This window comes from Gymnoscopelus microlampas (assembly GCF_963454915.1).
Source record: "Gymnoscopelus microlampas genome assembly, chromosome: 14".
In the NCBI taxonomy this organism is placed as follows: Eukaryota; Metazoa; Chordata; class Actinopteri; order Myctophiformes; family Myctophidae; genus Gymnoscopelus; species Gymnoscopelus microlampas.
This window is the reverse complement of record NC_139951.1, coordinates 16,359,128-16,503,306: the sequence shown is the minus strand read 5'-3', so window position 1 is coordinate 16,503,306 and position 144,179 is coordinate 16,359,128. Positions and strand designations below refer to the sequence as shown.

Below are 144,179 nucleotides of genomic sequence, written 5' to 3'. Positions count from 1 at the left end.
TTTGTTTCAATACGCTACTGATTGGTTTCAGATAAGTTTCTCAGAGCCTAATTTAGGCCCTGCCCAAGAGGTGGTACTAACCCTGTGATCCGGGAACCCAGAACCCAGAACCTAGAACTTATACTTTAAAAATGTTCTAAAATGATTAAAATAGCTGATCACGTTAAAAAAAACAAAATATCACAGAACTTCACGGATTCTGGAAGATTCTGGGTTACCCTCTGTATTTGAAAAGAGGCATACTAAGAAGTCTGGCAGAGAACTGACTCCAGAAACCAAAACGTCCTCCTCTCCTCCTTCTCCTCCTCCTTCTCCTCCAGGGCAGGTGGTTTGAGGTGCATGCCATAGGCTCTCTGTGTCTCCCCAAGCTGGTCTACTTCACCTCCACAGCCTTCCACTCCAAACACATCCTGAGACAACTGACTGACAGCCACCGCTTCCACATGAACACCAGACACACCGTCAGACACATACAGCTCATGGAAGACAGAAACGGTGAGTTAATTACATAGGGTCTTGGGCCCTACAGTATATATACTTTATCGTAAGACAAATATTGAAAATAGTCAATCTACAAGCTCTCAACACGTAGTGATGTGATTCGTTGTGAGCTCGCAGATCTGCTATTTTACTCATTCAAGTCCATTCATACAGGGGTGTTTGGGTACCAAATTATATTTGGTAACTGAATTTAAATTTCTTTTACATTTTAAATCTTTGTGTGTGTTTGCATGTGGCTGAGGATAACCTGTCATTTTCTCCCTTAGATAAGTTCAGTATCCTTTATTGGCAGTGAATAGTACATTTTATACTTTGTTAATGATGCCTCTCTCTCTCTCTCTCTCTCTCTCTCTCTCTCTCTCTCTCTCTCTCTCTCTCTCTCCAGCTGCTCAGTCCTACAGAGCATCACAGAGGAGAGTCTTGCATCCTCCATGTCTAAGTCTGATCATAGTGATGTGATGGCCTTACCCACAGCGATGAGAAGGGACTGTCGCAGAGAAGAGGAGGAGCATTTGATAGGTCAGTCGAACAAAAGGTATAGAGGTGAAGTGAAATCCAGGGGCGTGTGGCTTATTTACTGTAGGTTCAAAGTGCTCCATCAGTTGTGGTGCTTTCATGCCGAGTGGGAACTGGTACGTTTCTCACGAACAAATTGACCTTATCCCACTGTATTTAATGCAGAAACAGAAACTAGAGAGTTTAAAAGCATAAAAGCATGCCGTTATTGATTGATCAAAGGTTTTGCTGTAATCGTTGTGTGTTCTCCTTGTGGTTACATGACATCTCAGCATGATTGGACAACCGTTCATGTAGATTTTTCTTACTTGGAAGTCAGAAACTTCCCAGTTACCACTGGAGTGAACGTGGAATGTGGTGGTCAACAGATTGTTGCCAAATCAAATGCTGGTCTGTGGCTCAAATGCCCTATCAATAATGGACCTTGATATGAAAAGGGTTGAAAACCAGTGCACTAGATCCATCTTGTTCCATCTGCATCAAAAACAATAGCAGTAGTGGTTAAACAAAGTTGTACCTGCATCAACAGTTCAGTCCATGCATACATCAAATACCTGTAGCTGTAGTGGTGCTGACACTAGTATAACCTCTAACTGGGAATTGGAGCTCTCCGTGGTGCCAAATAGTCAGAGAGCGGCCAGTGGAATTATGCCCCCCTCAGTCCTGGATTAAATGGTCAAAGGACTCCCTCTGATGGAGAATACGTTCTTTCATCATGTCAGCCTCAACTGAAGTGGACCCAAACCATACAAGACTGTATCCGTCTCAAACCCAGTGGTGGAAAAAGTACTCAAATTCTTTACTTAAGTAAAAGTACCAATAAGCAATATAGAAATACTCTGTTACAAGTAAAAGTCCAGAATTCAAAATGTACTTCAGTAAAAGTACAGAAGTATTGGCATCAAAATGTACTTAAAGTACCAAAAGTTAAAGTACTAAAATATTTGAAAAATAGCAGATCTACAACGCTCACAACGCATCGCGATGCGACGCGTTGTGAGCTTGTAGATCACAGTACTATTTTCAAATAGCCTAGTTGTAAAATAGGGCTAAAGTGGTTAATGTATGTTTCATAATGTAATTTATATCTGAAAAGTAACTAACTAAAGTTTTCAAATAATTGTAGTGGAGTAAAAGTACAATATTTGCCTCTGAGATGTAGTGGAGTAGAAGTGAAAGTATTGCAAATTGGAAATACTCAAGTAATGTAGTTGTCGACAGTCTGTTCTTGCTGACACAGTCTGATCACGTCCTGCTTTGATATTCTCTGTCGCCTGAGGAAGAGTTGCTCTTCTGTTTTTCCTTACATTTCACACTACATCACAGTCTTTGAATTAGCATTTTTGACTACAATTGCTGATGTTTTTCCCATCTGGAAATGCAGATGTCACTATAGTCGCTGTTCCTATTAAAAACACCAGCTGGCTGAGCATATATACAATGTATAATAAAATGTACTTCACCCACCCCTGTGTTTGAAATAAACTCCACATCCCACTGAAGAGCCAACTCCATCACAAAACAAAGCACAGAGTACTGTGAGTTATCTCCGTTATAAACAAATGCAGTCTGTGCTCTAAGAAGAGCATTTAATAATCATATTATAAGATTTTTAAATTGCATTGTTGTGAGTCACGATATAAAGACTTCCTATGGAAGGGATTAGCATTTTTATTTTCTTTACCCTTTTTAACAAGTGTGATGTAGGCCTATGCAACAATAATGAATTTTGATGCATTACATTTGAAATGACCATGAATGCATTTAGCAAAAAATGTCAAAGTTTAGGCTACATTTTACATCTTTGAGATATCAAAACATGGAGTTTATATTGGAGTTGTAAATTCCAATATAAAGGTTAGGTAACTGAATATGACTATATACAATCCTTAACCTCTTAAAAACTCCACCCCAGAAAATAATAGATTGAGATGCTCACGTGTTGTGACCTTATCGATCGGCTATTTTCAGCAAAATCCTTACCCATAATTGCAAGAACTTCTGGGAACTCAGATTATCCCCACAAAACCATATGGGGTTTAAGTGGTTAATTACAGCTCTGATAAGAGCTGTAAAATGTATATAGCACAAATATAGCACATGTGTGCCCTCTGCTGCTCATTAGAGGATATTACATATCTTAGAGAGTCATTGTCTACTGCTCTATTATCGAATCACTTAAATCCTATGTACTTTGTTGACAGAGGTCCCCCATGGGTCTGTACTTGGTTCCCTCATTTCTTATCTCTACAACCAAATCTCTTCGCAGAAAACAGCTGATCTACAAGCTCACAGCATTTCACAGTAGTTCGCCTATTATGACATGGCCAGAATAGGGACGCCAGGATTCATGATGTTTAGCGAAAATAATTTCCCCATTCAGCTATGGTTCCCATTATACATTATACCATTTAATTTCGATCGTTCCAAATGGGGGCACATTGGTCACCGTGTCAATTTTCTTCGACCATAGTTAATAATTGCACTACTTCTAACATAACAGCACAGGGAAAATGTGCTATTTACCTTACATTGTGAATAAATTCACTACGACTCCAACATTTGAAAGAATTTAAGACATTTAATGAAAGAACAATATATAACGTTTTTTAAACTATATACACACACACACACACACACACACAGAAAGAATTGATTACAAATTGACTGATTCAAGACTGTACATTTCAAACAAATAATTGATTACTAATTGATTACAAATTGGCTGATTCAAGACTGTACATTTGAGACAAATAATTGATTTCAAATTGATTGATTCAAGGCTACATTTCAAACAAATAATTGATTGCAAACTGATTGAAGACTGTACATTTGAGACAAATTGATTGATTCAAGACTGTACAATTGAACATTAGATGATTCAAAAATGTATGATTCACATTTGGAGAGAGAAAAAAAAGTGAAACGATTCTTGAAAAGAAAATGATAATGATCCTCCCAAGATCAAGCACTGTGCTCCCCAATCATGGCTGTAGGTTACATGTTTATTGTTTCAACACAATTTGGTATGCGCGCGTGTATGCGCACGCACGTGCATCTCGGTATATGTGTGTATGTGTGATCAAAAGCTGGGGAAATTGTGTCAAATAAATAATGTACCGTAGAGGTTTCAGGGCTCTGTGTGGAGTGTTCCCTGCTCTTGCGGTTGAAAGAAGCCCCTAATCCAGGCTGTTACCTCGACTGCTGCCGTAGAGGTTTCAGGGCTCTGTGTGGAGTGTTCCCTGCCCTTGCAGTTGAAAGAAGCCCCTAATCCAGGCTGTTACCTCGACTGCTGCCGTAGAGGTTTCAGGGCTCTGTGTGGAGTGTTCCCTGCTCTTGCGGTTGAAAGAAGCCCCTAATCCAGGCTGTTACCTCGACTGTTGCCGTAGAGGTTTCAGGGCTCTGTGTGGAGTGTTCCCTGCTCTTGCGGTTGAAAGAAGCCCCTAATCCAGGCTGTTACCTCGACTGTTGCCGTAGAGGTTTCAGGGCGCTGGGTGGAGTGTTCCCTGCTCTTGCGGTTTGTAGAAGCCCCTAATCCTACTCGGATCTTGGTTAAAAGCGAGCCACACCGACTAGTAAAAGTTTGTTCCACAAACATACACCCGTGTCGAAGGATGTTACACGAGGCCAAACATTTCTCTCGCTATACATATAGGCTAGATAAAAATAAATAAAATGACAGGCACAGCCTATATTCCCTAAGGCTATACATAGGCTAGATAAAATAAATAAAATGACAGGCACAGCCTATATTCCCTAAGGCTATACATAGGCTAGATAAAATAAATAAAATGACAGGCACAGACTATATTCCCTAAGGCTATACATAGGCTAGATAAAATAAATAAAATGACAGGCACAGACTATATTCCCTAAGGCTATACATAGGCTAGATAAAATAAATAAAATTACAGGCACAGCCTATATTCCCTAAGGCTATACATAGGTAATGCCCAGATCTCTCCTGTGACACCAGCATTGATGAAAAGCATTCAACTGGAACCACACAGTCTCTCCAGACCGACGTGTCAGTCTGGAGGTTCCTACAATTGTCAAGTGTCCTTAAACAGGGCAATCACCTGCCTTTTTGCCCGTATTGGCACTTTAAAGTCTCGTCTAGGCCGGAACCAACCAAGACTGTGGTGGTGTACTGCTGCTGTTAGGTGGCTCTCTTGTCCTGCCCAAGGAGCTGCATGAGATCAACATGGAGGCACTGATATTGTCTCGTGATGATCGGAGCCTGCAGATGTCATCGTACTTTTTCGCACACTCCTTGTCGCCGATCTTTTGTCTTGATACCGCAACTGTGCGCCTGACGTCGAGGCACCAGGCTGAGGGAGGTCAGCTGCTCCAGCAACATGTCCAGCTCCTGCAGGCTTCGCTCACTCTTCCTCCAGCCCAGGTCTGCTGACTGCTCTGCTCTCCAGCTTGCCACCTCTTTGTTCTAGAGCGAAGAGAAAACATTTTAGGTCAGTTAAAAACAAAGGATCCCACAATAGGACTTTGATGTAGGGTTGCAACAGTTAATTAGACTACTGTAATTGATGAAAAAAAGAGAAGTGATCTTTAAGAAAATAATTGATAGTTGCAGCCCTTTGTTGACACTGGAGTGAATGTGGAAATGATCTTGATTCACACGGTCAAGATCATTTCATGTGAGGATCCTTGACATTAAAAGTTTGAGAACCACTGCTATAATTCCATCAAAGCCGTTCTTTATGGATACTCACTCTTGGACTCTTTTCCCTTACGCAGAAAAGCCGGGCTGAAGTTTTAGTCTTCGGTGGTGCGGAAACTGCTGGTGCTCTCCTGAGTAGATTGAGAGATAACATTTTTGTTAGTCGTGTTCTTAAAAAGGGCCTCAACAGATGTTAAACAAGTGCAATATCATGTTAATTCTGTTTCAGTTCTTGAGAGGATGATCAAGTTCACTCAGAAGAAACAGGATTATTGGGCTTGTTGCTCATAAACAATGTTACACAACACAGCAGTATGATGCAAAAGAAAATGTTGGTACCTGGTGGCGCCGACAGCAGCTCCATGTCTTGCGAATCGCAAGGATCCGACTTTGGATCCACCTTGCAACTCTCTTCTTCCATACAGGTCTCTCCTCTCCCTGTCCTGGTGTCTCCTCTCTCTGCTCTAGGGCTGACACACCTATCACACAAACCAGTACAAAAAGTCCTTGATTAGTTGATCGACAGGGGGGAGTAAATAGGGTGTAAGTGGTTGTTGTCCAAATTAATGGCATAGATTAGAAATGAACTGTGACGTCTAGAGGCGTACCAAAGTCCTGAGCGTTGTCAATGAAGCAGTGGATGACTGCTCTCTGCAACTTCAGCCGTTTCTCTGTGCCGGCCATCTTGGCAGTTCCCTCTCCAGATTGAAAGAAGTTAGGCGTGAAGACGACGGACAGGTTGCTGCTATCCATCTTATTCTCTGCTCTCCTAGGGTAGGCACAAACAACAATCACAGAGTACAATTAGAATTGGAATCCATTCATTGGGAATTTGATTCATTGGGTGCATTGATCTCACATAGAAGAAAATAAAAGCAAAATCTGAAAGAATAGTAAGATATAAAAAGGTAAATATATGCATAATGGCAACAGTGACAATTGGGTCAGACCAGGTGTGAGGGCAATGTTAACAGTACGGGATGTATATGGTCTATACAAGTCATGTAAGAATGAGTCCAGTTCCATATAAATTCATGTTTATTTGATCAAGTCTTGGCTGTCTGCCCTCCTTCAAGATCAGAAAACAGTCTGTTCTTGAAGATCAGACGGATGAAACATTAGCAAATAAAGATTAAAATGCATATTATGGAGCTGGGATGTGTGGACATATTTTTCACAAGTTTAACAGTCTTTTAATATAAGATTAAGCCATGTCAAATAATTCATTAATTAAAAAAGCTGGTGAACACTCTTTCATCAGTCTAATATTACCTCTGGGACACCTTCTGGAGGAAGTCGAAAAAGTAGCGCAGTACGCAGCGGTTTCTGTGAGGCAGAGCGCAGGACAGCAGCAATGTGGCGGCGCTGCGTTCCTCCTCGTCGTTCAGCTGCTGGGCTTTCAGAAACGCTTCATGCAGCTCTGTGGGCAGAATGGGTTCTGGCAGCTGCCTAAAGAATTGCTTCACCAGGCCGGTCACGTCACAGGGAAGAGCCGTGGACACACACTGCTCACCTGCATCCAGCTTGGCCTGAAGAAACAATGAAACATTGTGTTAGACTTCATTTATACACATATGTGCATTGGATATAGGGCTGGGCAATTCATCGAAATCGATATTTAGAACGGTAACAGACTTAACCTGGACAGTTTTTATGATTAGTTTTTGAATCAACATGAAATAGTCTAACAGACTAAATCGATTTATCTGATTAACCACTCAAACCCTGTATTATACAGTATGTCGTTGTACAATGGTAGGAGATGCAAAAATAGTGAAAATAGCAGAGCTGGTAGATCTGCAAATGTCACCGTTTAAGAAAATTATAGTTTGAAATAGTCATGATATTGATTTAAAGTCATATCGCCCAGCTCTGATTGGATAGCATGTCATTTAGACATCTCCCAGGGTCAAGGTCGCAAGACAAACGGCTACTAATACTAAAATCAACTAGACTCACCGTGAGTGCTTTCAGACGAACAATGGATCCTGCCTTCCTGAACAGACCCTCTGTGTGTACGTGAAGCAGCAGCATCTTACAGGCATCGACTAGAAACCTGAGGAAGCACACACATGAAATGAAATTAGCAAAAAAAAAAAATTGAACAGAAACATTAACTGACATTATTTGTGGCTTTTTAAACAAGCTGTCTCCATTTACCTTGGTACACTACCGTGGTCAGTTTCACACTGTGGTAGGCTCGCCAGCTGCACTCCAAAAACCTTCACCTGAGGAAAAATACATTAAACAGCATTTTAGATTTCATAAGACAAATGGACAAAATATGTTAAATCAAGTTGATTGAATGTGCCCTTTAAGACTCTCAAGCACAAACATGTGATCTTTAATCTGGGATGGGATGAGTGAGTGTGCTTGGAGCTCTCAAGATTCAAGAGGTTGTATTTGTCACATGCTCATACAAGACTCAGTGAAAAAATTACACATTCAAGTAAATGACAATGCATGTTAGTAAGGTTTGTTTATCCATAGACTCACAGTTTTGGTAGATGGTGACTTTGCCGTTGGTTTGGTTCCGTTGAACCGCTTCTTGATGTTGATGCCGTACTTGGCTCTCAGCTGCTGCACCGCCATCAACCGCTGCAGGCTGTTGATATTGATGTTTTATTAACAACAATAATGCATATAGATGACCATATATTATTTGTACATATCTGTCAAAAGCAGTGGTTGTCAAACTTTTTTTTAATTTCAAGGAGCCTCAGTTTGGTGAGCATGATTCAGCCACGATAACGCTGAGTATGTACAAATGGAACCAAATGGACCCGTAAGGGTCCATTTGGTTCCATTTGTTACAGATCTATCAAGGTCCCACTGGAACTCCCTCAATGACCCCTGGGGGTCCCCAGACCCCACTTTGAGAACCACTGGTCAAAAGGATAAAAACCCAAAGAGCTGGAGAGTTTATTTACCTGTCATTCTCATCCATCAAGTCCTTCTTCAGATCCATGGAGTCCTCAGGACACTGGTCAACAGAAGACAGCATGGTCCTAGATAGATATGAGAGAGAGGGGAACAATAAACATGTAGTTCACACAAGATTACAAACAAATAGTGGTGGAAAAGGTACTCAAATGTTTTACTTAAGTAAAAGTATCACTACTGCAATGTAGAAGTACTATGTTACAACTAAAAGTCCAGAATTCATGATGATAGGTTGTTAGCTTGTAGATCTGTTCTTTTTCACATGATTTGAAGGACAACAGCATTCCGTTGTTACATTCAATTGAGCAAAAACAAGCTAATGAGACGTGTTAAACCTAGTTTAAACCTAGAGTACAATTATAGCATGTTGTAGTCAATAGATAACAGATTAGGGGGAAATGTCAGTTTAATAGGCTACCTATTGACTACAGCTACCCTTGGATCAAGACTAAATATGTATTTGATAGATTTTAAAATCGATCAAATGTCATTTTTATAGGCTAAGAACGTTTTGTAACGTTTTTTTTGTATCAACAACACTACAAACAAGCTTATGATGACGACAACGGTCGACCGTTGTCATATTAAAATTACATTTCCCCCTAATCTGTAAAGAACGTGTTGTAACGTTTTTTTGTGTGTTTTCTTTTTGAAAAATACCACCACCAAACGTCTATATTAACAAGCTTAATTCTGACAAGCATGATGACAACCGTAGCTTCTAAAGATGTCAACTCAAGCTATATGAGATGACACGTTTTAAATGGAGACTAGCCTCTGATCTAGCCCTGAAACATGACTGTCATACCATGACAGACGAGCGTCGTGTGAACCATGGCTAGCCTCGGATCAAGAGGGACATCGGTCATAAATCAATAAGGCTAAAACCTAGACTATATGACAAGCAACGGTGTAACACAACAAGCTACAACAGATCTACAAACAGGCTGTTCTTAGTTTAGACAAGAAACGTTAAGAAAACGTTTTTTTTTTTTAAATCAACGACACAACGGCTAGCTTCATTTGACAAGCTGAATTATGATGACAAAGCAGCTTCTAGACGTTAACTCACTCTACAATCAGACATGTCAACAAATAGGCGTTTTAAACAGCATAAATAGCATTAAAAAGACCTTTTCCCCTAAACCCCGAGCATATTAAACAAATATCAAACTCACGTTGGTTGTTGAAAGCCGGTTGAAAGAACTCAAATCTGACGGAGATGGAGTTGTGTACAAGTGTACAATCCTAAAAGGATCCTAAAAACTAAATATAACCTAAACCTAGAAAAACAAGTGCAGAATCCTCTGGTTCCTCTGGTTTGCGTTGTAGTTATGTTGTCCGTTAGTAGTGTTGATGATCAACAAGGAGATGCTTCTGGTCCAGTAACTGTCTCATAACATCTGAAGGGTTTGGCGCGGTGCTGAGGCTTTTAAACGTGGAGACCTGCGCGAGCGAGCGATTCCAGGACGTTCATTGGACAGCTGTTGTGAACGAAACGTCACAACTTGTGACGTTTTGTATACAACTCTCTGCGCATGCGCAGTTTGTTCAACGGTCGAAAGTTAATGCCAGGTGCGTAGTTAGTGACAGTGGTGGTGGTGGAAAGTACGGGTACTCAAGTACTCAAGAACTTTTACTCAAGTACTCAAGTATTTTTACTCAAGTACTTTTACTCAAGTACTCAAGTACTTTTTTACTCAAGTACTTTTACTCAAGCACTTAAGTATTTTTTTCTCAAGTACTTAAGTAATTTTACTCAAGTTATTAAGTACAATTTTTAGGTACTTTTACTTTACCAGAGTATTTCCAATTTTCTATACTTTTACTTCTACTCATCTCAGAGGCAAATATTATACTTTTTACTCCACTACAATTATTTGAAAACTTTAGTTACTTTTTAGATTTTGATTATTGTTACAAAACATACATTAACCACTTCAGCCTTATTTAATCTTACAAGCTAACAAGCATTTAAAATGTATTTTAAAAATATTTTTATAAATAGTTGTTTTTTTAAATTGCTTTTGGTACTTTAAGTATTTTGATGCCAATACTTTTGTACTTTTACGCAAGTAAATTTTGATTACTGGACTTTTACTTGCACTGAATATTTCTTCATTGCAGTAGTGATACTTTTACTTGAGTAAAAAAGTACTTTTCCCACTACCGTTAGTGATGATGATGACATTACATCACCGTAACAATTTGGATTTTAGAAGTGTATTACTTGTTTATTTTGTTTTAATTTAAAAAAGAATAGACGATCTTTCGTCATTAGATCGCATTACGAAACAGGAAGTGACGAAGACAGACGAGATTCAGTAGGGACACAATTTGGGTGTGACCGTTGTTATGGTTGTTCAGACCTTCAGTAAAGGTCAGTAAAACAATTTAAACTTCACAGAAAACATGTTTCCCCACCTCAGGAATTTTTATTCCAGCCCGTCGCTGGAATAAAATGTATAATAAAATCTATGCACTTCACCCAGCTGTGTTTGAAAAAACAATTTAGGGGGAAAGTGCCCAAATAACGAACCCACCCTTTTTAAATTGTTTATGAATGTGTGTATATCGCTTATAATTAATTTAAAACGATAATATTTAGCAATAAAGCATACAGTAGTTATACACAAAGATGAAAAAAAGACTGCTGTACAGCATTGGTTCTCAAAGTGGGGTCCATGGGACACCCAGGGGTCCTTGAGGGAGTTCCGGGGTCCCCAGCAAAATGTTTCACAATACTTTTAACCACTTTAACCTTTTATTCTTTAGCTATTAAGAAATAGCAGATATACAAGCTCATAGTGCGGCACCGAGCTTGTAGATCTGCTATTTTTGAAAAATTCTGAAAGTTTGTGCAAATCTTTGTATATATATTCGTTTAATTTGAACATTTGCAACTCAAATCTTGGCTTCTGGGGGTCCCTGTAACAAAAATGTTGGAGATGGGGGTCCGCGGCCAAATACATATGATTGTGGGGGTCCTTGACATGAAAGCGTTTGAGAACCACTGCTGTACAGTATGTAAAGACCTTTGCATCCACTATATAATGTATTAGCTGCAGATTGTAGTGTATGTTTAGTATTTTGCTTTCATTGTCTCAATCTGTCATTCACATACAGGAGAAAAAAGAGAGGAAAAGCTCAATCCTTCTGGGACTGGCGCCCAGAGGAATACATCACATGTGTACCAGGTGGGTGCTGTAAGAGTTCGATTTTGATGTATTTATTTGCACAATAAAAAACATTATTATAAAAAACAACACAGAAATAAGTGCAGGTGAGAAAAGAAACCCATAAAGGGCTTATAAAGGGTTCTCACCTAAAAATAATAAACAAGTAGTTAATAATAATCAAGTTAAACATAATAATCAAACATAAGACATGACAAACAACAAATACCTTGTGTGCAGTTGCATGTGTGTGTGTGTGTGTGTGTGTGTGTGTGTGTGTGTGTGTGTGTGTGTGTGTGTGTGTGTGTGTGTGTGTGTGTGTGTGTGTGTGTGTGTGTGTGTGTGTGTGTGTGTGTGTGTGTGTGTCTGTGCATGCACGTGTCTGCACATGTGTGTGTGTGTGTGTGTGTGTGTGTGTGTGTGTGTGTGTGTGTGTGTGTGTGTATGTGTGTGTTCAGAAAGCTACGTTATGTGTAAGAAGCAAGTGGAGAGGGTTGATTCATCAGGCTGGCCCTCAGTCTATGTTTATAGTTACTGAGTGAAGATGAGGAGTTGGTGTATGTGTGTGTATTCCAGAGTAAAGAACCTCTGTCTTTAATGGAGAACTGGCTATGGGTGGTACGGCTGAAGGGAGTTCTTTTGCATTGTTAATAAAGTGTGGGACTGATACATGAGCCATTGCCATGTTTAATGTAAACATGTCACCTTTTTTTCCCCTATCTTTCCTGACCTGTGTGAAGGAGGTGGAGGGAAAGCAATCTCGGTTATATGATTTCTGTTGGACTGATATAGACCAAATTACCTTCCAGGTATGCCGCCTAACACATGCACATGCACATGCACATGCACATGCACATGCACATGCACATGCACAGACACACACATCAAAGTAAAGAAAGGACTAAACCAGGCTCATTCTTATCATTTTCAATATTTTGCCTCTTTTCAACTATAAGAACTACTGTAAGTGAACCGTGCTGTGCCATGAAATGTATTTCACAGGTTATGGATTTGTTTCAATACGCTACTGATTGGTTTCAGATAAGTTTCTCAGAGCCTAATTTAGGCCCTGCCCAAGAGGTGGTACTAACCCTGTGATCCGGGAACCCAGAACCCAGAACCTAGAACTTGTACTTTAAAAATGTTCTAAAATGATTAAAATTCACGGATTCTGGAAGATTCTGGGTTACCCTCTGTATTTGAAAAGAGGCATATTAAGAAGTCTGGCAGAGAACTGACTCCAGAAACCAAAACGTCCTCCTCTTCTCCTTCTCCTCCTCCTTCTCCTCTAGGGCAGGAGGTTTGAGGTGCATGCCATAGGCTCTCTGTGTCTCCCCAAGCTGGTCTATTTCACCTCCACAGCCTTCCACTCCAAACACATCCTGAGACATCTGACTGACAGCCCCCGCTTCCACATAAACACCAGACACACCGTCAGACACATACAGCTCCTGGAAGACAGAAACGGTGAGTTAATTACATTAGCCAATCTACAAGCTCTCAACACGTAGTGATGCGATTCGTTGTGAGCTCGCAGATCTGCTATTTTACTCATTCAAGTCCATTCATACAGGGGTGTTTGGGTACCAAATTATATTTGGTAACTGAATTTAAATTTCTTTTACATTTTGCATTAAAGAACTAGTAACTAGTAACTAAAGTTTTCAAATAATTGTAGTGGAGTAAAAGTACAATATTTGCCTCTGAGATGTAGTGGAGTAGAAGTGAAAGTATTGCAAATTGGAAATACTCAAGTAATGTAGTTGTCGACAGTCTGTTCTTGCTGACACAGTCTGATCACGTCCTGCATTGATATTCTCTGTCGCCTGAGGAAGAGTTGCTCTTCCGTTTTTCCTTACATTTCACACTACATCACAGTCTTTGAATTAGCATTTTTGACTACAATTGCTGATGTTTTTCCCATCTGGAAATGCAGATGTCACTATAGTCGCTGTTCCTATTAAAAACACCAGCTGGCTGAGCATAAAATGGAATACAATGTATAATAAAATCTATGTACTTCACCCACCCCTGTGTTTGACATAAACTCCACATCCCACTGAAGAGCCAACTCCATCACAGAGTACTGTGAGTTATCTCCATTATAAACAAATGCAGTCTGTGCTCTAAGAAGAGCATTTAATAATCATATTTGAAGATTTTTAGATTGCATTGTTGTGAGTCACGATATAAAGACTTCATATGGAAGGGATTATCATTTTTCTTTTCTTTTAACAAGTGTGATGTAGGCCTATGCAACAATAATGAATTTTGATGCATTACATTTGAAATGACCATGAATACATTTTGCAAAAAATGTCAAAGTTTAGGCTACATTTTACATCTTTGAGATATCAAAACATGGAGTTTGTATTGGAGTTGTAAATTCCAATATGAAGGTTAGGTAACAAATGCAAACTGGATATGACTGATCTGCAATACAATCCTTAACTTGTTCACCCCAGAAAATAGCAGATGACAAGCTCACAACGTGTTGTGAGCTTGTCGACAATACCTGAAAAGACACTAGTATAGAGCCCTGAGGGGCTCCGGTCAACCATATATGGGGTTTAAGTGGTTAATTACTGGTAAAAGGTATATAGCACAAATATAGCACATGTGTGCCCTCTGCTGCTCATTAGAGGATATTACATATCTTAGAGAGTAATTGTCTGCTGCTCTGTTATTTAATCACTTTTAAAAATCCTATATTCTTTGTTGACAGAGGTCCCCCAGGGGTCTGTACTTGGTCCACTCATTTCTGATCTCTACAACCAAATCTCTTCACAGTAAATAGACAATCTATAAGCTCACAACGTGTTGCAGTAGATCGGCTATTTGCGCAGAATGTTCACCCTATTATGACATGGCCAGAATAGGGACGCAGGGTTCATGACGTTTAGCAAAAATGATGTCCCCATTCTGCTATGGTTCCCATTATACATTATATTTACTACATTATACCATTTAATTTGGATCATTCCAAATGGAGGCACATTGGTCACCGTTTCAATTTTCTTCATACACCACATACCCTGTGAGACAGAACCAAGACTGTGGTGGACATCAATACAGTGTGAATATATGTGTATATATTATTTATATATATATATATATATATATATATATATATATATATATATATATATATATATATGTAATATATATGTGTACTGTAAACTGTATATATATATGTATGTATGTATTTATGTGTATACATATGTATATATATATGTGTGTATATGTGTATATATGTATACATATATATATACTTATAACAAGACAGTCCTTTTTTGCTCCACTGGCTAAAATTGAAAACAAGAGAGGAAGGTGGAAATAAGCTTTTTTTAATGATAGGACCAACAGATAGCTGAATGTTTTGTTTGTCTCTAGGAGTACACGTCAGGCAGGCAGACACATGTCAGTGTCTACAGTGTCTACAGCATACATGGGCAACTGGTGGCCCGGGGGCCACATGCGGCCCCCACCTTCACTTAATGCAGCACACAGATTAATATCAGAATACTGATATATAATTGATTTCAGCTGTTACAATTCCAAACATGCAAACATGACCCGCTTTAATTACTTCAGTCTATATCAGCAGCTTAATGACTGGTAGTATAAATGTTTTTATTTTTCATTTTGTATAAGACAAGACATCAACAAGACGCAACAAGACAAACAAACACCAGACTATAGTAATTAACCTATCTTAATGAGGTAATCTATATAGGCAGACAGAGTACAACAGACCACAATATACAGTTGGACACATTATTAATAATTGAGCTTATGAAAAAAACAGCAGTCACACAGAGTCGAGATGAGTCGTGATAGGACCCCATATATATTCAAATATTGCCAGACTGTCCTGTTTGTTGCAATGCAGCCTCTCCAGGTGTATCAGTGATACAAACTCATTAAGCCATCTGGTAAAGCAAGGAGCGGTGGCGGTCTTCCACTCTGTTAAAATAATTCTTTAAAATAACTCTTTGCTACCAGTGTGCCAAGCATAAGAGTCTGCTGGACAGAGTACGGCAGAGCAAGAGAAGCTTCGGAGCAACCAAACAAGGCAGTTAGTGCATCAGGTTCGATATGAAAACCATATACTCTGCTGTACCAAGCAAAAATGTTTTGCCAGAATAAAACAATCCTTGGGCAAGACCAGAAAGTGTGACCCAACGTGCCCTTGGAGATGTTGCATCTGTCACGGAGTATCGGAAACAGTTGGATACATTTTATTCATTTTAACCTTAGAGTAATGTAATCTGTGCATGACCTTGAACTATACAAGCTGCAATCTGACATTGACTGTGCCCAAGTGAATCCTAAGTTCATAAAGTTAACGTGCATTTAGTTAAGTATAACTAAATGCATTTGAAATTAAATAAAAAGTAACTTTTCAGGATTCCAATTCAAAAATAGCTAAAATAAATCAGGATTCCAATTCTAAAATTGTACAAAAATAGCAGATCTACAAGCTCAAAACGCGCCGCACCGTGGCGCGTTTTGAGCTTGTAGATCGGCTATTTTTGCTACTTTTGTGTGACATGGAATGGCGAAGTACGGCATTCATTTACGAAAAAAGTAATTTAAGTAAAGAGAGACAGCATATGCAATGTGGCCCTCTGAAGTGAGTGTGGAATTATAGTGGCCCTCTCCATCATCAAAGCTGCCCAGTCCTGGTCTACAGCGTCCCCCCCGGGGATGTGTACATGGTACAGGTGTGCTGTAAACTAGACCACGGCTACTGGAGTGAGTGGAGCTTCACCAGCAACACAGCAGTCCCTGAATGTAAGCCTCAATTATTCCTGTTGATCTTTGATAGAACCTTGGGTTATATACCTGGCCATATATTGTACATCGTCATATCTGCTGCTTCTGTGCTCTGAGATCGAGGTACCGTAAGCAGTGATTCTATTCACTCTCACTGCATGGTGAAACAGGTTTCATCAAATATTTGGACTAGCAGAATCGTCTATATAAAGTTCAATTTGTGAACTTTGAAGTGAAGCACGTGTGTGCACAGATTTCCTCTCTCACGAGAGAGAGGGAAAGATAGAGAAAGAGAGAAGCACGAAGGAACAGTGACGATGCACTGTTCCTCCAGAGAGCACCTGCTCAGCTCAACATCACATGTAAAGAGAATTGCCACCTTGCAGACGGCTTCAATCTGATGCAGCGCAGAAGGCCTCATGTGACTGTCAGTTCAAAAGAATGAGTATGCCTTTGACTAGGTAATGGCTATGTATGTAAAATATATCATAGTTGAGTAATTGCCATGATATGATTTAATTACATTGGAATATAATGTCAACTATCAGAATGCTTAATTGCAGTGCAGTCAGTAGTACTGAATTGAAGTCCTAACTAAAGTAATCAAAATCAGTTTCAAGCTATAGTTTATTGAGATTTCAATGTTTCAACAGCTGGTAAATTGCCAGATGGGGCTACAAAACCGGCCCAACCATCTGTGAATGTGGAGAAGAGGACCATACGATGCAGCACTGCCTTGTCTGCCCTCTACTGACAAGTAGAGGGCAGACAAGTAGTTTATAAAGCTCTAAAATGGTCTGGCACCTTCCTACCTCTATGACTGCCTATAGAGATATGTTCCAAACCGGCCCCTCAGGTCTTCAAGTGCTGACCTGCTCGAGGTGCCTACAATGACATATAAAAAATACGGTGAAGCAGCATTCTGCTTTTACGGACCAACAGTGTGCAATAAACTCCCATTACACCTAAGACAGGCAGCCTCTGTCGATAGCTTTAAAGCACAGCTCAAGACCTATTTCTTCACTCTTGCTTTTAACTGATTCTTTGGTTGATTTTTAAGTCCTCACTGTATTGCCTATTTTAATGTTGTTTTATGCTTTTGTTTTTATTTTATTTTATTTTTGTTTGCTTTATTGTTAAATTGGTTGTAACTGTAACTGTATTCTAGCTCTGTAAAGCACTTTGCGCTGCATTTCATGTCATGAAAGGTGCTATACAAATAAAGTTTATTATTATTATTATTACTACCCAACCAGTGCAGCTTAAAAGATCTCGCAGAGTTCAATAATAATGCAAAGGACTGTGTAAAGAAATGGGAAACTGTCATATAACCACATGCTTCAAAGACACGAAAAGAAGAAGAAGCTGGTAAATTGTTGATGCCACACTGTAGTAACTGCATTTGAACAGCAGATGTCAGTATGTTCACTGACTTGGCATTCAGTACAGTGAACGTTTACTAATAATTCATCCTGCAAAAAGACACTTTTAGCCACGGTGGATTAATGAAATAAAGTGAATTAAAATGTATAGACTGTTTCATACATCAGTGTATTCCAGGAAAAGCAATCAACATTTATATAAATTAAGGATTACGTGAGAAATCACAAACCAAGCAAACAATCTATAGAATCTAATGTATTCATCTCTTTGTCACCCCAAATGATTATTTCAACAGTTCCCTTTAACCCAGGGCCCACCTAGCTCCACCTCTCTCTCTACTCCTTCCTTGCTTTTACAAAGAACACTCCGGTCACATCATCCACCCCCACTCTCATGTCCTGTGGCAGCGTGTACACCTCCATCCTTATCAGTGTGTAGCCGCTCTCCTTCAAACTGCTGCACACCTGGGACTCCTCCAGGGGGACCACGGGGATCTTCACCCCGGGTCCCCCGAGGTAGTAGCTCTCCCCCAGGGCCCCGATGAGGAGCAGGTGTCCGCCGGGTCGCAGGAGGCCCCGGAGGTGTCCCAGGGCTCTGGTGAAGGCGGCCAGGTCGGGGCTGACGCTCTCCAGGCAGAAGCAGGACACCAGGCAGTCGGCCCCGACCGAGGGGAGGGCGTCGGGGGCCAGGGGCCGAGGGCAGTGCACGTCGATGGGGAGGACGTCGGAGACCACCAGACGCAGCCTGGCCGCTTTCTCTGCCCACGCCGAGGATCTAAACGACAGTGACATCGTCAACAATCGGCGGTAGCAATGCAAACGTCACGAGGCCAAGGTCAAATGTACAGTGACATCCCATGCTGAAGTGCCACAGGAATGTAGTGTTCCCTTCCTGATTAAGAAGCAAACATGTAGCATTTAAAATTAGGCGTCTATAATTGTTCAATGGTAATGGTTTAATTACAGTGGGGCCAATTGGAAAGGGGAGGAAAATTAGTTTCTTTTTTTTTAATGGCGCTTACTGCTCACAATGCATCACGTGCATTGTGAGCTTGTGGATCGGCTCTCTTTAAAAGCCCCCCCCCCAGGCTATTTGGGGGTCCATGTCATGGAAAAGCTGGGAATCCCCTGAGTTGATCAACCACAGTTGCTGATTGGGAAGTCCAGGGCCATGATTATACTGAGTAACTGGTCCTGTGTGAGCTTAGCTCTCAATTCACAACATAATGAATCTGATATATGAGTGTTTAGTATTTTAATAGTCAACTCATGCAGGTCAAATCATTCATAAGAAATTAAAGGTATCTATTGTTTTCTTGCTTTAAAAAATGGAGGGATTGTGGTAATATATCTATGAAGACTGAAAACGGTGGAGTTGTTTTTTTTTTGCTTGAATGTATTTGTTTTTGTAGATTTATTCACGCATTCATTCACTAAAATGTTGGCAATTTTTCAGGCGTCAATTTCTCAAAATCCTGCATAACCTAGTCTGGTCCTTACCTGCGTCCCTCCAGCTTGCAGACGTGTTGCAGGTAGGGCGTCCAGTCCAGGCCGCATCCCTCCTGGTCCTGGAGCCAGCGTTTCAGCTCCTGCCGGTTGACCTCCAGGTAGTCGGTGAGGAGCACCTTGCCGAACACCTCACAGCCGCTCAGCACCTGGTACAGCGTGGGACCCGAGCCCACGTCCACCAGCACATCACCGCTGATGTCACCTAGTGACCAAGGTACGGAGAACAACTTTATTATATTTATTTGAACTGTGTTCTGCTCTACCTTCCTTTGCTGTTCTTCTGCCTAAACCTTTGCCGAATGACATGAACACACTTCCCATCTGGGATTATTAAAGTTGTAGCCTGTTCAAGTATCTCTATCTAAAATGGTCCTTGAGAAAATATTGGATTTGAGCTTTAGTTTATCACCATTGGGAGGCACAGAAACCAGATGGTAACACATTATATTAAGAGGGGCATAAAATAGAAATCTATATCAATCATAAAAGATGGCTGCAGACAACTGACAATGTCTAGAGAGAGGGCTGGGGGCGGTCACACTTGTGATGGAAATGTTTTCAGGATCAGCAATGAAAAGATTCACAGACAAAGAAAAGAGACAAGTAACAGAGTAGTCTTGAGTCATTCACAGGGAAAGAACGGGATTTGCCATGCACTGTAATGCAATGTGATTAATCAAATGGCAAAAAAATGTGTTTTTTTTTTAACACTGAGCTATAAAAATCCCAAAACAACTACTTTTCAAGCATTTAGAAATGAAAATGTATGGACACACTCAAATAAGTCACCCTCACCCACCTTCAGTGAAAGCTCTGTGGAGACATCCCAGTTTCCAGGGCACGATGCTGTCCTGTCGCTCAAAGTCAGCTCGTGGTGGGGTGTAGTTGTACTGCAGATACGCCACAGGGTCGAATCCCTGGTAGCAGGCTGCCATTCTCTCCATGCCATTCATTTTTCCATCATCCTCCATCGCTTTCTTAATCTCTCTCTCTCTCTCTCTCTCTCTCCTCACTCCCCTCCTCTGACAGCTGCACTTCAGGTATACAAGTCACATCCCCTTTGCCTTTGGTTTATATACTGTGTGTGTGTGTGTGTGTGTGTGTGTGTGTGTGTGTGTGTGTGTGTGTGTGTGTGTGTGTGTGTGTGTGTGTGTGTGTGTGTGTGTGTGTGTGTGTGTGTGTGTGTGTGTGTGTGTGTGCGTGTGCGTGTGCGTGCACGCTCGTGCCTTTGCTTTGGGCTAGTCTGATAGCACTGGCCTTATTGGCAGAGATAGCAATCCTCTTTTTGAGGCCTGCGTTGGCCCCGATAGCATTTGTCCTGTCTCCTGTCCCTGCCCCGGAGCGTTGATGCTTTTCTCCAGCAGTACAGGCACTAATGGACGACCACATTCAGCTTGGAGGCTCCACCTCTCTTAGGGGCCTCGCTATCTCCCCCATCACTAGAAGAGGCCCTTTGCACTCAAAACAACAGACAAGACAGACAAGTCCATTATCTGGTGGCCATTTTGTCTTTGGGGGGGTTGGTCAAAGGGAGATTGACAGAGATACCTATGAGGTAGCAATTCCCAACCAGTGTGCCACAGTCCACTGGTGGGCTGCAATAGTATTTCAAGTGGGTCCCCAAAATCAGAACAGTAAGATTTAACTTGCACAATGTCAGTTGCACAATGTCACAAGTTTATAAATCTGTGACAGTTTGATGCAACATGCCTTGACAATTGAATTTCAAGCGATTAACCCCTGGCTTAAACCTATACTTCAATGATGAACAGTGAAAACAGCCAGTCTACAAGCTCACAGCGTGTCACATTGCGATACGCTGTGAGCTTGCAGATCAGTTACTTTCATTATATTTGACAATTTATAATATAATAGCCTAACATAAAAATAAAATAGGAGTGGCAGGTTGAGGTTTATGCACTTAGAAAAGTAAAATTATTTTTTGTCTGCCTTTCAGACAAAAATACTTTTTTTTTTACAAGGCATTTTTCTACTCAGATAACAACTCAGCTGCTATAGGAAACTCAATTGGCTGTTTATTAAACTTCTGACTCTGCTAGTCATTGTCCATACTCTGGTTGTCAATGTCAATTAAAACAACATTTGTTATCATTTTCTGATCACATGAATGAAATTAAAAGCAGCTGTCCATCGATGCAGAGGTCCTCTGTGTTGGAATCCAAAGTGTTTTTCCTGAGATGGCTCTCTTAACATCTCTCTCATTCCTGGCGTCTGACCCAGTATCCCATCACAAACACATAGTGACCTCCTTTTCACATACTTTTACTTAAGTAAAAGTAGCAATATCACAATGTAGAAATACTCTGTTAAAAGTAAAAGTCCTAAACAGTTTTTCACTTGAATAAAAGTTCAAAGGTATTGGCCATCAAAGTACTCATTTTCCCCCCCTAAAATAGCAGATCTACAAGCTCACAATAAATATTTGCATATCATTAAGTATTAAATGGACGTACTCAAGTAAAGTAAAAGTACCTCAAAATTCTACTTAAGTGCAGTAGAGTTACAGTATGTACTTTCCACCACTGCCAAAACATCACCATCCCCAATGGAGACAAGGTATTTTAGAGGCCTGACATGGAATAGTGGTACAAGATAATGTTGACAGTAGGATATTTGGGGATCACGTTGATGAGTGTTGGACTGGGCAAGCTGGATGAAGGACAGATGTATTTTTCCAATGTCACAAAAGGATTTGGAATTTGTACTGTTCTGTGGCTGTCATTAGCACCAGCTGGAGTAATCAGCCACATGTCACTGAGAAGCAAAAGGTTTACTTGACAGTTCTTTATTAGTTATTTATAGCCTAAACCTCCAGGTTTAAAGTACATTTGCATTCAAAGGACCACAATCATGGTAATACACTCTCAAGCTTTACTGTTTTATCCTTTCAGATATGTACAAATATATGTTTATGCATATGCATTCGTGCCAGTAAAGACGTCAATCAATAAAACAGTCATACAGGGATAATAATAGTTATTAAAACTTTACGTTTTATTTGGGGGGATTGGAGAGTCCATTTATCAGTGCTGACATTGTGTACATAGCTTATTTTTCACATACAGTATCCAAGTACATGAATGATATCAAAGTGACACACAGTGTTTAGCTTATACAGTTTAGTGGTCTGGCTCAAGCCATTACAATAAATTACTACACGCATATGAATGAACAGAAATATGTGTCTAACCTTCAACCCTCAATAACATGGTTTTCTAATAACCTAATTTAAGTATCTACACGTCTCGCTTTGTCTTCTACATTCCAAGGTCAAATCACCTACAATGATGTGTTGCACTGTTGCTATAGAGAAACAAACGATTTAATTCTCAAATGTGTGGAAGTGCAAATCCTCAGGAACATAGTGGCTATTATACCAACAACGTAAATAAATGTAGTGATTCAACTTTCTAAGATAAACCTTAATTGAACCCTGTGAGGAAATTCAGGTCTAATAGCAGCAACAGCAGTAACAGTGAAACACTGGATAGGTAGGTATACAGGTAAGAGTAGAGTCAACAGCTAGACAAGATAGCTAGACTTAGAATAAAGATTCTCAAACTAGATAGATGGACTGTAGCAAATTTAAACCATCACTTGATCTATCTATCCTTCTTGACTACTTGCAACCTCTTGCATCTCTCTCAGCCTCTACGTATTTCCTTGGTCATCACCCTACCCAGGGTCCTTGGTATTTTGGTCGTAACCTCCACATTATTTTTCGCCTCTCTGCCAGGCCCCGCTGCCCCCACCACTGCTCTCCTGGGGACCATCCCACACCGCACTCCTTCCTGTATGTGTGTGGAGGCCTGCTGCCGGCCCCTAGGTCCGCTTTGGGCTGCCGAGGTGGAGGCAGGCTGGGCCGGACCGCCGGGTCTGTGTGTTTTGCTTTTCAAGGGCCCCTCCTGGCTGATGGCCCCCGAGAGATACCGCTGGAGGAGTCTCCTGGCCTCCCATTGTCTGAAGAGACCCTGCTTCCCAGCAGAACACTGTACCTCCACGACTGTGGGCCTGGGGGAGGGGGGAGTGGGGGGTTTGGGGGTGGACACAGAGTGCAAAAGTGCAAGAGTTAGCCTCTGTTTTAACATATGAACCCTAGCATCCCTAACCTGACAGGCATTCAGCAAAAACATCTATGGCTATTTTCGGCGAAGAGATTTGATGTAGAGCGGAAAAAGGAGGAGGGCATGGTATAGACCTTGGGGGACTCTTTTCAGTGTGTGTGTGTGTGTGTGTGTGTGTGTGTGTGTGTGTGTGTGTGTGTGTGTGTGTGTGTGTGTGTGTGTGTGTGTGTGTGTGTGTGTGTGTGTGTGTGTGTGTGTGTGTGTGTGTGTGTGTGTGTGTGTGTGTGTGTGTGTGTGTGTGTGTGTGTGTGTGCGTGCGTGCGTGCGTGCGTGCGTGCGTGCGTGCGTGCGTGCGGCAGGTATGGCACCCCTATATCTTCAAAGCCTGATCCAACCCTACAACCACTCCCGCTCACTCAGATCAGCTAACACAAGGAGGCTGTCAGAACCTTCCCTAAATCATCCGGGACAACGCTCCACACGTCCTAGAGTCTTTTCCCTTCTGGCTCCCAAACTGTAGAACAAACTCCCCATTGCACTTAGAACTGCAAACTCACTCCCAGTCTTCCGCCGTAATCTGAAGACTCACCTCTTCAGACTCCACCTTAGACTCTAGCACTTGCCGTAGCACTTGCCCTAGCCTCGACGACCTTGCAGGCTTATGCAAAGGTTAAAATGTAATTTAGATAGCATGTTATGTAGACAGATGCCAGGTTCCTTTGTTGACCTGGCATCCTATAGTTTGTATAGTTTAAATGTACAGATATTTAAAATATATATATATATTATTTAGACTGATGATAGGTTCTTGGTTTACCTGTGATCCTAGATTACTATTTATATGCATTAGATGTATTACCTTGTTGTCCTTGCTTACTGTAATCGCTCTGGATTAAGAGCGTCTGCTAAATGCTTAAATTGTGAATTGTAAAATTGTGTGTGTGTGTGAGTGAGCTGGCTGCTCCTAACCTGTGGTGTTTCTGTGGCATGAGGCTAGCACTGTGCCAGTGGGCGCTGTAGCTCTCTCCTGTCTGCCAGTCCTCCTCCAGAACGCTACAGTCCAGCTCCGCTGTCCCCAGGACACTCATTCCTCCCGCTGGGTCGCGTCCTCCGGCCTGACCCTTGTCTACTCTAGATTTGACCTCCCTGGATCAGAAAAAAAAACAATTACCACTATCACCCTGGCCGGTGAAAACTTTCAAAATTGCAGATTTACAAGTTTACGTGTTGCACGCCGACGTATTATTAGCTATTTTTGGAAATGCTTGAATAGGGCTTAAAGTCGTTACTCGGGTCAGAGAAGAAGAAAACAGAATAGCAACAATTAAATACAAAACACGCAATAAAGACAAGATAATATCATTGAAAAGGTAAACAATACTCACTTTTCTGACCTCTATGTTCCACCAAACTATCTGTACTTATCCCGACTACCTGCTTCTATTCTTTTATATTCTGTTCATTTCCGTTCTGTTCTATTCTGTTCTGTTGAATTGTCCTGTGGTCTCTCGTTGGTCCTCGTACCAAGCGGATTCTACTCGACGGGCGGAGCAGTTCAGAGCCTTTTTGGCCAGACAGTCAGCTTGGGTGGATGATGGGGACATTTATATAGTGGACAGTCTCAGTTATTTTGGAGTGGCTCAGCTGCCACCTGCACACTGTTGACACTGGACACCAATCAACAGGCTAACTATCAGACTGCACAGATAATGACGCTTAAGCCTCCACACACGCGCATACAATCATTTACACATGCACTATGCATGCTTACACTATGCATACACACTCACACACACACACGCACACGCACGTGCACGCGCACGCACACGCACACGCACGCACGCGCGCACGCACACACACACACACGCACACACACACACACACACACACACACACACACACACACACACACACACACACACACACACACACACACACACACACACTTGGAAGACTAGCTGGGCTGCTTTACGGGCTAGTGGGGAATGGATCCTAACAAATAAACAAATAAACACTCACACTCAATGACAAAATAAGCAGGCAGACACACCCACATGCACATATGCAGTACACATACACAAATGTTACGTGCACATGAATTCACACGTGCAAAACAAAGCAGGTGCGTGCACCCTGTCCCTCATATAGACAGACAGACAGACAGACACTTGAAAGAGATGAAAGATAATGAAAGTGATATTGACGGGCAGAGACCAAATCCCCCCTAAGCTCTCTGCACTCTTCCACCCCCACCCCACTAATCAGCACTGCTGGGAAACTTAAGCCATTAAAGAGCATAAACATAGGCTGCTTTCAAGACTGTGTGTGTGATAAGATGAATAAACAATACCCCAAATACTGCCCCAAATCCTGTCTCATCTAGCCCTGATATATATGTATATACAGTGTGTGTGTGTGTGTGTGTGTGTGTGTGTGTGTGTGTGTGTGTGTGTGCGCGTGTGTGTGTGTGCGCGTGCGTGCGTGCGTGCGTGCGTGCGTGCGTGCGTGCGTGCGTGCGTGCGTGCGTGCGTGCGTGCGTGCGTGCGTATATATATATATATAAATGGTGACAAATGTTTGTGTGATAGAAACTTGTTTTCCCTTTTTTTTTCACATAAGCCACTTGAACTCTAGTATTCCTATTCTGGGTGGAAGTGGAACATTAGCCGAAAATAGCACACAGTCTCAAAGAGGTTGTAGATCTACAAGCTCACAGCTTGTAGGTCTGCAATTTTTGGCGAAGAGGTTTGGTGTGGAGGGGGAAAAGTACAGTACAGAGCCAAAGGTCAAGTACAGTATATAAGTATTGAGGGTTTAATTGGTTACGTGTCTGAGAATAGACCTTAAAAGGTAGGGTAAGAGATTTTTTTTTTTTAATAAGTGTTAAATTGATTTATATTCTGATAGTAATCATTGGTAGAGAGTGTTTGTTCAGTAACAGGGGTCTCCCCGTCCCTCCAGCTCTTGATTGAACTGAAAATGCATTTTCAGGTTGGGATACCAATTTTATCCAATCAGGAGAGAGAACTGACATAGGACACAGGATAAACAAGTGAATTTGGAATTGATGACACAAAGAAATGAGCAGACAAAATTTAAACTGGAACACTATAAAAATTTAAGCTGATAAATGGGTACTTTCTCCTGATTGGCTGAAGATTGGCCACCCACCTGAAAATGTATTTTCTGTTTATTAAAGAGCCGTAGAAATGCAGAGACCCCTGCTACTGAACAAACACATATTCTGTAGCAGTGATTACTATATAATGCTTTAACCTTTTAACAGAGAACGTTTTGTTTTTCACTTACCATACCTTTAACATGAATCCAATATACAAACAAACAAACAAAAACATTAATTTACACAACACGGATACTAGTGCTGTCAAACAATCTATGAAGCTCTGTGAAATCTATGAAAAGGTTTAATCTGCAACACAATTTTATACAATATGTAGTGGGGGTCCCTGCTTCATCTCCCTCTCAGTTAAGGGGTTCTTGGCCTGAAAAACTTGGAAGACACCTGCTCCAGCCTCGTGCACAGAGACAAGGACCAACTTTTATGTCAAAATATAAAGCAAATGGGGTTTGAATCCACCGTGGTGCATCCGGCTTTGTCGAGCGTCTACACGAACACAATTGGCCCGCGTTCGAGGGGAGGGAAGCTAGGCGGGGAGGGTGATATTGGTCATTGCACATACTCCTACGGGCTGGGGCGGCACCTGTCAGCAGGGAGTGTTGCGTGGGAGGAGTAGGATGAATAGTCTACATCCTCCTGGTGGGGGCTCCTCACTGGCAGGTGAGTCAGTAGGATACGACAGCAGTGACAACACAGAAATGTGTGTGGGGAGGAATAAATTGGGGATTATTGACTACTCTAAATAAAAAAAAAGCAAATAATGATGTTTATACCATAACTTTCAGTAACAAAACACTTATTTTCCTTCATGAAAATGTCACATCATGTTCTACTCTGTTACTTGGGTAGCATTTGATAAGTTAGAAAGAACTAGGAAACCCTGCAGGACAAAAGTCAATTAACCACAAACAAAAGTCAATTAAGGATGAGTACAGAGATAGCAAAGACAGACACACACACACACACACACACACACACACACACACACACACACACACACACACACACACACACACACACACACACACACACATACACACACACACACACACACACACACACACACACACACACACACACACACACACACACACACAGGTAGGAGTCAGTTCCTCTCCCTTGGGTCAGAAAGATGGACAGATAGAGGGAGAGGACAGAGGGTAGATAGATAAAGAGTAAACAGCCATGGAGATTAGTGGCTTTTAAAGGAACAGTATAATGGTAGTATAATGAAATAATGGACATTTGGCTAAAGCCACATCAGACCATTTACCGAGCTGGAGGAACAGAGTGAGTGAGGGAGTTCTACATTTTATATGAGGTTCTTACTCAAAGAATAAACGTTGGTTCTTTACATTTGTAGAATCAACCAACAGCAAGAAGGGAAATCGTGACATTAGTGCTCAGACAATATTGTTCCTGCAGTACACACACTAAAATCCTGAATGTTAATTTAACTCATGGAACCAAATGTGTACACTCTCAGAATTACACTCTTGTACACTGTCAGGGTTAAATGAACACTCATGATTTAATCTGTATACCTATTTTTCTTATAAGTGACTTGTCTGGCTAAAACCTGTAAAGGTTAAGTAATACTATAAAAGATTACATAAGGATGGACCATATTAAAGCTACAATCCTGAACGTCTTCCATTGGGAAATGTATAGACCATGTATCGTAGGACACCTACTGGATGGCAATCAGTACCGCCTGAAGAGCATAAGTGCATTATATCCCCTGTCCAAGGAACAGGTCTTGAATTGGAAGTGCAGGAGGAACTGCTCTTCTGGGGAAGCATCTATTTCAATGTATGCAGGTCCAAAATAGTAGCAAAACTGAACAGTGTTTCTGAGACAAAAACATTTGCATAGGAAAACCAACTCTTCCTGATGACTTAAGACCAACAATGGATGATGTTAAACTGCGTTAAATAACTCCCAAACCCCTGCATTACCAGGTATCTCCGTGACGTGCACCGTTAAGCATCAGGCTTCCAACCCAGCGCCCCGGGATCCCAACGTTGTTATTTATCTTATCTAGTGTGTAGCAAATTATTTTATTGGGATTACGGTTAGGTATTATTTTATTGGGATTATGGTTAGTTTTAGGCATAGTTTTTAACCTGGGGCGAAGCAGTTCCGCGCACGTCACAGAAGAGGGCTTGTTACTACGACCCGGTGGGAAAGCAGGGCTCGACTCAGGGACACCCATCGACACATTGCTGGCCTGGCCTGGAATCGTACCTGGGACTCACTGACTCAGCTATAGTTGCCCCATTTGAATAACACAAATCTTGTATTTGGTTGTCACTCCTGTAACTTTTAATCTAATGGGTGTCTGTGTCATATTTTTTATGTTTCTTATTTTTAGCGGCGCTTTGTCCGTGTGCGTACGTCAACGTTCTGATTGGTCAGGTGCGTCAACAAAGTGATTGGTCAAGCTTCACGTGACACATGGCTATAAACACATTTTTTAAATTTCTAAACTGTTTATATGATTGAGCACAAAAGGACCCCAATTGAAACAAGCCATTGGCTTTCTTGTTTTTTTTTTCAATCCTATGTAGTTGACCTTGTATTTAAACTGTACTTATGTCACATGCTTTTTTTCTGCAAACCTCTAAATAAAGTATTCAATCAATCAATCCAGCCAGCTAAATACATACATCGGGGGTCCTTGACATGAACTTGCAAAAAAAAAGGTACTACCCCTTTAACATGACACTGCCTCCGTCGCCCCGCCCCCAAGATGGCGTCCCACCGCGGCTTGTTGTTGTGTTGAGTTGAGCAGACATGCAGCAGTGAGTGTTTTCTGTTGAATGTCAACACTTCACTCACTGTCTGTCACTGTGGATGAGCTTCACCATTCATTCCATAAACACACAGTCCTCCTGCCACGGCAGGCTGATCATTCTGTCACAACTCGGGTGAGTTTTTACCTTCGTTGTTTGCCTGCTTTAATGTGTCTTCGTCGTAAGCGGTGTTGCCATGTCCGCTTATTATAAGCGACTTTGAGCTTGTTTTTCAGTAAAGTTGCTTGTTTTTATGTACTTGTTGTTTCTAAAGTGTAGTTGTTTATTTTGGGCTTGCATGCTTAATGTTGTTTAAACCAGTGGGTTGTGTCAGGACCCCCCTCATGAATATGTATTTGTCTGCGGTCCCACCCCATCTGAAAATGTTTTATGCCAGCGACCCCCCCATACAACATTTGTGTTGTTAAAATGTTCACGCACAACCTGGCAACTCTGGTACTCTCGTACGTTGAACATAGCCGATCTGCAAGCTCACAACGCGCCGTACAACGACGCATAAAAAACAAAACAACGACGCTTTTTTAAGATGTTGAAAGCCTACTTTCCTTAGTGGGAACACTCTGACCCCCCCACCTCACGTTTAAAATGCACTTTCTGGTCAGAAAAGAAAATATTCCACCGGGTGGGAAAATGTTTTAGTTGCTCCACTGCGCCCCCTACAGATCTGGTCAATGGATTTCCTTTTCTATTGACAAGGTCTGTAGGGGGCGCAGTGGAGCAACTAAAACACCCTCTCCACCCGGACCAGAGCTAGAATAATCAGTGGCTCTCAAACTTTTTCATGTCAAGGACCCCCAAAATGATATGTATTTGGCTGCAGACCCCCAACTCAAAAATATTTTGTGCCAGGAACTTTTCAAAAATAGCAGATCTACAAGCTCATAGTGTGGCACGAAATGACGCTCTATCTATGAGCATGTACAGTATATCTGCTATTTTTGAATAGCAAGTATAAAATATGGTTAAAGTGTTTAAAATGATTGTGATGAACATTCATTAATTTTGCTGGGGACCCCCTGTTACCCCCCCAAGGACCCCTGGGGTTCCCCGGACCCCACTTTGAGAACCAATGATATAGGCATCGACCAGCAACTATGTGGTTCACTGACCACAGCGACTTGTTGTTACACGTGTATTAGAAGGTCATAATATTAATAAACAGCCTTCACCTTTCATGTATTAGACTAGTTCAAAGTGCAAACGCTGTTGATAAATGTAAAAAAAATGATAAAATATGTATGACCTAGTGCTTACAGCTTACATAGCTACTGTAAACAATATCAGTTGAAGTGTGTGTGTGTGTGTGTGTGTGTGTGTGTGTGTGTGTGTGTGTGTGTGTGTGTGTGTGTACGTGTGTGTACGTGTGTATGTGTGTGTGTGTGTGTGTGTGTGTGTGTGTGTGTGTTTAGTGTGTTTAGTGTGTTTAGTTTAGTTTATTAAGGATCCCCATTAGTCTACTACACCTTAGTCGAGACTATTCTTCCTGGGGTCCAGGCAAAATCATCACAATACATCATAAAATGCAGTACAACATAATCAATGTTAGTGAACAAAAACACAAACTTAGAGAACAGCATTTATATTAACAATAAAAATGTAAATTAAAAACAAAACAAAACAGGTTTGTCTGTCCGAAAATACCCCAAATAATAACCTAATCTAATCTAATTGCCTTTTTGATTATTGCTTCCTTAAGTTTCTTTTTGAAACCAAATGTATTTCTTGTTAGAGTCAAATATGGGGGGAGCACATTCCAGTATGCCATGGCTCTGTACATTACTGTTTTCTTAAGTGCATTGATTCTGGGCAGAGATAAAGGAAAGTGACCACTTGATGCCTGTTTAGTATTATAACCATGTCTTTCATTTGTGTGTGTGTGTGTGTGTGTGTGTACGTGTGTGTGAGAGACCAGTGACCACACTGTAACTTCATCTCACCAATGCCAACACGTTTAATATGTAACAGTCACAGAACACACACACAAGGTGAAGTCTTGTCAATGTGTGGGTACCTCTTCATCACTGTTACACAGAATAATTATTGTCCAGTGCCACTGCTACCTGTGCAGTAGACAATAAAATGCCTTTGGGACCTAGTTAACCAGGGAAACCAGCACAGGTTCATTGACATTAGTTCCAAGTTGACAGCCTGATAGCTTTACCTTTGACATATTTTCACGAACCTTTTTTTTTCCTTCTTCAACCCTTCTAACAGTGACGCCTCTTGAGGTTACAGTGAGAGGCACACGCGCACACAGCAACCGCGCATTCGTGACCCACCATGTCCATGTTCAGCACCGGGCTGCTGGTGCTCACCTCCCCCCTCCACACCCTCCCCCTGCGCATCGCTCCGGTGCTGAGCTCGGCCGCCCAGGTGGTGGAGCGCACCCTGTACGTCCACCTGCACCCCGGCCTCAACCTGGGCGGCGGGAGCCCGCCTCGGCCCGTCTTCATCCCCCCCGTGGTGGACCTGTCCAGCCTGATCTCGCGCCTCTACAGCAACGCGGCCGACGTGTGCGGGCACCTGGACGTGCGCGTGCTCCTGACCAACGTGCGCGCCTCCGGCCCCGGCGGCGCGGGGTCGGGCCAGGGTTGCCCCTTCCCCGCCCCGCAGGCTCTCTCTCACTCCCCGGAGGTGGTGCTGACGGACTTCCCCGTGCAGGACCCGGGCCAGTCCCCGCTGGTGGCCCAGTGTCTGCAGAGGTACGCCGGCCACTGCTACGCGTGCGGCCCCGGCCTGGTTCCCGTGCTGCTCCACCCGCAGCTGGAGGAGCTGCAGAGGGAGGTGGAGCATAGCGTCGAGCAGGAGAAGGAGGGCGCGTCGACGGACCGCCGCGAGCAGGCGGAGCCCCTGGAGACCTACAGCGACGTGGTGGTGGGAGGGACGTTCGACCGGCTGCACGGAGCCCACAAGACGCTCCTCAACACGGCGTGCCTGCTGGCCAACAGGAGGTTCCTCATCGGGGTGTGTGACCAGGAGATGCTTAAAAGTGAGTGTTTATTGTAGGAGAGAGAGGGAAGAGGAGGTGGAGAGAAGAGATGACCGCGTAGGGCTGTCACGATTATGACATTTGCTGTGATGATTTCATTGTGTTTTTCACACCGGAACATGAATAGAAATTACATTTCTGTTCGGCTTTTAGGCTTTTAAGTATGCACAGGGCAGATATGACAAATAACCTAAATATACACAGAAATGAGTTGACATATTTAATAACTTTATACTAACTTTATACAAAAAATATTAATAGCCCCAGGCTGTGGGGGACTGGTGTAGCGCTCAGGATTACTTAGGAAATTGGCACCGGGTGAAAAAAAATGGGTTACAAAAATCGTGGGATAAAAAAAAAATATATATATATATATATATATTAACAGTAAAAGCAGCGTCAGCTTGTAGATCTGCTATTTCCACTATTTTGAAAAACCTTTTCAACATGGAAACGATTATGCGAAATAATTGCGATTAGACGATTATGTCATAATTGTGACAGGCCTAATGACTGGCAGCGAATGTACTAAACCAGATTCAAACCCATGATATCCCTATATGGTCTGTCTGACATATTGTACAGTATAGTCATATGTGTCTCTTCAGGGGTTTAAAGTTGAGCTTTTAAGGATGTGAGACTGACACAGTTTGATAACAGTCATGTTATGGTGTCTCAAACCTGTTCCACAATCTTTGAATACTACTGAGAGTCTGTACTTCGGCCTAAAAGTCCTGCACAGGAAGCTGCCATATGTTTGTAATTTCCATTCACGAAAATATGTTTTGAAATATGTTTAAAATATATTTCTGCTAAGCAGCAAGCTAGATGGGCTTTGACTAATTTGATTTGCAGTAGAGCTTATTATTTACCAGACTGCACAGGCAAGATAGAACTTTATTTACAGCGGATTGTCTGTGCTTCCGATGCATAGATTGTTATGCAGAAGTATTAGAAGATTGTGTGCGCTAACAGCCTGTCTCAAGAAACTAGTCACGTTAGGACAGTGAAAGAGGACCGTTGGTAATTATTTCCTAGATTGTTCATTGCTCCCCAACCCTGTTAATGTTTTCCTTTTGTCACCGTGTTAATGCCTGAAAAAAACATTGCGACGTCACAGACCCAGTGACAGCAGTAATATTTTATCTGGTATAGGATTATCTATACAGAAGGTACTGTTTGATTGCAGTTTGCTGCAATCATACAATCATATGGATTATACACAGTATATTGACTATTGGAGAACGTACATCGTGATGTAAAGTGTCATAGTAATGACACTTTACTTTGAACTTTGAAATATATCAGGACAAAAGGCAAAAATGGCCCTAGAAATCTGAAAATGGCTGTGAAGGGGGGAAAAAGTCAATTGTGAGATATGATCATTATTGTATTAAATATACATTTTTCATTATGTATATGTCTGATGATGGTCACATCACAGCACCTAATTATGCATTAGCCTCATTTCCACCTCATATCTTGTTATTACACCACACTTGTGGGGGTGACTCTCCGAGTAAAAAGTTATAGGACACACATTTACAAATGCCCCAAAAATGATGAATACATTCAAATCCACTTACTTTAAACGGGGGATGATTAAGGATTACTGTGATTATGGTAAGCTCACATTTGATATCAAACACACCATACCTGTAACTTTCACTAGCCCCCCCAAAAAAAGGTTTAAAAAAAACAAACTATTCAAAACCTTTTTTTCTTCAATTCATTGAAAATCAATACATTTAATCGAGTACATTCTTACGGCAATTAATCGATTATAGATGAATTGTTAAAGGTAGGGTAAGTGATATTTTTTTGGTTAAAACAAAAAGTATTTTGTTAAAAGGTTAAAGCATTATATTCTGATAGTAGTCATTGCTATAGAGTGTTTGTTCAGTAACAGGAGTCTCCCCGTCTCTCCAGCTCTTTAATAAACAGAAAATACATTTTCCGGTAGGTGTCAAAATCTCAGCCAATCAGGAGAAAGTACCCATTTTTAAGCTTCATTTTTTATAGTGTTCCAGTTCCAATTTTGTCTGCTCATTTCTTAGCGTCATCACTTCCAATTTCACGTGTTTAATCTATATCCTGATTGAGTTCTCTATCCTGATTGGATAAAATTGGAAATGAAACTGAAACTGAAACGAAAATGCATTTTCTGTTTTATAAAGAGCTGGAGAGACAAGGAGACTCCTTTTACTGAACAAACACTCTATAGCAATGAGTACTATCAGAATATAGAGCTATTTAACACTTATTTTAACCAAAGAAAATCACTTACCCTACCTTTAACATCCCTATGATGATGAGAGAAAGTTGATGCTTCTAACTACCTCTTCCTCCTCCTCATCCTTCCTGGACTCAGAGAAGGTGCTGAAGGAGTTGATAGAGCCCTACCCGCTCCGGGTGCAGCGGCTGCAGCAGTTCCTGCAGGACGTCAGGCCCTCGCTGCAGGTGGAGATCGTGCCGCTCGACGACCCCTTCGGAGCCTCCGTGGTCGACTCGGAGCTGCAGTGCATTGTGGTCAGCGAGGAGACCAGGAAGGGAGGCGAGGCCGTCAACAGGAGACGTCTGGAGAATGTAAGTCGGAGCAGTGGTGGAAAAAGTACTAAAATGTTTTACTTAAGTAAAAGTATCAATACTCCAATGTAGAAATACTAATACAAAAGTATTGGTATCAAAATTACTTAAAGTACCAAAAGTAGGAAGTGCTCATTATGCAGAATGTCCTATTTCGCAAGTTTTCAATTGTATAAAATGTATACAAATCTTTGAAAATGGCAGATCTACAAGCTCACAATGCGACATATTGTGAGCTTGTAGATCGTCTATTTTCAAATGGCCAAAATGTATATAGGGTTGAAGCGGTCAATGTATGTTCTGTAATAATAATCAAAATCTACAAAGTAACTAGTAACTAAAGTTTTCAAATGAATGTACTGAAGTGAATGTACAATCTTTGCCTCTGAGATGTAGCAGAGTAAAAGTACTGTAAACTGGAAATGCTCCAGTAAAGTAAAAAATACCTCAAAATTGTACTGACGTTAGTAGCTGCTACAAAATCTACAAAGCTACCATTAGTTGAACTGGCTTCAACTGCAGCTACAAAGCTATTTTTGCGTATTTATGCGTTGAGTGTCTTGAAACTAGTTTCACACATACCCTTTGTATGTCTTTAGAACAATAGGTTAAGGTCTGGAAGCCAACAGAGTGGGAGAACATGGTTATAAAATTGTAGACCCAGTTATTTCAGCACAGACAGCAGGGATTTGCCCTGCTTTAAACTGAACACAAATTCAAAAATGTCGCTGGGCTACAGTGGAACTCATTGCACAAATATTATGTTTGAGAGAGGATTACACATGTCTTTTGTTGTGTGTGGAGGTGTTAAGCACACCAAACTACATTCCATGCAGTTGTGATTAGGTACTTAACCCATTAAGACCTGAGGCCGATTCTACAAATGCCTTCTAAACCAGTAGTTCTCGCACTTTCAAGATTTTTCAACAATGTTCATAAATAGCAGATGTAGAAGCTCAAAAGTGACGCGCTGTTTTGAACACAAATATGACACAGATGCCTTCCCGGTTTGAATGTGTTAAAGTCTTGACTCTTTGAGTGAGAATCGATTGTACGGTTAAGTTAACCCACACCAGGAAGTAACAGTTAAGTGAACGACAGGTATTAATACCGAGTTAACCTTAAGTACAATGACTGTAAGTGAAATGCTCTTTAGACTGACCATCCCATCTCCTGTGAGCGGATTTGAACTGCAGGAACAACACCAGTGTGCTTGAATAATTCTCTATCAGAAGACTTGACATTACATAGAATAGAAATGGCTGTATTGTGTCTAGAGTCAGTTTAGCTGCATAGGGGTGAGTTAAGGCCACTCAGACATACAGTAACGTTTGTCTAGCCTCCCAAGCTACACCATAGAAATGTTTATACAATGCCTGCAGTGCAGTATAACTTCATATTTACTAGTACAATTCTATTGCTGCTTCCATTCAACTAAAAATGATGAATTACTAGTTGGTGAATATTTGCATTGCTTTTTCCATTAAGTTCTATCTTGTCAAAGTCTATGCAAGAATATTGAGAGACCATACTGCACAACAGTGTGCATGTTGTGTTACTAAAACTATTACAGTATAATAGCCCCCATTCATCCACATTGCTTACAAACGGGAATGGACCAAGACCATTCGTATTATCATTTCTAGGCAAAGTAGGGTATTAATCCTTTTGTACTTATTCTTAGGAATGTGCATATATTTAAGCACAGCACAAGCACCTTGTGGTAGAACCGGTGAACTGTAATATGAAATGTAAATGTGGATGACAATGCATTTCTGCACTCTGATGAGAACAGAGGTTATAGCAAGTCTAATCTGCACAGTATTTCGTTCTTGCTTGTCAACCCACAGCTAAGCGGGCATACGACAAAGTATAAAACGGGGCATTCATTTGTGAAAATAAAGAAATAAAAATAAACGCAATAATATGAAATGCGAAGATACAAGGTTTCTGTCCGACAGTGACGATATCTGACACGTTGTGTTGTGTTCTCCTGGTGCCAGGGTTTGCCTGGCCTGATTGTCCATGAAATCCATCTGCTGAAAGACGCCCACCACGACACAGAGACAGAGGAGGAGAAGATCAGCTCGTCCAGCCTTCGCTCCCGTCTCCTGGGAACCCTTCTCACCCCGCCTGAAGTAAGCCCTGCCAACCACAATGTTTTTGCATCTACATTACATTAAGGACTGCATTTGGATAAGAGCATTGATAGTGATGCTGGTATCTGCAATGGCAAGTGATAACACAGTACACTGAGCAGTAAAATGCAATAAAACGATAAAGAATAAACGTAGGAGCATTGAAGAAGTAAGATTATAGTCAAACATGTATCATTTATGGAGGATTTATTGTTTGTTGAAATTCTGCAAGGTGTTCAGCTCGGACACACAGCAATTAGTGCTGTTAGCGAAAATAGCAGATCTACAAGCTCACAACACTACGCAATGAATTGTGAGCTTGTAGATCGGCTAGTATTTTGGCTAGTAGTTACAGCAAATTATATATGGTATAAGTGGTTAAATAGAGGGCTGAATAGCACTCGCATGTGATGGAGAACACTGTTGAACTGAACTGCTCTCTAAACATTGTCATATTGTTGACCGCATTCTTCTTGCCACTGCAGAGCTATTGTGATAGAAAGGGTTCACATTCCCATCTCCACCCTTCCCATTACAATGAAAACATATTAGGCTTTCATTATGTCGTCCCTCACATTATAATGCCACTGTAATGTTATCTGCTTTAGCAAAATTGACCATACAATATTAAATGTAAACGGTATTGGTGCTTTTATCATCCAAATTGGACTTCTCAACAAGATGTGGAAAGGAACATGAATGTTTTCGCCCTAAACTCAACACAATGTTCTGCCTTCCTGCCACATCTTTAATAACATATGATAATACAATCTTTTTAGTCAAATGTACAAAAAAATGGTAAGCACCTTTCATATGATAAAATGTGTCTGAAGTGGTGTTGCGGTATAGAGAACAATCTAAAACTAAGTTGACATAGTTATGAGCAGTCATTTTACTGCTTCACTATGGTTTTTGCTGTGGTTAACACACCCTTCAGGTTTTGAAAATTCATTGTTAAAAATGTGTAGGATCCCTGACCCTTCTGACAGCAGCCCTGTCTCTTATTGCCCTGAATCAGGACAGGTCCCATCTCCCTGCTGTCCCGTACGTCATCGGGCTGACAGGAGGCAGTGGCAGTGGGAAGACCTCCATCGCCAGGCGCCTGGAGGCCCTGGGTGCCGTCCGCATCGACAGCGACCAGCTGGGTCACGAGACGTACCGGCCGGGGGCAGTCGCCTACCAACGGGTTCAGGGGGAGTTTGGTTCAGGTAATGGAACCTTTATCAACTTCCTTTGATTGATCAAAACCCTCGTCTTCTTCAGTCATCACTATCCATTATTGCAGAGTGAAAACTGTTTAACAAAGCACAAAAAATAAATAAATGTTTATATAATTTATACAAACAGTATATTTATATTAACTTTATTTGTATAGCACCTTTCTTACATAAACTGCAGCCCAAAGTGCTTCACACAAAGAAATAACCCCAAACATAAGCCTTGCTATGACTTTACAACACTCCTGTTTGTTAAAATATTCAGATTTCACGTTATATCTTATTACCTTCATCTTAATAGTATCTTAATACCACTGTGTTCTGTTGAGAAAACATGCATTAAATAGACAATGATATGGGATATTGGGGGATTTGTTCTTGCTTTCAGACATCCTGAATGAAGACAAAACCATAAACAGACGCGCACTAGGAAGAAAAGTCTTTGGTAACAAGGTAACATGATCAGTACAAATAATTCTATGCTACAACACCAGTAGTGTCAGAATATGGGCTAATAGGACTTCCGTTTATTTTACAGGAGCGGTTAAAAGCGTTGACAGACATTGTGTGGCCAGAGATTGCACTTCTGGTTAAGGAGAGAATCCACCAGGCCAGAGAGGAAGGTATTATCAAGATATTAAGATTATTTCATTGTTACACACATTATACAAGAGAGAGTAAAATAATTATAATTATCTATAATTTCTATAATATAATTATAGATTTGTTTGTAGGACTATATGTCTAAAGTATAAATCGAACTTAAGAGCCTTTTTCCCCAACCAAATTTAGGACGATCTCCCAGGATTTAGGATCTTCCACCCGATCATAACAGAGCTATGTCAGGGAACAATCTGTACAAGGATAGAAGTGACCTCTTCGGTGTTTTGTGTCTTCTTGTCCTGTGCAGGTAAAAAGGTGTGTGTTGTAGACGCTGCCGTCTTACTGGAGGCTGGCTGGACAGACATGGTCCACGAGGTCTGGGTTACCATCATACCAGAGGAGGAGGTACTGTAAACCTCCATGCTTGCATAACTGGAGCTCAGGGGTATCACCAGCTCAGCCAAGGAAAAAAGTCGATCTCACGACCACAAAGGTCTATGTGGCTAGGAATCAGTAGCGTATATCTACAATCATTTCTTGTACAGTCCAAGACCAGCATCAACACACAGCTAAGCTTAACCTCTTTCAACCTGGAGTTCCTACTTTGTGCATGTCATTATAGGACAAGATTGTCCTGAAAATAATTGAAATGGTGAAAATAGCAGGTCTACAAGCTCACACTGCTTCACAGTGCGACACGCTATTTTCATTATTCGCCATGCAATAAAGTATTTAATGTTCACTTTCTTCTGGAAGTGGACATTGATATTGATATTGATCCTATTCACACGTCATTTGGATTTCATAGAGTTCAACATGGTTAACTACCTCTCAAGTATGATGTAAGTGCAAAATGGCCGTCATGTGAACATGGTGATTAATATGTGAATTGGTCAGAGAATACAGTATCTAACATACAGCACGACTCAAATATCTCGTCGCTGGAGGCTTTAAAACCTTGACATTTGATCTGTAAAAATGAAAAAATAATAATTTGTGTCTCTCAATTAAAGCAGAAAGAAAAAGATAATTAAGCCAAGATACCAATACAGCAACTGGAAAGTTTCTATTTTAAAGATGATATGTAAAAACCTTTCTCCCCCTGATATGACAAGTTCAAGGAGGAGAAAATCTACTTCTACTGAAGCAGAAATGTTTTAAAAGATCTCTGCCTGTACCTCCTAGGCGGTGTCGAGGATTACTGAGAGGGATGGGGTGAGCAGCGAGGACGCTGTGAAGAGGCTACAGAGCCAGTGGTCCAATGCCAAACAGGTCGAGCACGCCAACGTGGTGCTCTGCACACAGTGGGAGCCTGATGTCACCCAGAAGCAGGTCAGAAACACACACGTGCACACACCCACACACACACCATCTGTTTTAACACAAGCCAAGTTTTGAGTGTGATAAAAGTGAGGAAATAGCCAGCACACAATGAATGTCCTTTTCACATGGTTTTATCTGCCTCTCACGGACAGAAACAACGGACGCGTTTCAACCAAACGAGTCTTGCAGCGTTGTCACGGCATAACGCTGTGCCGTATAAAGGCTAATGTCCTTCCCGCAGCTGGTTCGAATCTGGCCAGAGGATGTCATCCTCTCCCTCTCCCACCTTTACTGTCTCGCTATTGGGCTTGCAAAATAGTCCATCAGTCCTGTCACTGTGACATTTAATTTCACCCGGTCTCTTTGATCTCAAAGGTACTCAAGGCCTGGAACCTTCTGCAGAAACGGATCATACAGAGACCAGAGGCCAATCCGCCGTCCTGAACCCTACATGAGGACATGTAAGCTTTGACCCACTACCTGATGTCTCACACAGTTTCATCTATCAACTGCACACGTGCACAGCAACACTTGTGTCAAGTCCCAGGACATCTGCCACAAAAACGACCCCGTAGAGAAATTTGCCTTAAAGTAAGAGTGTGACGGGGCACTGTGACATTGCAACGAACCCACGGAAGTGGGTCCTTCGACCAAGACTGTGCCTGATCGATATTTTGTGGGGTCTTAGCTTAAGAGCTTTTAAGTCTGGGCATTTGAGACATGGACATAGGCGGAGCCCCGTTACATTTCCCACGATACGGGGAATGAATTGTTATTCCGATTTTATCAAAGCTTTTCTGACAAATCCCCTGCTGCTTTTATACAGATGCCCATTTGTTTAGCTGGAATGCATGTCATCTGACAATCTTTACTGTACAGACCAAACATTTCTGCATATACCAACAACAGATACGAGAAGGACTCAATCAACTATGAGTCTTGCAGTAGCCCGACGATTAGATTGATATCTAATGCCTGCTGCACAACTATAGAACAGTCGCACTGCCCCTTAATCACTTTCAACGTTGCGTCCCTATTTTGGGCATGTCATTAGTACTGTATATAGGGGCTTAGACAACAAATCTGTCGGATATATCAGTTGAAACAACCACAGACTTCTATTACAGGCCAGCCAATCAGAGGCTTACCTTAGTTCTCTGGTGAAACCCATCTAAACTTTTATTCAGACCCTTCGCTGGAATTGATGTCATAGGACTGTGGGTTTGACCGAGACTTATCAACTAACGATTTACTTGTAAGACGGGTTTAGCGGAGTATAAATTTAACTACAAATGTAATTAATGACAGGAATTAAAAGTTAAATATGTGATTGGTGTATGGACTTGTGTGGAATATTTCTAATAATGCTTACTTATATGCAATAGCTCACAAATATAAATAAAAGGTACATTTCTGACATGTGCTACTTTCAGTGTGGTAAGATCCTGTGTAATGTTGTATAGATAAAAAATTAAATAAATCAGGTGTATACTGTGATAACGGACATATCTGCATAAAAAGATCTTAGTCCAATCTGAAATAGTTTATTTTCTGAACTTATACCAAGATGAAGTCATACATGAGGGAAAAAAAGTGGTGGCTCCGAAACCAGCTTATACCCACAATGCATTGTACAGCCAGAGCAGAGGGTAAAACATTAAAATGGCTGTGTCTGTGCATTATATTGCTGGTGGTTAAGTGTGCTTAGCCAGTGAAATAGCCTGACCTCAAACTCCCAGATCATGAGCTTGTAAAAATTGGTTTCCGGTTTAGGAACCACAGGCAAAAAAAAACAACATGGCTCAATTAACACAAGTTCAGTAAGAGGGTATAGGGGGGGAAAAGACATTTGAAAACATGGTCAGTATATAAACAATATTCAGTAAGTGAAGTAATAACCATTGAATTGTGAAGTGCATTGACCATTACAATATATTTCACAGCTTTTACTGGAGTTGGCAAATTATCAGCTTCCCCGACCACACATGTCTATGTGAAAGTTATTGGGTAACAAATAATACATTCAAAGGTAAGAGAATAGTCATATACAGTACATATTCCCAAGAAAGAGAAAAGTTTTGTTTATAACTTTTCTGACAAATGTCCAGAACTAAAATGAGCAGAAACCTCAGTAACTGGTGTTGCTTTACAAGCAGACCAATCAACCGTTGCAACCAAACCATTCACTCCTAATGTTAAATATTATCTCTACATGCCATAGAGTAGCTGATTACCATGAGCCCATCTGTCCTAGAATACAAGGTTTAAAATTCAGTCTTTTAAGATTTATTTTCATGTAATATTAGCAACACATACATTTATTGAACAACACAAGTTAAACATGCAGACTTAAAACAGAGGTAGTTAAACCCCATATAAATTACTTAGTTGACCAGGGTCCACACGGCACTTTTTTCTGCTCTACACCAAATATTTCACCGAAAATAGACAATCTACAGTAGAAGCCTGCAGCACGTTGTGAGCTTGTAGATGTGGTATTTGTCAAATATTTGCCACCAGAATAGGGGTGCTAGGGTTCATGTGGTTAAACAAAGCAGAACCCATTGTGCTCTTGTGCGTGTGTAAGTGAAAATATAATCAGATTCATCAGCAGCTAAACAATAAAAAGACACAAAGTGCTCTATTAAACTGGTGACATGTGAATGTGTTCCAACATTTTGGCTGGAGGAGAGCAGAAATCCATTCTAAAAATGTTTCTTATATATCAAAGCCAGGTAGTGAATGTGCGTCCGTGTTTATGCTCGCAACCTATCCCAGCCCAAGTTAAAATCTTAGTTTTTAAATGAAGAGCAACATTCTAAGCTGATGCAGACCAGGTGCTGGATGAAATAATTAGCCCATGAACAGATTAAATAATAATGTCTACACACTGTCTGGAATTAAAGCTCCTTCCAGTGAGTGGACATGTAAGATTTCCAAAACAAATCATGCATCATCCTCCCCATCAGTTCCACTTCCAGTCAGTCACTTATCCTTACAACCCCACGGTCAGTTTAGCAGAGCACAGCGCCACCCCGAGGCCGTTGGTGGCCCTGCACTCGTAAACTCCAGAGTCGGCAGGTCTCAGATCGGAGAGAACCAGAGTGCAGAGTCCGTCCTTGAGGCGTTCCACGGTCACCCTGGGCGACTGGTTCACAGGGCCCTTGTTCTGGAGCCATTGCACCTCTGGCTCTGGGTAGCCTAGAGGTTCACACAATGAAAAACAATGCAGTGAGCAGAAGATGTAACCCAAGAAAATCACTTGTGTCAGCTTTCGAGTATACATTTGCTACCGAGTTGTGATGCAGTGAGTATTTGGCGCAGTATTTACCTCTACACCAAATCTCTTTGCTGAAAATAGTCGATCTACTGTACGCTAACATTGCGTTGCAAGGCGATGTATTTTGAGCTTGTAGAGCTGCTATTTTCACAAAATATTTGCCCAAGAATAGGGATGCTAGGGTTCAAGTGGTTAAGAATAGACTACCCAAAAAACCTGTCTCAACTTTGTCAGAGCCTAGGAGAGCTGACCTGTCATGTCCATCAGTTCTCCTCTGATACGGTAGACTACACTGTGTTTCAAACTGTGAACACTGTGGCCTTTGGACAATGTTATCCGTCGGATGTACAGAGTGGCATTTGATCCATGACAGAACTGAAACGATGCAACATGTACAGTATAGTCGCATTTTACCCAGCCAGCAAAACAGATATTGAGCTCCTCATTAAGTCTATTTCTGCAAATATAATCCTAGCTTTTGAGACAATATTGTCGGTGTAGAAATAATATGGTAATACGATGCTACATTTTACACATGTGCGGGATCCTACCCTGGATCAGACATGTTAGCCGGGCAGTAGCTCCCTTGGGCAGGTTGGTGTCTTTCAGGGGCTGCAGGAAGAGAGGTTCGCTCTCGAACTGTTCCCCCAGTGACTGGATGGCTCTCTCTGCCTCTGGGCTCCAGCCTGTCTCTGAGCAACACATAGTTTGATGATTACAATAAAACACTTTATTGATGACAAAAAGGATTGGTACAATCAAATACACCAGCTGACATATACAGTTGAGCCCCGAGTTCAAGAAGGACGTTACAGCAGGGGTTCTCAAAGTGGGGACCCCAGGGGTCCTGGGGGGGGGGGTTTCAGGGAGGTTCCGGGGGGTCCCCAGCCAAAGTAGTTAATATAGCATCACCATAATTTTAACTTCTTTATCCATGTATATGTTGGCCCTTTAAAAATGGTAGATCTACAAGTTCACAGTGTACATCTGCTATTTTTTAAATGTTTTGGAAAGTACAGTATCTAAACATTTTGAATTTTTAACAAATCTTCTCTTCTGGGGGTCCCTGGCACAAAACATTTTCAGATGGCCAAAAGTTTGAGAACCACTGCATTACAGAATGTGTTCAGTGGGTTGAGATCTAGACAGGGGCCATGGAACATGCCAGAGATACCAGGCATGAAGCTTGCTGATGGCAAGAAAAGGTGCACAGTGTAGAAGTTTGCAACTTGTTGCCACTAGTAAAAAAACTACTAACAAAGAGCTGTGTTTACAAGTGACATCATTCATATAACCTGAAGGGTGTGTGTTTCTAAGAGACATCAATCCCAGTAGGGACGTGGCGGCCGTTTAGGTCCTGGCTATTACCCAAAGGGACAGGCATGTTGTAATTGGCTATTTGGTTATTAAACAACTGCTAAACCTGCAACTGCTAAGTAAAGATTGACTTCAGAAGTATAATTTTAGAATATGTTTATGTTTTACTTCAAGGAAAAGCTAAACATTGAAGCAATTGGTGCATTTTAAAGACTAAAAAGTGGTCTCGGCGCATCCCTAATTTTCTTTTGGCTGCGCCTCTGATTGTGTGAGTGTGTGTGTCTGTGTGTCATACCCTCTGAAGGACTGCCAGGATCCTCCGATTTGCTGGTTAGGTTAGTCATCCGCTTTAGGGCCAGGACAGCCTTGCCGGCTTTCTACAATTAAAACATGTAAACAACAGTGTGAAAAACATTGAGCCTCTGAGTCTGGAAATTACAATTCTTAAGGTAAGGCTGCACCAATGTTTATATTTAGTGTCACGTGTAATGCATGACATAATAATATAACATTCATGAGTAATAAACTGCATTACTTTTACAAATGGAGGAATGTCATTACAGTTACTAGTGTATATCAAGTAACTCATTGCTTTGAGAAAAATATTTATCTGTTATAGCGTCTAATAAATTCCCCTCACACTAATGATGAACGAATGAATGAATCTAGTCTCTCACTTGCTATTAGACTTACTATATACTTTTTAATCTACCATGCTCTGATAGAGGGTGCTCCTGAGTTTTAAAGGGACTATGACATGGCCCGAAAATATCCAATAGTCTCATTATGACATGCAGACTGCTAAAATAGCATTTCAATATTCCATTTAGCCTACCCTCTTCCATTTAATTTAATGGCTTAATAATGTTACACTTGTGAATGTAATAAGTTTAACTTATTATTTGGTGCAGAAAGTCATATTGTAATGCAACATTCCTTTTAATTGAAATCAATATATTTTGAAAGTAAATTTCCCAACAGTAACTTACACTATTGTTTATACATAGTGTTGTAAAACTACCGTAGGCTAAAATGTATTATTGATGTGAGAATATACAATGCACTTTAAAGTAAAGTGATTTTTATCCTTTAATCACATACAGAGGGATATTAACACACTGATAGAGAAGCAATCTGGTCATATTGTTGAGTAAGATTATGGTTACCGTTTCACATGAACAGTTACAGAGCCGTGTGTGTGTTACCTTCCACTTGCGCTTGACCAGGAATCTTCGTATCTTCTCCTTGTTGAGGGACTTGGTGGGTCTGCGGTTCAGAGGGGTGAAAGAGACCATCCATGGGTGGGCCAACGCCTCATCACAGGACAGCCTGGATCTGGAGCACCACAGTGGAACACATGGTTGGATCACAAGTCATTGTTATAATCATTACTATTATGGTCTCCGCCAGGCCGAAAGGCATGGGGAGAGAGTATGTTTTGCACCCTGTCCGTCCGTCTTTCTGTGAACAGCTAATCTCCGGCACTGTTGGCCTGATCGCAACGAAACTTTGCACTCCCTGGATGCCAATTCCAAACCTCTGCCCCAAATTTTTCACATTTTTCACATGGGCCTGTTATAGGCGAATCCACAGACAGGCTGCCTGTAGTTGCCTGTAGGCGGCCATATTGCTGCGGTATAGGAGCATTGACACCGCAGCGCGTCTGTGGATTCGTCTATAGCGCCACCATGAGGCCGATTTCTGACCTGGCTGAGACCTGTGCTCTGAGGAACACTTTTTCTAGATATTATTATTATTATGGACACAAACCCATGATTTTTCTGCTTCCCTGTATTTACATTTTACTCATCACAATGCCACATTGCTGTCTCTTCTATGAAGTCACAAAATATCACCTGAGAATAGTAACTACTGTAGCTTGAAAATGTTATTTTTCAGCAAACAGCAGGACATTCATTGACATCATGGTGGTAGGTATTTTAGTAGTAATTAGGTGGGCGGTTCAATTCAGCTGGACAGATTGCAAATCCACCATAATAAGCAGCAGTAGTTTAGTTCCAAGTACCAACTGATTGGAGAATAGGAAACAGCAGATGCCATTCACTTAAGAAGTAAAACCTGGGGTCTTTCTTCAGCAGGGAGCTGATGAAGTCCTTCGCCTCTTCAGAGATGTCCTCAAAGCTTTCCTCATCAAACTCGTAAGTGCCAGATGTCACAAGTGCCAGTGTCTCTGCATCATTGTTCCCCTGGAATGGAGACTCACCACTTAGCCTGTGTCAGGAAACAAGTTTTTAAAAAATGAGTCAAAACACATGGAATGTTGTGTGGCATCTAGTGCTGTTGCAATACAACAAAAACAGACTCAAGACTAATGACAAGGTACAGTCTATGACTGTAGCAACAGGACACTGTAATATTATATTGCAGAACATACGCAGACATTCAGGCAAGTGGAATATATTATAGTCTTATGTCACCAGAATGAATCCAATAAGTTGTTTTAGGGCTGCAATTAATATTTTTATCTGTCAAAATATATTAGATTTAATTTAGAATATACTAGAATAAAGCTAAAGAACAAAAGGATGGTAAATGAGCATGACATCCTGAAATTGATTAACACATTTAACCAGCAGTTAAAAAGAAAAGCTTACATGATTAGCACACATTATAAATTGTATGATACTGTACATCGCTTAACTGATCATTTGAATCAATGTTTTAATTGTTTCACCCCTAAAAGCTAGACAAGTACATTTTCTTTGTAAGAACTTGGTGCCACTGTGGAGCACTGCAAGTGTCTTGTTAATGGCTAGAAACACCAGCAGATGGCGATAAAGATAAACGCTTTTATTTAGAGACACATTTTTTAGGCACAGCATTCTTTTCCTTTTACTGTGACCACAGCTACAGGACAGAACAGTTTGAGGTTGTACTCACAGAATAAAACAGATAACTCCAATGCTCCACAAGTCAGACTCCAAACCAACAGGCTCAAAGTTAATGACTTCAGGAGCCACAAACTCTGCCGTCCCCTCCATGCTTTTCAAGGTTTTACCAGGCTCTGGAAGAAGGGGATAATGTATATGTAAATATAATAATAATAATTACAAAAATGTATATAGTACCCAAATAAGCTTTACATGGGGGGAGGATAAAACAAAAGATTAAAAAAATAAGCTATTATAGAGTAAAATATGGTACACATAGTGTATGTACGTACACTATGTGATTTTGTAATAACACTGACTTACAACCAATGATAGCACACCTCTGCCCCAGCCAAACACAAATCCTACAGCAACTTCAACTAACCCAGCTTTCTAGCCAAGCCGAAGTCGATGATCTTGATGCGCGTTCCGGTGGTGTCCACGCAGACGATGTTCTCCGGCTTGAGGTCCATGTGCACGATGTTCTGCTTGTGAACGTACCGCAACCCCTCCAGGAGCTGCTGCATGTAGCGCGCACTGGTGGGCTCCGTGTGCTCAAAGTCGTCATCCAGGATGCGTTCGAACAGCTCCCCGCCCGCGATGCTGCATGCGCACAACACACAGACACACAGGCCACATGCCGTGAGAAAACATTACGTGTCATCTTGGTTATCTGCTTGGCTATCTGCATGGTTATTTAAAGTTACTTTGGAGCTGTGGTTCTCAAATATCTTCATGTAAAGGACCCTCAAATAAATATGTTTTTGACTGCGGACCCCCATCTGAAAATATTTTGTGCCAACTGATCCCCGTAATAGATTTGTGTTAAAATGTTTCAAAAATATTCCAACGTTTTTTTGAAAATGGGCCCGCTTTTTTGTGAGCCAGCAAAAAAAGGCATTCTGCAATGTAATTCAGTAAACTTCAACAATGCACTCCCATTATGAAGCCTTTCTCTGTTCCGTGCCACTTCCATATATACTCACAACTCCATGACCATGACCATCTCAGCGCGCGTGTCGTAGGCGGCCAGACACTGGCACAGTTTGGGGTGATGGAGACAGTTCATCAGCTCCATCTCCTGGCGCGCCGCCGCCCTGTCCTTGGAGGTGCGGCCTCGGTAGAACTTCCCCGCACACACCTGGCCGGTCTCCTTGTGGGACAGCCTGAACACCTGGCCAAACTTCCCTCTGGAATTTAGATGTATGCAAAAAAGAGAGCACAAGCAATGAGGCATCCTGGAGGCTCCACTAGTTAAACCCATTAAGACCTGAGGCCGATTCTACAAATGCCTTCTAAATCAGTAGTTCTAAAACTTTTCCATGTCAAGGACCCCCAAAGTGTCATTATATTTGATATATATATATATATATATATATATTCAGTAAGATTAATTTAACACCAAACAAGAGTGCACAAATGTAACCAAAAGGAACTCAACAAAAGGATTTCCTGTGTAGTTGTGGTGTTATAGGGTTGTGTTGCACATCCCTGTAGTTTCTATCACCCATCAACGAGGCGACGAATACCACAAATTCAGTCAATGAGATGAAATCCCTTAGGCACAGTATGCGTAAACATTTGAGACATTCACCTGCACAATCTGTACTTACGTTCCCAGCTTCTCGTGCACATTGTAGTGGTCCTTGGCGCTGTGTGCGGTGTCAATGGTTATCGTCACATATGGCTGGATCTCCTCTTTCTGCTCTCCTTTAAATACAAATGCAGCATCGGAATGAAGTGAAGTAAAAATACAAAATCTGTATCATCAATGTCTGCACTCAAATTCAGTCTCTACTTCAAGCCCTCACTTGTAAAGTTTTTCAAAAAGAAAGATGACCAACCTGCAGTGGACATCTTGACACAGGAAGACTCCTCACTTGGCTCGCCGACCCCCGCAGCGTTGAAGGCCCTGACCCGGAAGCGGTACTTCCCCTGAGGATCCAGCCCTGAGCGGACCTTATAGGAAGTGTTCTTGCAGTGAGCGGTGACTTCTGTCCAGCTCCCGGCCTCGTCGGTACCGTCGTCCTTGATCTCCACCGCGTAGCCCAAGATGGCGCTGCCTCCGTCGTAGGTGGGTCCCGACCAGGACAAGACCAGGGATTCAGGGGACAGCTGGGAGACAACAGGGTGGGACGCTGGGGGGTGGGGACGGTCTGAGGAGAAATTCGGAGCTTAGTTTGGACGCACACATACTAAAACACAAGCCCAGAATTTGCCTATACAATAGTTAGTCATTAAATTAGATGAGGTGATTTCTAGCAAATTGGCTCTACATTCTACTATAGTCGTGAAGAGTACGTTTGATAGCAGCTCCACTTCTGTATCAGAGTTATAGTTTTTTTTTTGTCCTTCAGTTTGGTGTTTGATTTCAGTTGTAAAGTGTGCAAGTACTTTTAGGAGTCGACTAGATTTTGTTTACTTTTTATTTAGTTTTAATCCTAGTTTTTTCTTTGACCTAATTAATAGAAGCTGAAAAGGGGAGAATGAACGAATGCAAGACATCAAATATGATTTACAAAATTCCAGGAATGAGTGTTTGTGATCCTAAAATTAGGACCAGTTAAGCAAACCAGGTACAGTATAGCAATTACAGTGCAATTCTATTTAACTTCAGTTGTGTATTCTAGTTTTTGTTGTTTTTTAAGTTAAGGAAATTAATACTATTATTAGTATTTTACTACTAGTGCTACTTTACATTCTACCTGCTATACGGTCTATACTGTAAATGTATGTTGTGGCTGTTCCAAGTTAACTTAGCATTTTCTCAAAAGCTCTGCAGTGCATGACATAATAAACACTGGTACAAATATGGTGAATAATATAGATATGTAAATACGAATAACCACCAACTACATTACAATAAAATCGTTGCTAACTGGAGCAGCATGTACTTTCATAGAGCAGTGTCCTGAACATATTTGAGTCTTGATATTTCGAGTTTCATGTGTACCAGAACATGCTGGACCTAACAGTACATTCCTACATTCCATCCAGTGTATGGCTGGATACTAGGCATTTTTGTTGATGGAGTATGCCCATAATTGGTATGATGAGAGAAAAGGGACACTTCTTTCAGATGTATGGGAAGATGAGAGAAGACCAGGATAAAGAGAGACAGCCTGAGTACCCTTCCTGACCTTCCAGCCTATCTTATCACAGTTCATAGTTTCTGTACAGTAACTCTTTATGTTGCTTTTTGTAACAAATGTTCTGTATTGCTTTTATATTCATGGCTATACATTTCATGGATGTTTTTGGATTGACCTTGACGCATTCAAAAATAGGTGTGCTAAAATAGGGACCCCAGGTTGAAATTGGTTAATAGGGTATAGCTGTATATATTGCAATAATGTATGGTTGTCACAAAATCCCAAGGCACACCCTTTGGGAACCACTGGTCTCACCTATGACGTTGAGGGAGACCGTATGCTGGGCCGAGCCCCTTCGGTTTCGCACCACAACGGTGTAGGAGCCTGCGTCTTCTGGACATGCCTGGTCGATCTCCACACTGCTCTCTGTCGCACTGCTGCTGACACGGGTCCGAGGACCTTCCACCACCACCTGCAGATGGAAGACAGACAATTCCACATTCCAATGTGTTCTAGTCCGTGTAGGGCTGGTAAACGAATATTCGATATTCTAATATTATTTGAATATTGGGAAAATATGTATATCCGAATATTTTTTTTTTATGTTTATTTGACAGGGACAATACAAAAAACAATGTATCAAGTTATAAAAACAAACAATATATGTTTAATTGGATCCGAGCACTTTATACATTGTTTTTGTATTGTCCCTGTCAAATAAACATTAAAAAAAGAAAACTTTGTTTTTTTAAATATAATTATTTATAATAATACTAATCTTCGAATATCTGCCAATTTTTAAGACCAATATTCGAATATAATTTCTGAGCAAAGTTACCAGCCCTACGTGTCACTGCTAACTCAGACAGTTTGGTCATGAGGAGAATATCCACGAAGTCTCCTCTGATACACGTGCTGTCAAGGCTGCTCCTTTTCACCCGACAGTGAGGACTGGAGTTTTACTGGGAGGACGTAACGCATGCGGAGAACACCCTATATTCCTCCTAGTTCTACTGGCTGGATGCCCAGCCAATCCAGAGGCACTGCAGAGGATTCAATTTCAAACCCCAAGCGGTGGGCAGGAATTTAACTTCTGCATGTGCCCAATTATTACAACGCCTTAATCATGCAGCTTTATGCAGAGTACGCACTAGTTGCCAGTTACTAGGATGTCTAACAATGTGATGAAAAATAGTGGACCAAATCAAATGAATAAAAACGCCACACTGCTCACCTTGTCTCTGTTGTGAATCCAGCAGCAGGCCACTGGGTCACTGCCGCTGCTGAACACACAATGGAGTCTGGCCTGGTCACCCACCCCAACCTCCACCTTCCCTGGAGGGTCCACAAACTGCACAGGTGGTCCTGAGGAAAGGCAGATGCAGTGAATACAGCAGATATAATGTTAAATGCCAAGTTGCTGTTTAATGTTATGGGTGGTCTTTTTTGTAGGTGTGCTGTGAGTATTTACTGTGTGTGCAAGCATGTGTCAACTAGGAACAAAAACAATGTGAAAAAAACTATTATTTTGTACTTGTAGTAAGGATACTGAGAAGCATGTGTCTATCAACATGACGTGGTTCAACTAACCTTTGCTGCAGGAGTTTTTTCCTTCGGAGCTGGATTCTGTGGACAGATAAAGGCCAAGGGTCTTTAATTTGAACAGATTAAACAGAGATCTAACCACAAATCCAACCACATCAAAATCGCCATGTTTAGTTGTAATAGAAAACACCTGGTCTGAATGACATGGCCAACACTTTATCTATCTAAGCTGTAAAAATACATCTAAAATACATGTTTACTAAGGGAAATGAGTCAAAACTTCCTGTCAGCAAACGAGTCAATCCTGATTACTCAGCTGTAGGGGAAACCCAGTGTACATAGACCTGAGTGCAGCTCTCCAATCTAATGGCCAACTGTCCTGTATTGCCTTTTAGATTTCACACAAACAGCCACCCAGCCCTCAGAAGCCCCCTGCTAAGGAAGACCACAGGAAGTCAACCCCTAAGCATTTCCTGGCAACACAATGGTAAGACGATGATTAAAATTATGTACCATGCATCGTCTGCTCTCAACTATGTAGAAGGAAATGAATGAAAAGATTTATTAATGAAAAGATCCAGGCAGATCATGAGCCGGATAATAGATGTATATATAGGAATGTAGGTATATAAGGTATAATAAAGGGTGAGGTAAATGCATTTAAAACCTGCTTAAAACCCTGCTGTACAGGAAACTGCTTTATCAGAGGGGCCAATTAGAAAGGCATGCCTCCCGGCACCGTCCCTCTCTGAATCGCGGGAGGGAGAGACAAGCGAAAGAGATAACATGCTTTCCAATACATATCTACCTGTAGACAAATAGCAAAGCAATAGCAAGCAAATATAGACATGTGACACATCCTTTAAACCCAGGATATTGTCATCATGTGGTTGTACTGTACACACCAACTGGTCCTCACAGAAATAATCTTCCGTGAGGCTTCAAGCCTTGACAAGATCCTACCTACCCATCAGTATCAGGACATGTCAATCAGAGCAAACTAACACCCGTCTGTCTGTGTCTACATTTCTCGTCATCCATGTGAAAGGTTGCTTTCATAACAGTGTGTTTGTTGGCGGCGTGGACAGGCTGGCTGTGCAAAAAAAAAATAATCCATTTATACGGAAGGTAACTGTCAGGAAACAGACCAGCTGTGCTGTCCTATGTGCAGGGGTGGGGGTGGTGAGGTGGTGGAGGAATGTGGTAAAAGTTTACATGGCACTCCTACTACTCAACTTAATGAGAGCCAAATGCCAGAGGAAAAACTGTTCTCTATCTGAGAGCTCTGCGGTTACAAAAAAAAAGAAAAAGTATCAACTGTCTTTGATAATCAGATGCTTTGCAGATAGTTACACCCTAAACATCCTTTGGTAGAAACATAGCCTCGGGGAACTCACTGAATGGGCAGCTAATCTAATTGAAGTAGTATTAAGTAGAAGTATTCAACCTATGCCCATGCAAAGTTTCTCTACTGTACAACTCTTGATGTACCTGAGGGCCAAAGAATGGCCTTTGCTTCACCCTCATACAAATATTTAAAAAAAAACACACACAAATTGTGGGATGGGATTTAACATACTCTGTTGCAATATGCACAATTGGTTTGACCAACGTCCCAGTATCTGTACATAATCTTTTAACGATACTTAATCACTCTTAAGCTATGTAAGCATATAGATGACTATACTTACTCACTCCTAAGCTGTGTAAGCATACAGATAAGTATACTTACTCACTCCTAAGCTGTGTAAGCATATAGATACAGGTATGTTTTTCTGACACCATGTGCCCTTACTCTTTCATCAAGAAACTGCATGCCACTGTTTCTATATCATCAGGTTTTTTAACTATTCCTATCCCAACCTGGACTTCTGTATTAGCCATACACATATTCCGGTCACATAATATGACTTGTGCAATGTTCTACAGTGTGTTTAATAAACTTCACTACATTGCGTGTGATACTGCCTTTATGTGATCTTGTTCTCCGAGCTCACTGCTTGCTTACAGAGGAGTTAATTCAACTGAATGACCCGTCACCACCTTAATAGAGGAAGAGCTTTTAGGATCACAACAGAGCATTACTAAATCACAACACACTGATTTAGTACCCATTTTCCCTGTGATACATGTAAACAATAGAAAGAGTTGGCTGGCAGAAGAGCTTCTCAAATATGTAAATATGCATGCAAATGTTGTTTTTGTTATAATGAAGCATGGTGGGACACTTAATTCCATAACACTATAACCAGTGGTGGAAAGTAACTAAGTACATGTACTTGAGTATGGACTTAAGTACAAATATTGTACTTTTTACTCCATTATAATTATTTGACAATTTGAGTTACTTTGGGGATTTTGATTATTGGTACAAAACATGCATTAACCACTCCAGCCCCATCTGCTATTTTCAAAAGATGTGTACACATTTTTAAAACTTGTGAAATGAGACAGTCTGCATAATGACTACTTTTCCTTTGGTACTTTAAGTATATTTTGATGCCAATAGTTTTGTACTTTTACCCAAGTACATTTTGAATACCTGACTTTTACTTGTAAAAAAGTATTTCTACATTATGGTACGAGTACTTCTTCCACCACTGACTATAACAGTCAGTCCCACTTGCCCATCCTTCTGGTTACCTGTTGAAGGGGAGAGTCCCAGCTTGCTGCCTTTAACAGGCATCTTCTCCTTGGTGTCCAGTCCGTTCTTCTTGCTCTTCTCCACACTCCTGGTGGGCTTCAGGTCGAAATGGAAAGTGGACACAAATGTCTTGGAGTTGCTACTGCCCTTGTCCATCCTTAGAAGAAACTACAGCAAAACAATGGCATTGTATCAAACAGTCGCTGCAATGTCATTTCTTTTTTTGGTCTCTCTGATCTGTTTATTCTCTAGCCTCTCCGTCTCTGTTAAGGGTCTGTTGTGCCAGACATTCCCCTGTGTTTCTATTCACACATCCTCTGAGCTGCTAACAGAGCAGGGCATTCTCATTCACAGCCCACTCAACCCTGCTGTACAGGAAACAGCCAGCTTTATCAGAGGGGCCAATTAGAAAGGCAGGCCTCCCAGCCCTGTCCCTCTGTGAGCTGAATCGAGGGTGGGAGAGACAAGCGAAACAGAGAACATGTGTGTGTGTGAAAAAGATAGAGAGATAGCAGGAAGTGTGTGGGAGAGAGATGAGAGAGATGGACAGAGAGCACACAATGAGTAAGATGAGGAATGCAACAAACCAGAGAAAACAGAAGTCATGAACCAGAAATTCAATAAACAAAAGGACCGTGGACATGCATTGGATGAAAAGATTGTTCTTACCTGGAGACACTTCAAAAAGAATACTTCTGCTTTCAGCACAGCATGGTCACCAAACTTCACTTTGGCACCTGTCCCCGTCTGACAAAAGCCACAGTCGACACACACCGTTTAAGTCGTGTACACAAGTCACAACAGGAGTCTGACATCACGGTAGATATATGACCTCACAGGAATCAAGACGAACAAGTAGGGCAACTTTGTGTTTGATTTGGCTCCTGACAAAAAGGGGAAAGTACTAATGGCTTAAACTTTTATTTAAAAAAAACCTGGTCAAGGATTATTTGACCGCAGTAGAGGTATAACCATGTAGTTATGAAAGGTTACTACAAGACTCGTTTTTTTAATTTAATACCATTCCTGGTATTGGATTCATTATGGCTTGGGTGTGGCTCTAAGGTGTGTTAGCTGACCTTTTGTTCTACCGTATGTGATCCCTTTGTTAGCCAGAGACACTGATATTTTCTCTTCTCTTAGTGCAAACTGGGGCCAGACATGCTATTGTTTATACAACAATATCCTTCTGTGAACAGTATGAGCCATTGTGAATACTCTGTACCATATGTGACTAATTTGTTAACTTCTGTCAATTGATTTGTTTATTTTCTTTGGTTTAAGAAAAAAAAAAAGGAATTCCCAGTTATGGGAACAATAGAGAACTACAGTAATGCTATCATATCAATCACATTTCTGTGTTCATTAGCCAATGTACCAATCAGTGCTGTACAAACCTCAGCCATCAGGTAGATGGAAGCCATATTGGCAATTGTACAAAGAAGATACAAGTGACAACCTTAACAGTGCATTATGGCACATTTCATGGCCTACATAAAAGTAGTAGGAAATGTGTACGTTGTGAAAATGATTAGCTATGCAAACAAAGATCAAATGCTTCCCATGGTGTCTCATGTGGTAGCCTACTTGGCTACAACACAAACATACCGACTGCTCCTCTGGAGAATACAATAATAGCAAAATAAATGTCATGAATTATTACACCCCATTTTGGCAGTGGACATATTTCACTCAAAGGCGGCCAGTGGGAGTACATGAGGGAGAACAGAGTGCGCCAGGGCTTAGTACGCTAAATGGTCCCATATGTTGGGAGCTCTGATGATGCTGGTACACATACAGTTCAGTTCACTTGGGCCTACAAATGTTCCCCGATTGAAACAACATGGTGATTAATGGAGCCTCCAACGATAAAAGGATGATTATTTGCAGCTGGCAGACGCATTCCACCTACCTCTACTCTTGGATATGAAGAAAACTCATATTTTGTTGAATACATAGCCTCTTCAAACACAAAAAATAGCTATAATGGAAGAAGAACAAACCACTGCTTTGGTTTCAGTGTTTTGTACAGTATAGCCTAGGGGAGCAGTGCACTTTAGAAAACATATAGGCCTAGCTAACTCAAAGAGAAAATCAAGTCAAACAGGCATCTCTTTTCTTACAAAACTCAAATGCCTAAAGGTTAAATTAGTGTGCAAATGTGTTGCAGCTGGGTGGCCTTCATCAGGGTGCAAATAGTGTGCATGCACGCACAGGTGTGTTTAATGACTGTTTGTCTACTCTAACCCAGGGGTTTTCAACTGGTGCTCCGTGGACCGCAGGTGGTCCGTGAAGGTATCGCATGTGGTCCCTTACCATGAATTCTAACCTCGCGTCACCAGTCTTTCCACCTCGGAGGAAAGCCTGGTATGCGTTATTAAAGACCCATATGATCCAGTCTAGGCCACGCCTACTGAAAACTAAAAAAAGAAAATAATTCTCTTTCCGGATTCTGCGCATCCGGTTTTGCGGTGCCGCTTTGTTTTGGTTCCCCAATCCCTATTTAAATGGAATAGAATTTCCCCGTGGGATAATACAGACGCTAAATAGTCTCCGGATAGTGCACGCACATTTATATAAAAAAAAATAAGCTAAACTACGCCGCATCAAGGATTTTATTAGGACGGACCTTCCGGATCTGCCCATCCGGCCACCTGATGACGCGGATGACGCGCCTGGTGACGTAGAGTTACTTCCGCTCCCGACCGGATCATAGACACGAAAAGATATGCTGCCCCGGCTACATGCATTCAGCTATGTAGGAAAGTGCAGATTGTTTTCTGTGGTCATTTGAGGAGGCTTGTGCTCCAAAAGTAGGCATCAAGCTAAATACCTACCACAGAAGGGGGAGGGGGAACTAAGATTTCTCAGAAGCATCTTGTGTTGCAACATAGCAGTTAATCTACATCCACCCTTGTCTCAGAACCCTCACAGACTTTGCTTAATGTCCCCTGCATGTTCAATATACTGTAAATGCATGAGTGCAGCCAGGAGGTGCAAGGGCTCAAACATAATGAGGAACTGACAGCACTTTGTGACATCATATTACTTGACAATGACAAGTGTTGCAATTATTTAATGTATTTGTGAATAAATGAATGAATGAATGATGCAGCAACCTGGAATGTGTGCATATAGAGCTCAACAAGTGTGAGAAAACCCTCATGCACTGTCCGACTTTACAGTAGGCCAGCTCTGAACCTTTGCAGACTAGAGGGAACCTGCATCAAAGTGTGGAGAATTTATAGGATCAGGATGCAGAGTAACAGTTTAAAGACTGGGTCATTCCCGCTGTCAAGACCTTGCCCGATACATGGGAGAGCTGGTGCATACAGGTGCACACTCACACCAGAAAATCTACTGTATTACAGGTGCATCTCATCATAAGGTGTTTTATGAGGGCAGGGCCAGTCACAGACCAGTCACTGGTAGGCAGTTAAGGAGGGGGTAGGAAACACGAGGGACAGGGGCAAACCCAACATACAGTACATAAATAAACCTATATCGGTACATGTAATGGCCAAAAGCAAACACAAACTATAAACATAACCACTTCAAACAATGCAGGCTATATAACAAGTGTTAATACAAGTAAAATAATCGCACAGAGCCAAGCAATCGAGGAGAAATAAACTAGATAAAAATAATACTGTAATTATCAATCCACACATTTCTGGGCAACTCACAACAGGAAAGGCAAAGACTTCTCTCTCTCCCCACACATTTCTGAGGAACTCACATTTCTGAGGAACTCACAACAGGAAAGGCAAAGACCCCTCTCTCTCTCTCTCTCTCTCTCTCTCTCTCTCTCTCTCTCTCTGACTGGCATTCTAACTATGGTAATCGTCTTGCATCCTGTTCCAAACAACGCCTTCAGAGATAATAGACTAGTAAGTTAGATATGATGTGGGCAACCCTGATGAAGGCAGCTTAGATGCTGAAATGGAAATCGCACATTAATGATCACATTAGGTTTTAGGCGTATGGGAGAGGAAATATTGAATAACTGGAAGTTCCCCCATGCTCATTTTAATTAAAAATGGCTCTGTAGTAAGTTAACCAAAAGTCTTTCTCCCATCATCTAACAACTACCATATATATTCAATGTACTCTTGGGCAAGGCACATAACTACTTAAAACCTATGCACTTTGTTGACCGAGGTCTGGGCCCCCTGCTTTTCCCCCTCAACACCAAATCCCAGCTTCTTTCAGTGAATGTTCGCCTATTTTCAGCAAATGTCATATTATGACATGCCCATAATAGGGATGCTATAGGGTTCATGGGTTTAACCACAAAGTCTGTGACATGATGACAGTGTGTACTAGTAGCAGTTACTAAAATAACTGGCATGCTCAACTGTCCAGACCACACCAAACATTCCAACAGTGCCCTCCTCTGGTTGTACAGGTTACATTGTAGATAATGGTGAAATCTAAAACAATAATTGTCTCCTCCTGGCCGAAGGCGTGGCCGAGACAACGTTTTCGCCCCTGTCCGTCCTTGTGCGTGTGCGTATGTCTGTGTACAGCTAGTCTCTGGCACCGTTGGACCGATCAGCGTGAAACTGTGCACACACTGACAAACTCCCTGGAGGACAGAGCAGAACCGCTGCCCCCAATTTTTCACATCGGCCTGTTATAGCGCCACCAGGAGGTTGATTTTTGGATATTACTCCTACAGATTTTGTACAAACATCAACAAATCGGTACACACTGTACAGTCATGTGATCAATCTGTCCGATTTTTCATATTCCATCCTGATTGGCTAAGACTGGCTTCCAAAGTTTGCAGGAGTGGCCCGCTTTGTAGCCTACATAGGGCCTCAAATCATGAACGCAGCACATCCCCACTAGGCCATGGAAGAAATGACACCCTGCGTTTTTCTAATCGGCCTCATGGTGGCGCTATAACAGGCCGATTCAGTTTGGGAAAAAGTTTTCTTCAAAAAACCTTTTGCTATTAACTACTCCTACAGATTTTGGCAAAACTCACACAAATCGGTACACATTATCTCTGGGGTGTAACATCTGACATGTATGAGTCAGATGTTTCAGATCCCATTCTAATTGGCTATGACTGCCTTCCAAAGTTTGCGGGCCCTGGGTAGGCAACCCGGCCTTGGGGGGAGACCTTTGCTCCGAGGAGCACACTTTTCTAGTTCTCAACTCGGATCCTGGTGACCAAGAACACAGTAGGGTTTCATAATAGACGTCTGCCATGAGACTATAGATATGGGAGACGAGTTGAATGTGATTTGCTACCTGGTACAAATACGCCCACCATCTAACCACTACTTTTTTCGTTATCAGTGGTCAAATGGAGATCATACAAATCCTCACAGGACAAATAATTGTGAATTGACTCATCTAATTGGCTGAATAATGGAGACCATGAGAATGAAGTTAAACTTAACAGCCATCATTTAAAATAATCCACTTAATTTGACAATCTGTCAAGCCTGAATTGTTTGCCAGGCAAATAAGAACAGACAGATATGGTTCCACAAAGACTTTTACGAGCACACAAAAGCATTGACCCGTGTGCATGTAAATTACTTGTCCCCAAACTTGATGAGAGGTCTGTCGTCATGCAAGCTATATTGTCCTTGTCCTGCCGTCAAACTTGACGCAGAACACTTTGTGGCCACAATGAATTCTTTATGCGACAGACTGAGTGATTTAGCTCCTGGCTGGTGGTGGGGATTTATTTTCTGCTGTCCCCCACTATAAATCAGCAGCCCATGTACACGCATAAACCAACCACATTGCTTTACCCAGAGTTCACAGTCAGTGTGGACGGACGCGGTAAAAATAAAGAACAGGAATTCAGATATTTATGCTTTTTTTTACCACATGAACCCTAGTGACCCTACACTGGGAATGTCAAAGTACGGTAGGCGAACATTCGGCAAAGATTTGACTATCGAACTATCGACTGTCCAAAATGTCAAAGGACATGAGTACAAGGGAGATGGCAACATTTCACAACTCATAAGGTGGAAATGACGTATCTTGACAATTGCATGGCAGAGGCATGCATTCTACTGAGTGCATTCTTTCTGGATGTGGAAGCTTTGCTATGGTTCCCAGCAGAGTGATGGGGCTGGTGTCGTGGCAAATATCTCCTTCAGGTGACGGCGCTTATTTCTCTTTCTGCGGATGGTGTATTCCAGTGTTTCCCAAACAATGGGCCAGGACCCATTTTTGGGTCACAGACACATTTTTATGGGTCCCTTTTAATACATGATTTTTTAAAAAGTCTTACAAATTCTATAATTAAAATAGCAGCTCTACACACTCACAACAGATCGGCTATTTTTTTATTTTTTTTTACAACTTTATTTTTAGTATTTTCAGTTATGAAGACATACAACCCCACACATACCCCACCCTCCCCGGTTCCCTCACAGAAAATAAAATTACAACAATAAAACAACATTTATAATTGGGAAGATCGGCTATTTTTACTAGTTTGGGAGACATAAAATGTCTCTTTTGGGTCTCGAGCCAATGGTGTATTTAAAAAAAAAGCTGTTTCTTATTATTCATTGGGTAATAGAGAATCATGTTGTGTTGAAACTGTGCTGTATGTCCGATCTTATGAAAACCATAAATGGCAAGCACTGTAACTCCTTCAAAGTGAACATGCTCCACACTCCATTGACTGCCATTAACAAGACTTCTAAATTACTTCCTTCCTCTGGAGGACTCGTATGTACTGCATGTCTGCCTTTTCCCCACCACACGCAAGCACGCGCGTGCGCACACACACACACACACACACACACACACACACACACACACACACACACACACACACACACACACTTGTGATCACATTTTAGGACAGACATTTTATAAATGACATGTTTACCTTTTTTGCCATTTTGTCCAACATTTTTATCCTTAACCCCTGAATCTTTGCCTAAACCAAAAAATACTCTTTTTCTTGCAGGACCAGGAAAATTGTCCTCACATATGTTTATTTCTCAAATTCTGCTATACTTGTGGGGACCTTTGGGCCTCATAATGAAAGTGCACATGCACGCGCGCACACACATTGTATTCCGTCGCTCCTTGAGGGCAGAGGTGTTCGGAAGTAGCTCAGCAGTTTACCCTTTCTTTCTTAATTTCTTACCTTCTTTTTTTTCTTTTCTTCTTTTTCTGCTGTGACTCCATATTGCTTTTTCCTTAATCTTTACCTGTAACTCTGTAACCTTAACTGCTGTGCCGCCTCTGGGCGACTGAATTTCCCCCGCGGGATAATAAAGGTATATATCCACACACACACACACACACACACACACACACACACACACACACACACACACACACACACACACACACACACACACACACACAGTGTGTATATGGCTCTCTAACTTCTCACTCTAACCGCAGAGCAGATAAGGCCGGTCAAACAATAGTCAAATACAGTATCAGCTACTGGTATCTTTATTTGGATAGACGTTTCTCTGTTGGATGTTCATTTGACAGAATAAAGCCTGGACATTACAACATCCTCTGCCTCGCTCAACACATAAACCTCCAGTCTCCATCTATTGATTTAAAGATTTTATTAATTCATTAACGTTACAGCTCAAAGGTTTTGGACTGCCTACATTGATAACTGCCAAAATGAGTGCATGTTTTAGCACGTTTATCAAGTGGGTTTTTCAATTCACTTTTCTTGGTAAGTTTATATTTACTGTACTTTATTCATATTTATTTTACAATATTGTACAAGAAGACAGAAGACATTTGTCATACATATAATATGCATCACGTTATTTGTTTTGAATTTCTAAAATACTCTTCCAGAGTTAGATTGGTGTTGATTTCAGAACAGCTAGAAAAGTGTTATAGTTACTGTAGAATGTACATAGAAAATGTGATTTACCTGAGGATGGGGTGGCTCAGGAGGTAGAGCAGCCACTTGGGAATTGGAACATTCCTGGTTCAATTCCCTGCTCCCCTTGCTTAGTGTCAAAGTGCCCTTAAAGGGCAAGACCACTCTGGTAGAGGTTTGGGTCGTGTAGTTACCTTGCCATGATGTAACTCCAAAGGTGGACAAGAAAAAGAAAATGCTCCTCATTGATTTACATTGTACAGTGAAACAGCTCTCAAAGTCACTCTTTTAGCCTGTAAACGAACACAAACAAAGCTGATTCAGACAATATAGAACATCACAAAACCCAGTACTGTTTTTTTTTATATATAAAAATGTCAACTTCCTGTTGATTTTACTATTTGAACATCCGGATCCGCAGATCCAGTTCGGGTTTTCTTCCTAATAAAAATAGCGAGGGTACTGGGTTTGGTGATGTTCTACTGTCAGAATCAACTTTGTTTACATTCGTTTACGGGCTAAAAGAATGACTTTGAGAGCTGTTTCACCGTACAATGTAAGTCAATGAGGAGCATATTTAGAATTATCCATTTCTAATCAATGGAATAATTATTTTTGATTTCTTGTCCACCTTTTGGAGTTACATTATGGCAAGGTAACTACACAACCCAAAGCTCTACCAAAGTGGTCTTGCCCTTTAAGGGCACTGAACCTCTAATTGCAGTAAATGGGCAGATGGTTGACTCCGCCGTCGGTGTGTGAATGTAACGTGCTTTGGATGGGGAGAAAAATAAGCAAGATAGATAGATGTTTTTTTTTCACAGGCAACTGGCATTGCTCTCATTATCATTGGAGTGAAGACTCGCAGTACCTTCTTGGAGATCGGCATCATCACCGGAACGAAAATCGGTTCCATCTCTATGGTCATCATTGTAGCAGGTCACAGGGCCGGAGTGGGACTCCAAATCTGGCCGGGAGATACACGCCCACCCAGGCCACCCTGCGCGCGCGCAGCGCGCGCCGTTTTTTTTGGGGGGCCCTTTTTTTGGGGGGCCTTATTTTTGGGGGGCCTTACAAAAGGGGGGCCTTTTTGGGGGTTAAAGGTAGGGGGGTGGCCTGCAGCTGCACTGAGCTGCAAGCAACACTGACTGCATTGAATTGAAATTGACTGTGGTTGGCCTGGCCTGAGCTTAGGAGAGATTTTTTTTTGCTGCATCACTTAAGCGCCGCGCTGGCTGTGGATGGCTGGCCTGACCTGATATTTTTTTTTGATGCAAAAAAAAAAAAAAAAAAAAATTTTTTTTTTTTTTTTTTTTTCAGGCAGGCCACTAGAGGGCAGGCCACCGGGAATAGTCCCGGTCCTCCCGACGGCCAATCCGGGCCTGAGCAGGTGTCATCATTACACTACTGGCTGCCATGGCCTGTTTAGGCGCTATAATAGAGAATACCTTGATGCTGGGTGTGGTGAGTGACATTATGTGTTACACAATGTGCTTCAGATTATATTATCTCTTTACACTGCAAAAACCTGAGTGTTAAATCTGCAATCCATACGTATTATGTTACCTGAGACTGAGAGTTGAGCCCATGGGTCTACCAAACATCTATTGCTTATCCAAGAAGGAATCCTCATTTGGCCAGGGCAGATATTGGGCTTATGCGCTTCAGGCATGGCTACTTGTCAACCAGTAAGCGTACCACCTCGCACCAGGGTCTAAATTTCTCAGTGGAAGAGTAGGGACACCACTTCAAAACTGCAGATGATCTATTGTAATAATATACTCTACCTAGATTTGTTAAAATGAAAATCTTTTTTTCATTCAAATATGTTCCGGATTGCAACTTTCTTTTTAACTCTGGGAGTATACAAATGTAACCAAATGGACCACAAGCGTCCATTTTGTTACATTTGTATACTCTCTGAGGTGCAAATAATTAAATGAACACTGAGGATTTTACTGTGTACAACATATTGCACATTGACACATCTGCATACACGGACAACTGTCACATTAATTCGTGAAAAGGCAAATGTCTAAGAACAGGAGCACTGATATGGAGTGGGGGGTTCAAATCTCTAACTTTATTCCATCTCTCCATGGTCTCCAGTTCAACTGTATCCTTATCTTGATAATTGTCTTGGAGGTCGCCACAGGGGCCGCCTTTTACGTCTTTTACAGCAGGGTAAGACACTTCAGTATTGTAAATGACATGGCAGCCTCGCGTAGCCAGACGATTGGAGATCTCCGCTTGCCGAACCGTCTGGTGGTGACGTCTAAATTCAATGTCAGGGCCACAACTGGATGGAAACATCTCAGAAATGTAAAAACACTGGATTGCAGAACCAATCCAAAGACTTTAGGCAGTAACCATACATACTGTACATACATACATATACATACATAATTTACATACATACATACATATACATACCAGGGGTCCCAAGGGGCAACAGGGGATGCTCCAATCTGCACCAAACTTGGCACAAACACTGTTCAGGGGTCTGGCATGAGAAAAGTCACACCACAAAAATATTGCATAGGCACCAGCCTACTCTATAATGCAAGTCGAGAACGATGTAAGTTGGGAATGCAAGCAGCTGGTTATGTAATACCCACTGTACCCATTGTACATCAGAGAGTGTGTCCCCAACTCCATATTTGGGCAAGATTGATGTCATATTGATGACATCATGACACACCTAGGAAGATACTAGCTAGCAGTATCTAAACAACACAACACAACCGCTTAGGTTATTTAAACAAACGGAACAGTGCTTCTGAGCTAGGAGGACAGAACATCGGGTTGGATTCATTTCCAGCGAGGCGAAGCAGCAGCTAATGATCACCTATCTGTATGCTGAGAAACATATCAAACAAAAGGTAGTAGCTTTTAGCTCAGACAGCTTTTAGCCTTGATTTATACCTGCACTGTCGTCGTGCACTGAAAATAGCTGATTTTCTTTGGGATGTAATATTTTCGGTGCGCGACACCCACAACTAAGTGCAACCCAGGCCTTAGCCTGCAGGAGGGATTTCTTTTTTATTGCTTGATTGTGAAAGACAGTTCCACTCGTCAGGTTTTTAGGATTTATATGTAGTCTTTCACCATGGGTTCTCAGGCGTCTACGTTACTCAGAGAAGAGGAAATTGAAGAAATCAAGAAGGAGACAGGTTTTTCTCACAGTCAGATCAATCGCCTGTACAGTCGCTTCACCACCCTGGATAAAGGCCAAAATGGAACCCTCAGTCAAGAAGATTTCCAAAGCATCCCGGAGTTGGCCATCAACCCCCTGGGGGACCGAATAATCAATGCCTTCTTTGCTGAGGGGGAGGACCAGGTGAACTTCAGGGGATTCACGCGAACCCTGGCTCACTTCAGGCCGATGGAAGACAACAACGAGAGGAGCAACGACCCCGCTGCCGGCAGTGGCGAGCCTATCAACAGCAGGACAAACAAGTTACTCTTCTCCTTCCGCCTGTACGACCTGGACAGAGATGGCAAGATCTCTCGCGACGAGCTCTTACAGGTCTTGCGTATGATGGTTGGTGCAAACATTTCGGACGAACAGCTCGGCAGCATCGCCGACCGAACCATCCAGGAGGCTGACTGGAACGGTGACAATTCAATTTCCTTTGAGGATTTTGTCAAGTTGTTGGAGGACTTGGACGTTGAGCAGAAAATGAGCATCCGGTTCCTGCACTGAAGAATTGTCCACTCTGGATGAATGGTGCTTTTACACACCAAATGTTAACAAGACCCAACCCTGCTTCAACACTCATTAACGGGGCCAGCTGCCATGGCCTGACCTACAATATAGAATACAGAACAGATAGATGGATGGATGGACGGACGGACGGACGGACGGATGGACAGAACTTTTTTTGATCCTGCGAGGGTCACGGGGTCACACATAAAACACAATTCAATTCAATTCAAATGAGCTTTATTGGCATGAGAAAACATATGTTTACATTGTCAAAGCAAGTGTCAAAATATAATAAAAACAGTTGGGGGAAGTACATACAGTTGGAGGGGGTACCGCATTGTGTAAACAGAGCTACAGTATGTCACATTGCGTCGTTATATACAGTACATGTTATATATACAGGGTATAAAGATTTCTGAGACAAATAGCAGTCTGCTTTTCCAGTCACTTTAGGACAAATAGCAAACAACAACAAACAAACAGTCACAATGTCATTACAGTATCCCGCCTCAAGCTTAGGCATGAGCAAAATACACGCAATCACAGTGTCATCACAAAAAACCCTGACATCGTTACAGTGTCAACAGTGTAATCAGTACAATAACCGCACCCTACAGTGTTAGGCTATACTGCTGAGGGTCAAAAACACTGGTGATATTACGATGCAGCCTCTGCCTATACGATACATAACGATAGACGGAGATCTCTGATCATTTGGCTATGCAAGACTAATTAAATGGTATATATATATTTTTTTTTTCATTAAAGCGTAAATGAAGTATAGCCCTGTTTAAGCATATAGGGCTGTTGTCTTAGCAGAAGTTTCTTTTTAATTTTGTACCATTTTCTATGCAGACTGTTGTTTTAAAGGCGAGCTTCGGAATCCGTAAGGTGGCGGAGAAGCTGATCTCAGACAGAACCACCATCGATAATATCCAGACCAAGGTGATGTGCAGAGCCTTATCTGTAGGCCTATTTGCCTGAAGTTGGTGATAGTGTGGAGTGTTAGGGAATAGAGTCTTTTATAACACTGCATGGAGACAGTTCACCAGAACCTATTCCTCAGAGAGGGGAACAGGTTATCTGACATTCATTTATCCTCCAGACTAACAAGTTGGTGAATGGGATCTGTTGGCAAATGGACCATTACAAGCGTTACTTCCCAGTTCATCCCCATTCTTTCTGGCATCATGTTGAAGTGTCCTTGAGCAAGATGCTAAACCCCTAACTGCTCCTATGAGTAAACTTTTTTTTCCCCTCAAAACTTCATCTCACTCTGGCTTAGCATACTTTCACCTTCAAACTTTAAAATATTAGTTTTCTTCAGAAGTAGTGGGGAATTCTTTTCAGCTTTTTAAAATGTTTTGACTTTTGGAAATATTTAACTTTTTAAAGTAAACTTTTACACTGAAAGTCAATTGATAATGTCACAGCAGCACAAAGGCTTTTTTGTAAACAGTACCAAGGTAACAATTAAAAAAAAGACAGAAATAAGTAAGAAAACCCATACAGGGCTTACAAGGTTCTCACCTAAAAAAACAAAAAACAAGTAGTAAGTTGAACAGTAATCAAGCATAAGACACGATAAACAACAAGTACTGATATGAAGTGTGTGTGTGTGTGTGTGTGTGTGTGTGTGTGTGTGTGTGTGTGTGTGTGTGTGTGTGTGTGTGTGTGTGTGTGTGTGTGTGTGTGTGTGTGTGTGTGTGTGTGTGTGTGTGTGTGTGTGTGTGTGTGTGTGTGTGTGTGTGTGGCGGGCGGGCGGGCGTGCGTGCACAAGTAGGGCTACATTCTGGTGGAAGTGGAGAGGCTTGATTTATCAGGCTGGCCCTCTATCTATGTTTAAAGTTAAGAGTGAAGATGAGGAGTTGTCAATAAGTATGTGTGTATTCCAGAGTAAAGAACCTCTGTGTTTAATGGAGAACTGGATATGAGTGGTATATCAATATCAAGCCCACACTGTTTCTTCAGAAACAGTACAAGTCCAGAACTGTATGGGTTATTGTGTTCATATTCTTTCCTGTATGTATGGGCTGTTGCAGTTCAAGTGCTGTGGAATCAGTAGCTATGACAACTGGAGCACCTTGGGAAAAAGCAACGTGTTCCCAGATTCTTGCTGCAAGGTGAAGGCCGAAGGCTGTGGCCAGAACATAGAGAACATACACAAAACGGTCAGTAGTCAAATCACAGCGTACAATAACATGTATATACACATTTCAATTGAAATTCAATTCATAAGGTTTTAGGTGCCAGTTTAATTTTCAAATAATAGCAAAAATAGCAAATCTGCAACTTCATTTTATTAAGCAATTTTGCAATAGGCTATATGGGAGTCCTTGGTTGGAAAAGTTTGGGAACTTGCCACAGGGTTCACAGGCAAACATATATTATACATATGTACAGAGTCGCACACACGCACGCACGCACGCACGCACGCATGCATGCATGCATGCACGCACAACGACAAGCCCCCTTTTTATTTTTGGGACATTATTTGACTATGTTTTACTCCTTAGGGTTGTGCCATGGTTGTAGTGAAAAACCTGCTCTGGGTTGGTGCTGTCTGCCTTGCTCTTGGAATCCTGGAGGTAAAATGTTGTCAATAGATACATTCCTGCACTTGGTTTTCCATCGTTTCAAACTTACTGTGCCAATAACCTGTCTCTTGTTCTGTTTCAGGTCGCTGGTGTTGTGTTCGGGATATGCCTGTGTTTGAGCATAAAAGGGAAAGAATATTTAAACATAGATTGATCATCACATTCCACAATACAAGCTAATCTTTTTCTATTGCTTTGTGGGTTTACTTTGCTTACAATACTGGAATCATGCGGGGACCAGCTTTATCTTTTGAGCTTAACCACTTAAAGGTAGTGTAAGTGATATTTTTGAAGGTTTTTATTAAAACATTAAAGTTCTACATTCTGATAGTAATCATAGAGTGTTTGTTCAGTAACAGGGATCTCCCCATCTCTCCGGCTCTTTAATAAACAGGAAATATATTTTCAAGTGGGTTGCCAGTTTCATACAACCAGTTTCATGCCAGTTTCCCCCACCCTCCCATCACTATTAATTTCACTTGTTTATCTTGTATTCTGTAGGCTCTTCTAGCGAGCCTACGCTCGTATATACTCATCACAATCCCCTCGTTTTCCTGATCCAGATGCGGAACACAAACAGAAGGTTAATGAGGTGGTCTATTTTCATGCAGTATTTTTAATGTAGGCATATCCGTGGCAAGAATAATGTCCTGGCCGACACATTGTCACGGTCTTTTTCTGATTGCTGAATGACCTCACATTGCACTCCCGGTATTCGCCATCATAGGGTGGGGGTGTTGCGTGTGGCCATGACATGTATATCATTCATTCAATCACTGACTCAACCATTCACTAAACCCCACTGTCTCTCCTCTCACTCAGGCTGGCACACCTGTAGCTGATCGGTGATTGCCGCCGCCCCAATCAAGGCACTATAAAGCCAGCCAGATTTCAGTCCCTCAGCAGACACAGAGCCAGTAACACACCAGTTCCCACTCCCTCCTTTGTTCTGACTACAAAGCCTTTTCTTTAAGTTAGTTTGTTAACTTTAGTTTGGCCTGGAGATGGCCGGCATTTCCCTGTTTTCGTTTAGTTTGTAGTTTAGTATTACTATTTTGTTAGGTAGGGAGGGGCGAGCAGCTTCGGCGTCCCTATAGGGGGTGGCCTGGTCCCCCCTCCATTCTATTTAGTTTTGCCGGCATCTCCAGGCCTCCTTTTGGTTCATTCATTCAGTTTGGTAAAGTATTTCTTATATTGTTTGTTTCCTTATTTCCTCTGTGGGAAGTAATAAAGAACATTTAAATCTTTGCAAATTGTTTGGTGTCCATTTTATGTCGGGGTCTCCACCTCGAGCCATTGGTTTATTATATTAATTTGTGGAGACCGTAACATGGACCTTAATTAAAATTCAAGAATAATCATCATCATCATCATCATCATCATCATCACCACCACCACCACCACCATCATCTTCATTTTTATTATTATTATTATGATTTTGTAACACAGCACATATATCCTGTTGAAACAAAGCCACACCTATCTAAGGTAATAGCAGACCTAGTGTTCCATTGACTTGCCTATTATAGTGCAATCTGGGAACCCATCGTCAAATAAAAAGGAAAAACAGCGCCCTCTGCTGCTTTTCCCGCAGCTCTGAATCTGTTCTTGAGAGATTCATTATAGTGTGATGGCTTTTTTTCTCTTAATTAACTTTGACTGAATTCTCTTTTGTGCAGTTAAACACACTTTGTACAATTAAAAAGGCTTTCTCTCAATTGTTATTTGTTAATCAAAGGGTGTGCTTGCTAAACATCCGGGGGCAACATACAAAAAAGGCCAATATAGTCTTTAAAAACAACAACAAAAAAACAGCGAATTTATAGACACAAAATAAGGTGTTTGTTATTGTCAGACACTCGACACCCTAGAAGCAAGTTTCGCGGGCTCTTTAAATCCACTGGTTTACCCCCAGCGTCACAGCGTGATCTAATATGAGAGTGAGTGACGACACTAGCGCTGACTCATGATAAGAATGCAATGCGAAAATGCTCGTTCTACCTTAAGGAGAAAGTTCCAATGTTTGGGACTACAGCCCATGGTTTGCGGCGAGATCAGAGCGTGTCATAACTTTCTCTCTCTAATGGTCTGGTTTACCCGCCTCCTTCTCCCCACAGCTGAGCACAAGTGACAGATAATTGACACAAGCTCTGTTGTATTTGGAAGTTAATGAGTGAAATACACACCTTGTAATGTAACATTCAACCTCATGGAAGTTGAGAAGAGTTGTCAGGTAGGCCTATTGCCAGGAGAGTGAAGACTGCGAAACTTAGTCACATCTTGAAAGAGAGTTGAAGGAGAAGTGAATGAATTATCTTCATGACAAAATGTCATTAGAGTAGATTTTCCTGGGTGAGTTATATGTACCTATCAGTTAGCTGCTTAGCATTAACATTTCCATGATGTAGGCCTAAAATAGCTGAATTGTGTGTAATTTCACATTTATTATTTTACTTGGTAAAACAGAAACGAGTCAAAACACAGCACTTTAGTGTGCTGTGAATATGTTGTTGTACTGAGCTGTGTTTTAGGCTTACTGATGCAACATGCAGGCACAGTAAAGCACATGAAGGTAGCCGTCCAAATGTGTGTGTATTTCAGCTGTGGTTAAATCTGTACAAGTAGGCTATGTATTGTTTTAAAAAAAGAGTAAAAGACCAGATATGTATACTATGTTGAAATTAACAGATCATTAAGGTGCTTGAAGGTGCTGGGTCCTGGCTATATACTATAAAATAAATATTTAAATAAATAAATACACAATGTTTTGTTTGAGTGCACAGCACCAAATATCCTTGTATGAAACCTTAAAGCTAGTGATTAAATCCTCACCTGTAAGTTTCTCTGGATAAGAGCATCAGCTCTCAACAAGCAAAGTGATAAAGAGGATCTTATCAGCTCAGATACAATGTGTTCGTTCGCCCCCAGAATAGGGAGGGTAAAAGGTTCATGATGTGGTTAAAGGGAAATTATTGAATATACTGTAAGACACAAATATTTCACACTGCTTGGTGTTAAGAGTTTCAGCAGTGTCGGAGGAATCACTCACATTTTTTACTTTAATAAAAGTATCTATACCACAAGGTAGAAATACTCTGTTACAAGTAAAAGTCCAGTATAAGTGAGGGGGAAAAAACAGTGAAAGTACTAAAGTAATATTGTTGGCATCAAAATATACATAAAGTACAAGTACTCATTATGCAGATTATCCCATTTCAAAAGCTTTCAAAATGTATAGAAATCTTTTTGAAATAGAGGATCTACTGTACACTACATAGAGAGGACAAAAAAAGCTATTTATACTATGTATTTATTTGTTTGAAGTGAAAGCATGAATGATTTTGTTCAAGTTCTGTGAAATGATGAAAAATAGAAGGACTTGATTTGAGCAATGTTTCTGAGCTGGAAGAAGCATGATTGTACAACCATTGCAGGACAAGTCATATACATCTTCTATGTCTATATAGCAAGTAATACATGCTCAATCTAGGCATTATCATTTTCTTTTGTAAGTGTATTTACAATTTACAATCTAGGCATTTAGCAGACACAATTAATCCAGAGTGATTTACAGTAAGCAAGGACAACACAATCTATGCATCAAATCAAAACAAATGCATAAAAATAGTAAAATGTGTTGTAGGGTTGGATCAGGCTTTGAATATATTCGGGTGCCATACCTTTGGTTGTTCTACCATCATAGCAGTAATTATTACATAATGTACAGTAATAAAAGCATAAAATATAAAATACTATATTCATGTAAAATATTGAAAATATTTCATGCACAATCTAAATGGTGTGCTCACATACATACATCCCCTGCACAATGTAGAGTATGTTGAGCGTCAATATCGCATTTGGTTTATAAGCAATTGAAAATACCAATTACAAATATAGTTGAGTACTTACAGCCCTATGTACAGTAGCTCTGTGGTTGAATATCTGTGAACTATCCAATGTAAAACTAACTTTGCTGCGGCCCCATTGACTGGCTGGCAATGAATCATGTTCAGTGACTGTACCTGGTTCTGGAATACTGGGCTATGTTGTGTGACAGGATACAGTATATGTATACTAGCAGACTTTGTATGTTGTGTTGTGGCTGATGTTGACAATAGTGAGTTGTGACAGGGTACAATATACAGTTCATGCATGAGACACTCGTCATTTGAATTTCTTTCTTTCTTTCTTTCTTTCTTTCAGACACTCAACGGTTATGGTGCTATGTCCAGTACTAAACAACAACGGGGATGAACATGTTACCGACAAGCATCTGTATGGGGGCTACCAAGGGTGAGTGAGAAGATGGCGGCTAGGAGAATGAGGCTGGTCGGTCACAGCCATTGACACTGCATGGGAGCTCCCAGCAGTGGAGGAAAGTACTGGCGAGCTAGCCAGATGTATGGAGGATCGAGATGAGTGGAGATGCCACTGGAGGGCTCATCCGAGGATGAATCAGAGAGAAGGGGGCTTTATCTCTATCCATCGGTTCCAAAATTCTACCCTGGCCATCTCTTACACAACTGATGAAGTCAAGTAGAAGACTTCTCAAGGTAGGAGGAACCATTTTCTTTTTACTTTGCTGCTGCTGCTTGAGTTGTATGCTGTGTGTATTCAAGCTGTTGTACTATTGCTGTCATTTTGGGAGCCAATGACTGGGTGGAAATGTTCAATGACTGGCTCTGAAAATGAAGGCTGATGAGAATCTACAGTGTACGCTGTGTTGTTTCTGCCGTTGAAGTTATTAAGTTGTAACAGGGAACAGTATGTGATTCTTGGATGCTTCAATTATCCTGTTGTGAGTTTGCTATTTCCTTTTTAAGTTCAACATGAGGTTTTGGCTTTTGACATAAAACAGTCTTCAATTCAATCATCATCAATTCTTCCTCTGGTGTTTGTTCTCTGCCATCTTCTGGACCTTGTTGTACTCCATACTTATCAGCAATCATCTGCTTCAACTGACTCTTGAAAAACCCAGCCTGAGAGTAGGATACACCAAGATACACATGAAGAGAAAAAACAGCTATAAATAAACCAACACATTAACTAATACACTGGAAGACTAAATTACTCAAATAACAATTGTCTGGAATGTCTGTGGTAATGCTGCTTAAAACACCTTCCTAATGTTCTATATCTCAAAATGTGTGGTGTGCAAAGGAAGTTCCATTTCAGAGAAAATAATTTTGGTTTTGTTGAAAAGTAACATAGCACCTTTTCTTGCCTCCCATATGTTTTTCAGGCATCATTGCCTTCAGTATTGATTGTATTGGAACCATATTTTTCATTAATATTTTATATTAATTTATATCTCATTCACAACATTGAGAGAAAAAAATAGGCATAAAGCATAAAATAGAAATAGAAGGACAAGAAATTGGCATTCCCCACATTTTAATCCAGGCAAACTAGCATTTCACATGAAAGTAATTGCAACAGAGTTGTTTTCTTCACAGAACATTTCTATTAAGTCACCAGAACAACATACTAAAAGTCCTAAGAAATCCTAGTTGCGGAATTATGTTTAATTGGCATCAATCCAAAATGGCCGCCAATTATTGTCAAAAAGCCATATAAAATGATGGTGAGTCCAATGTTCATTCATCTGAGATTTCAATTTACTTCCAATTACATTTTGAGGTGAGGAATTCAGATAAAATATCAAAATAATATGTCAGCCATTTTTTAACCAATATAACAGAACTACAGGGTGTTATTACCACATATTCTAGCAGCATTTGACATCAAAGTAATTGTAACTAAATACTAATTGTATTATTCACCATACAGTACATCATTTCTATGAGGTGTCCAGATTTCTTAGGACTTTTAGTATGTTGTTCTGGTGACTTAATAGAAATGGTCTGTGAAGAAAGAAATTCTGTTGCAATTACTTCCACTTTGAGCTCCAAGATGATGCACTATTTCACTTATATGACATTCGTCTTTCTGTATGCCAGGAAATCGAGTACTGTCACTGTGGCCACATTTTCACTGATAATCTCCATGATGATAGAAATATCTCTAGACAGTGCTGCAAACTTTATCCCCAGGCCAATATGCTGCTTCGTAGGTTCAGTATATGTTCAGGTCCTGTCAAGTGTGCACTTTTTAAAGCATTTTGCACTCCATGTATACAGCCTTCTTGTGGTGCACATACAAGAAAGGTAGCATGCGGAGGCTTAAAGTGGCCTACAATGATGCCCTGAGGATTCTACTTAAGGTCCCTAGATGGCATAGTGCCAGTCACTTGTTTGTAAACGTGTGGGATCCACACATGTGAGGCTCTATTAAGGCACTCTATGTATGGATCCATATCTCGCCTGGATGAGTCCCGGAACAGTATTATTGAGGATATAGTCAATCCTGGGAAGAGCTGTCTCCGGTACTCGTCCAGGGTGCGTACACACTAGAGAGTCAGCCTCTATTTACTTGTTTTTCTTTTTGTTTAATGTGTTATGTGTGATGTCAAGGATTTGTATGTAATCTATGGACCCCCTGTGTGTCTGGAATAAAGTTTGAATTGAATTGAATATGTCGTATGACAAGTTATCAGATCTGTAGTTCTGATATTTCTAAAGATTTTCACAGCTAAGCCCAAAATATGGATGCCAGGTTGAAAGTTATTAAGATTTGAGATAACTTGCGTGCAAGCTGGAGAGTTAGAGAAAAGGCCATGGCATCATCAATCAGTAGGGGTTAGCCTCTGTGGTTCATGAAGGTGCACAGAAAATGTCATGGCAATGCAGTCAGCATTTTTCTTTTCTGTTATAATTATTTTGCCTTTATTGACAGGTACAGTGTAGACTAGAGGGACAGGAAACATGGAGATAGAGCAGGGGAGTGACATGCAGCAAATGGCCAGGAATCGAACTGGAGACTCACTGTCAGACATTAGAGCCCATGTGTGATGTGCCCTAACTATTTGGCTATCGGGTCGCCCCGAGGTAGTACTTCAGTAGTAGCTAGATAGGTTATTTGGAACCAAATTGGGGGAAATGACAAAGAGATATATTACCTTATATAAGCCAATAGTGATCAAAGCCAAAACTGCCAGGCCTAGCAAGGTTTCAACAATAATCAGTGTGATGAGGTCTGTCTCAGTGTACACCTCTACCGTGGACACAATCTGAGGGGAGGTCATGAGAACAATTAAATCACTTTCTTCTAAGTCTTCTAGTGAAAATGAAGAGTGAAATGAAAGTAGAGATGCAATGTTACCTTTCGAACAGGGGGGACCATTTGAACAGCATTATTCTTAGAGTCTGTTGAAAGGAAGATGTATTTGCTTCTGTCATACTCCAAAGTGGCTGTGCTGATCAAATGGAATTTGGCTGACTGGAGACCAATCTGTGGGTTGGAAACAAAGAGGGAAGAGGATGAGGAGACGTTTTTGTTAGAGACAATTAAGCCCAATAGGCCAGTATCCTACTGAGACGACCATTCAGCGAAAATAACAGATCTACAAGCTGTAGATCGGCTATATTCAGCAAAGAGATTTGATGTAGAGGGGAAAAAGGAGGGCCAAAGATAGAGCCCTGGGGGAAGCCGGTCAACAAAGTGTATAGGGTTGAAGGGGTTAAGAGACAATCCATTAATGCAAAGGTTTAGAGATCTGTACTGTATATTATTTTCATTCTAGAATACATGTAGCAGAAAAACCCTTGCAGGCTTGGTTGTTTTCAATGATGCTATTGAAGGAATTTATTGTTGCACTTATGAACATTGTCAGCGCCTACTGTAACAAGTGTCAAGACAATGACCTTAAAATGGCAAAAACTTGATTGAACTGTGATTTTACATGTTAATAGAAATGGTATTCACCTGCTCGATCCATTCTGAGCTCAGGTTGGCATAGATGTTGTAAACATCCTGCTGATTTTTCACCATGAACACGTTGCATCTGAACACTGTACATCTGGCAATAGAGCAATCCTATGGGCAATTAAGGACAGATTGAACCAAATTCAAAGCAAAATGTTATTATGCAATCATAATAATTTTTAGCATACACACAATTATTACATTTAACTAAATGGCATGAAGGATGGCATAACTAATAAGTGTTTGTAATTTGTGGATGGTAGCTGTCAATGCGCAGACCATATTTACCACTGTATGTGTTTTATTGATCTTATCCACAAAATCTGAGAGAGTAGGTTCCTCATCCTTATCTCTGTAGCAGCCTGGAATCTGCAAGTTGTGTTAGTCCAATGGAGAATATAACATAACATTAGAGTCAATAGGTGCAACTCATTGAACTCAATTGAATGGGGCATGAGAAAAAGTTGGTCACGGAGCAGTTTGAAGGTTGGTGTGCTTGAGCTCCAACATGCACTCAAGTGTTCATCCATGATGTGAGTCACCTTTATATTATAAGGATCCACCCAGATGTGTTTTTTACCCAGCTTCACCGGCACCTTGATGACCACAGTAACGTTAAAGGCTCTCACAAGATTTAAAACCTGAGAGCAGATAGAACATGATAGAAAGAAGGGGGGTATGTTCATTGATGTCACTTGATGTCACAGCAGTAAACCTAAAAGCTGAATGGAGTTGATAAACATAAATGATTGACATTCTTTCTTTTTTTTTTTACCGTAATTGATTGCATAAGTGGTGTCTGCAGATCATTTTTTCCAAAAGTAAAATTGCTGTAGCTGGGTGAACTGAATGGAAATATTAAACATTTTACTTCATTATAAAACCTTGACAAGTTTTGATCTGTTCCCAATTATAATGTTTAAATTAATCACACAAATTACTATGTGAATGAAAAGAAACAATGCAAACCTTGGATTGGAAATGGAAAGAAAGATGCTGTACTTCACATCAATCTCTTTCTCTTGGTGAAGTTCACTTTTTTGTGAATGCTTATCATTTCCACTGAAACAGAAGAGAAGTAATTGATAGACAATAGAAAGCGCACACAAGCCTTGTGTGTCTGTTACTGGGGGATTGTGGAAGAAAAGCTGATATGTAATTATTGTGCCGTCACTGAAATCAATAATGTGTTACATTTTGTGTTTCATTGTCCTTTATTTCATGAGTTATGTTTAAAATGTCAAAGTGTCAACAATGTGGTTAAGTGATGCAGATAGACTTCAATGGCTTTTTGAACACAATGTATTTGCATTTGCTGATTATGTGGAGAGAAAACAAACAAAAAGAACATAATACATGACATGTTTATTTTGGTTACAAATAATTATTATTTCTTTAGTTTTCTTTGTATAAATTGTGCAGCTTTCATTTATTGAGAAGTGAAACTTTTATAATTATGTTTTTTGAATGTTTTATAAACCTGTAAGGGGTGTTTTTTTTATGAATGAATGGATGGATTGATTGATGGATAGATGAACAATATTCATTCATTCATTCATTCATTCACAAGCAACACAGTGCAGGATCTTCCACTAGTGCCTAGATGACAGTACCTTGTGGCAGTTGCAGTGATCGGTATCTTTCTGTCAAGTTCATTGTTGGTATCTTCTACCCAATAGGAGACAGTGAAAAGTACCTAGAATGGAATTGATCAGAGAAAGTGCTTTAACCAGTATATTCATCTACCAAAGCAGTCAAAAATAAATGTTGACGGCAATTTTTATCTGATTGTCCTTGCTGAGGTGTGTGAGCAGAAGCGAAGTTAGAGAAAACGTGAACCTTAGCATTGCTTTTGAAAATAGGCTTGTCAATGGTGCAGTCACTCTTCCCCTGTGATACACCATCCTCACTGTCTATAGAGTTACATTCCACTCTTCCCTGGGTAAAGACAAATAAAACCACAATGCATGTTAATCACACATCTTCTTTAACCAATGACAACAATGTATTAAAGGTTTCATGACATTCAGTTTTACAACACATTAAAAGTAGTCATCATGGTTCTTCAAACGTGTATTAAAAGTTTTAACTGAAAAATCCACTCCAGTGATCCATGGCAGGGTTGAATATGAAGAGGGGAGGGGAGGAGCGGAGAGGAGAGGGAGCAGGATTAATGGACTGTGATATCAAAGTCCAGGGGCCAATCAAATATTACTTTTCAGCCTAATTATTCAGAAAACCCCAGACCACAGAAAATCCACTGAATGTTCAAAGTTCAGTTTTTTTGGGGGGTCTAATTGAGGTCATAAAACCCTCCAAAAAACATAAAAAATTAAAAAAAGTGAAAATGAATGTCATAGAATCTTTAAGGCTAAACTTGGGGTTAGTTACGTTGCATTGACGTTACCTTGACAATACTGCCTTACCTGCTGTATGGTGAACTTCCTGTATGAGAGCCCAGGAGGGTATGTGAGGATGACACGACTGTTAAACGAGTTCTCCTCTCTGTTCTCAACTGACACCATTATGTGGTTCAGTTCATCTATGCCCACTTTAACTTCTGTAAAGCTGATTATGATTATGCAAAAACAGAAAAGAAAAAGTTTAATTATTGTGTCTTCTTGATTGCAGGTGAAATCATTGAGGGAAAGGTAAAATATCATGTTTGCCATTCACTTACTGTAGCTTTCATACTGTTCTTCTAAACTAAACATATGGTTTACAACATCCTCTGCTGGTCAACCCAAATAATACATATTACTAATACATTGCTTGACAAACGGCATCTAAGGAATCAGGTTGCTAATGAATAGGAATATACATTTTTTCAAAGGCCTAGACCAGTTCAGTTTGTACTTTATGTAAACAGTGACGGTGAAACAGCCACAAAAGACAAATGTATTACTTTCTGGTGAAATTGGTGATTTTTTTGGTAATGGCTAGATATTAGTCAAATTTCAATCTCAAAGCTCACACAAAATCCCTCCTTCTACCTCCAGGTAGTAGAGAGAGTCCTTTAAAGTCTACCTCTGAGGAGTCCATCAGGTCAACTGACTGTCCACCATCCAAATTTAACTTCAGGGGTGACCGTCCCTTTGCTCTCAGCCCCTAGAGGCCTAGACTGTTGAACAGCATTCTCTCCCCTGTAAGACCTCCTCTCTTACACCTCCTGACGTGGCCATTTTTATTGTTGTTTGTACCTATTGGCTGTCTTGTTTGTTTTGTCTGCGGTTATTGTATTTGTGATTTTAACTACCTCCCTGTCTGTAAAGCAATTTGGTCAGGGAGAGTAGTTTTTAAATATAGTGTATACATACATTTGACTCAACTTAACAAACAAGCAAGCCCAGAAAAGTATTGAGTGTTAATAGCGTTGTGAGCAAATGACCTTGTTGTACAGTAGTTTTGATTGAGTTTTGTAAATTAGAAATCAGCTGACAGTAGAAATGCCATGTGCGAGGCAAATTTCTGTATCAATAAAGAAATCAATTGCATAGGGGCGTATTCATAAACAGGCACTCAATAAATCATGTTTTGATAGGTATCATCACCAACAATGTAACCACACTCTTAGATGACATGTGTACATTATGTCTCACCTGCTAAAGTTGAAATCAACTTTGAGGTTGTCAGTACAAAGGCCATCAGCACCACAGTTGAGTTCAAACCCTAACTGTGGTACAAGGGAGGAATCACATTTTCTGTAGTTGTCAAACAGTTATAATGAGATGATGGTCCTGCAAGCTTCAAAAGTCTTTGAATGTGATTTTACTCTGAACTGGTAGCCATAAAGTTCAAGCTTTGCACAAAATATGAGAGAAAGCGGCGCACCACAGAGTGCACACACACCATCCAATATTGTAGAGGTGCTGACCACGGTGTAAAATATTTAAATCAAAGGATCAGGTCACACTCGTAGCCACGATACAGAGTATCATTACCATTATAAAACCAACGTTTCGACCACTGAGGTCTTCTTCAGGGGTTTGAAAACCCATTGATTTTAAGAGGCATAATGTGACATTGGCAGGGATGATGTGTGGCATTGCTGCAAACCAAGATGCATGCATTTAGTTGGATGCATGCACTGGCTTGCATAGTAAACAGTGAGTACAATGAGTGTTGATAATGTGTTGTAGATGAGGTTATAAAATGTTCCTTTATGAGGTTATTATAATATTGGAGCGTAAAGTTGTCGTCCCTATAGTGGTATGTTTGAGTAGTGGAGTGCAAAGAGTTATAGGGAGGAATAAATGGAAATGTTTGTTGTAGCAAGATTGGATGGCAGAAATTATATTATTACATGTAATGTAACAATGTTACATACTGTAATGTTGTTTTGCACAGCATGATCAAGTACCAGGAGGTATGCCGCAATATTATAATAATACTTACACTGTCTGATGCATAAATGTCAAACTGTGTCTCGCTTCCTCTCTCTGTCTCTCTGTGCCCGATGCGTGCACACACATTTCGCAAGTGTCATAGGTGCACAGTGTACTGTATATTGTCACGTTGGCTTGTTGTCACATTACCTGGGCTTTAACTGAACGCTGTGTCTGTCCCGTGCGCGTGCACATGCATACGCAGCTTAGTTGCTGTGATGTTACTGTGTCTCTCTCTCATTGTGTGTGGGGCATCATGTGACTGGGTCTCTGTGTTTGTCTGTGTGGGTTGCACGTATAGGCAGGCATAATAGGTGTTGCGGTGCTCTGTGTTTCTCTCTTTGTCTATGTGCATTGCAAGAGCACTGTAAACTGTAGTGGAAAATGGCATATCTACGACATATGGTTAATCTTTTTGCATCTGTTGCACCCCTTTGGGTTGATTAGACTAGAAGCTCGGCCCTGCTGCGCAGGGCCTCGCGTCTAGCCCGCCGCCACGCCCACGTAGCGCCCGCGGCCACTTGGCAGCGCATATAAGTGGCGTAGCGTCATGAGGGCCAGTGGGGCCGTGGCTCGGTCAGTGAAGACCCTGTAGCGTGGATGATATGTTGCATAGAGGGGCAGATTTTAAATCTCCAGAGGAAACATCCGTGGGCTACCATTGGTTCAGCGATGTGTGCGGTCGCCCTGCGGCCCCTCCTCCTCCACCAATGTGCAGTATTGAGAGCCCTGACGTCACAACATTTGGAGCGATGGGCACTGCACTCTGGTTGGTTAGGGTACACCTAGGGCCCAGGTAGAACCCAGTTAAAGCCTGCATGGGCAAACCCAGTTAGGACCCGCCTTGGTCCCACATAAACGTGGCTAGTTGGGGCCCACCTAAGGGCCAGGTAGAAGCTACTTATAGCCCGCATGGGCATCGCAGTTAAGACCCACCTCGGCCCCACATAGAATTGCCTAGGTGGGGCCCACCTAAGGGCCAGGTAGAGTCGGTGGGGACCCCCCACAGGCCAATGTTAAAATGGTAGCACTTGTTCCTCAACAAAGTGTGAATGTGCGTGCAAAGTTGACCACAATCGGACGCTGCATTCATGATTTGCGGCATTTTGTGCAAACTTTAGATGTGAATCTTAGCCAATCGGGATGGAATATGAAAGATTAAACAGATCCGTCTTGATCACATGACTATAGAGATCATGTGTACCGATTTGCGTGAAATGTAGATAAAATGGGAAGGAGTAATGTAAAGAAATATGTTGTACATAAGTCGGCCTCCTGGTGGCGCTATAAAAGGTAGATGTGAAAAATGCAGGGGAAGGGTTTTTCCTTGACCTCTAGAGAGTGCACATACAAAGTTTTACACAGATTGGTGCAGTTATAGGTATAAACACAAATCGGACTGTTATAGCGCCACCATGAGGCTGATTAGAAAAATATTAAGTGGAATTTCTTGGTCGGCATAGTGGGAATGTGGGTGCAAAGTTGCACGTTAAGTGCATGCTGTGTTCATAATTTGAGGCATTTTGGTCAAAACGGAGCAGTCCTGGAAACTTTGGAAGCCATTTTTAGTCAATCAGGATGGAATATGAAAAATCTGAAAGACCGTGTTTTTTTTCAATGACTATAGAGATACTGTGTATCGATTTGCGTGATGTTAGGACAAAATATAGGAGTACTGTGAGAAAATGTGTTTTGCAAAAAGCGGCCTCCTGGTGGCACTATAACAGGGCCAGTGAGTGTGTGTGCACAGTTGCGCTGCGATCAAGCCAACGATGCGGGAGATTAGCTATCCACAGACGGACGGACAGGGGGTAAAACATACTCTCGCGCCATGCCTTTCGGCCTGGCGGAGACAATAAAAAAGCTAAAGTAAAGGAAAAGACCATTACTGCAACAAAAGTAGTCAACAAACTATACTATAAAACATTGGCCACATTGTCAAATAATATAGGAAAGAGGCAAACATGTTGAAAATAGCCAATCTACAAGCTTACAACGCCTGTTGAGCTTGTAGATGTGCTATTTTCACAATATTGACTTGTGGAACGGAGTCAAACAAAATGGGGGGGTCCCCAGTTCAAATATGATTATTTGGGGGGGGGGGGGGGTAGCCACTGCCCTAGTCTGGGAGGCATTGCCTCGGAGTTTGGACAGCGGGGGCGCGGCCACTGCGTTGTGATTCAAATCAACAGCCAATGAAGAAAAGGGGGCGGGATCCACATGCAGTGGGTGTTGCATCTAAATAGGATCGACGGGAAGCAATTTCCCCTTGAGAAATTTCGGCCGCCATTGTTGTGTACTGCTGTTTGCCTCTCGTCGGACTTTTTACACGAGTTGCACAGCTCCAGACCGGTAAGAGGCGTGTCCGCTCAGATTCAGAGCGTAAATTACATCCCGCCCACAAATCCCAGGGCTCTGGCCCAGAAGTTCCTCGCCGAGCCGGCGAAAACTTCTGGGAACTCAGATTACCACTGCCCTAATCGGACCGAAATGATCTGAAATTACTACATTACCATAATGCAGCCTAAACGTGCGTTGCACGGGGCGGTCCTGCCATTACGTTAGTTACTGGAGTTGCTTTGGAGCTACACCAGAAGACACACAAGGCCATCTACAATGGACTAACGGAGCAGCAATAATAACATTTACCGCACAAACGTGCATTGTTGACAAAGTGATTGCACAGCCGCTGCAGGCATGACAACCACGTTAGCGTTAGCTACATGTCAACTATCACAGCGCCCTGTCCGTCGTGGCTGCGACTGACTCTGATGGCTACAGCCATAGATATACAAGTAAGACGCGCGAACGCTGGAAGCGAACGCAGCTCGAAAATATTGTATATTTACAGACTTTGTGTGTGTGTGTGTGTGTGTGTGTGTGTGTGTGTGTGTGTGTGTGTGTGTGTGTGTGTGTGTGTGTGTGTGTGTGTGTGTTTGTGTTTTGACTGTAGCTGCACTCTGGCGCACTCTGTTGGCCGCACCCAGGCAGTGCACTGCACACAGACACACACACACACACACACACAAGCCGAGCAGACTTTCATAGTAAGCTCCACTTGGGCGGAGGCGCGCCTTCCTTCCGCGTTCGCAATAAACACTACAACAAGCTCTCTGAGATGCCATTGTCTGGGAACTGCTCTTAGCGTGACACGACCAATGAGAGTGAGCGCTTTCGTTGTTGCTAAGATACGGTGCATGGCACACGGCGTCTCTGCCCCATAGCTTGTAGATCTCTCACACGTGATTGGCGTAGGCTGCGTTGCCAGGTCTGACTTTTTGTATAAGCAATGGTCGCCGGATTTTTTGGCGCTTTTGGTGTCGTTCGCATAGTGTGCACGGCAGCGCTTGTTTCGCGCACGTCAGCGCGACGTGGCAAAGGACGTGGCAACGTGAAAGGGTGGTCACTGTTTCGCAGATGATGATTGGCTGGTGAGATTGACCACCCGGAAGTAAATTGCGAGCAGACACTTTATGACACTTTATGATTATTAGAAAAGGAGGCAAATGTGAAGGTTGAAAATTAAGTAGAATTACTTATATACTTTTGCATGAGCGATTTTTGGTAGCAAGTTGGGAGTAAAATGGAGCAGTGCTTTGGCCGTGAGTTGTTCCTTAGTGGTTGAGGTTCCAAAGGCGCACGGCTCTCTGATTGTATTGTTGGGATGTTGCAGATATATGGCATTTTCTGTTACAAAATATAATCAAATTTCCCTCCCACTAATTTTGGAAACCAATAATAGGCAAAAAGTATGGAATATCAAAAGCAATTTGACGCTCAATGTCACATGACTCATGAGATCATGCGTACTAGGGCTGTCATTGAATATTCCATATATTCAAATATTAAAAATAAACAAATATTTGACTTCACGAATTAAGATATAGAAATTAAAGAAATGTAAAGGTAACTTACAGGATGATAAGTGGTTGTCTGAGCATGCTGTGCAAGGCTTGGACTGAGGTGGTCTGAAGAGGGAACACCTTCAAAGGTGAATCTAAGCTCATTAGACAGTTGATTCAGAGCATCCTCTGGACAAGCCTGCAATGACAGAGCATTTTTGTGAAAAGAATCCTATTGCAGTAAAACCATCAATGAAAATTATTTCTCTAATTTATGGTTATATTTAGGTTACCAACCTACCTCAATGTCAATTTCATGTGAAAAGCAGTGTGGCTTTGCCATGTCAAGAGTAAAAGAGTTGAACACCTCTTGTTGTTTTGTTGTCATGATGTAAGCACGGCTGTCTGGGGTCTTGCGAGTTGAATCCAGTGTCAACGTATAATTAATCCGTGCTTGAGCTGGAACAGTTAAGACTTTCATAAGAAATGTATTCCCTGCATGAAAGTATTTTAAAGGCTAAATTGGCCCTGTGGTCAGTGTGGTGTACTTAGAAAAAAGGTGAAAAACCTGAGTGGCGAGTCATAGTGAAGCAGACTTTAGCTGTGTTATTCAAGGGAGAATTGCAGTCCGAGTCGTTGATGGTGATCCGGGCTGGGCTGAATGTCACCTGTGCCTCTACCATCACGACTGGCTTAGATCTGGAAATGGACAGTGTCATATGGGGAGCATACCGGTGTCAAAATGTACCACTACCCTACTACTAGTTCACTTGCCAGTGTGGAGCCCCCACCGAGAGGACATAGTGCCTCCCCCGAACAACTGTGTTTGTATAGACGCTCAGAAAGTTGGATGCAACATGGATTGGAATCCCTGCTCTGTGGTGGTGTATGGTCATATTAGCCTACGCCATCCGAGTGCCCACATTTTATTGTTTTTCTTTTATATTTTCCTTTCTTACTATGTGGTCATTGTTTGCTAATAGTAAATACAAGACAGTCAACAGTTTCCTCTGTTATACCATCATTATTAACAGAATAGCTATGAGACTGGCCGGTAGTAAAGGGGGATGCTGGGTTAGTCTATTTCATGCAGCTGCGGGGCAGACTGCGAGAGACTGAACCGACTGAACCGAGAGATTAGAACTGACCTGGGAAGCTGTCAGACATACTCTACAGGGTAACAAGGGAGCCGTGAGGTAGTTCTTCATCGGGACTGGCTGGCACCTTACTGGCCCCTCGCTAGCACAGTGGAGAACTGGGTGGAGGAGAAGAGACTCTCCACACCAGACGTCCCTCACTCTGAGACACCAGTGTCTTGGGAAAATATGGAGGCATAGCCAGGACTTTGGGTTGGGTGTTAGACCCCTCAGGTGGGGGCTGTGTAGTGTGTGTGGCAATGGACAAGAGGAGGACTTCCCAGCATGCACACGTAATCCCTATTATTTGAGTTAGAGCGTGGATATGCCAGGCCAGTTCTCAGATTTGTATTGTGTTAATAGGATGTCATGCTGAATTATGAAACCCCAAATGAAACAAAGAGAAGACTTTATGTAGAAATAAACATGTCTGTTCTAGGCCACATTTTAAAGCTCTGCTGCTGCACCCCTTTACATCATGGTATTACATAGATGTAAATCAACTGGAAAGAGCTAAAATGTTTCTGAGGTTTATATGTCTTACAAAATACTAGAATTACACCAGTGATAGAATTACATCATTCTTTATAAATACCTGAGTAGGAGGACAGCACCCTTTGAACCCACTGCCAAGTCGGGCAGATTGTCTCCACTGAGGTCAAAAGAAGACTGGCTAATAGACAAACCAAAGAACCGCAGTCCAGGCTGGACATCAGAGCCAGGAATTCTCTAAATAAAAAGTAAAGAGAATGATTGAAATGCCTGGGTCGTACCTGTCCAGCAAATGCAGAATGTTGCATGAATCCATGATTAACCTTTGACTCTCACACACCTGTGAGTACATGGGATTGATTGTTAGTCTTCCATAACCATGGAAAATATAGATGCTTCCTTGACCATCATTCTCTAGTGGTGCTCCCACAGCCAAATCATTGAATCCATCACTGTTGAGATCAGGCAGTGGAGCAAGAGAGGAACCAAACCTTCCTCTTTCTCCTGCAACACCTTTCAACACTGTTTGTCCATCGGATAGACAATCAGCTATCTGATGGGAAAACAGAAAAACAGGAATGAGAATTATCATTTGAATTCTCATACCTGATGTCAAATGTATGCATTTGATGACAGAAAGTTAAACATTCTTTACCTCGTGAGTAAGGCTACAGACGTAAACCCTGCCCTCTCGATCTTTATCCGTGAATGAAGGAGCAGATATGAGGATTATGTCAGTGTATGCCATTTGATCACGATCCACATCCATGGTACAAACCTCTGCCCCAAAATATGCCCCAATCTGAAACTGAGAAAGACAAAAAAATCTTCATTCAAAGGTGGTAGAATTACATTTATACTAAAAATATATATATTTTTGAAAATGTTTTATGAATAATATTTTGAGCTCAAACCTGTGGATCTGTCGAGGGTTCGATCTTTTGGGGGGGTTTGCTGTTGGAGAACACCATTACCATCCCCATATGTTTATATCTTGGAGCACCTACAACGGTGAGAATGCCACTTCCTCTTGTGGCAATTGCCATGGAGTAACCTAGAAGAAAACAGCACTAAGTAAAGTACATTAAGTGCTAGATTTTGTAAATAATTAATTATGCTTTGTGTGCATTTAGATTTAGTTGTTAATGTCGATTTTCACATGAGGATTACATTGGACTAAACAATGACTCCCAAATGAAAGCTATGGCTAGAAGTCTGATGTAACATGCAAAATATTGTACTTATTTAGATAGACATTACTATACTTGGTGCTAATTACATACACTACAGTAATAAGAAGTTCATTTAGTACTTTCTCACCAAGATAACTGTCAGGATCCATATCTGTAAGCTCCTTGAAGTTTCCCCACTGGCCTTGTGTTGATATTTCTTGGTAGCTCCCCCTCCATTGGAAGAAACCAACAGCTGCCATCTGGAATCCTCCCTAGTATAGGTACAGTAAACAGATTTTTTAAAGGAACATTTTCTACAACATTTTGTTCCATACTTTTTGTAATGGCTGCCACAAGATCACAGCTTGTGTGGTACCTCCTTTAGAACTATAATAACACATGCTGGAAAATGGAGTGGGGCTTAATATACCTTGTTAAAACTACCCTAAAATGTACCAATAAGAAACAATAATTACAGTATAGATAGCATGTAATTACTAGTATCACAGGCTGCCTGAGGAAGAGTGGAGACACACACACACACACACACACACGGACGGACGGACGGACGGACGGACGGACGGACGGGTGGACACACACACACACACACACGGACGGACGGACGGACGGACGGACGGACGGACGCGAAAACATGGTCTCTTAACTTAATTTAGCTGCATAGGTTTGTTATTGCACAGTATTTTTGATTACCCCAGGCACATAAGCAACACTGAATCCCTCTTGAGCCATTTCCAGTTTTTTTTTCTTTTTTTCTTGAGCCATATCCAGAGCCAGTTTACTTGATCCTGTAAAAGGAAAAAAAGGAATATCTCACTACTCAATTATGAAACTTTTAAAAATTATGATTTTCCTGCTGATCCAGATTTTATGTGGACTTTGGAACTATACCTTCAATTGAAAAGATACTGTTCTGCAAAACATCCTTGATTTTAACAAGCTCTTGAAAGTCCACTCGGTACACGTGCTTCGATGGATCAGTTGCAATGGTGTCCAACTCTGCTCTTGCTGAATCACTATTAAAAGCACCTCCAACCTAAGGATACCAAGATACAGTGTTTGCAATATTTTGAATGACAATGTTATTGTAAAAAATTATATAATATATTGGTTAATAATTGTGTTGTCTCATCTCAAAAGTGAACATGTTTTGAAACTACAGTAAATAGTCATGTAATGCTGGGCAGTGACATCAGCATACTATCTAAACTGCCCACTAAAAGTTTGGAAACGTAACTTCGGTCTATTATCTCCCCTTAAATTATATCAATTGGCAATTGGTGTGCTTGCAGGTTGCTCAAAACGAGAGCGACAACAGAAGCATATTGAGGGATTTTGGCAATTTTTTGTCGGGTGCTACCCACACGTTTAGTTGTGTTGCTCATTCCACGAATGCCTGATCCTTACAAGCTGTACCTCTTTGTAAAGGTGACTAATCAACGATAAAAAAATATATAAAACACATTAACACAATACCAATTGTCAATATAGCTGCAAGCAGCGATAATACGGGGCCAGTGAATAGAGCGAGAGAGAGACATGGAAACGGAATAGATTGAAGAGAGAGAGAGTGACATGGAAACAATAGATTGATGAGAGAGAGAGATGGAAACATAATGGTTTGATAGGACATCTCAACCTACTGCCATTAACAGGATTCGAACTCTCAACCTTCAGACTAATAGGCTGCAACACTACCTATAGTGCTATAGCTTTGTCCAGGCTGATATTGTCTGTTGAAGATCATAAACTTTTACCAATGAAGAAATTGTACATCTCCTCAGAACCAAAACTAGTGAAAGTAGCCGATCTACAAGCTCACAAACCATGAAAAGTTGTGAGATTGTAGATCAGCTATTTTCAGAATGAAGTATGTCATACGTTGAAAAAACGTACTCTCAAATAAGCATTTCAGGTTATCTTTACCATTTGCACATGTATTCATTGATACAGTCATGTTGTTTGCAATTCAACTTAAATTAAGTCTGCATCAAGTGAGGCTTGAACTGGCGACCTTGAGTTTGTGAGGCATTCATTTAAGGGAGACGCCATTGGCCCAACAGACAAGTAACTGTGAAAAAGGAGATCACACAGATGATACAGTTTCACGCAAATAGCTGAAAAATCCTGGGTTTAAGTGTTTTTCAAACTGCTCAAAATTGCGGACAATCTAAGGGCGGAGCTTACTGGTCAAAGCGATAGATGTGTTCCTCATGAGTCAAGGCACAAGTTTAAGCAAGTTTCACGACTTTCGGCCAAACGAGGCATGACTTTTGCCTGTTTAAAGTTTGCATTTTCAAAAAATTGCTATAGCGCCCCCCTTTGGCCAATTGGAGTGAGATTGGTTTCAGTGATATTTGGAATGACTCTCTACATTACTGCAACGTTTCAAAGAAATGTTAGTCTTGCATGTATGTGTTAGGGGCAGATGAATGATTTTCATAAAACTGCAATAGTTAAAATCTATCTCCTCCTGGGATTTTTGAGCAATCTGCACGAAACGTTTAACACTTGAACTTTGGACCACTGCCTACAAAAAATTCCAACGGATTTTCCATAAGTGAAAAAATGCAGAAGTTAGGAGCGAATGACTGTTTTTCATATAATTCAAAATGGTGGGAGATCTAAAGGTCAGAGGTCAAAAGTCAGAGTGTGAAAGTTGTTCAGCATGAGGAGACGCATATGTGTATCCAAGTTTCATGGCTGTAGGTCAAACAGGGTATGAGTTGTACCTGTTCAAAGTTGCCACTTTCAATTGAGTGCTATAGCGCCACCTTTGGACGAAAGATTGTGAGAATTATTTTTTGATCGTTTTTCATGACCATCTACCATATGGCCGAGTTTCGTAAAAAGCGACTGCACGGTTCAGCCAGAACTGCGAAAAGTGGCAGAAGAAGAAGAAGTGACAGAATACTGCCAATAACAAAACAGGTCCAGAGCTGAGCTCTGGCCCCGTAATTATTAAAGGGGAGATACAATCGACCGAAGTTAAGTTTCCAAACTTTTTGTCGGCAGTTTAGTTCACCTCTTATTGTAGGGTTTTGTGGTCCTGTCCTATTCCCAGTACTAATCCTAGATAGACTGTTAATATTTGCTACAACTAGGAAAATTTTATACAAGTACGAATTTGTATTGAGTGTCCACTGTCTGTATAACACTAGAAAAGTGCACTCCTCAGACCCACCAGGTTGGGTTGCCTTCCCAGGGCTGTGAGAGTCATGAGGTGCAGCTGTAAGGACACGAAGAAATACGGGGAAACAGAGTTTCTATCAGACGGTGCAATGTTTTGTGGTGCCCCCTGTTGCCTTAAGTGAAAGCGCTTTTATAGATGCGCTGCATAGAGGCCACTAAACATATGATTCCAATTTGTGGATGATTGGATGTTGCATTCATAATATTCGTTCGGGTGGAAGAGCTGTTTTGGGTGTGTTTGCTACTCCAAGTGGGTAAAATGCATGGAACCAAATGGTCCATTTGGACCCGTTAAGGTCCATTTGTACCGCAGCAGTAGTGTGTTGGGGCTCCACTACAATATTATTTATTCATTTCATTTATAAGATAGGCTTACACATCTGCAGGAATCACTGCTTTAATTTAATTTTCTAATAAATATTCATATAAGGCCTTGTTGGCCTTATATGTATGGTTTTATTTTAAGATATTCTTTATTTCCACTTTGAAATTGCACTGTGAATAAAGTGTGGGGTCGCCAACAAATTTCCCCCATAAAATGGGTTCGTGTCATAAAAAAAAGCCCTGGTATTTGGTATCAAAACTCAGTTTTGGAATAGTAGCAAAAAGTGTATTTTGCGTATTAGCGTTTTTGTGTTCACTGGCTCCCGGGTTGCCAGATCATGTGCGTCAAACAAGCGCCGGTGTTGCCACATCCGTGAAACAAGCGGACCATGCCGCACGCGTGGTGCTCATATCCCCCGATGGGTATGGTCTAGTTAGCTACAACTATGTAAAAGATTATAATCTTATAAGTATAATTATTTATTTGTGGTATTTTTTCTTTAAATGTACATTTCAAAATTATGAGTGAGTCTAACCACTTACCCCAATGGCAAATCGAACAATGCCTTGCTTTCTAGCTAGGGAAGCAGCATCCGGTAAATCTATTCTATCGTTAGACTCTCCATCAGTAATGACCATAAGGAACTTGTTCACACTTGATCTCGATCCTCTGTTTCCTGAAAAAACATTTTGGCTGTCGGAATAAAACAAAATTATATATATATATATATATATATATATATATAAACTCTTGTCATAAAATGTTTGACAAGTTTGCTACGTTGTCAATATAAAGTCACTTACACAACTGTTTTAATTGCTGCAGCTGTATTAGTCCCTCCACGTTGTTGGCTAATACCATTAATTCGATATTCCCAAGATCCTGATGTGGCAGAAGCATCAAAATAATAGTGGATGTCGGTATTGGTTGAGTACTGGACAATTGCAAACTGCAAACACAAAAAGAATAGAAAAACATTGAACTGACATATATGTTGCATTTACAGTCAAGCAATTGAAGTGGTTTTAGAGAATGAAGCTGGGCTCTTTTCACGTTCATCTAGCAAATGTCTGTATGACTGTTGTGTTGAAATGACGCGTTGTAGTCCTTTGTCAGGTTTAGCTCAAACAGCAGCCTTTGGGAGCAGTGCAATGCAATTGTAATTTTCGTGTCTGGGAACAATGTAACTCGGATTTTCATGCGGGAATGGTCAAAATTACTTAATCGGTCATTTCTTGAATGGAGAAACGTAGAACAAAGCATGTTGGTGGGTTTCCACACCACAGGTGTGTTATTATTAAATCTTTTAAATTAAATTATGATGTATTTGTCTTTTTCTACAAACACATCCCTGCAGCTTTTTATTCAAAGTAATGAGAAGACAACTGTGCCCGTGTCTAGAATGAACAAAAGAAAGGCTGAATTTTGATAGTACAGAAGTCCTGACGTCACTCGTTCATCCCCAGGTTCGTAAAGTAATTTCGCTATGGAGAATAACATTGGGTCATCTTAGAATCGTCTCATATAAGAATTGTGGTCCAAAAATAAACAAACTGTCTCGGCGATGTTGTCAGGGAGGAGGTTCTGTATCTTTTATGATAGTCAGTCACTTATATTTGATACAGTCGGTTTCTGGTGAAAATGTAACTAATTCGGCGGAAATAACATTATCGTTTTCTCACCGTCAGTTGATGCTTCATATCCATAAGGGTAAAACCGCCGGGGTCATTTGTTTATTTTTGGAACACAGTTCTTATTTGACACGATATTAAATACGTCTATGGGGATTCAGAATGGGGTGGAAAACCGCGAACCAGGTAGACAGACCTATGATGTGTAAATTACGTCAGACCTTGGTGCTCTATAGCTTCAAGAAAACAAATCAAGTGATGTTAATATACTGTATGAGTAATTGCAGGATTAAAAGTGGCTCATTTTGGTTTAGCTAGATGTGGTGAATAGGCTACATGCTAACGTTATGTGTGAATTCTCAGGTAGGCCTAGGCTTAGGAGTGCCAGGACATACAGTATGGAAAGTAAAACCATCCACCCTGGTCTATTTGGCTCCGTTTAGACTGCAGTCAAATCCAGTCAAATCCGATTTATTTCTCAAATCCGATATTTTGCCCCGACTGTTCACACTACATTTGCAAGAGACCAGATCAGATCTGTGTGTTCAGACTGATTTAAACAATGTCAACCCAAAGCTGCCCTGCGTCCACGTATTTGCTTTGGTTACCGTGGTAACGCCGTAGGCGTCATGACCTTTATCGCTTTATATGTGTTCTTCAAATTGTTTATTTTCCTCTGACACTGCAGATAGGACCTTGTGAACCCATTTTCTGCCATGCCGGGAGATATGTCTTCATATATTGCCTTATTCCTGTACATTCCTACAAGTTTCACTTGTACCGAGGCATCCCCCCAAAGTGCTAGGAGACATTGAATTTCTCTGTCTGTCCACTGAATGCTGCTCGCCATTTCTTCTGTAAAACTTATGCTGCACTATTGTTTTGTTTTCTCGGGTCGCGCTGCAATTGACGTTTTGGACAGTTTGATATGTGACTTGGGTGGTTAGAGCAAGTTACTGCGTTCAGACTGAGACGCATCTTTAGAAATCCAAATTTAATCAGATTTGAAACCACCGCTTAATGTGGCTCAAGTCGGAATTGTAAAAATGTGACCTGATTTAGGCTGGATTTGGCCGGCAGTCTAAACAGGGCCTTTGATCCTTAAGGCCCTTACACACCGGGGCGATTAAAAAAAAAGAACCTTATAAAGTCAATGCAAGCTTCCACATCAGTTTCGCGGAGCGAAAAACGTTTTTTATTTATTCGGGCCAAGTCCGAATTTTGCGTATATTCGCATAATCGCCGGTGTGTAATGACCTTTAATGTTCTGCACAGCTGAACATATTTTTGCTGCTCACTATGTAGCTTTCTATATCGATATTGCCTCTAGCAAGTGAAGCTCTACATTGGAAAAAAATCGATTGGGATTTTCTATCTGATCAGCATGTTTTCATTGGCATAGAAAATATGAACCAAGCAGTTTGGAAGAAAACTTAAAGGGATAGTTCACCCCAAAACTTTATTTTTTTCTATCGATTAGTCACCCCATGAGACTTGATGACTGGCAGCGGTAGGAGTCCGGCAGCGTTAGGAGACACAAAGACTCTCTTTGTGTCTCCTAACGGAACCGGAATCAAATGATTGGCTTAGGAATGCGACAAAAACTAAAAAATATCCATAAATCCATAAATATCCATAATAAAAGAAGTCATTTTGGGGGTGATCTATCCCTTTAAAGTTATAATTTTACTTGACCAATTAGGCTAGTCCCACCTGTGTATCTCTTCTCATTAGTGAGCCAATCATGGTTATCACAAAAGCCTTCATTGTGTTGAAATCAGAGGCGGAAACGCTGCCTGAACCATCCAGTAAGAATGCAAAATCTGTTCCCGCTGCTCCTGCTCCTGCTCCTGCTCCTGCTCCTGCTCCTGCTCCTGCTCTTGCTTCTGCTGGGCACTCTGTTAAAAGATAATAAGAACAAAATAAAAAGGGCATGGGAGGGAATATGTCAAAAATCATAACATTTTGGTTATTGGCCTGGTAGGCTACAGTGTGGGCTCCTGAGGATGAAGGCGTGGAATGACAGATTTACAAAGGAATATTTCAGAACCCTGTGTGAAGTTAAGTAGCGTTGATGTTTGGGTTGTTTGGATTACTGGGGGACGGCATTGACTGATGGTGTAATCACCTCTAGTAAAAAAAAAAATCTTGCAGTCAGTACTTCTATTTAAATCAACATACAGTATTACTTACCTTCAAGAGATGACGGCACAAATCCTCCATTTCCAACCATGTCATTTGCAAGGATCTCTAAGCATACACCATTGTATGTTGTGATAGTTGGACACTCTTTTGGAATGGTTGGACCACATGCCTGAGATGAGAGAAAGGAATATCTGAACTCAAAATAGAAGATTTAGTTTTGTGGAGAAAATACACTATATGTCACAGATGCTTAGAAACACACACAGACAGAGAGACAGACAGACAGACAGACTCTAAATTACAAAAAAAACTTACTGTAGATGTTTAGGAATAGTTTTACTTACGGAATAATAACAATTAATATAACTGCTGTTAATTAACTCACAATTGTCTTTCCTGTGATAGGGTCATTTGTCATTGTCAAGCCAAGGGACATGTGGACTGCAAAAGCTGGCACTGTATTAAACGTAACATAAGGAAGATGAAATGATGAATGCCAGCATATTAAATTATATTGTGTCATTTTAGTATCAAAGGTTTAAGCAATCACTTTCATATCTTCAGAAATAAACAGATCATAGTCACAAATAAAATCCCTTCCCTGTTACATTATCAGTTAAAGGGGCTACACCATGAATTAAAAAAAAATATATATATATAAATATTGCCCCCTATTGCGTTTTAAACAGGTTGTAAGCCTAAAAAACATCCAGATATTTTTTCTCACAATCTGACTGTCTGTCATTCCAAGCTTTTTCAGCTGCAATACCAAAACGTCCTATTGGGCAGGGGGGAGCTACTGAGCAATTCTGTCTGGCCATCGTCAATGCAAAATCAGTGCAAGTGACATCACTTGCACAGCCATTCTGAAATGGCCTGTTCAGACACGCCCATTCAGGAAATCCATGAAATGAGCATGAATGACTGAATGTTAAAAAAAAATATTTTTTTGGGTACAAGAGACACTGGGGAGCCCCAAAAATACTAAAAACCTAAAAAAAAATGAAATTCATGGTGTAGCCCCTTTAAACCGTGTCTATTTCTGAGTATTTATTTTGTCAGGGATGCTCTAAATAACTTTCACCTTAAATGAATACATATCCAATATTATTTTATAGTCACCACTTTAACAACACCGTCCCTGTGTATATTGTATTTAAAAAGTAACTTTTAAATCGTAAAAGTACAGTTGAGACCATTCGTATATTGAATAATGAACATAACGTCATGATGATTATGTTATTTTTCCAAAATGGCATATAATTTTTAATTAACTTTTATGTTGATTTTAATGTTAATGTTGTTGCTTACCATTAATAACCATGGGGCTACATGATTTTGTAGAACACTTATATATTTGTCCGCTCCCATCTTTTGCAAGGGGTGCACTGACCAGTAAGCTAAGGAGAGAAATTGGTGAAAAGAAAAGTGTGAATAAAATATTAAATACACCCAGAAATGAAAAATTCTGAAACGTATCCGCTGGCTATTAATGATGTTGGTTGTGAAAAAACCTTGATCGAGCGCCTTGGTCTGGATTCCAGGCTACAATTCCATGCTCTCCCTTTATTTACCTTGATTGTCTTTGAACCACCTTGTATCCAAATCCATCAGCAGGTGGACTCAAGGATTTCCAAACCACAGGATCAATGTTAAAACCAACTGCAGCTGGTAACACTGAGAAAAACAAGGAACAACAACTCACCAAGGCAATACAATTAAGACATGTTACGTTATGTCCATGCCAGCCACACACACACACACACACACACAGACAGACACACGCACGCACGCACGCACGCACACGTTTTTAGGTGGGAAGAACAAAAAGAAGATTTAAAGTTAGACTTGGTGAGCATACAAGACAGTACAGCCTTCCTGTCCATCCCGCCCTTATTTCCGGGAGGTCGTGCCTCCCAGACCAGAGGCTTTGAGTTAACAATGGTCTTACCTGACAGGTAAACTGCAAGAGAAAGTGTCCATCCCATTGTAGTGACATAGGTCAGTGAAGTACTTAGAATCAACAGGATGACAATGTGAAACTGCATCTGGCATAGAGAGAGTTTGAAATCAAAATGCAGAAATAGTACTATGACTGCTGTCTTAATGTTGTTACTTGTACTGGCTCAAATGCATCGAGACAAGCTGTTGGTTCACGCAATTTACAAATGCTTCCAATATAGAGTCTGTGCAGCAGAAGCACTGGGAAAATGAGTGCAGATGTAAAGCAGACGTACGCCAACCCACACTTCCGATGCGTTTTTGCAGTAAATTTGTCCTATTACGCTAAGCATTTCCAGACGGTTTACAATTAATGTAAAGCAGTATAATACATATTCACAGCATGTCCCACCACAGAATAATGTGCTATAAACCTCCCAGCCAAATTTTTATTCTAAAAAAAAGTTATAAAATGGTTAAAAATCATGAAAAAGCAGTATTTCGTCTACTTACTCTGAACCCTGGGGGTGTCCACTGAAGGCACTGAAACCATTAAGGGCTTAAACACCTGCTTAAACACCTGCTTAAACGCCTGCGTTCTCACTGAGATCCGCAAGGTCACACTGAGCTTCTCATGTGAAAAGACTCAAAGCTCAACACAAAAACAATCGTGAAAAACTGTTTAAATAATCTAACTCCACAATTCATTACTACATAGTTCACAGCCTTTTTTTTCACCCTCCCTGCTGGCTTCCCTCTTCAGAACATGCGCTAATTGTGTTCGTATATAGACGCTTGACAAAACAGGATGCACCGTAGTGGATCCAAATCGACGTTTATTGAACGAATAAACGTTTTACATCGATAATTTTTAGAAACAAATTAATTTAGAACACATTTTTAAAGTCACTAAAAAATATAAAACAATTTCTGCTTTTATCCTATTTTTTTCATTCCAAGGAGATGGCTTAACTGTGTTTTTTTGTGCATGTTAAGTGGTGGAAAAAGTAGTGTGCTGATGTTTTACTTACAACAGGGGTTGACACTAAGATCTCAGAGGCACTTGCCCGTCGGGCAAGTACAGGTCATGTTCTACTTGCCCAAATGTCTCAATAGCCATACAATAATATGACTTATTTTAAATATCGTATACATCTTGTGTTGTGTTTATAGCGAACTAAAGACAGTTGCTTCCCCACTCAAACGCACTTTGCCCGTCGGGCAACCTGAACGCTAACTCCACCTGCCCGAACGTTTTATTTACTTGCCACGGGCACTCGGGCAACCGTTAGTGTCAACCCCTGTTACAATGTATAAATACTCCGTTACAAGTAAGCGTCCTGTATTTAGAATTTTACTTGAGTAAAAGTACAAAAGTATTGGCATCAGATTATACTTAAAAACACAAAGGTAAACAACGTACAAACATAAAAGTACCCACATTTTTCAAATGTTTTCCAAAATTGTTCTACAAGCTCGCAACACGTTGCATCACAACTTGTTATGAGCTATTTAGCTATATTAAAATAGACAGAAAATAGGGCTTAATTGGTTGATGTATGTTTTGTAATAACAATCTAAATCTATAAAGTAACTAGTAACTAAAGTCTTCAAATAATTGTAGTAGAGTAAAAAGTGCAATTTAACCTCTGAGATGTAGTGGAGTATTAAAAGTATAAAGTATTGAGATTGTAAATACTCAAGCAATGTAAAATTACCTCAAAATATTACTTACCGTACGCAAGTACAGTACTTGAGTAAATGTGTCTGTGTGTCTATTCGTTTGTAGCAGATCAGCACATATGTTACAGTAACAGACAACTGGGAACCAAATTGTGGCGTCTATAAGGACTAGTACTTGTCCATAAAAGGCAACGTATTCTCAGCTTAGATTTTGATTGGTTTAGACATGCTGCATGATGCAGAGATTACCTATGTAGGATATATCCAAAAATCTGAATGATGAATCTAATGAATCTATGACTCTCATCCTGTGTTAATAAGGCATCTCTCTCTCTCTCCCTCTCTCTCTCTTTCTATCTCTCTCTCTCTCTCTGAAATCCTGCTTGTGTACTGATGTTTTACTTACAATGTATAAATACTCTGTTACAAGTAAGCGTCCTGTGTTTAGAATTTTACTTGAGTAAAAGTACAAAAGTATTAGCATCAGAATATACTTAAAAACACAAAGGTGAACAACGTACAAACATAAAAGTACCCACATTTTTCTAATGTTTTCCAAAATTGCCGTTCTACAAGCTCGCAACACGTTGCATCACAACTTGTTATGAGCTTTTAGATAGGCTATATTAAAATAGACAGAAAATAGGGCTTAATTGGTTGATGTATGTTTTGTAATAACAATCTAAATCTATAAAGTAGCTAGTAACTGAAGTCTTCAAATAATTGTAGTGAGCAAAGTAACAATAAACAACAGTAAAGTACAATTTAACCTCTGAGATGTAGTGGAGTATGGGGGACTAGTCCAAGGACTAGTACCTGTCCATAAAAGGCAACGTATTCTCAGCTTAGCTTTTTGATTGGTTTAGACATGCTGCATGATGCAGAGATTACCTATGTAGGCTATATCCAAAAATCTGATGAATCTATGACTCTCATCCTGTGTTAATAAGGAATCTCTCTCTCTCTCTCTCTCTCTCTCTCTCTCTCTCTCTCTCTCTCTCTCTCTCTCTCTCTCTCTCTCTCTCTCTCTCTCTCTCTCTCTCTCTCTCGATCGACAGTGTCATGAAACTCTGAAAGAGATCAATTAGTCCATGAGCCAGACAAGGTTTCATTATCGAAAGAGTGGGTAAAACCATACCTATATTAAATTGTTTATAGGGTCAATATAAGTAAATAAATATATGATAACCTTTCCACAGGAATAGTTTTCATATTTATCACACATTTTGTTATTTTCCCCATACGTACATGACAGGTGAAATAATTACAACATTTAAAAAATAGTTATCATAATGAAACTTCCCCAGTTGATTACTTACATGAAGACAATGATTTATCGTATTCAGTTTTCTGAAATTGTATATTTAAATATGCAAATTATGCATAGGAAAATATGCCCGAATTTGCATAACTTTCCAGAATGAACATTGGAACATTGGACAAAGCCAGAGTCAACATTCTTATTTCATTTTGTTAAGATGTTGGAGTCAAAGGTTTTTAACGAGGGAATATTCAATATCTGGCTCAATTTTGGGGCTCTGGTTAATGGATTAAATGCCCAATTTGCATATTTAAATATACAATTTCAGAAAACTTGTAATACGATAAATCATTGTCTTCATGTAAGTAATCAACTGGGGAAGTTTCATTATGATAACTATTTTTTTTAAATTGTATTTTTTTCACCTGTCATGTACGTATGGGGAAAATAAAATGTGTGATAAATTAAGAAAAAGCTACTCCTGTGGAAAGGTTATCATATATTTATTCACTTATATTGACCCTATAAACAATTTAATATAGGTATGGTTTTGCCCACTCTTTCGATAATCATTGCTCAATTTTGGGGCTCTGGCTCATGGACTAAATATAGTGTAGTCTTAGCTGAAAAGGGAAGTGTTTTTTTGTTATTCAGTGATAACAGCTTGTGGTGAAGTAGTCAGGAAACGTCGAGTGCTGTGGTAAGTAAGCTTATTAATGGGGAAAATGCAAACTAGTACATTATTTCTGTTGATCAACCATGATTGTGCTTTCCTTTTTCCAACAGTAGAAGTTTGTATGTTATGGTGTTGCGACCGCTGAGGCGGCTCGTTCTTAATAGGAGATCAATAACATACATACAAGTTATGGTGAAAGCCAAAAAGTACAGTACGTGATTATTGAAACACAACATAACTAATATCAACAAATAAGTATACCAAAATGATAAAATAAGGAAGGGGATCTGTCCAGGCCAACCATACAACAGGCGATGGAAACTGGAGCACTGTCCACTCCTGAATCTACTGGACCCATCTTCCCCAAAAGAAAGCAAAGTGTCAAAGGAAAGTAAACATAATCAAAGTAACAAGTTATGGCATTTTTTTTTTACCATTTGTCAAAACTAGATCAGTGCATAACAATGGTTTCCTCTGTAATGCCTTGAATGCAATAGATACTATAAGGCTTATGAAGGTACATTTAAGTTCAACTCAGAGTGACAGCACTACAAAACAACCCTGTCACACATGCACAAGATGTGTTAGCCATAACATCAAAGCTTTCTCACTGCAGCCTGTGACTCTGATGGTAGATAAGGCCTTGACTGCAATATTGATATTTTACAGAAGTTAGAGCCTGACTGATGCCAGATGTTGGCCCGATCAACAAGTGCAACGATGCCTTGTGAGTTTTAACATTTTGAAAGCTTTTGAAAACTAAACATAGTGGAAACTGCTATATTGTGAGATGTCTTGTGTGAAAAGTTGATATTTTGGCCTGAAAACACAGCACTCTGTCTCCACACAACACCATCCATCCATCCATCTTCAAACGCTTATCCGGAATCGGGTCACAGGGGCAACAGTGCAGAAACTGATGTATATCGAAAAAGTTAAATAATGGTAGATATATCGCCCAGACCAATATTGATTAGTCTCAAAATACATTGATGTTTCACCAAGTCAACATATATTCATGATCTGAGGTACAAAAAGCTATATTAACAAAATATTGACAAGCAATGATTCAATGAAGATTACAAGCAAGATGAATGTAGATGCATCTTTGGATTCGCAGCCCTAGTACCCAACACATATATACCACTGCCCGCTATTTCATTTGAATCAACCAATAGGTTCCTAATATGGACAAACTTCACTATAGTGACTTTGAAGATTGAGGTTATGACACCATAGAGTTGACACAGACTAAAAGCACCACCTAGTGGCTCCAAAATAGAATGGGGAGCCCAGAACAATAATGACAGTCTGAAACAGAGGCTGTCTCTAATGTCATGTCTCATGTTGCACATATCATAGATATAGAAACCTAGATACCTCATTGGCCTTTGCAGTTCGTTGGAGCAGCTGGTATCGCGGCCGTCATTTTAGGGTAGGCAAACTGAGACTCAAAGTGACTACTGGCCAATCACAGCGCTCACAGCGCGTTGACTACTGGCCAATCACAGTGCGTCTTTTCCGGGACTTGTGCAATGGTGCAATCTCAACCAGTGGTCCGGGGACCACCAGTGGTCCCTGAGGGGGTTCCAGGTGGTCCCCAGCTAAATGATGGAGAGTTGATAACCAAATGGACCCTTATAGATCTTTAAATCTTGAGTATAACATTTCACACTCTCAAGAGTCAAATTGTTAAACATCTGCATTACTTAGTATACAGGTACACAATTAGAGAACGTAAAGAATTGTTATTTTGACAGCATCTTATCGAACGATAACAATATATTCTAAGTTTTGGGTGTGAGAGGGGGCGGCCATAGCTGAATGGTTAGTGAGCCCGCCTAGGGAGCCAGAGACCCTGGTTGCCCCAGGTTCGATTCCAGGCCAGGTCAGCATATGCGTCGATGAAATGAAATTTGTCCCTGAGCAAGACTCTTAACCCCTAATTGCTCACAGGTTCTCATTGGAAACAAGACCGCAAGGACTTTCATGAACAACCTGTTAAAAGGAATTATCCTTATCCTTAGAGGCTAAAGCTCATCAAACAATGTTCCGTGGCTCAAATGGCGATAAATAATGGACCTTGATATGAAAAAGGTTGAAAACCACTGTTCTAATGCATTTATGTCCATTGAAGCTGACGGTCTCTCCAAAATTAAAATCATCACAACTCCCTGAATTTTCAACCCATTTTCAAGCGGTTAAGAGTTATGGATGGATCCAGTAGGCGTAGGCCTATATTTGGTTACATCTAAATTGCATATTTTCATACCAAAATACTTTCAAGTAACAGTAATAGTCACCAAATATTTTTGTCTCCATTCACTGACAGACTACATGAAATATGCTGGCCACATTGCAGAATTGCCTTTATCCAACATCCTTATGTTAGCTATTCAGGTCAGAACAGAGCTATCAACTTTGAAAGACTGAAATAATTGTTCATTTGAGAATTTTCTCAAATGACAAAAACAGCAACTACAAATGAAATGTCTGTGTTCCATATTTTAATGGCACTGAAAGCATAACATATAACACAAATACTCCAAGACAGCCAAAAGCATAGGAACCTGTTTAAACTGTAAAACAGTAAAAGACGATTTATTATTGCACAAATCCAGAGTGTGGAGTTTGCCAAGTTCCAACTAACTAGATGCTGCACAGCTGCTGCCTTTTAAAGGGTTAAGAGCTGCGTTACAAAAAGACCCGCCCCCACCTGGCTCTGATTGGCCTACCGAACGCCCCCTTCTGTGACACATGCGGAAGCTTGCCTACAGCTTTCCTACGCTAAAATGGCGCCCGAGATACCAATGCCTCAGAGCCGAAGGAGGCGTCTACCTTTATATGTCTATGGCACATATGGCCGCACTTCTTCCCTGTGACCTGAAATGGTGTCTCATGGTAAGCGGAGGAAATCAGAATTGCATGTTTTTATTTATTTATTTTTTACCATATACCTTGCTTGATCCCCAAAAAGAAAACTCCAGGCCCAAGAAATAAAAATGCAGTTGCAGTCTCAACTCTCTGACTGTTTAATATAGTAACTAGAAAAAGTGCTCCTCGGAGCACAGGTCTCCGCCAGGTCAGGTAGGTTATTGTGGCCTCCTGGTGGCGCTATAATAGGCCAATGTGAAAAGGGTGGCATTTCTTCTTAGGCCTTTCAATGGAATGACACTGCATTCATGATTTGAGGCATTTTGTTCCAAAAATGTGTTTTGCTAAATTAGACCTGCTGGTGGCGCTATAAAGGCCAATGTGAATGTGAAAAGGGGGGCATTTCTTCCTCGGCCTAGTGGGAATCTGCATGCAAACTTTCACGGAAATTGCACACTGCATTCATGTTTTGAGGCATTTTGTTTAAAACTGACCAATCCTGCAAACTTTGGAAGCCACTGTAAGCCTAATCTGAGTTCCCAGAAGTTATCGCCAGCTCTGGCGAGGAACTTCTGGGCCAGAGCCCTGGTATTTGTGGGCGGGATGTACCTTACGCTCTGAATCTGAGCGGACACGCCTCTTACCGGTCTGAGAGCTGTGCAACTCGTCTAAAAAGTCCGACGAGAGGCAAACAGCAGTACACAACAATGGCGGCCGAAATTTCTCAAGGGGAAATTGCTTCCCGTCGATCCTATTTAGATGCAACACCCACTGCATGTGGATCCCGCCCCCTTTTCTTCATTGGCTGTTGATTTGAATCACAACGCAGTGGCCGCGCCCCTGCTGTCCTAGCTCCGACGCTAACCCTCCCAGACTACTGTAAGCCAAATAGGATGGAATATGAAATATCGGACAGATCCATCAGAATCACATGACTATGGAGATGCAGTGTACCAATTTGCGTGTTTTTTGGACATAATCTGAAGGAATAATCTCCAAAAATGTATTTTACATAAATCAGCATCCTGGTGGCGCTGTAAAAAGCAGATGTGAAAAATGCAGTCCAATGTTTTTCCTTGGCCTCTAGGGAGTGTGCGTGCAAAGTTTCACGCAGATCGGTGCAGTTATAGTTAAAAATGCAAATCGGCCAGTTATAGCGCCACCATGAGGCTGATTTGAAAATGTTCAAGTGGCATTTCTTCCTCGGCCTAGTGGGAATGTGCGTGTGCAATTTTATGGAAATGGCAAGCTGCGTTCATGATTGGAGGCAGTTTGTTCAAAACGGACCAATCCTGCAAACTTTGGAAGCCAACCTTAGCCAATGAGGATGCAATATGGGAAATCGGACAGATCCGGGTTGATCACATGACTATAGAGATACTGTGTACCGATTTGCATGACGTTTGGTTAAAAGCTGTAGGTGTAATGAGAAAAAATGGGTTTTGCACAAATCGGCCTCCTGGTGGCGCTATAACAGGCCCATGTGAAAAATGTGGGGCAGAGGTTCTGAATTGGTATCCAGGGAGTGGGTGTGCACAGTTTCGCAGCGACCGGGCCAACGGTGCCGGAGATTAGCTGTTAACACACAGACAGGACACACACACACACACACACACACGGACGGACGGACGGACGGAGGGTAAAACATACTCTCTCGCCATGCCTTTCGGCCTGGCGGAGACAATAATATAATATATACTGTACAAAGCCCAGATAGAGGCGGGCCCAGGGTACATCCACAATCATTGGTTTGGACCAAACCAATGATGCATGATGGATGTTAGTCAGCCAGACTTATGTGGTGCAGGTTCTTATCCACAGGGACCCTTTTTCTCTCATTGGTGACAGCTGCTACCACTGCACCACCCGAGCGCAATTAAACATGTTCAGTGACTGTTTCTGGTTCTGAAAACTAAAGGTCATTACACACCGGCGAATATGCGAATATAGGCAAAATTCTGACTCGTTCCGAATAATTAAAATACGCTTTTTCGCTTCGCTTTTTCGCTCCGTGGAAGCTTGCATTGACTTTATAAGCTTTAAAAAAAAATGTTTTAGTATTATTCGCATGAAAAAATCGCCCCCGGTGTTTAACGGAGCTTAAGGCTGATGTGAATCTATAGTATGTTGTGTTGTGACTGCCGTTGAAGTTATTGATATGATCCTCTGTTTGATTTGCTATTTCCTTTTAAGTTCAAGCTAAAGGTTTTGGGCTTTGACATAACAGTGTCTGGGATTGTGGCTGTATACTGTCTACTGTAGGCCTATCCGTCATGACCAATATGCATCCATTCTTTCTTTCTTTCTTACCGTATTTTATTGGAAATGTTATTATACAAATTATACAAAAAATATTTTAAAAAATGATTCAATTTACTCATCACAATAAAACAGAAATGAATGATGCAATGCAATGCAAAATACACAGTACAGTCCATACTGTACATGGTTAAGTCCCTGATGTCAACAGTTAACATAAAGTTGTTCTTCCTCTGGTGGTTGTTCTCCACCTTCTTCTGGACCTTGTACTCCATACTTATCAGCAATCATCTGCTTGTACTGACTCTTGAAAAACCCAGCCTGAGAGTAGGATACACGAAAAAACTATTACAAATAAACTAGCACATTAAGAGCCCATAATAAAATAATGGCAAAATTTGGAATATAAATGGTCTGGAATGTCTGTGGTAATGCTGTGCAAAACACCTTCCTAATCAAGGTGTTCCACAGCTCCAAATTTGTGGTGGGCAAAGGAAGTTCCACTTCCATGTCAGAGAAATGTATTTTGGTTTTGTTGAAAGTAACACAGCACATTTTCAGACATCATTGCCTTCAGTATTGATTGAATTGACAGTATATTCTTCATTAATATTTAAATTTATATCTCATTTGCAACATTGAGAGAAACAAGACCAAGAGTAAAAACCCATTTGCAGCTCTTAGATTCCATGCTGCAGACGGAACTGGAAATTGTCTGAAGGGTGGCACAGAGTGGAAACTGTTAGATTGTGAGATGTCTTGTGTGAAAAGTTGATATTTTGGCCTGAGGGTGGCGCTAAAGGATAGTTGACTCAAATAGTTGACACATCTCATCTGGCCATTAATAACCACCACCCCCTTATATGCACCAGGAGGCCGGAATGGCCGAAGGTGGAGGATCATGTTTTCGCCCCTGTGAGTCTGTCCGTCCGTGTGTGTGTGTCTGTGAACAGCTAATCTCCGGTGTCGTTGGACCGATCCACTCAGTAGGCGAAGGAAGAACCTCTGCCCCAAATATTTCAAATCGGCCTCATGGTGGCAGTGGCACTATAACAGGTCAATTCGCGTTTTGGCCTATAACTCTTGAATCGTAGGGCGTCCAATCAATTATTTAAAAACATCTGGAGTCCTTGGATCATGACACAACTTCTGTAGTCCACGCCTATTTCTGCATGACAAGATTTTCGTCCATTTTCCGTTTTTATTCCAAACACTTTGTGATACTACTCCTAAAGATTTTGTCCAAAACTCGGCAAATCAATATCTAGTATTGCTGTGATCATGATGTATCTGTCAGTTTTTTCAGATGCCCTTCTGATTGGCTATGATTGGCTTTCAACAAATAGGGATGCCAGGTTGAAAGTGGTTAAGATTTTGAGATAACTTGTGTGCAAGCTGAAAGGTTTGGCCTAGGGGTGGCATTGGCAATAGAGGAAAGGCCATGGCATCATCAAATTCTGTAGGGGTTAACCTCTGTGGTTCTTGATGGTGCACAGAAAATGTCAAGGCAATCCAGCTTGCACGCAGTTTTCTTTTTTGTTATTTTGTTTAGCCTTTATTGACAGGAAACATGGAGAAAGAGCAGGGGAGTGACATGCAGCAAATGGCTGGGAATCGAACCGGGGGCTGATGGTCATGAATTAGAGCCCCTGTGGCATGCGCCCTAACCATTCGGCTATCAAGTCGGCCCAAGCTAGTACTTCAAGTCGGCCCAAGCTAGTACTTCAACAGTAGCTAGATATGTGGTTTGGGACCAAAGTGGTGGACGGATAGACTGACATACTGACCAACCGACAGAGAGACAGCCAATTGCCTTGAAATGAACTTACAGTATGCAGACTATGCACAGTACATTACCTTATATAAGCCAGTAGTGATCAAAGCCAAAACAGCCAGGCCTCGCAGGGTTTCAACAATAATCAGTGTGTTGAGGTCCGTCTCTGTCTCAGTCTCAGTGTACACCTCTACCACAGACTCAATCTGAGGGGCGGTCATGAGAACAATTAAATCACTTTTTTCTAAGTCTCCTAAATAGTGAAAAGGAAGTGTGAAATTATAGTAGAGATGCAATGTTACCTTTCGAATTGGGGGATTATTCTCAGAGTCTGTTGAAAGGAAGATGTATTGGTTTCTGTCATACTCCAAAGTGGCTGTGCTGATCAAAAGGAATTTGGCTGACTGGAGACCAATCTGTGGGTCGGAAACAAAGAGGGAAGAGGATGAGGAGCATTCTTTGTTTGTTCTCTAATTAGAGAACCTGTTTTCAGATACATTGTTCTGCCCACTGTTAGTGAGTGTTATGGCCACCTACTGGTGGTTTGGTATATATGTTTAGTTTTGCACCATGTGATGTTTTTTGATCTTGCCATAGTTTCTCAGTATGTGTTCAGTGTTTGCAAGACAGCAGAGGAGAGAGCATGCTAGAACCTATTCTTTTGACAAGCCTTGGCAAACATATGACTGTAAGCACTTGTAGTCTGTTAGTCTATTTTCTGATGTTTATCCAAATACTATTGAACCTACATGAAGCTAAATTTTATGTTTTATGTTTGAAGCTGGCTGAAGCCAATTAAGCTAACCTCACTGCTGGCTACAGCTGCATGTCATTTAAGTGCATTACAGCATGTTTGGTGACAGCAGTTTGATTGTATGTGTTTTCATGTCTATTGCATGTTGCATTTATGTTTTGACCATATTAATACAGAATGCATATTTTTCTGTATTATCTGTATTGCAGTTTTACAACTTCTCCAGTGGCAATAAACAGCCTAAACTGCAAACCTGTTGTGCTCGCTCATTGGAAAGACTGTTCACTATCTGCCAAACGGGTCCGCGTCAATATGCCGACGGCTCATTATTCCGACGGTTACTAACCCTATACCAAACCCTAACCCTAACCACACTCGGAAGCCACATAGTCGGAATAATGGGCCGTCGGACTTATGAGCAGTCCCCCTGCCAAACTAGCCTGTCAGTTCACCTAGGAAGGGCAGAATATACATATTGTAAACTGTTACAATATTGTTACTGTTACTGTTTACGTTTAAAACAAGCTGTTTGAGTTTCATTGGCCCTCAATTAGCTGACACTTTGACAATAGGGTCCTTTAACAGAAGCGATACGGCTAACCTTGAAGTATAATATCGTTAATCTTTATTATTACATTATTATTTTTTCTATTGTTGTTGTTGTTGTTGTGGATATTAACACTGTTATTGTTTTGTTCTTGGTGTAGTTATTCACCCATCTACAGATTGTCAAGCCCCAAACAATGTGGTTATATTATAATGTATTTTATGGTCCGATGTAGGTATATGGAGTCTATATTTGTATCTGTGTGCTTTGTTTTGTAACGTGTCTGAGCTGAGCTGTTTGTTTGTCTTGTTTTGTCTTTGTCATAAAATGCAAAAAATCAATACAAATATTATTGGGATAAAAAAAAAGGTTTAGAGCGGTGCACCGTCTGGCCGTCATCTTAAAGAACGTAGCAGCCAAGAGCGTCTCCCCAAGTAAAATCAGGTGCGAGTGGAGGAACACTATAGCTATGGGAATCAAACAAATGAATGAAACCAAGATTCATATCTATTCATAAGGGTCTGTCTATAAAAATTGCAAAAATGTAGATCTAAACTATAATTCTAAATGTTAACAGAACAGCACAGATTTTTGGAAATAATCACCTGATTGATCCATTCTGAGCTCAGGATGGAAGAGATGATGTAAACGTCACGCTGATCTTTCACCATGAACACGTTGCATCTGAACACTGTACATCTGGCAACAGTGCAATCCTATGGGCAATTAAAGGACAGATTAAACCAAATTCAAAGCAAAATGAATAAATGCAATCATAATCATTGCATACACTCAATTTTAACTCTTACTAAATGCCATACGTGATATTTCTAACTATACATAACTGATATTTCTTTGTAGTTTGTGGATAGTAGCTGCCAAAGCGCAGGCCACTTTACCACTGTATGTGTTTTCTTGATGTTATCCACAAAATATGCGAGAGTAGGTTCCTCATCCTTATCTCTGTAGCAGCCTGGAATCTGTAAATTATGTTAGTCCAATGGAGAATATAACATTAGAGACACATCAATAGGTGCAACTCATTGAACTCAATTGAATGTGGCATGACAAAAAGTTGGTCACGGAGCAGTTTGAAGGTTGGTGTGGTTGAACTCATATCAACACATCAAGTGTTCATCCATGGTGTGGTTGAACTCATATCAACACATCAAGTGTTCATCCATAATGTGAGTCACCTTTATATAACAAGGATCCACCCAGATGTGTTTTTTACCCAGCTTCACCGGCACCTTGATGACCACAGTAACGTTAAAGGCTCTCACATGGTTTAAAACCTGAGAGCAGATAGAACATGATAGAAAGAAGGGGGGTATATTCCTTGATATCACTTAGCAGTAAACCTAATAGCTGAATGGATTTGATAAACATAAGACATAAGATTTACATAACATGTTTTACCGTAATTGATTGCGTAAGTGGTGTGTGCAGATCATCTTTTCCAAAAGTAAAATTGGTGTAGCTGAGTGAACTGAATGGAAATAGTAAGCATTTAATCTATGAATTGAGTTTTACTTCATTATAAAACCAAATCAAAGTTTTGATCTGATCTCAATCGATAATTGTTAATGTAATCACACTGCTGTAATTACTATGTGAATGAAAAGAAACAATGCAAACCTTGGATTGGAAATGGAAAGAAAAATGCTGTACTTCACATCAATCTCCTTCTGTTGATAAAGTTCACTTTCTTGGGAATGCTCAGCATTTCCACTGAAAGAGAAGAGAAATAATTCCTAGTAATGTAATAATAGAAAGCACACAATCACAAGGTTTTCCACCAGACAACAGTACCTTGTTGCATTTGCAGTGATCAGCATCTTTCTGTCAAGTTCACTGTTCATATCTATCCCATAGGAGACAGTGAAAAAAGCCTAGAATGGAATGGATCAGACAAAGCACTTTAAAACACTTAAGCCTATTCATCTACCGAAACAGTAAAAACTAAAAAAACTTTTGACAATTATTTTATCTGTCCTTGCAGATACTGTATGTGAGAGGAGAAGATATGTAAACAATCTAAAAGTTTAACCTTGGCATTGCTTTTGAAAATAGGCTTGTCAATGGTGCAGTCACTCTTCCCACGTGATAAACCATTCTCAGCGTCTAAAGAGTTACATTCCACTCTTCCCTTGTTAACGACAATGAAAACCACAAAGCATGTTGATCACACATCTTCTTTGATCAATGACAACAACTTATTAAGGCTGAACTTGGGGTTAGTTATGTTGCATTGACGTTACCTTGGCAATATTGCCTTACCTGCTGTATGGTGAACTTCCTGTATGAGAGCCCAGGAGGGTATGTGAGAGTGACACGACTGTTGTTCGAGTTCTCCTCTCTGTTCTCAACTGACACCATTACGTTCAAAAATTCATCTATGCCCACTTTAACTTCTGTAGAGCTGATGCAAAAACAGAAAATAAGTGTTATTACATTATGTCTTCTTAAGTGTATGAGGAATCATTAGGGGAAAGGTTTGCACTTTGATTTTATATGAGATATGTACATTTTTGGGGCGGTGTAGCCGCCCCCTATAAGTGAGTTTTGGACACTGACCAATCCTGCACCGTGATTGGCCAATAGTCTACAACGCATACCCCTAACCCTTCCATTGTTAATGCAAATCGATACTTTTGCAAAGTCAGCCAATCACATTACAGCTAGTGTCATCACCACTAACTGTAATGTGATTGGCTGACTTTGCAAATTCAGGACTGTGATTGGCTAGCGAAACACATGACACATGTGCAGCCCTATGAATAGCAGTATGGACTTTAAAAAAAGTCAATTATCCTTTTTTAAAAGTGAGTCATGTTGTGATGACCACACACCGCCCACTTCACACTGGGTGTGATTTTTGGGGCGGTGTAGCCGCCCCCTATAAGTGAGTTTTGGACACCGACCAATCCTGCACCGTGATTGGCCAATAGTCTACAACGTATTGTATACCCCCTAACCCTTCCATTGTTAATGCAAATCGATACTTTTGCAAAGTCAGCCAATCACATTACAGCTAGTGTCATCACCACTAACTGTAATGTGATTGGCTGACTTTGCAAATTCAGGACTGTGATTGGCTAGCGAAACACATACACATGTGCAGCCCTATGAATAGCAGTATGGACTTTAAAAAAAGTCATTTATCCTTTTTTTAAAGTGAGTCATGTTGTGATGACCACGCACCGCCCACTTCACACTGGGTGTGATTTTTTAAAATACATCTTCTGTTGGTAAACCCAATGAATGTTACTAATACATGCTTGAAAACTACATCTAAGGAATCAGATTGCTATTGAAGAGGAACGTCAGATTTAAAAAGATTGTTCAGTGACCTAGACCAGTTCAGGTTGTATGTAAACATTGACCTCCCAGCAGTCACAACAGACAAATACATTACTTTCTGGTGAAATGGGTGCATTTTTGTTAATAGACATTATGCACTAAGTACTCTATCACATTTCAATCTAAAGGTTGCTCTCCACCAAATAGACTACTTCAGACTACTACAGACCGGCAGTCGAATGAAGTCGGGACGACTCTGGAGATTGGTTGGAAGGAAAAAAAGTTTCTTTCTGTGCACCTGAGAGCCGACACCGACAGACACCTATGGTGCTGAAAATAGCCCATGGCTATGCTTGATGTCTTTTTCAACAACAAACACATGAACACGTAGATGCTTAAATCATTAGAGAAATTATAAAGATAGATAGAGCTGCAATAATACAGAGAGAGAGAGAGAGAGAGAGAGAGAGAGAGAGAGAGAGAGAGAGAGAGAGAGAGAGAAACGGAATAGATTGATGAGAGAGAGAGAGAGAGAGAAACGGAATAGATTGATGAGAGAGAGAAACGGAATAGATTGATGAGAGAGAGAGATGGAAACGGAATAGATTGATGAGAGAGAGAGATGGAAACGGAATAGATTGATTGGACATCTCAACCTATTGCCATTAACAGGAATCGAACTCTCAACCTTTGGACTAATAGGCTGCAATACTACCTATAGTGCTATAGCTTTGTCCAGGCTGATGTTGTCTGTTGAAGATCATAAACTCTTGCCTTCTGTCATGAACCAAGCCAACACTAAGATCACTCGTTCACAAACCATTTACCAATAGAGAAATTGTATGTCTCCTCGCAACCGAAAACAGTGAAAGCAGCCGATCTACAAGCTCAGAAACACGTTGCTATCTGAAAAGTTTTGAGATTGTAGATCGGCTATTTTCAGAATGAAGTATGTCATACATTGAAAAAACGTACTCTCAAATAAGCATTTCAGGTTATCTTTACCATTTGCACATGTATTCATTGATACAGTCATGTTGTTTGCAATTCAACTTAAATGAAGTCTGCACCAAGTGAGGCTTGAACTGTCGACTTTGAGATTGTGAGGCAATCATTTAAGGGAGACGCCATTGGACCAACAGACAAGGAACTGTGAAAAAGGAGATCACACAGATGATACAGTTTCACGCAAATAGCTGAAAAATCCTGGGTTTGAGTGTTTTTCAAACTGCTCAAAATTGCGGACAATCTAAGGGCGGAGCTTACTGGTCAAAGCGATACATGTGTTCCTCATGAGTCAAGGCACAAGTGTAAGCAAGTTTCACGACTTTCGGCCAAACGAGGCATGACTTTAAAGTTTAAAGTTTGCATTTTCAAAAAATTGCTATAGCGCCCTCCTTTGGCCAATTGGAGTGAGATTGGTTTCGGTGATATTTGGAATGACTCTCTACATTACTGCAACGTTTCAAATAAATTTGAGTCTTGCATGTATGTGTTAGGGTCAGATGAATAATTTTCATAAAACTGCAATAGTTAAAATCTATTTCCTCCTGGGATTTTTGAGTAATATGCACAAAACATTTTACACATGAACTTAGGACCTTTGCCGACAAAACAAAAGCGGCGGATTTTCCATAAGTGAAAAAATGCAGAAGTTATGAGCCAATGGCTGTTTTTCATATAATTCAAAATGGTGGGCGATCTAAAGGTCAGAGGTCAAAAGTCAGACCACGAAAGTTGTCGGGCATGAAGAGACGCATGTGTGTATCGAAGTTTCATGGTTGTAGGTCAAACAGGGCATGAGTTGTACCTGTTCAAAGTTGGCATTTTCAATTGAGTTTAACATTTGAACTTTGGACCTATGCCGACAACACCTTGGCAGCGGATTTTCCATAAGTGAAAAAATGCAGAAGTTAGGAGCCAATGACTGTTTTTCATATAATTCAAAATGGTGGGAGATCTAAAGGTCAGAGGTCAAAAGTCAGAGGGTGAAAGTTGTTCAGCATGAGGAGACACATATGTGTATCCAAGTTTCATGGCTGTAGGTCAAACAGGGCATGAGTTGTACCTGTTCAAAGTTGGCATTTTCAATTGAGTGCTATAGCGCCACCTTTTGACGCAAGATTGTGAGAATTATTTCTTGATCGTTTTTCACGACCATCTACCATATGGCCGAGTTTCGTAAAAAGCGACAGCACGGTTCACCCAGAACTGCGAAAAGTGGCAGAAGAAGAGAAAAGCTGACAATCTTAAAAACTGGTCCAGAGCTGAGAGCTCTGGCCCCGTAACTACTGCGCTGCAGGGTGCTTAGGGTATGGGCACAAGGTTATCTGTATTTAGACTATTTTGGTGTAGCCTATATCTTTTGTATTTAATGTTAATTAAAATAATAAAGAAGCTACTGCATGCCTGCACCAAGCGGCAGCACGATGCACACACGGCCATATCATTTTGCTTCAACTAATGATCAATAATATAATAAACTAGAGTTTCGGGGGGCTACGCCCCCCTCAACCCCAGCCGCGCACGGGGCCCAGCGTGGGCGCGTGTATATTGTGGTGAGTGTAATAAATTATGTTGCGACGTGGAAACTGTGAAGTGAGCAATGATAGGTGCCCTACGCCACCCGTAAATTGTGAAAGTCGGCTGTGGCTACTGTGTTGGCGACATGTGCTGTGTCGGCGTTGTGTTTACTCGATTACAGAGCTGTGGCTATAGCGTCAGCGGCGCGCAGAAGTAACTTGCCGTTTATATAATTAGATAGCTAGAATGGTTAGGAAACAAGAAATGACTAAAGTCATAATATAGCCGCGAGCGGCAGGCTTTTTTTGCCCCAATCTGCCGTTGAGAAATTGAAATTTAAAAAAAAATGGAAAAAAAAAATGTTTTTGAAAAAACATAAAAAAAAAAAAAAAATTGAATATTTGAATAAATTGAATATGATTTGACATTCATATTATTAGCAGCTGTATTGTGTGTGTCCCCCCCCCCCAACTACTCAAGTTAAAGTATCAATACTGCAATGTAGAAGAACTCTGCCAAAAAATGGCATACCTCAATATGACATTTTGCGGCTATATTATGACTTTGTCATGTCTTGTTTTTTTATAGTGCTGTAACATGTTATGGCCTAATCACTGTCATTCAAGCATAAATGTCTTAACATTAAAATAAAAATAAGTAACCGGTATAGGACTAGCCTACCTATTGTGGTACAAAAGAAGTCCTTCTGCAGTGAATTACAACATTAGGATTGTGCAGAATTCAAGAAGCTTTATTTGTTACTGACTCATAAAGATACAAGCAGCGAAATGTTGTTGGAACTTGTACCACAGATGGTTCTACATATAATTGATATAATGAAGAAAAGAAAATATTAAGCAAGAAAATAAAATGGACAATAATAACTAAATAAAAATAGCCTACAGATATATACAGTTTTAGGAATACTCTGGGACTTGTCTTAGACAGTTATGTCATCAGTGGTGTAAAGTAACTACATGTACTCAAGTACTGTATTTAAGTACAATTTTGAGGTATTTTTCACTTTACTGTTGTATTTCCAGTTTTCAGTACTTGTACTTCTACTCCACTACATCTCAGAGGCAAATATTGTACTTTTGCTCCACTACAATTATTTGAAAACTTGAGTTACTAGTTACTTTGCAGATATAAATTATTACATTATAAAACATACATTAACCACTTTAGCCCTATTTTATACCAAGGCTATTTGAAAATAGCTGATCTACAAGCTCACAAAGTGTCGCATCGCGACGCGTTGTGAGCTTGTAGATCTGCTATTTTCAAACATGTGTGTACTTTTACTTTTGGTACTTTAAATACATTTGGATACCAACACTTTTGTACTTTTACTCATGTAAATTTTGAATTGCGGACTTTTACTTGTAACAGAGTACTTCTACATTGCAGTATTGATACTTTTACTCAAGTAAAACATTTGAGTACTTCCACTGCTCCTCAGAGTTAAATCAACACTGAAGCCCTGCGGCTGTTGTAAATCACAGATGATTAGAAGATTCTCCGCTGGCCGACTTTTTATGACTTAATGACTTTATGACTTTATGAGAGAGAGAGAGAGAGAGAGAGAGAGAGAGAGAGAGAGAGAGAGAGAGAGAGAGAGAGAGAGAGAGAGAGAGAGAGAGAGAGAGAGAGAGAGAGAGAGAGAGAGAGAGAGAGAGAGAGAGAGAGAGAGAGAGAGAGAGAGAGAGAGAGAGAGTGTGTGCGTGTGTGAGAGAGAGAGAGGGACTTGGGAGAGGGACAGATGGAGACGGAGGGGGGGGGGGTGCTGCGAGGAGAGGCGGGTGCTGTGAATGACGGCCGTCCATTGGCCGTCCATGGGCTTTAAAGTAGTGTCTCCCCATTGGCTGTAAAGTAGTGAAGGACAGCCAGGACAGCCAATAGACAAATAGGTGTCGCGAAAACATGTCAAAAAACATGTCAGAAAACATGTCACGGATGACGATGTCTGAGGCTGTCTGTAGAGCCGCAGCGCTTTCAGCTCGCGGCTAAAAAATGGAAGCCTGTCATTTCTGTTCGAATAGCCTATTGTATGACACTCAACGCACTGCACAAGCTTATTCACGAAGTAGGCTAATCCAATGTTTCATTATCATAATCATCACCAGTTTCAACTAAAATGGCAAATCTATCCTCCTGTATAGCCTATCCATTGTCCCATGAAATAGTTGGAGAATGAGCATTCGGGTTTGCAATGATAAAACAAAACTCGAGGGAAACCTATAGAAAACCACTGGTTGCTTCAGTGATTTTACAGACCTTTTTCACCTTAAGGAAAAGCAGCAGTAAGTGATAATGATATTGATAAGTTGAAGATACTGTATGGCATAATAATATGATACTTTTGTTTCAGAGAAAATCTGACAGCTGACAGCTGATGTTTGAATGAGATGAGCGTGTTTTTGGTTGTAGGACACAGGTGTTACAGTATGTGGCATAACAACTGGCAGTTTAGCTCGGCCATACTCGGCCAATTCTCAAGCGATTGTTATAATTCAAACTAAAGTTCTCTATAATCTGTGAAGTGTCTATGTTCATTCAGTGTATCAATCATATTATGACGTTATGATGGGAAAATCAAGGTGTCGGGAGACGGCCCGGGAGACACTTGCGCACGCATGCCTGATCAGCACTGTCTACTCACCCTGTATCAATCCATCCAATCTAAAAGACTCATGTTCCACTCACAAATTAGGTGGAATTTCAAAGGCTTATTTCTTCATTAATCCAATTCAATAAAATCAAATAAAAGTTTTTACAGCTGGTCAGTCAGTAGTGTGCTTCGGAGCTGGAGTGACAGCATAATTGATTTGACCTACTTATGTGCAGTGCGCTGGCATGATGTATTGATTGATTATTAATTATTTGGGAGCACCTGTATGGTTCCAACTCTGTGTTGTATTGTAGAAAGGGTCCCCAGTCCCCACTACCCCTCCTAGCAGCCAACCAGAGAGCTCTGTCTCCTCTCCGCCAGACCGACGGTCAGGAGCCGACCGAACATGTTTTGCCGGCTTTCGACGCTATCCTACAAGTTCCGACTCGACACGACAGTGTGCACACCACCCATTCGACAACAGATTTTCAGTCACAGATGCTTTCCAACACTTACCGCCACCGACTTCGGTGCGGTGGAGAGCTGCTTTAAAAGGACAAACAAAACGCCTCCTTCTACAGTACCTCCAAGTCTCTTAGGTCAACTGACCTAGCTATCCCCTAATCTCTCAAGACAGATTCAGCAGAGGGCACTGTTTTTTCCTTTTTTTTGACTATGGGTTTCCAGATTGGCTGTCCCCTGACCCAAACTTAAGTTCAAGGGTCTTTGCTGACACAGCCCCTACTGTGGAACAGCTTTCCTCTCCCTGTTTGATCTCCCCATCACTCCATTGAATCTTTTAAGGCTCAAGAACTCATTTTGATTTGCTAGCATTTCAATCCCCCTGATGTTTTTATTATTATTATTATTGTGTATTTGTGCCTTTGAGCGGTGTGTCTTGTTATTAATGTCTGTGGATTTTTTAAATCCCTTGCTGTCTAGCATTGTGGCAAAGGAGAGTTATTTTAAAATGTCCTTTATCACTAAATGGGACATGACTGGACAGACAAGCAAGCCCACAAAATGAGTTTTGCCTTCATTGTTAAGGGCCACAACAGGCTGTAGATTTTTCATATTTATTAAAACTTTTTATAGGGTAAGAAATGGCACTGGTTCATCAACAAAGTAACCACACTTTTAGAGGACATGTGTACATTATGTCTCACCTGGTAAAGTTGAAATCAACTTTGAGGTTGTCAGTACAGCTCTCATCAGTGCCACAGTTGATTTCAAACCCTAACTGTTGTACAAGGGAGGAAGTCAACCATGTTAATCACGTTTTCTTTCAAACAGCAATAATGACATGATGATCTTACAAACTGTTTGAACATGAATTTACTCTGAACTGGAAAGCCATAAAGCTATCTAAATATATACCGATTATTCCAATGGCCAATCAATCTGGCAATCTGCAAGCTCTAATGTCAAGCTCTCTTGGCAAGGGTAGTCTGTCCTCTCTCAAACTTTGAATAAAAATAATTACCATTACAGTAAATATTTGGACCTATGAAACGATAGACAGACAGACAGACAGACATATAGACAGACAGGCAGACAGACAGACAGACAGACTTACAGGATGATAGGTGGTTGTCTGAGCTTGCTGTGCAAGGCTTGGACTGAGCTTGTCTGAAGATGGGACACCTTCAAAGGTGAATCTAAGTTCATTAGACAGTTCATTCAGAGCATCCTCTGGACAAGCCTGCAATGAGAGTGCATTATCATGAAAAGATTCATACAGTAGTTCAACCTTAAATAAAAACATATTTCTCTAATTTATGCTCATTTAAATTTAACAACCTACCTTAATGTCAAATGTATGAGAAAAGCAGTGTGGCTTTGTCATGTCAAGGGTAAAAGACTTGAACAGCTCTCGTTGTCTTGGTGTCTCGATGTAAGCCCGGTTGTTTGGGGTTTTGCGGGTTGAATCCAGCGTCAATGTATAATTAATCCGCGCTTGAGCTGGAACAGTTTAGACTTTCATTAAAAAGTTACTCTTTACATAAAAGTATTTTAAATGCTAAAATGGCTCTGTGGTGTAGACTAGAAGAAATAGACGAAATTTGAAAAAACCTGACTGGCGCGTCATAGTGAAGCAGACTGTAGCTGTGTACTTCTCGCAGTCTGTGTTGTTGGTGGGGATCTGAGCTGGGCTGAATGTCACCTGTGCTTCCACCATTACTATTGGCTTAGATCTGGAAATGGACAGAATCACTGGAATCACCTCTTCCTTTACTCTCATTTACTTAGTAAGGGAAAGGGCAATAGTACAGAATTCACTTGATTTACCTTAAGAGTACGATTGTGCATCTAAGTTCATTAGACAGTTCATTCAGAGCATCCTCTGGACAATCCAGCGTCAATGTATAATTAATCTGTGCTTGAGCTGGAACGGTTTAGACTTTCATTAAAAAAGTTAATCTCAACATAAAATCATTTTAAATTCTAAAATGGCTCTGTGGTGTCTAGACTTTAAAAAAAATGCAAAAACCTGAGTGGCGAGTCATTGTGAAGCAGACTCTAGTTCTGTTTTTCAAGGGAGAATCGCAGTCTGTGTTGTTGGTGGGGATCTGAGCTGGGCTGAATGTCACCTGTGCTTCCACCATTACTATTGGCTTAGATCTGGAAATGGACAGAATCACCTCTTCCTTTACTCTCATTTACTTAGTAAGGGAAAGGGCAATAGTACAGAATTCACCTGATTTACCTTAAGAGTACGATGGTGCATCTAAGTTCATTAGACAGTTCATTCAGAGCATCCTCTGGACAATCCAGCTTCAATGTATAATTAATCTGCGCTTGAGCTGTAACAGTTTAGACTTTCATTAAAAAAGTTACTCCCAACATAAAAGTACTTTAAATGCTAAAATGGCTCTGTGGTGTATAGACTTTTTTTTTTTTAATGCAAAAACCTGAGTGGCGAGTCATAGTGAAGCAGACTTTAGCTCTGTTGTTCAAAGGAGAATTGCAGTCTGTGTTGTTGGTGGGGATCTGAGCTGGGCTGAATGTCACCTGTGCTTCCACCATTACTATTGGCTTAGATCTGGAAATGGACAGAATCACTGGAATCACCTCTTTACTCTCATTTACTTAGTAAGGGAATGGGCAATAGTACAGAATTCACTTGATTTACCTTAAGAGTACAATGGTGCAATAATCTAAAACCAATACAGTATGACAAAATGACGTATTTAAATGACATATTTCTTAAATTTTACTTTTTATAATGTGCAGTCATCGTTTGCTAAAAGTAAGTGCAAGACAGTCAACAATTTTGTCCATAACGCAATCATTACAAACAGAATGGGAGACTGTCTTCCAGGACTGGTTCTATTACCCAAACTGGCAACAAGATATGGAGCTGTGTGTCCACAAGTATGACTGTTGCACGTTTCTGAGCAGTGCAACAGTCACACTTATGGACACACAGCTCCATAAGTCTGGACCCTACCCAGCACTCACACAACAATACCAGGTGTGCACCACCCTGGAACACATTCTGGGCCAGTTTACTTTCATGGACCATGGAAACTGCTACATTATGCAGTGAAGGACTATTTCAGCAAGTGGCCAGAGACATACGTGGTTCTGGACCTCAGTACTGGTACCATGGCAGAGAAACTGGTTGCCAAGATGCTAAGATGCCAAGCATGTACACCCACAATGCTGGTAGAGCGATTTCATTGAACCTTTGCTACACAGCTCACCATCTTCTTTCATTGACAGCAGAAAGACTGGCCCTCCTCTTGGCCCTGGTCCTGTGGTCCTACCAAACTGTGCTGTTGGAGTCTATGCCTTGCACTCCAGTGCATTCGCGTCGGAGGCGCATCGTCTCATGCGAACTTGAGCTACGAGAGGCACCACCGACCGAGCTAAAGCGAGCAAGTTGCCGTGCCGAACGTTGCAAAGTTCGCTTGAGCCGACTCAGCGCCGTCCCAGTTATGTACCGATAGGCACAGAATCTTAAATCATGTTTTGGGGTGAGCGTGGTAGGTCAGCGGGTAGGTCAGTATCTCACTAATCAATAGTTTGATTAAACGTGGGTAGGTCAGTATCTCGCCTACTTAGACCAATCGATAGTCTGATTAAACGTGATAATGTCCCATTCAGTGCATTGGCAGCATCCGAAGCCGGTGGTTTAATACTGCCAAATGCTAATGTAGTGGCCCAGACAAGACCCGGCCACAACAGCTGTGCCAATCGAGCTCAGCTCTATTGGCACGATAGGCTGTGCGTCGGTTTGCCGAGTGGGAGGCTGGGGTTTGATCGCAGCTCGGGTCTAAATCATTACATCTGGTGTAGTCGGAAAGACATGGAGGAGGTTCTTGTGTGAGGTGATGTAGTGAGTGACCTGGCTCTGCCAATTTAGCTCAGCTCTTTGCAGCGGCAAGTTTTCGCAAACGGGTGCTGCCGACGCATTTCACTGTTTACCGGTTCTTCAGAAGCCACTGTTTCAATATTTTGCCGGTCTTTCCACGATAATAGTCTTCTTTCACTTTTGCCCTGCCGTTTGGTGCCCCCCCAAGGTTGGTGCCCAGTGCTGCAGCACTTAACACATCGGGTGCCAAAAATGGTCTGGACCGTTTTTGAGAATCCAAACAAGAAGTGCCGAAAACGGTCCGGACCGTGTTTGACCCAATTGTATTTTTATACGTGGGGCGCTCTAACGAAACTTTGGGATCATCCAAGGAGTTTCTGAGAAGGAGAGGCCGGATGTGGATCCATGTCAAAAATCCTTCCGGTCGCCCTTTCCAATGTTATCTCCTTGACTAAAAGCTTAATATCTCCATTTCTTTTTAATGTGGTGGAAGCGAGCCGTTTTCGATCGGTGATCACTCTGCAATGGAAGATCGCGTTAGAAATATTATTGTTTCAGGCGTTAGTCGGGACCCTCCGCCGTCTCGCACGCACGCTTTGTTTACATGCACTTCCGCGTCGGGGCTTCTACAGCACGAAACGTATCAACATAAGTGGATGGAAGAATAGCAGGCACTGAACGTATAATATTTTAATAAACCTCTGGCACCCAATGTGTTAATGTCCTTGCATTAAGCCAGCACTGATCATAAGAGTGCCAGCCAAACACAAATGGCTATGGAGAGTTCATAGGTCTATGCATGCGTAGAGGTCATAACAAGCCCAGAACAAAGTTGATGAGTCTCTGTTACACTGAAATTGGTGATCAATACAATTCTGTGTTGCTGTGTTCATTGTGAACATTTGGTTGGTGTTTTTTATTTTATTTTATTATATTATTAGAGTTGGAGTCTGGTAACATATTCTGATGACACTAATGATGAAATTGTGTCACATGTTTTCCTTTCAGATCAAGTAAAAAAATAAGTTGGATGAAAGGCCCTTTTTAGTGCCTTCTGTATGCAGAAGTTTTCAGATGTGCTAGAAACAGGCTCAAGCTATAAGTGTAAAAGGGTTTGATGTCTTGAGGTAGAGGTATAGAAGACCAGAATAACACCAGGGATAGAATTACACCATTCTTTATATTTACCTGAGTAGGAGGACAGCACCCTTTGAACCCACTGCCAAGTCAGGCAGGCTGTCTCCACTGAGGTCAAAAGAAGACTGGCTAATGGACAGACCAAAGAACCGCAGTCCAGGCTGGACATCGGAGCCAGGGATTCTCTAAATGAGGAAGAAAGGTAACAGAATGTTTTAAGAGATCGAGTTATAAAAAAAAAAAAACGCTGCTTCAATCCATGGCCACTGGATTAGCATTGGCTTGGACTCACACACACACACCTGTGAATACATGGGATTGATTCTTCGTCTTCCATCACCATGGAAAATATAGATGCTTCCTTGACCATCATTCTCTAGTGGTGCTCCCACAGCCAAATCATTGACTCCATCACTGTTGAGATCAGGCAGTGGAGCAAGAGAGGAACCAAACCTTCCTCTTTCTCCTGCAACACCTTTCAACATTGTTTGTCCATCGGATAGACAATCAACTCTCTGGGGAAAAAAATGATAATAATAGGAATGAGTATTCAAATTATAATTCTCAAAACTCAAACTGATGTATGATGACAGAAAGTAAAAACACTGACCATGCCAATGCTAAGTCTACAGACGAAGACTCTGCCCTCTCTATCTCCCTCCATGAATGAAGGAGCAGATATGAGGATTATGTCAGTGTATCCATCTCGATCCACATCCATGGTACAAACCTCTGCCCCAAAATATGCCCCAATCGGAAACTGAGCAAACCAGAAATCATCATTTAAAGGTTAGGAGGAATAATTACATTTATTAGAAGAAAATGTACTGTGAATAATAATTTGAACACAAACCTGTGGATTTGTCGAAGGGTTGATCCTTTGGAGGAGTTCCCCGAAGGAGAACACCATTACCATCCCCATGTGTTTAAATCTTGGAGCACCTATAACGGTGACAAAGCCACTTCTTCTTATGGCAATGGCCATGGAGTAACCTAGGAGAAAACAGCACAGAGTAAACATTAGAAATAATTATGCTTGGGGTGCATGTACAGTAGGTTGTTAATGCTGATTATCATATGACCTTAAAGCAAACAAACCCTGTCCTCATATGGGGATAATATAATATTACATATAATGACTCTAAAATGAAAGCCATGCCAATAGATTCTGATGTAGAACATTATAGTCTTAAATTACTTACAGACTGTTCTACACTTGATGATCACTATACAGTACACAATACAGTAATATAATATGAAGTTCATTTTGTACTTTCTCACCAAGATAACTGTCAGGATCCATATCTGTAAGCTCCTTGAGGTCTTCCCTCTGGCCTTCTGTTGAGACTTCCTGGTAGCTCCCCCTCCACTGGTAGGCACCAACAGCTGCCATTTGGAATTCTCCCTAGTATACGTAGGCACAGTTTTTTTAAATGTATAATTTCTACAGTATGGAACATTTTGTTCCATACTGTACTTCCAACTTTCAAGGGAAAATTGTTAGGGTATCCACTGAGATAACTGTTTGTGCCGTACCTCGATCTACAAAAGATGGATCTGTTTAAATATGTAATTATTACTTATATCACAGGCTGCAAAATGGAGCAGACCTAATGCACTTTGTTGAAACTAAAATGTACGTACCACTGAGAAAACACTATCTAGAAAGGGCCGCTTAGTGGAGAGCAAATCTCCCCAATCAGGAAACCTACAATGTTCCAGGCAGTAACAAGTCTCTCTCTCTCTCTGTCTCTCTGTGTCTCTCTCTCTCTCTCTCTCTCTCTCTCTCTCTCTCTCTCTCCTGTACATGCATGTCATACAGTAGGTGCGTGTGTTGCTAACTTTCCATTAACCAGACAGGGGTATTAACTGAAATGCATGTCTCTCCGATGCATCACACACACGTACAGTAGCGTATGTTGCTCTCTCTGTGTGCGGTGTACACAGGTGAATTATCAACTATGAGGCAATATTTGCATGTTTTTTCAGCTAAAGCCATAATATAGATCTCATATTCTGGAAGGAAAGTTTGTGTCCCATTCCATATCCCATAGCCTGCAAGGATGGTGGGTTTGAGTTTATAAATTGTATATTTTATTTCCTTGGCAGCATGCACAAGACATTTTACACTGATCAGTGTAGTAGTTTGTGAGATTGGCCACAATAATAATTGTTTGTATGCTATGCTTTGAGTACAATGGACTATATGAAAGGCTTTGTCCTGAAGCACAGCAGTTTTGTTGGATAGCCTACCAACATTTATCCAATTTCAAGTGTGGGTTAGAATTCATTAAAAAAAAACTCAGTAAAATATATTTATATTTCCTGCTAAGGTGTGTCGCCACTCGGCACCCACTTTGAGAACCATAAACACCAAACACACGCACGAGAGCTAAAACTTGCCCAAATATTTCCTGTCTGCTGCACACCTCCACACCAATTTGCTTGCCCTAAAATAGGGCTCTATATGTAAAAGACAGCATTGTAAAAAATGTTTGTCAACAACAAAACATAAGGAATGAACAGGTTTTTGATTACCCCAGGTACGTTAGCAGCACTGAATCCCTCTTGAGCCAATTCCAGTTTCAATGAGCCACCGCTCTGAGATCCTGTAAAGGCAAAATAAATCAACAACAAATATCTATCAACTCAATTATGATTTTTTTTAAAAAGTGATGATTTTCCTGCTGAACCAGATTTGTGCTCGAACGATACCTTCAATTGGAAAGATGCTGTTCTGCAAAGCTTTCCCAATTCCATCAAGAGCTTGAAAGTTGGTCACTCGAAACACGTGCGTCGATGGATCGGTAGCAATGATGTCCAACTCTGCTTTTGCTGAAGGTTCATTAAAAGCACTTCCAACCTTAGGATATCAAAATACAGGATGTTTACCATCTTGTGAATGACAATGCTGCTTATATATATTGACATCGATATTAAGACATAGATTCAAAACTGAGCATTAATCCTCAAGGTGGAGGTGAAGGTGTCTGTTGTTACATCTTGTGTACATGTACATGTACACGAGTAAAAAGTTTGTTTTTCTGGTTACTTATTAACATTGTAGCAGCATTAAAAATAGTAACAGTAAGAAACACACACACACACACACACACACACACACACACACACACACACACACACACACACACACACACACACACACACACTATTTTGGGCATGTCAATAGGCAAACAATTAAAACAAATAGTGAAAATGGCGAATGGTGAAAATTAGTGTGGTTGCCCTAACAGGGCAACCAGACTATAGTACTCCTTATACTTTATTTATTTATAGATAAACAATACTTCGGGCCGCTACTCCTCCCACAGTTTATTTTTCCCAATTTAGTGCTATATGTCAAAATGACCGGTCTGACCGGGAATCGTGCACTTGCATAAGGCTAAGAGATTGGCTGCATAGTTTAATTGATATTGATTTATTAGTGCATTAAATTTCCCCATCCACTTCAATGGAAAAGTGAAAACACTAAAATTCAAGTATTTTTTTCTCAGAAACCGTAAGAGCTACAGTTACCAGACTTTGAGGGGAGGTTCATAGTTTATTGCCAAATTATTGAAACAAATATTACACCATTCGGCCTCATGGTGGCGCTATAAGAGCCCACTTTACCTTTTGGCCTATAACTCTTGAACCGTAGGTCGTAAAATCAAAATTTATTAGTGCATTACATTTCTCCATTCACCTTCATGGGAATTGCACAAACTCCCATTAAAGTATTTTTTTCTCGGAAACCGTAAGGGCTACAGTTACAAGACTTGGAGGGGAGGTTAATAGTTTTTTGCAAAATTATTTAAAAAATAATCACACCAGTCGGCCACATGGTGGCGCTATAACAGCCCACTTTACGTTTTGGCCTATAACTCTTGAACCGTAGGTCGTAAAATAAAAAAAATTCCCCTGGATTCCTTGGGTCACAACGCATCTCCCCATATAGGCCACGCCCATTTGCGTCAGGATATATTTTCCGCCATTTTGAATTTTCTTCAAAACACACTTTTTGTTCCTTTTCCTAATTTTTTTTTCCAAATCACACAAAAATCGGTACACGTGATCTATGGACCCCTGCGATAAACATATCCAAACGGCATTATGATAGTCCTTACCGTTCTTCCGTAAATTGTTTCCAAAGTTAGTGGGAGGGACCCGTTTCACCAAAAATGTCAAAAATCACGAACGAAACGTCCAATCGATCCCAAATTTGAATCACATGTCGAGGGTGATTTACTCAACGAGTCCCCAAAAGCATTTCCACTTTGACCCATAGGGGGCGCCACGAATGCGCAAAATGTCACCGTTTGATGCAAAAACATGATTTTTGGGGGGGTCAGTCCCTTCAAAATGAAACGCAAGTGATCTCAGGAGTGACGTGACAATGTAATTGGCGCAGTCTCCAACGGTATTCCTCCCGGCGTATTACTCGAGTCCCGACCGGCGTCGGCGCAACCACACTTTGCAATTGCAAATTGCGACGCGTCTAGTTTTCAGTTGTTTTTCTTTTCTGGCCTGATCATTGATAAACCTGATTGAGGGAAGTACTGTAGCTGTTTCACAAATGTACTGCTAGTAATGGCTATGAAGCCACTTGCCACAAGTATGGTAACATGTGAAACAATCTGTGGTTGGGGTGCCTCTGTCCTATATAGATGTCAGCCTGTACCCTCTGATGCACTCGGCTGTTCACATGAGCCTCTATATTACTTTGCGGTTTAGATCAGTACATTTTCCACACCAGGCAGTGATGCAACCATGGCAAGTCGTTTCGGTTCGTTTAGGTTTGATGAGTGAGTTTAACAACTTACCCCAATTGCAAATCGAACAATGCCTTCCCTTGCAGCAAGGGAAGCAGCATTAGCTAAATCATATCGATCATTCAGTCCACCATCAGTAATGACTATCAGGAACTTTTTCACCTCTTGTCTTGATCCTCTATTTCCTGAAAAAACACCTTCGCTGTCGAAATACAAAAAAACTGTACTTGCAAACTCTTGTCATAAAATGTTTGACAATTGAGGTACATTGTCAATATGCGTAAAGGCACTTACACAACACGTCTAATTGCTTTGGCTGTAAACGTCCAACCTCTTTGTTGACTAATACGATCAATTTGGAATTCCCAAGATCCTGAGGTGACAAAATCATCAAAATGATAGTGGATGGTGGGGTCTGTTGAGTACTGGGCAACTGCGAACTGGAAAGAAATATTGAATTCACTGAAATATACATTATGCTGCAATTACAGTCAAGCAATTGGAGAGGTTGAAAGAAGAACATACAAGCAGTTCTATTTTAAATGCCATCAATCGTTAATCGTGTCAGTTAAATTATATTCCCATTTTCTTCTGAGGAACTCGCTGCTCCTGCAATTTCTTCTCAAACTGGGCCCGTTTCACATTCATCCTCTAGCAAACATCTGCATGAGCAGAAATTACGTATTGTATTTGTATGCCTCCGTTTTGGCTATGTCAAACTGTATTTAGCAGCTACAGGGAGCAGTGCATCCGAGCAACATGACATTAAGAATCCCCATTTAGAATGGTACCATACTGTATAACCTGAGTCCTGTTCTAAACCTGGATCCTACTCTATGGTGCAAGATGATTATTAGCCTGCCCACAGCAATGCATGGCTCCTGTCTGTGAACAAAATAATGAAACTTAATAATGAAACTAAATAACTTTTGAAAATGTATAGGGATGATCAGTAGTATGCTTTCAGCAATAATGTTAGACATTTGACTGGTCCATACTGCAGTAATATTAATGGTAACCAGTTTGATCATTCTTTTGTAATTTGTCAGGGTCTGCATCACCTCTGGTTTATTTCTCAATAATGACCTCCACGCTGTTCATTACTCCTTAGGTAGTTGTGGTTGACCCATACAGGTAAAAAAAATAATAATCTCTCTTCTATACAGACATGTGGAAAGTAAAGCCACCCTCCCTCGTCTCTTTGGCCCTTTAATTGAATATCATGTTTCTGCTCATTATGTGGCATTGCACACAGTGCCCAGATAAGATGCTGGATGTTATCCCATCATTGATGATGCAATGTCACATCTATCGTTCTATAATTGTGCAGAAAAAAAGCGATGGAAATTGTTATGTGTGATCAGCATGTTTTCATCAACATAGAAAATATGGCACAGTTTGGAAGAAAACTGACTTATCGTTAGAATTTTTCTTTTCCATTTGGCCAATTCTACGAGTCCCACCTGTGTAGCTCCAGTATCCAATAGTGAGCTAATCATTCTTTTCACAAATGTCTTCATTGTGGTGAATTCAGGGGGTTGAACACTGCCTGAGCCGTCCAGTAAGAATGCAATATCTGCTGTCCCTGGACACTCTGTTAAAAAATGTATTAGAAGAAAAGATTAGGGCATGCTCTTCTTTTATTTGTTCCATTCTAAAGCTTTTCAGCAATTTTTACACAACTTCATACAATTTTCTTAAGCATTTTCATATTTATGTATGTGCGTATAATAAATGTACTATATAATGTTCAACTTCTCTGTGGATTGTGCCTAAATATGAACATGTGGGAGGGGCCAGTTTAGCAAAAAATGCCACAAATCATGAACAAAAAAATTATGGATGTTTGGCCACTGACTGAAGGTCCTTGTCCAGTAATCAATTCATTTACGTTCAAGAGATGATGGCACAGATAATCCAACACTGTCATTTGCACGTATCTCTAAGCATAAACCGTTGAGTGTGGTGATAGTTTTGCACTCTCTTGGAATGGTTGGACCACATGCCTGCAACGGGAGAACAGAATGTCTGAATTCAAAATGGAAGATTTAGTTTTGTGGAGAAATTATGCTGTCACACAGAGTATGGTTAGGAATTAATGCAAATTAAAAAAGAGAACACATGTGAAATAGAGAAAATAAATCTGAAAGTTTTCCTCCAGAAGCCAGTTAATGAATTGTGTAAATAAATTATAATAAACTTAATGTTTAGGAATATTTTAACTTTGGAATAATAACCATTATTCTCTAACTTTGACACAGCATAACATAACTGTAGTTAATTAACTCACAATTGTCTTTCCTGTGGTAGGGTCATTTGTCATTGTCAAGCCAAGGGACATGTTGACTGCAAACTCTGGCACTGCATTAATATATCATAAGGAAGATGTAAAGATAAATGTCAGCATATTAAATTATATTGTGTTATCGTAATTTTACTATCATAGGTTAAAAAAAACACATTAATAATATCTGCAGAAATAAACAGAAAAACTACAGTCACAACTAAAATCCCTGCCTTTTACATCAAGTCAAACATTCAGTACTGTATCTTTCTTTAATAGTCTGCGGCCATATTATGTCAATAGATAAGTACACAGCAAATAAATACTTTTCATTATTACGCATCCAGTATGACTGTAAAGGTTCTAAAATCTGATATTCACCACTTGCACAAAGTGATACTTGCTCTTATGAATGAGTGAATGGTAACACAAAATCATAAGAAATCATGTTACTTTTTTTAAACTGAAGTTGTAATATTTACAGCTGAGACCATTTGTGTGGAATAATGAACATCATGTAATGATGATAATAGCATTATAATTATTTTTTAATGAGGTATTTATATTGATTTTAATGTTGTTGCCTACCTTCAATAGACATGGGACTACATGACTCTGTAGAACATTTATATATTTGTCCGCTCCTGTCTTGTGCAAGGGGTGCACTGACCAGTAAGCTAAGGAGAGTAATCCGTGACAAGAAAAGTGTTAACAAATTATTGAAAACATCCAGAAATGTTATCTTCTGATGCTTATGCACTGGCTATTAATGGATGTTACTGTAGATTTATTTATCATAGTGAGAAGTGCAAATGTTGTATTGTAAAATATGTCAAGTATGTGAGTGTTTTAAACTTCTGTTCAATCACACAAATTCATTAGCCTGGAATCCAGACGGAGGCGCTCGTTCAGCATCTTTTTTTTTTCACTTCGCTTGTCTGTCTGCCAGTCATCCTGCTTGAGCCGGATTTCCAAACGTCACCTGTGTAGGCACGACATTGCTGATTGGATAGTGCTCAACGAATCACAGTAGAAAGTGACTTGAAATTTACATTGGAAGGCTCTGTCCCGCCCACAGACCAATCAGAATCCTTGGCTGCCCCTTTCAAATAGGATAAAAGCCAGGCAGGCGGACAAGCAAAGTGAAAAAAAAAAAAGGATTCCAGGGTACAATTTCATGCTCTCCCTTTATTTACCTTGATTGTCTTTGAACCACCTTGTATCCAAATCCATCACCAGGTGAACTCAAGGATTTCCACACCACAGGATCAATGTTAAAACCAAATGCAACTTGGAACACTGAGAAAAACAAGGAACAACAGCTCACCAAGGCAATAATTAGGACATGTTATGTTATGTTATGTCCATGCCAGCAGCCTGTACTACTGTATATTCATTCATGCAGGTGAAGGTGAAGATTGAAACTTCATGTGTGAAGGAATACAAGTTCCTTGTTGGATAAAAGTTCCTTGTTGGATACAAGTTCCTTGGGGGAGAAGCTGTAAGAGTTGTCAATGAGTTATTACTTCAAACACTCTGACATTTTGGCCTATAACTCTTGAACCGGTCGTACAATATAAAAAAAAGAAAATTTGGATCATAATGCCTAGTTATTTATGCCAGACAAAATTTTTCGTCATTTTGCCTTTTCTGCAATTCATGTGATCAAGATACATCCAGTCAGATTTCCCATATTCCATTCCAATTGGCGATGACCTGTATTAGTTTATGATGTTCTTAAGTATGCCATATTACCAATACTTTTACAGCTCACAAAGCTGTTCAGCTACTACTGAACTACTGAACCAGCATGTTGCTTCAGTAGTTGTTGTGTGGGGTTATGTTTTGGAAAATTGGAGCTTGAGATGTACAAGCTTTTAAAAAATAAAATAATGGCAGATCTACAAGCTCATAATGTGTCACATTGTAGATCGGCTTTTTTCAAATAGCCAAAGTATAGGACTTAAGTGGTTAATATATGTTTTGTGTTAATAATAAAATCTGCAAAGTAACAAGTAACTAAAGCTGTCAAATGCTATGATTGTAGTGGAGTAGAAGTAACAGAAATGGAAAGTAAAGTAAAAGTGCATTGTAAGCACTGTACTGTACATTATTGTATATATTAGTATATATATTAGTATATATTAGTGTACTTGAGTAAATGTACTTGGTTACTTTGCACCACTTTGACAAGCATGAAACAGCCCCAGGTGCACTAATTGCTACAGTGCAGAGGGACATGGGTTGATATGGAATTTATGGATGCATGTGAAAATATAAAACAACTTAATACTTCCTACGGTTAATTTGAGTATCAAAATTAAATCAGTGAGCAGCCCTGTGCGAACCTGGTGATGTAAAAAACGTATTTGTAGTGTAAAAATTGTGGCCGCAGTGACTTTACGAACAAGGGTCATTCCTCCTGTGTCCTTCTCTCTCCCTTCTAGCAAACACCATTAGTGTGTATTGGAAAAGCTGAAAAGACTGAGATCCACATGTGCTTATAAGTCGGATAGCTTCAAAAGTATAAAAGTGACCAAAAAGTTAAACACAGCAAGGGAAGTCATATTTACTACCTCAACCTTTTAAAATTTAAATGGAGTTGGTAAGTTAAAGCATGCTGAAGTAACATGATTGCAAACAAGTGAAAGAAATAGGGGTTTTCAGTTGAAATAACATTGACTTTCCAATAGACTTTATAGGGTGTTTAAAGAAAATTACAAAACATTTCAAAGTTACATGAACAAGCGCACGATTCCACAGTAAGCTGAATTGAGTTTCTTGGCAAAAGTATGTAGGACAAGTAGTGTGGCAAAGTTTTGGGAAGATAGTTGGGAAAATAGTTTTGGGGCTCGCCAAGGTCACAATTACAGACAGTACATCCTTCCTGCCCATCCCATCCTTATTTCCGGGACGTCGCGCCTCTCAGACCAGAGGCTACAGTCACTAGTAGACGTCCACCCCTCCCACAGCGAATGAAATGAATCAATTTAGCCAGATTGACAGTTCAGTAACAAATGAGAACCAAGAGGTGGTAAAAGAGGCATTGCAGGTTGCAGATCCGGCTGTGTGCCTGCCCTGAATGTGTTAATGTGTGAAACTTACAGAGCTTGTAGGTGGGCTCTTGTTTATGTTTATTCAGCTTTCAGCATGATCACAGATGTTTAAAAAGACAGGTGCCATTAAAACACTGAATTGACAGCCCCGGCTGTCATGGGGGAGGCGTTATAGTGACCAGGATTACTGCATGTTTTTGTGAGGGTATTAACTACCCTGAGAAACACGGGGAGAACATGCAAACTCCACAGCCAGTTTCTGAAGTTTGACTTAAACAGCTTCCTGGCAAAGTCCAGACACAGTTAAGTGCGCCTCTCTGCTAGGGTGCACAATGTGAGAGTGCGGAGAGCCTCTGTGTATCCCGAGTACCTCCGGCCAAGTATGATTTTGCAAGCCAGTTTCTGAACTCTTTCCAGTCTTTTAGTCTGGTCGACAGTCAAGGAACTGTGCCAGAAAGGGACTGCATACTCCAGCACCGGGAGCACGTAGCCTGTGGGTAGATCGAAACCTATTCATTGGACCCCAAATTTCTTCAGGCGACATAGGGCAAAAAGCTTTCTATTGGCTGAGGTCAACATATAGTCCACCTGGCTCAAGTCAGCTTGAATGGTGACCCCCAGAACCTTTACTGTGTCACAGACTTCTAGTATGTTTTAGTCAATGGAAAGTGTTGGCAGGGCCGTTTTTTGTCTCATGAAAGTGACATGTACAACTTTGCGTTTGCTTGGATTGAGTTTCATTTTGTGCTCGTTTACCCAGATGTCCAGACCATTCAGGGTCTGTTGGAGGGTGCAAGTTACCTTGGGCCTCCACGACTGGGCCATAGTCATATCATCCACATATTTCCAGTGGTTTGTCTCTATACTGGATCTGAGCACTGAGCAGTAAATATACCACCAAAGATATTTATGGCCGCTCGTGGGTGTCCGGGAGCGGACACTAATTCCCGGGAGACTCCCGGAACTTCCGGGAGAGGTGGGAAGTGCTTGGTGTGGACAAGGCTTAAAGCTTTGTCCACACCAAGCAGCACTTATAGGTTAAGCTATAAATGCCAGTGAGGCTGAGGCACTGGTGCCTGCCGACTGTGTGCTGACTGTGCTCTGATTACCTGGCTCTGCCCTAATTTGCCCAGTACCTTCAATAAATCAATCAATCAATCAATCAATCAATCAATCAATCCAAAAATACAACAAAACAAAATATTTTTTATTGCAAGTAAAATGTAATGTAGTGTAATTAATGCTAATTAAAAAGATGAATTAAAGTTATTTTTTGCGATTGCAAAAGCCATCTCTCTCTCAGATCTTTTTTTCTCTCTCTGATTAGTTTTTCTGTGTGAAAGTTCAGAAGGCGTGTCCTACACTGAAAATTTCAGAAATGGCCACCACCTGCTCTTATTTTACCAGTAACTCAGGTTCTAGACCACCTAAGATCTTGTTTCCAGTGGCTAATCCTATATTTTCAAGGATGGGGAAAACAGTTGTACTGATTACAATATGCTAGCAGCGACCTAATTACACATATCTGGCACCCAGGGATCTAAATAATAGTAAAAACATAGATTATTTATACACATTTTCCTGAATTGCAGAATCAGCCAAAGACATGCGCAGATGTGGAGCGGTGGCCAGGGTGCCATGACCTCCCTGATAAAAATTACTGGCCACCTCACTGGCCACCGTCGCTAGTCACAGACTTTTTTTTTGTTGCAATTTGCATGAATTTTGTAATAATTTGGCCAAAACTATGAAATGTACCAAAAATTGTCAAATCTCCATAAAATGCTATAGGGATCTGTTGCCCGTTCGACACTGGCCTACTTGGGAACGATGCAAGTTGGAAACAATGCAAGCTGTGAATGCATACCCGACCCGGTTTTGTAATTGGCCTACTCGTTGTCAGAGTACCTGTTGTACCCGTCTGTCTGTGTCCCTTTTACGCCCATATATCGAGATCCCTGATGTCAATATATTCACAGAGGATCACACGAGGCAAGACAAGGCGTGACCCATCCTCTCCTGTGATGAACAACTCTGAAAAAGTGTTCCATTTCCTATTCACAGTGAATTAATAGCTGCTTCATGGAATAGAGCATCCATCACAGTGGAGCTTCAGTGGTGATGTTTCTACAGTTAATACAACAGTTGTGGACTGGGCCTTAGTTAAATGACATTCTTGTTTTGAGTTAAAAATGGTCTTACCTGACAGGTAAACTGCAAGAGAAAGTGTCCATCCCATTGTAGTAGTCAACAGGATGAAAATGTTTTCATTGGTGAAACTGCATCTGGCATAGAGAGAGTTTGAAATCAAAACGCAGAATTAGTACTATGACTGCGGTCTTAATGTTGTTACTTGTACTGGCTCACATGCATCTAGCCAACAGAGACAGACTGTTGGTTCACACAATTTACAAATGCTTCCAAAATGCTGTCTGTGCACAGGGCCGGCGCGTCCATACAGGCGACCTAGGCGGCCGCGCCGCCTAGAGCGGCAGTTTGGAGAGGCGGCAAAAAAAGTAAAAAAAAAAAAAAAAAAAGATAATAAATTGGTAAAATCAGAATTAAATAACATAACCCTAATCCTAACCCTAAAACCGAATTAAAGTAGCCAAAAACGGATCATAATCCGCCCCAAACCCGGTTTTGTGTGCGCGCGGGACGCATCAGAGGAATCTCGCCTAGAGCGCTGATCAGCCTAGAACCGGCGCTGTCTGTGCAGCAGAAGCGCTGGGAAAATTAGCGCAGATGTAAAGAAGACGTACGCCAACCTGGGGGCTTAAAGGAGACATCCGGTCATTTTAAGTGTTATGTTTGATGTGTGTCAAATCACTTACCAACGTAGAAATGAAAATCGCGTTACTCCACAGATCCCCCTATCGACCCCCACCGTTGGCATTATAGGAGTCGCTAGGATAGCAGCAATTCGCCTATTTTAACAAATGTAAAGTCTGTTTTTTTCTCCTAGTACTCATTGTGGAGTCCCATGATAACGTAACAGGCGCTAAAACTCCCGACAAGCTAACGGCTAATAACAGAACGAGCTAACGCTGGGGCTGCTTATCTCTCTGCATGGCAGCCCCAGGTTGCCAGGTCGGGAGAGAAACCAGCAACCAGCATTAGCTCGTTCTGTTATTAGCCGTTAGCTTGTCGGGAGTTTTAGCGCCTGTTACGTTATCATGGGACTCAACAATGAGTACTAGAAGCAAAAAAACAGACTTTACATTTGTTAAAATAGGCGAATTGCTGCTATCCTAGCGACTCCTATAATGCCAACGGTGGGGGTCGATAGGGGGATCTGTCGAGTAACGCGATTTTCATTTCTACGTTGGTAAGTGATTTGACACACATCAAACATAACACTTAAAATGACCGGATGTCTCCTTTAAACACCTGCATTCTCACTGGGATCCGCGAGGTCACACTGAGCTTCTCATGTGAAAAGACATGTTTTAACACGCATCTTTTCATACAAAAAAGCCTAACACATTGTAACTCTTGTATGGCTGGGTGTGTGCATGAAACAAGCATGAGAGTAACATTTTGAAGAGTGTGCCCGCCTCTTGTTAGACTGCCCGCGCCTCCCTTCCTGCCGGCTTGCCTTTCTTTGAAAACGAATTACTAGGTGCATCAGTTGCTCCCCGTCTGAAAAGCCCTATAGTCTGCTGGACACTATAGACATCACTGAAACTCACTCCAGTGTGTCATCAGTTGAGGATTTAGCCGTGCTCACGAAAACAATCGTGAAGAATGGTTTAAATAATCTAACTCCACAATTCATTACTATATAGTTCACAGCCTTTTTTTCACCCTCTTCAGAACATGGGCCAATTGTGTCGTATAGACGATTGACAAAACAGGATGCACCGTAGTGAATCCAAATCGACGGTGGTGGGCAGATACTTTACCACTGTGCCACCCGAGCGCCCAGTTGACTTTTTACATGTTTTAGAACTAATTTTTAAAGACTTTAAAGTTATTTTAAAATATGTTTGTATTAATGGAAATGACGAACGATGTGCGCTGCTTTCATAGGGCATTCTTACAGACTCTATGCATTCGAAGTTTGTGTTCAAAAGTATTGGCAGCAGAATATATTTACAGTACAAACATAAAAGTACCCACATTTTTCAAATGTTTTAAAAATTTGCCGATTTACAAGCTCACAACACATTGCATCAACGTGTTATGAGCTTTTAGATAGGCTATATTAAAATAGACTACACAATAGGCCTTAATTGGTTGACGTAGGTTTTGTAATAACAATCTAAATCTATAAACTAGAATCTATAAACTCAAAATGTTACTTACCTTACGCAAGTACAGTACTTGAGTAAACGTACAGTTGTGTGTGTGTGTGTGTGTGTGTGTGTGTGTGTGTGTGTGTGTGTGTGTGTGTGTGTGTGTGTGTGTGTGTGTGTGTGTGTGTGTGTGTGTGTGTGTGTGTGTGTGTGTGTGTGTGTGTGTGTGTGTGTGTGTGTGTGTGTGTGTGTCTGTTAGTTAGTAGCAGGTCAGCACATGTATGTTACAGTAACAGACAACTGGGAACCAAATTGTACCGTCTTTATAAGGACTAGTACTTGTCCATAAAAGGCAACGTATTCTCAGCTTAGCTTTTGATTGCTTTAGACATGATGCATGATGCAGAGATTACCTATGTAGGCTATATCCAAAAGTCTTTGGGGCAAGAAGACGTACTAGTGTAGTTCATCTGGCAGCTGACAATGTGCTTATACAGCACCATGAGAGAGGTGTGAAAATAAACATTCAATAACCTACATTAAAGCTGTAAAATAAATAAATAAACAATCAACTTTTCCACTCCCCTTATTTGCTGAAATGGCACTGCCAAAAGTTGAATCAAAAAGAATCTGCTGCAGGCACATGCACACAGAGGAGGCAACCAGTGCCCGAGCACCTGCCCGATTGCCACCATATAGGAGAAAGTGCCCTTTTTTATGCTTGCATAATTTTTCTCACTTACCTCTCTTGCCGAACCACAGTTTCACCCTGTCCTCCTCTCATTCGATGAATCTATGAATCTCATCCAGTGTTAATAAGCAACAACTCCTTCTCTCTCTCTCTCTCTCTCTCTCTCTCTCTCTCTCTCTCTTTGTAGTCTTAACTGAAAAAGGAAGTGTTTTCTGTTATTCAGTGATAACAGCTTGTGGTGAAGTAGTCAGGAAACATTGAGTGCTGTGGTAAGTAAGCTTATTAATTGGGAAAATACAAACTAGTACATTATTTCTGTTGGTCAACCATGATCGTGCTTTCCTTTTTCCAACAGTAGAATTTACTGTTATGGTGTTGCGACCGCTGAAGCGGCTGGTTCTTAGTAATAGGAGATCAATAACATACATACATGTTATGGTGAAAGTCAATGTATAGTACATGATTATTGAAACACAACATAACTAATATCAACAGACAAGTATACAAAAAATGATAAAATAAGGAAGGGGATCGGTCCAGGCCAACCATAAAACGGTCCATCGAAACTGGAGCACTGTCCACTCCTGAATCTACTGGACCCAACTGACCCCAAAAGAAAGGAAAGTGTCAAAGAAAACACAAAGTAACAACATTATCAAAGTAACAAGTTACAGATTTTTTTTTTTTTACCATTTGTCAAAACAAGATCAGTGCATAACAATGGTTTCCTCCGTAATTCCTTGAATGCAATAGATACTGTATGTAAGGCTTATGAAGGTGTCTTGTGTATTGTTTTTTGTATTGTCTGGTATATTGATCCACGTTATGCTGCTGTAACACCTCAATTTCCCTTCGGGGATTAATAAAGTATATTTCATCTCATCTTATATCAATATGTTATAATTATTTATAGATATTTTACACACAATCAAAAAGTCAGTTGCAACTTCATCATAGCGTAGTGTAAAATATATAATATACGTAATATTGTTGATAAAAATAAAAGCTATATATTGTTTTTTTAGACAAACCAATGTTAATCAGTTCTTTGGACCCTCAGTCCAATTATTGCGTCCAGTCCTCCTTCCGTTGAGGTCCAATACAAGGACAAATAATCAGCCACACTTTTCTTCCCAAACCTATGGCCTGTCCTATAGACTGCTCATATCAAACACTGCAAAATACTTCACACTGACACTGCACTCAAAAATAAGAACCCGTACACAGCACTCCCCACACAACGCCAAGTGACAGTTAAAGTAAAAGTGAATGAAAATACAACTAGAAATATAGCTGCAAGCAGCGATAATATGGGGCCAGGAGAGAGAAAGAGAAATGATAATTCCTTTAACAGGTCAGTTCATGAAAGTCCTTGCGGTCTTGTTTCCAATGAGTGCCTGTGAGCAATTAGGGGTTAAGAGTCTTGCTCAGGGACAAATTTCATTTCATCGATACATTTGCTGACCTGGCCTGGAATCGTACCTGGGGCAACCAGAGTCTCTGGCTCCCTAGGCGGGCTCACTAACCACTCAGCTATGGCCACCCCTGAGAGAGAGAGAGAGAGAGAGAGAGAGAGAGAGAGAGAGAGAGAGAGAGAGAGAGAGAGAGAGAGAGAGAGAGAGAGAGAGAGAGAGAGAGAGAGAGAGAGAGAGAGAGAGAGAGAGAGAGAGAGAGAGAGAGAGAGAGAGAGAGAGAGAGAGAGAGAGAGAGAGAGAAGAGAGAGAGAGAGAGAGAGAGAGAGAGAGAGAGAGAGAGAGAGAGAGAGAGAGAGAGAGAGAGAGAGAGAGAGAGAGAGAGAGAGAGAGAGAGAGAGAGAGAGAGATACGGAATAGATTGAAGAGACAGAGAGAGAGAGATACGGAATAGATTGAAGAGACAGAGAGAGAGAGATACGGAATAGATTGAAGAGACAGAGAGAGAGAGATACGGAATAGATTGAAGAGACACAGAGAGAGAGAGATACGGAATAGATTGAAGAGACAGAGAGAGAGAGATACGGAATAGATTGAAGAGACAGAGAGAGAGAGATACGGAATAGATTGAAGAGACAGAGAGAGAGAGATACGGAATAGATTGAAGAGACAGAGAGAGAGAGATACGGAATAGATTGAAGAGACAGAGAGAGAGACAAATGGAATAGATTGAAGAGACAGAGAGAGAGACAAATGGAATAGATTGAAGAGACAGAGAGAGAGACAAATGGAATAGATTGAAGAGACAGAGAGAGAGACAAATGGAATAGATTGAAGAGACAGAGAGAGAGACATGGAAACGGAATAGATTGAAGAGAAAGACATGGAAATGGAATAGATTGAAGAGAGAGAGAGAGCGCCATGGAAACGGAATAGATTGAGTCATGTTTTTTGCATTTCAACTTAAATGAGTCTGCATCAAGTGAGGCTTGAACCGGCAACCTTACGGTCATGAAGCACTCTTAGGTAGCTGCAACACTACCTATAGTGCTATATCTTTGTCCAGGCTGATATTGTCTGTGGAGGATCACAAACTCTTGCCTTCCAAGCCCCTGTTTCACTAACACTAAGATCACTCGTTCACAAACCATTTACCAATGAAGAAATTGTACATCTCCTCAGAACCAAAATTAGTGAAAGTAGCCGATCTACAAGCTCACAAACCATTAAAAGTTGTCAGATTGTACATTGGCTATTTTCACAATGAAGTATGTTATACATTGAAAAAACATACTCTCATTGCTATCTGAAAAGTTGTGAGATTGTAGATCAGCTGTATGTAAAAAACACTCAATTAAGTATTTCATGTTATCTTTAACAATTGCAGATGTATTCATTGATAGTCATGTTGTGTGAAATGCAACTTGGATGAAGTCTGCACCAAGTGAGGCTTGAACTGGTGACCTTCAGGTTGTGGGGCACACATTTAAGCGAGAAGCCACCAACAGACAAGAACCTGTGAAAAAGGAGATCACAGAGATCATACAGTTTCACGCAAATAGCTGAAAAATCCTGGGTTTAAGTGTTTTTCAAACTGCTCAAGATTGCGGACAATCTAAGGGCGGTGCTTACTGGTCAACGTGATAGATGTGTTCCTCATTAGTCAAGGCACATGTGTAAGCAGGTCTAATGGCTGTCGGCCAAACGAGGCATGACTTTTGCCTGTTTAAAGTTTCAATTTTCAAAAAATTGCTATAGCGCCCCCGTTTGACCAATTGGAGTAAGATTGGTTTCAGTGATATTTGGAATGGCCCTTTACATTTCTGCAAAGTTTCAAAGAATGGTAAGTCTGCATGTATGTGTTAGGGGCAGATGAATAATTGTCATAAAACTGCAATATTCATTGGCTCATTAAAGCTTCATTTTTTCACTTATGGAAGATATTTTGCAAACGTTTTTTGGTATAGGTCCAAAGTTCATGTGTAAAAAGTTTCGTGCAGATTACTCAAAAATCCCAGGAGGAGATAGGTTTTAACTGTTTTTCATATAATTCCAAATGGTGGGAGATCTAAAGGTCAGAGGTCAAAAGTCAGAGGGTGAAAGTTGTTCAGCATGAGGAGACGCATATGTGTATCCAAGTTTCATGGCTGTAGGTCAAACAGGGCATGAGTTGTACCTGTTCAAAGTTGGCATTTTCAATTGAGTGCTATAGCGCCACCTTTGGACGAAAGATTGTGAGAAATATTTTTTGATCGTTTTTCATGACCATCTACCATATGGCCGAGTTTCATAAAAAGCGACTGCACGGTTCAGCCAGAACTGCCAAAAGTGGCAGAAGAAGAAGAAGAAGAAGAAGAAGAAGAAATGGAATAATGCGAATAACAATATGGGTCCATGCTGGAAGCCTGGCCCCATAAAAAGTGCTCCTCGGAGCACAGGTCTCCGCCAGGTCAGGTACGTTATTGTGGCCTCCTGGTGGCGCTATAATAGGCCAATGTGAAAAGGGTGCCATTTATTCTTAGGTCGTTCACGGCAATCGGACACTCCATTCATGATTTGAGGCATTTTGTTTCAAAAATGTGTTTTGCTAAATTAGACCTGCTGGTGGCGCTATAACAGGGTGGCATTTCTTCCTTGGCCTAGTGGGAATGTGTTTGTGAAATTTCACGGAAATCGCAAATCCTGCAAATTGTGGAAGCGAACCTTAGCCAATGAGGATGGAATATGGGAAATCGGACAGATCCCTGTTGACTATAGAGATACTGTTTGGATAAAATCTGTAGGACTAATGTAAATAAATGGGTTTTGCACAAATTGGCCTTCAGGTGGCGCTATAACAGGCCCATGTGAAAGATTTGAGGCAGAGGTTCTGAATTGGCATCTCTCGCCATGCCTTTCGGCCTGGCGGCGACAATAAAGGCAATCCGCTAAAATGTACAGGCAATTGGAGACAGCACTTAAAGGGATATTTCACTTTCAAATAAAATCCCTCACGAATTAGAATGTCCTTCTAATGCATGAGGTGGTCGTGATTTTTCCATTACTTTTTCCATTTATTTTTGTCTCCGCCAGGCCAAAAGGCATGGCGAGAGAGTATGTTTTGCACCCTGTCAGTCCGTCCGTCTGTGTGTCCGTCCGTGTGTCCTGTCCGTCCGTTAGCAGCTAATCTCCGGCACTGTTGGCCCAGTCGCTGCGAAACTGTGCACACACACTCCCTGGATGCCAATTCAGAACCGCTGCCACAAATGTTTCACATAGGCCTGTTATAGCGCCACCAGGAGGCCGATTTGTGCAAAACACATTTTTTTATATTACTCCTACAGATTTTATCCAAACATCATGCAAATCGGTACACAGTACCTCTATAGTCATGTGATCAACACGGATCTGTCCGATTTCCCATATTCCATCCTCGTTGCCTATGGTTGGCTTCCAAAGTTTGCAGGATTGGTCCGTTTTGAACAAAAGGCCTCAAATCATGAACGCAGCTTGCGATTTCTGTGAAATTTCACACGCACATTCCCTCTAGGCTGAGGAAGAAATGCCACCCTTTTCACATTGGCCTGTTATAGCGCCACCAGCAGGTCTAATTTAGCAAAACACATTTTCGGAACAGAATGCCTCAAATCATGAATGCAGTGTCCGATTGCCGTGAAAGGCCTAAGAATAAATGGCACCCTTTTCACATTGGCCTATTATAGCGCCACCAGGAGGGCACAATAACGTACCTGACCTGGTGGAGACCTGTGCTCCGAGTAGCACTTTATCTAGTTTATATTTATTTTTTAATGTTTATTGTCTCCGCCAGGCCGAAAGGCATGGCGAGAGAGTATGTTTTACCCCCTGTCCGTCCGTCCGTCCGTCCGTCCGTCCGTCCGTCCGTCCGTCCGTCCGTCCGTGTGTCCTGTCCGTCCGTTAGCAGCTAATCTCCGGCACCGTTGCCCCGGCCGCTGCGAAACTGTGCATACACACTCCCTGGATGCCAATTCAGAACCTCTGGCCCAAATCTTTTAGATTGGTCTGTTAAAGCGCCACCAGGAGGCCGATTTGTGCAGAACACATTTATTGAAACTACTCCTACAGATTTTGTCCAAACATCACACAAATCGGTACTCAGGATTGGTCCGTTTTGAACAAAATGCCTCAAATCATCAACGCTTGCGATTTCCGTGAAATTTCACACGCACATTTGTATTAGGCCGAGGAAGAAATGCCAGCCTTTTCACATTGGCCTGTTATAGCGCCACCAGCAGGTCTAATTTTGCAAAACACATTTTTGGAACAAATGCCGCAAATCATTAATGCAGTGTCCGATTGCAGTGAAAAGCCCTTGAACAAATGGCACCCTTTTCACATTGGCCTATTATAGCGCCACCAGGAGGCCACAATAACGTACCTGACCTGGCGGAGACCTGTGCTCCGAGGAGCACTTTTTCTAGTTTTATTTGAAAGTGAAATATCCCTTTAATAATAATTCAAGCCTCAAGGCTTTTAGCTAAACCTAATGTAGCAGGTGCAGGTCATTGCAATCAAACTGGTTGACAGTCAATGGAAAGTACATTTAAGTTCAACTCAGAGTGACCACACTACAAAACA

The 144,179-nt window shown here is 40.9% G+C and overlaps 8 protein-coding genes across 12 annotated transcripts; 3 read left to right on the top strand and 5 right to left on the bottom strand.

The window, feature by feature from the left end:
* Positions 1 to 18,311: 18,311 nt before the first annotated feature.
* pnmt (phenylethanolamine N-methyltransferase) lies at positions 18,312 to 20,419 on the bottom strand (the record flags this gene model as incomplete). The annotated part of the gene is made up of 3 exons (XM_084078202.1): positions 18,312 to 18,750; positions 19,476 to 19,686; positions 20,284 to 20,419. 3 exons carry the CDS (start codon positions 20,417 to 20,419, stop codon positions 18,312 to 18,314), a joined length of 786 nt encoding a protein of 261 aa, XP_083934328.1.
* Positions 20,420 to 22,668: 2,249 nt separating this feature from the next.
* Positions 22,669 to 25,083, bottom strand: LOC311060464 (uncharacterized protein). Its single transcript, XM_084078646.1, has 3 exons — positions 24,955 to 25,083; positions 24,539 to 24,715; positions 22,669 to 23,516 (listed from the first exon to the last, which is right to left on the bottom strand). The coding sequence occupies exons 2-3, from the start codon at positions 24,655 to 24,657 to the stop codon at positions 23,150 to 23,152; spliced, it is 486 nt and encodes a 161-aa protein (XP_083934772.1). The 5' UTR covers positions 24,658 to 24,715; positions 24,955 to 25,083; the 3' UTR covers positions 22,669 to 23,149.
* A 4,388-nt stretch (positions 25,084 to 29,471) lies between these two features.
* Positions 29,472 to 41,799, top strand: LOC311060665 (bifunctional coenzyme A synthase-like). 2 transcript variants are annotated; one of them, XM_084078935.1, is made up of 10 exons: positions 29,472 to 29,638; positions 31,739 to 32,513; positions 34,885 to 35,099; positions 37,103 to 37,237; positions 38,256 to 38,445; positions 38,843 to 38,907; positions 38,993 to 39,077; positions 39,365 to 39,462; positions 40,243 to 40,389; positions 40,756 to 41,799. In XM_084078935.1, the coding sequence occupies exons 2-10, from the start codon at positions 31,805 to 31,807 to the stop codon at positions 40,822 to 40,824; spliced, it is 1,713 nt and encodes a 570-aa protein (XP_083935061.1). In that variant the 5' UTR covers positions 29,472 to 29,638; positions 31,739 to 31,804; the 3' UTR covers positions 40,825 to 41,799. The 2 variants fall into 2 exon arrangements, with proteins under 2 accessions (XP_083935061.1, XP_083935062.1); XM_084078936.1 differs by lacking the exon at positions 29,472 to 29,638 and adding an exon at positions 31,426 to 31,527.
* Positions 41,800 to 42,650: 851 nt separating this feature from the next.
* On the bottom strand, positions 42,651 to 55,944 carry LOC311060664 (myosin light chain kinase, smooth muscle-like). 3 transcript variants are annotated; one of them, XM_084078933.1, is made up of 15 exons: positions 55,819 to 55,944; positions 55,149 to 55,317; positions 52,551 to 52,586; positions 52,195 to 52,325; positions 51,276 to 51,432; positions 49,713 to 50,024; positions 49,482 to 49,578; positions 48,855 to 49,058; positions 48,254 to 48,471; positions 47,879 to 48,002; positions 47,057 to 47,209; positions 46,183 to 46,312; positions 45,273 to 45,354; positions 44,212 to 44,352; positions 42,651 to 43,581 (listed from the first exon to the last, which is right to left on the bottom strand). In XM_084078933.1, exons 2-15 carry the CDS (start codon positions 55,303 to 55,305, stop codon positions 43,376 to 43,378), a joined length of 2,148 nt encoding a protein of 715 aa, XP_083935059.1. In that variant the 5' UTR covers positions 55,306 to 55,317; positions 55,819 to 55,944; the 3' UTR covers positions 42,651 to 43,375. The 3 variants fall into 3 exon arrangements, with proteins under 3 accessions (XP_083935059.1, XP_083935060.1, XP_083935058.1); XM_084078934.1 differs by lacking the exon at positions 55,819 to 55,944 and having other exon boundaries at positions 44,212 to 44,346; positions 55,149 to 55,559; XM_084078932.1 differs by lacking the exon at positions 55,819 to 55,944 and having other exon boundaries at positions 55,149 to 55,558.
* Positions 55,945 to 62,658: 6,714 nt separating this feature from the next.
* Positions 62,659 to 69,731, top strand: LOC311059655 (CD63 antigen-like). Of its 2 annotated transcripts, XM_084077668.1 has the most exons (8): positions 62,659 to 62,842; positions 63,823 to 63,937; positions 64,389 to 64,462; positions 65,108 to 65,182; positions 67,563 to 67,652; positions 68,750 to 68,878; positions 69,224 to 69,295; positions 69,387 to 69,731. In XM_084077668.1, the coding sequence occupies exons 2-8, from the start codon at positions 63,919 to 63,921 to the stop codon at positions 69,456 to 69,458; spliced, it is 531 nt and encodes a 176-aa protein (XP_083933794.1). In that variant the 5' UTR covers positions 62,659 to 62,842; positions 63,823 to 63,918; the 3' UTR covers positions 69,459 to 69,731. The 2 variants fall into 2 exon arrangements, with proteins under 2 accessions (XP_083933794.1, XP_083933795.1); XM_084077669.1 differs by lacking the exon at positions 69,224 to 69,295.
* On the top strand, positions 66,108 to 66,704 carry LOC311060472 (calcineurin B homologous protein 1-like; the record flags this gene model as incomplete). Its single annotated transcript, XM_084078653.1, has 1 exon — positions 66,108 to 66,704. The coding sequence occupies one exon, from the start codon at positions 66,108 to 66,110 to the stop codon at positions 66,702 to 66,704; it is 597 nt and encodes a 198-aa protein (XP_083934779.1).
* A 1,653-nt stretch (positions 69,732 to 71,384) lies between the features above and the next one.
* On the bottom strand, positions 71,385 to 97,481 carry LOC311060077 (integrin alpha-M-like; the record flags this gene model as incomplete). Its single annotated transcript, XM_084078201.1, has 29 exons — positions 97,421 to 97,481; positions 97,044 to 97,146; positions 96,781 to 96,869; positions 95,855 to 95,925; positions 95,518 to 95,638; positions 95,038 to 95,222; positions 92,497 to 92,642; positions 92,236 to 92,386; positions 89,132 to 89,212; positions 88,307 to 88,430; positions 87,901 to 88,040; positions 87,642 to 87,794; positions 87,327 to 87,539; positions 87,090 to 87,223; positions 85,927 to 86,057; positions 85,660 to 85,817; positions 85,432 to 85,557; positions 80,731 to 80,804; positions 79,558 to 79,699; positions 78,971 to 79,069; positions 78,745 to 78,827; positions 77,907 to 77,976; positions 77,674 to 77,772; positions 77,420 to 77,500; positions 77,132 to 77,242; positions 76,529 to 76,657; positions 76,326 to 76,436; positions 74,243 to 74,286; positions 71,385 to 71,421 (listed from the first exon to the last, which is right to left on the bottom strand). The coding sequence occupies exons 1-29, from the start codon at positions 97,455 to 97,457 to the stop codon at positions 71,385 to 71,387; spliced, it is 3,243 nt and encodes a 1,080-aa protein (XP_083934327.1). The 5' UTR covers positions 97,458 to 97,481.
* Positions 97,482 to 106,009: 8,528 nt separating this feature from the next.
* On the bottom strand, positions 106,010 to 137,579 carry LOC311059485 (integrin alpha-M-like). Its single transcript, XM_084077467.1, has 35 exons — positions 137,551 to 137,579; positions 135,445 to 135,527; positions 131,383 to 131,485; positions 130,775 to 130,863; positions 130,193 to 130,263; positions 129,794 to 129,908; positions 129,366 to 129,496; positions 128,197 to 128,342; positions 127,954 to 128,104; positions 125,846 to 125,993; positions 125,669 to 125,739; positions 124,412 to 124,535; positions 123,984 to 124,123; positions 123,741 to 123,890; positions 123,433 to 123,645; positions 123,182 to 123,315; positions 120,588 to 120,718; positions 120,383 to 120,479; positions 120,167 to 120,297; positions 119,965 to 120,061; positions 119,749 to 119,870; positions 119,480 to 119,631; positions 119,252 to 119,377; positions 118,842 to 118,915; positions 111,519 to 111,660; positions 111,289 to 111,387; positions 111,051 to 111,130; positions 110,877 to 110,969; positions 110,658 to 110,727; positions 110,435 to 110,533; positions 110,138 to 110,218; positions 109,844 to 109,954; positions 108,240 to 108,353; positions 108,021 to 108,143; positions 106,010 to 106,484 (listed from the first exon to the last, which is right to left on the bottom strand). The coding sequence occupies exons 2-35, from the start codon at positions 135,479 to 135,481 to the stop codon at positions 106,368 to 106,370; spliced, it is 3,882 nt and encodes a 1,293-aa protein (XP_083933593.1). The 5' UTR covers positions 135,482 to 135,527; positions 137,551 to 137,579; the 3' UTR covers positions 106,010 to 106,367.
* Between the last annotated feature and the right edge of the window lie 6,600 nt (positions 137,580 to 144,179).

Bases quoted from the DNA above. Each gene is read 5' to 3' on its own strand.
- LOC311060464 (XM_084078646.1), bottom strand. From the start codon at position 24,657: ATGAGTGTCCTGGGGACAGCGGAGCTGGACTGTAGCGTTCTGGAGGAG. The intron at 23,517-24,538 runs GTTAGGAGCAGC...CCCCTCCCCCAG, and splicing joins ATGCCACAGAAACACCACAG to GCCCACAGTCGTGGAGGTAC.
- LOC311059485 (XM_084077467.1), bottom strand. From the start codon at position 135,481: ATGGGATGGACACTTTCTCTTGCAGTTTACCTGTCAG. The intron at 111,661-118,841 runs GTGAGACATAAT...TTTTTGCATCAG, and splicing joins GTTGATTTCAACTTTACCAG to CTCTACAGAAGTTAAAGTGG. The intron at 110,728-110,876 runs GTTTGCATTGTT...ATTTCCATTCAG, and splicing joins CTTTCCATTTCCAATCCAAG to TTCACTCAGCTACACCAATT.
- LOC311059655 (XM_084077668.1), top strand. The intron at 64,463-65,107 runs GTGAGTGACATT...CATGGTCTCCAG, and splicing joins ATACCTTGATGCTGGGTGTG to TTCAACTGTATCCTTATCTT. The intron at 65,183-67,562 runs GTAAGACACTTC...TTTTCTATGCAG, and splicing joins TTTACGTCTTTTACAGCAGG to ACTGTTGTTTTAAAGGCGAG.
- LOC311060664 (XM_084078933.1), bottom strand. From the start codon at position 55,305: ATGGACAAGGGCAGTAGCAACTCCAAGACATTTGTGTCCACTTTCCAT. The intron at 49,579-49,712 runs GTTGGTCATCTT...TTGTATTTAAAG, and splicing joins TGTCAAGATGTCCACTGCAG to GAGAGCAGAAAGAGGAGATC. The intron at 44,353-45,272 runs GTATGACACACA...TGTGTTGCTCAG, and splicing joins TCCTGGCAGTCCTTCAGAGG to AGACAGGCTGGAGCCCAGAG.
- LOC311060665 (XM_084078935.1), top strand. From the start codon at position 31,805: ATGTCCATGTTCAGCACCGGGCTGCTGGTGCTCACCTCCCCCCTCCAC. The intron at 37,238-38,255 runs GTAAGCCCTGCC...GCCCTGAATCAG, and splicing joins CCCTTCTCACCCCGCCTGAA to GACAGGTCCCATCTCCCTGC. The intron at 38,908-38,992 runs GTAACATGATCA...TTTATTTTACAG, and splicing joins GAAAAGTCTTTGGTAACAAG to GAGCGGTTAAAAGCGTTGAC.